This window comes from Rattus rattus, chromosome 2 (assembly GCF_011064425.1).
Source record: "Rattus rattus isolate New Zealand chromosome 2, Rrattus_CSIRO_v1, whole genome shotgun sequence".
In the NCBI taxonomy this organism is placed as follows: domain Eukaryota; kingdom Metazoa; phylum Chordata; class Mammalia; order Rodentia; family Muridae; genus Rattus; species Rattus rattus.
In genome coordinates this window covers 29,326,917-29,471,095 of record NC_046155.1, presented here as the reverse complement: position 1 = coordinate 29,471,095, position 144,179 = coordinate 29,326,917, and the positions used below count along the sequence as shown (strand labels likewise).

Below are 144,179 nucleotides of genomic sequence, written 5' to 3'. Positions count from 1 at the left end.
CTATTATTAGAATTATTTTTGAAGTCTTCAACACCTCCAGTGTCCTAGAAAGAGATAATTTTATTTGGTTTCATAGACCTTTGCATTGGTAAGTGAGTTCAAGCTTGCTAAGCCATCCGCGTTATGTTTTTGAAGTCTGGAGAGCTAATATCAAAGAAGACAGACAGAGTTCCCAGGAAGAAAGCAAGATACTAAAACGAGAGGGAAAGCCCGGTTTTAGGGGATTTCAAGACTCAACAAAGGCCCCAAATTACTGGCCCAAAAAAGTCCCACCTCTGTTACGCCAAAATTCACTTACAAGTGAATTTTTTAATGTCTGGCCGTTACGAATAGAGGTGCAATGGGTAAGCTTGTGTGTGTGACAATTTGCACAGGTGAGGGACTTCAGCAGGAGAAATGCTAGGTCACTTGTAATCTGATAGAAATTGCCAGATTATCCAGCACAGGGGCCCTGCTGCTTGATTTCCCCCTGACCATAACAAACGCTCTGGAGGAAGTCACTTTCTGTGCCATCCAGGGTTGGCGTCTTCTCCATGCTGCAGACTGCTGTCCTCTGGGAAGGACTCCTAGGGTTCACTTTCAGGTCATATTTTAGGATGGTTATTTTACAAGGAAAGGGGGTTTCTTTAGCTTGTGCTTTCGGAGGCTTCAGAGTCCACGTTGGCACTCCACAACCATGGCAACGGCCTCTGATGGGCATCAAAGCATGGTGAGCAGCCTCACGGGGAGGGAGCCCATGTGCGTGCAGAGAGCAGTGTGCAGAAGGGATCATAGAGGAAGAGGTAATGAAGGAACCTGAGATCTCATTAGAACATCCATGATATGGGTTAATCCCAGCCAAGGAGAATGAGACCAGCTTCCCACGGTAGCTCTATGACCTGATTCACTTCCCACAGAAACCCATCAACTCTTCCTCAGGGCCAGTCACCATCTGTTAAAGGTTCCATCTCACCCACACCACCACATTGGAGACTATTTGTGGGGACAAACCGTATCCAAATCAAACCTCATCTGTTCAGAATTCACCATCTTCTCAATGTCCCCAGGCATCATCCTAAACGCTCATAATCTAACACACCGATGAATGGTTTCAAATGCTTTTTTTTTTTAATGAATGCGGTTGATTTAATTAAATGAGCATTTTAAATGAATTTTTACATTGTCTCTTCGGCAAGACTGCAAGGCCTGGGGTATATCGTTGACTCCCTCGTAGTGCCCAGTAAAATGTAATGGTGAGTCGCTGAGACGTTTGTGATGGGAATGGCAGGTTAATTTCTGGAGTTAAATAGCACTTTGTATTTCTCAGCTTGGGTGGGGGCCAGGAGAGGAAGGCTAAGACTCCAAAGGCAAAAAATGGAGGGAGGAGCCCTTCAGAGAAAATACATTAACAATAATTAAGTTGGCACGTGACACATCCTACCAGGAAGCCTCTCGGCTGCTAAACTCCTCTACTGTCCAGGGGCTCAGGTTCCAGGGGGCTGACTTCCTGTGCCATTATTGCTACAAAGATGCAGATCTTCCCCTAAGAACATCCAGATTCTGTCCTAGGCTATTAGAAACGCCCACCATGCATTGAGAGTATCTGGTTTTAAGAAATTATCCAAAGATTGCAAGCTCCTTTAAGTTCAAGAAGAAGTGGTCAAGAGAGACAACACACTCAACAACACACACTTTGTTTAATGGTTGCTATGGTGACGTTTGTTTGAAAACTAAATTTCCTTATAGTTCCAGGGAAGTCTTGGTCTGAGCCCTGAACTTAGTTCCCGGTTTCTCATCTTCTCCTCAGAGCCTGAAGACTGAAGAACACACAGCTTCATGCTAGTGCAGCTCCGTGTTCACTGATCTGAGCTCTCAGAGCAAAGCCCTTCAGCTCCTCCACTCTGTGGGGCCCACTCTTTTCCTCCCACCCACCCACCCCAGGTCTCCATTTTTGGATGGAAGACTTTTGACAGTTTTCTTCATATTTTATTAAATCTTTAAAACAGAAGAGACTGAAACGTCTTAATATATTTTTAAGATTTATTTCTACTTTATGGGCCTGCATGTTTCGCCTGCAGGTCTGTATAGACACCATGTGCATGCAGTACCCACAGAGGCCAGAAGGCGGCACCGGATTGGTGTGATTGCCTGGAAGGTGGTTGTGAGTAACCATTTGATTTCTGTGAACGGAACCTGCGTCCTCTGCAAGAGCAGCAAGTGCTCTTAACCTCTGAGCTCTCTCTAGTTCCTAATAAATTCTTTAAATAAGTTATCTTGATAATATTCACCATTCAGGATTCAATAGCATGCTATAGAAACATAAAAGCTGTGTGGGAAAAAGAAATAAAGACGGGAATGCAGATAGTCTATGGGACTTTTCTTTCACTGTAGGTTAAACTGGGAATGATTTGATTAAGCAAAAGAAAAATTCCCAGCTGCCCTGAGCTAGCTGTGTGCTGTGCCCAAGATCCACTGTCCATTGTGCGGCCTCCACTTTGCTGTCCCCCACCAGGCTTGTCATACAAGGAACATCCAGACAGAAGCATGGCACAGCTGTCTCCTGACAGGCTGCATCCAGTAGTGGAGAAACAGATGCAGAGACCCTCAGCCAAACAGCAGGTGGTACTCGGGGAGTCTCGGGGAAGAGTTGGGGACAGACTGAGCCAGCCAGAGCCAGCCAAAGGGGTCAAGGACACCACAAGGGGACCTACAGAGGCAACTAACCCATGGTGGCTCACAGAGACTGAACTACCAACCAAAGAGCATGCATGGGCTGGACCTGGACCCCCTACACATTCATAGAAGATGTGCAGCTTGGTCTCCTTAACAGCCTTGTATGATTCTGCTGCCTGCCACTGGATCCTCTTCTCCTAACTGGACTGCCTGGTTGGGCCTCAGTGGGAGAGGATATGCCTTGGCCTACTGTGACTGGATATCCCGGGGTCTGGTGGTACCCAAGGTGGGGGGTTCGCTTCTCTGAGGAGACAGGGAGGGGATAATAGGGAGAGTTTTAAAAAAAGAAAAAAAATCAAATGTTTTTTAATAAATAATATCTTATTAAATTAATGCAATACAATGACAATCAGACACAAAATAAAATTTCCATTTGTGGTTATACAGAACACAAAATAAAGTGCCATACCAATCCAACGCCATGAGATGGCATTAAGATTTTGAATAAAATGAATAAATACAATGTGTTGCCCAACCAGATCTTTTCTTGAACGTCATACAAACAAGACATTAACATGAGAATCATCAACAAACATGTGTGAACAAGTAACAGAAGGGGTTTCACTGGGGGTTCTGATAGGTCAGTCTTTCCTTTGAGACGGGATCTCACTATGTAACCGAGCCCTGGCTGGCTTAAAATTCACTATGGAGACCAGGCTGGCCTCAAACTCACAGAGATCCACCTGCCTCTGCCTGCAACTGGAGACATGCGCCAACATACCCAGGCTCTTTCTTCAGCCTTGACATGTGACAAAACAAAGAAAATAGTAACAAAGTTCTGGGCTCCTCCTCCCCTTCTGGCCCAAGTGAACACCTCTTGGAAACAGTATCTCAAACCCTCCAGGAAACAGTGTCTATGAGGTAAGGAGAGACAGCTGCCTTAAGGGTTCACACAGAGCTAACCGGCTTTTACAGGGCACCCAGCAGTCTAGGAGCAATGCTGACATTACCAGGGAGAACCTGTAATAAGTAATTAGAGCATCTGTGTTTGAGAAAAGAAGTCAAGGAAGAAACAGAAATGGCCCCAGATCTGCTTCTGCCATGGAGATACAAGGCTCCACCTTGGTACTGGGTTGACTCAGTGACCCTGGGGACCCATGGCCTCCCTTTGAGCAGACACAAACTCGGTGAGTACACACTTTATAAATGATGTCTACAGATACAGGCAGCAGGTGTCTGGCCTAGACAGTGTGAGAGGTGCCTAGAGGGATGGGAAAGAAAACCTAGAAATGAGGCAGTTCTCTTTATGGATCTTTAGATCAGTCTGGAAGCAGCATAAGTATCAATACACTAAATAAAAAGGGCAAAGTGCATAGAAAACGTACAGTGAGCTATACCATTTAGGAAAGACAGATAGATGATAGGTATGTAGGTAGGTAGATGGATAGACAGACAGACAGATGGACGGACAGACGGACGGATGGATGGATGGGTAGATAGGTAGATAGATAGGCAGGCAGGCAGGCAGACAGACATACTTTAACAAAGATTTATATATATTAACTGTCTTTAAGAAAATATATGTGCAAAAACAATAGCAGTTGCTTCTGGGAAGGGAATAGCATGGCTAGGCTGATGGAATAGAGCTAGTTTGGTTTATTTTTTTGTTTTGTTTTGTCTTGGGGACCATTGTATGTGTGTTCATATGGAAGAGAGTCCACTTAAGTGTATGAGTACATGATCCGTGTATGTGAGAGTGTGTATGTGTGCGTGCATGCATGTGTGTGTGTGTGTGTATGTGTGTGTGTGTGGTGTGTGTGTGTGTATGTGTGTGGTGTGTGTGTGATGTGTGTGTATAGTGTGTGTGTGGTGTGTGTGTGTGTGGTGTGTGTGGTGTGTGTGTGTGTGTGGTGTGTGTGTATGGTGTGTGTGTGCATGCGTGTGTGTGTGTGTGTGTGTGTGTGTGTGTGTGTGTGTGTGTGGGTGTGGGCATGTTTCTCAGGCACTGTCAGCTCTTGTAGACCTGGAGCTGGCTGGTCGGTGAGAGCTAGAGATCTGCCTGTCTCTGCCTCCCTAGTGCTTGGATCAAGCATGCACAGATATACGCAACTGTTTTTTATGTGGGTTCTGGGGATAAAACAGGGTTTCCCACTTGTAAGGAAAGAATTCTACCAACTGAGCTGTCTCCTCAGATGTCAATATCATTTAAATAGAAAAAAAAAAGAGCTACTCAACAAGACTAGACACTTCATGGAGAACATGAGATTGTTTGGCAAGGATAACAGATCAGAGGTAAATATAATGCTAGACAAAGAACTGGAGAGTGTCTTTAAAATGCGGACTCCATGTTAATGAGCATTGATTTGAGTATTGAACACACATAAGCAAATCCGACCGGCACTCTGGCTTCCTTCTCTGTCAGAGGCCAGAGCAGTGCACAAGGCACGGTGTGGTGTGCAAGTGCCTAATAAGCGGGTTTTTTTTTTTTTAATTAAATTCTTAGCTACAAATTCTATCCTGAAAGGACAGTGCCTGAAAAATCTGATAGCTGTCATTTTGTGGTCAAGTTACTCAGACACTCAGCATCTTGGCTATGAAGGGAGTTTGACAGAGGTTAGCATGAGGGTTGCCATGGTGATGAAATAAGATGTTTGAGTGTAGTACCCAACACTTGTAAAGCAGATATTTAAAGAGAACAACTACTACTGCAGAACCTTGAGGCCTGAGAATGAAGATTACTCAAGTCGGACAGCAAGAGCCTGTCAAACGAACCACGTGACCTCCGCGCTTCCTGCTTGTGCCAGTAGTTACAGAGGATGCTAAGCAGCAGTTGAGTTTGGTGACTGCATTTTAACGTCTATTACGTCACCAGTCATAACCACACGCCCACAGCAAGAACACACGGACTGGAAGTAAATAGAAGGCACTCACACTTCAACACTTGTGACTCTGCCTCTCATCCAGGCACTGGGTAGAGAGAAAGGTCACTTGTGCGAGGACCAGCTGTTAAAATGAGGAACCCTCAACTTATTGCCCGAGATGACTGATAGGTAACTTGCTTAGCAGTGTCTCTTGTAGAAATGTCTTTCGTCCCAGGCTCCTCTTCCAACACTTTCTTTGTTCTCTTCTCCTCTCCGGTTCCATTTTTGAGTCCCTGGACCCATGTCCCATGGGCCCTTTCTTTCACAGACCACAAGCTGCCAATCCCGCCTCGAGGCTCAGAGGGTTCAACACTGCTTACGTCTCCTCGAACTGTGTATCTGGAGAGTGATGATAGTATAATAATTTCACAGGGGCAGGGAGTATGTGGGGGGAAGTGTATGCTATGTAAGATAAACAAATTTGATGTTTGCTAGCGCATATATATATATATAACACACACACACACACACACACACACACACACACACACACATGTTGCAAGAAGACAGAAACAAATCCTACCTATGTCTGACTCCCCTTACACGATGAAGGATGACTAACATCCTTGCTTGTCTGGGACTGCCCTGATTTTAAAATGGAAAGTGCGCTGGGCTTAGAAATCCTCAGTCCTGAGCAAGCAGGGCTGGTTCCCCAGCATGATTCAGCAGTGCAGATGGTAATGGACATGAGGGAACCTGTTTGGGTCTGCCCAAGTCAGTGAAACCACTTTAAGCCTGGGCTTACTGCTTGGTTTCTTAACAACATTAAAATGAATTAGAACACAACATAACTTATTTAAGAAATAGTTCAGCTGGCTGGTTTGGAGTTTTCTGCTCTTATAAATATAGACATCAGTAGCAGAATCAATGGAAGCACGTAGCATAAGAATGAACGTCTGTGGTAACACTGTGTGTCCTTAAGCACCTCACGTTATCTTCTCGGCCCTGCTTTCCCTACTGTAAAATAGAGGTGACTGTCATAGTTCTCTGACTGTTGGAGGGCAGGGTGATCAAATGAAATGCCACATTGCACACATGAAACAGTTAACTGCACTGCAGAGCCATGTGCTTAACTGCCCATTCAAATATGTCGGCAGTATCCTTGATGCAGGGCTGCCACACAGACCCAGCAGCAGCAGCAAACCCACAATTTCCTCAAATGTGGCCGAGGAGCCAACAGCCCCCACAAACAGCCTCCTTTGAAAGGAGGGGAGATCAGAATAGCAGATTTCTCTTGTTGGTACAATAGCTTTTTCTTTTCTTCCTTCTGCTTTGTTTTTGTTTTTTTTTCTTTGCTGTGTGGTGCGGGCTGGTCTGCCGCTCCCTATCTTCCTGCCTCAGCCTCCAGAGTGTCTGAATTGCAGTGCAGGACCATGCTCGGTTGCTCTGTCTCTCAAGGTCTTTCGGTTTGCCCCTCCCTTCTGTTAATCACACTTACCATTTCGGTTCTTTGAATTTCTATCTTCGAAGCCACATTTTTCCACATCTAGCATTCTCACTAAATAAGAAGAAATCAATCTTAATTCCTTATAGCACGTTGCCACCACATCCCACAGGGACTCCATTTTCAATGTAAAGTTTGTAGGAGACACCAATTAACCCCTAATCACCAGACTTTTAGCCCATGAACTTCTTTATTCCAGGTTCCAAACTGCAAAGTTAATTACTCTACAATTCAGGCCACATCCTTTCATTCTCAGATGGTTTTTTAGGACTGTCTACTTTGTTTCCCACCCTCCCCTCAGAGAGGCCCACATCCAGAGCTACTGTATCACCTACTGATTCTCTGCTATTCTCATCCTAAACCAATCCTCCCAGATGGGATTTGGCAACAACTGCTTCCTTGTGCAAGTCCCAGGCTAGTCCTAATCCAGATGTGTCACTGAAACTTAATCCTCACATCCTGGCATTCCTGTTGGTTCTACTGAGGGCTGATTCTTTGGAAAGAGCTGGTTGCTACCTCCCCAGTTACAACACTTTCCCCATACGCTCTCCTTCCGCACGGGTGGTGGGGAATTCCTCTCTGACGATTGATGTTCCCTCCCATTTTCTATTTCCCTATTTGGCTTCAGGCAAATCCATACGCCGTTGGCTCACTTGGTATACATTTCAAAGTTTTAGTGAAAAGGTTTACTCTAAGTCATCCTACAATGGGAAGGCGTTATTTGAATATATTCATTTTCCTAGCTTTTAGTCATTCTTATGGGTAAGTACTGAAATAAATATATGGAAATTAATTTTTAAAACTATGTCATTTTGTCTTCAGAAATCTTACCCTCCAAAAAATTTGCTTTGTGGTAAAGATACCACAGCTCTTTTTAGTCAGAAGTGCTTTCCCACTTAGGGTGCCCAGAACCCAGCTCAACAGGATGTTGTAAGGAATACAAGACTTGAGTTCAACTGAGACCAATAGGCACCACAGTGCTCTGTCTTCAAAGTCCGTCAAAAGAAACTATGGCTTTCTTCTTCAGCCTCCGTTGTCACCCATCCCCCACCCCTGACCTCCACTTCCAGTTAGAGTGTCTTCCTTGTCTAGACTTGTGTGCTTGCAGCGCTCCCTCTAAGGCTAAGTCTTCTAGCTTCTCTTAAGCCCTGTCCAACACATACCTCTCCAAATTACGACAACACCACACTCCAAGGTAGGAGATGTTGCAGAACAACAGCATAAGCAGGACTTAAGGAAGACTCAGTACACCAGAGTCACTGCTAAAACTTACTCTGTGTAGCTGAAAGCTAGCCCAGAGAGAGGAAGGCAACACCTTTCAAGTCAGTGTTTCCTGGCTCTGCTAGCATGCAGGGTGGGCCAGCACCCTGTGATGTGGGGCCGCTCCTGTGGAGTCAGGATAGTAGTGTCCCTGGACCCTGGCACTGGCTGCTCCAGGCCATGGCGAAAGGACCCTCGTTCACATTCCCGCTGGGAGCACAGCAATGGAGAAAATACCTTGTTTTCTCAAGCAGAAGAAGACGGTGAACCCCGCGATGAGGAACAAAAGGACGGATCCCAGGAGTACCCAGTGTGTCCTGTTATGTGGGAGACGTGGTACAGGCAGTTCTGAGAAACAAGAAAGAGAGGCTGATGGATGATAAAGCTTTGCTGGGAAATAGGAGAATGATCACCCCTGAGATCTCGTTTGGCCTTAGGGTGTTCTTAATTACTTAAAGTTAATGGCCGGGTGAGGGCTGGAAGGAGAAGACAGGTCTCTTAAGGAACTGGGAGCAGCACAGAGAAGAACTCGAGGACTGTGACACACTTAGCATAGTGCCACAAAGAGTGACTGTAATGTTAAATGGTAACCTTGGTGCGGTCACTCCCTGTGCACTTTTTCATACAGACACTAACAGCGGACTTGGGGGGGAAGTGAACTCAAGAACATGGGAAAGCACTGTTAAGCAGCTTCTGTCTCCCACAACTGTGGTCAAAATCAGGGACCAGTGTGGGTTGTTTTTCTTCCCTGTTTGGGCATCCTGGTCATTGACTTCTCCCTCCTTGTTTCTCTGTCTGGGGTTTTGTGAAAGAGAGAAATGGGTCCCATGGCTCTGGGATGCTCTGGGCTTGTTAACTCTCATCTCCTGTCGTAAGTCAGCTTCTATTTGGTCCCACTATGGACCCAAGTTACAGATGAGAAGAGACACTCAGAGTGGTTAAGTTACTCCAGGATGTCCCACAAATAAATGGCCAGAAAGCAGCTTTTTGCTGTCTTATTATTATGGTGTCTGTTTGTATTTTCTTTGAGGCAGGGTCTCTTGTAGTCCGTACTGGCCTTGAGCTTGCTATGTATGTAAGGATGACCCTGAACTTCTGATCTTCCTGCTTCCACCACCCAAGTGTTTGGATTATAGGTGAGCCCTATATAACCGAGTTTATGGTGCTGGGGTGAGATCTTTGTGGATGCTAGGGTAGTATTCTCCCAATGGAACCACATCTCCAGCCACATAAAACATTTAATGGCAGGAGACCAGCAATGCAGCTTTTATGAAAAGGTCCAATTCCAGTTAGAGTGTCTTCCTTTTTTTTTTTTTTTTTTTAACTTTTTCCAAACTCGTGTGCTCCTTTTGGTTCCAAGCCCAATCTGGGCTGTATTTTTCATATTGGTTGACTTTTTAATGTAGTTTTATTTATGTTCTCTAAACTTCATAAAGCTGTCTCTAAACGTCAATGTACTGTCGACGTACACTGGAGAGGTAAATGGAGGCAGAAGCAATTCTCCTCAGAGTACCTCTGGACTTACATTCTCATAATGCTCCAGGCCTCTCGCCGGACTGTCTCCCATCCCCCCTTTTCCTGTGAGGTAATGGATTTAAAGAACAGCGGAACTCTCCAACAACTTTCATATACTCATTTTCATACAGCTCATTCTATCCCTACGATTACAAGCCAGCTAGTAGGTTGCCAATAGACATCAGCCTCGTGTTTTCTACATGAGCAGACTTCCTGGAGTTGAAATATCAGACAATGCCCTACAGCGGAACATGGGAGGAGAGGCTCCTTCCTGTATCAAGATACAAAAGAAAAACCAATGCATTTGCCTCCTCCTACAGCAGCCCTGGGGGGAAGAGCGCAGCTCTGATGTGACGAGGTTTACAATCCTGAAGCACTCACAGAGTCCTGATTTCACGTTGCTGGTGGTGGGTGGTGCCCCAGTTACAAGAGCATTTCCTACATGCAACTATCACCTGTTTCCTGGAGCACAGTGACTTATGTCCTACTCATCTACAAATACTCCATGGCTAACATACAGTTTGTCACGAGGAAACACTTAATCGATTGTAGCTGGATGTTTATCCAGCGACATTATGGCTTATACACAAGATAAAGAGGAAAAAGAACACATCTAGCAAACATAAGTGTCATTTATTCGTACCCTTCAGCCAACTGCTGCTAAATGACTAATGACAGATGGCCATGTTGCTAGGAGTCCGGGGACCGAGTTAGGCAACTCACCTGGGATGATCAGTTCAGCCGTGTGGTTCTCCCCTGAGTGTACTCTCCAGAACGTACAGTGGAAAACATCATTAGCTGTTGCGTTGACCCTCAGAACGCTGGTCACGTTGAAAAGCTTCTCCTCGGTCTGGGAAGTGGTGACAGTTGTTTCCCCACTCAGGGACTGGTGGTCACTGTTTGTCCAGATCACTTCGGCTTCTGGGTAACCCTCAGCCTGGCACATTAGTTCATGCTCAGAAGTGGCTGGATCCACGGAAATTCTTTGGTTGATTTTGCGGTATGGAGCTAGGTCAGAAGCAAAAAGAGGTCAGGGCTCCCCCATCTTAAGCAAAAACATGTGGCTTGGTGGCGTTACAAAGAGTATCAACTCGGGCTGGTTATTAGAGAAATATGCCTCCAGCCCTGCTATTTTGGCAGCAGGGAGTGGGTGTTAGTCTGCCTCGGGTTCAAATCTGGGTCACGTTTGGGCTTTAGGAACAACCGTGCTGTTGTAAAAAACCACAGCAGGGTGTTTACTGAGCACAAAGTAAATGTACTAACTAAATTAAGTAAATCGTCATCTTGAAACCGCAGGCCTTTCTACCTAAATGTAAACAAAACATATCTATTTCTTCAGCCATCATCGCTGTCCTTGTGACCTTTAGTGAGCCCTACAGAGCCCAGCGTAGAGGCTGAGATCCCTATTCTATTGCCAAAGACATAATAAGAGCTTCGTAACAGGATGGCTTCCCAGAAGCTTGACACAGAGTAGCTAAGGCAAGGCAAAACTGTAATATGTTCCGTTGCCCATGAACCAACAAAACGAGCACCAATAAAAGAGGTGTAATTACGGCAACAGCTTTGATGAGCACTGGCCCAGTGTTCTGTGTTTATCTCATTTAAGAACAATCGAGGATGAAACCACTACAGATTATTAAACAGGCACATCAGGAAATAATGTCACCACGATGGGGCCTACGCCACATGGCCCAGGACTTAATTTTTCTGGGAAATCAAAGGTTTAGATTTAAAATCACTGTCAGCGATAAAACCCACACGGAGCGAAATAACCGCTTTCTATTCTCATTGGTGAAAGGATGAAAAGCTGTGCTTCCTCTAGCAGGCCACGGTGAGCAGCTGATGTGGATTCATCCACAGCTGGCTAAGCCTCCACGGCACCCGTCTCTAAGGAGAGCATGAGGACGCAGGCGGGAAATGGAGGGAAATAGCAGAATTTCCACTAGCACGCTTGCTCTAGGATCTGTTAAATCATTGACACCCCGTAGACGTTGATGGCTGTCCCTGGGTCTGAATGTCTGCCATGGGAAGAGGGGAGGGTGTTGATTTATATGTAGGTTACTACAGATTTTTGTCAACTCTCCTGTCTATTTTTGCTTTGCTCTGCTTTCGGGGAGGAGTTTCGTGTAGACCAGGCTAGGCTTGCATTTGCTGTGTAGGCAAAGGTAACCTGCCTCTAGCTCCTGGGTGCTGGGGACACAGGCAGCTGAGTGTCATTGCTTGTGGTTTTATGTGTTACTGGGGACAGAACTTCATGAATGGAAGGCGAGCGCTCTACCAACTGAACTACAGATCTGTCCCTCTCGTCTACTCGTAACTGAAGTCGCCATCTTTAAAAATAAGCACATTTCAAAGTCTCCTTAAAGAAACTGAGGATTGAAGATAAAGCTAACAATTCACCACAAGGCAAAACAAGACGCCAGAGTGACTTTCGGACATTAAAAACAAATATTGAGTTGGATGTGATTAAAGCATTGGCTAAAATAAGCTCCAATCTGATCGGGACCATCTCCATTTGTTAACGATGAACTCATCATAGCATACACTGACCCTGAGTTCTCAGAACTGGCAAGGCCTTATAAATACTTCTTTTGTTCCATTTGTTTCTTTTTTTTCTTTTTTCTTTTTTTCGGAGCTGGGGACTGAACCCAGGGCCTTGCACTTGCTAGGCAAGCGCTCTACCACTGAGCTAAATCCCCAAACCCCCATTTGTTTCTTCTTTTGGGTATCTTTTCTTTTTTCTTTTTTTGTACGTTTTCAGAAAGTATCATGTGTTAGATTGTATCAACCACATGGAATCAGTGAGTTATCTCCTTCTGATCTTCACAATGACCATTTCTTATAATATAAGCTATATATGTATACATTGGTACCAAATATATCTTTTATAATCACATATACGTTTCATAACACCTCAAAGACCGAGTAGACAAATTTTGTTTTCAAACCTCTGGTTTAACTCTAGAACACTCTGCTACTGCTGGGATCATACTAACCAGGAGACGTTCAAGTCACTTTTAAAGCCATTCTCTACCTTGCTACACAGTCCCAAGGTAAAGAGATAGGTAACAAGACATGGTTAGGAAGGGCATAGATTTTACAGATGGGCTAGTTAGGTTTAGAACCTGGTTTTATAATCTTACTGGGTTAGAATTTAGGCAAATTACATTATTTCTTTGGCCCTCAAATTTTTAATGCCTGAAGATGGGAACAAGGCTACATGTCACTGAATCTAAGATGCCACCTATGGACAGACACATTCAGATTTGAAAGACAGCAAATAGAAAAAAGAAGAAAAAAAGTCAACCATGGTCATGAGCAAGTGCCTTCCCCAAAGAGTCATGTTAAAGGTTAAATTAATTCATAACAGCAAGAAGCCCAGGGCGCGACCTCACACATAGTAGGTGTTCTGTGAGTGTTGATTATAACAGCTACCCCTGCTGTTACTCGTCAGATTAGGAGCATGGTGAGCACAGCTGTGGGGAACTGTGAGCACGGCTGTGGAGGACCATGAGCACGGCTGTGGGGGACCATGAACACAGCTCTGGAGGACTGTGAGCACAGCTGGGGAGGACTGTGAGCACAGCTGTGGGGGACTGTGAGCACAGCTGTGGGGGACCATGAGCACGGCTGTGGGGGACCATGAACACAGCTCTGGAGGACCGTGAGCACAGCTGTGGGGGACCATGAGCACGGCTGTGGGGGACCATGAACACAGCTCTGGAGGACTGTGAGCACAGCTGGGAAGGACTGTGAGCACAGCTGTGGAGGACTGTGAGCACAGCTGGGGAGGACTGTGAGCACAGCTGTGGGGGACTGTGAGCACAGCTGTGGGGGACCATGAGCACGGCTGTGGGGTTCATGAACACAGCTCTGGAGGACCGTGAGCACAGCTGGGGAGGACTGTGAGCACGGCTGTGGAGGACTGTGAGCACAGCTGGGGGGGACCATGAGCACGGCTGTGGGGGACCGTGAGCACAGCTGGGGAGGACCGTGAGCACAGCTGTGGGGGACCGTGAGCACGGCTGTGGAGGACCATGAGCACAGCTGGGAAGGACTGTGAGCACAGCTGTGGGGGACCATGAACACAGCTCTGGAGGACTGTGAGCACAGCTGGGGAGGACTGTGAGCACAGCTGTGGGGGACCATGAGCACAGCTCTGGAGGACCGTGAGCACAGCTGTGGGGGACCATCTGGAGGACTGTGAGCACAGCTGGGAAGGACTGTGAGCACAGCTGTGGGGGACCATGAACACAGCTCTGGAGGACTGTGAGCACAGCTGGGGAGGACTGTGAGCACAGCTGTGGGGGACCATGAGCACAGCTCTGGAGGACCGTGAGCACAGCTGTGGGGGACCATGAACACAGCTCTGGAGGACTGTGAGCACAGCTGGGAAGGACTGTGAGCACAGCTGTGGGGGACCATGAACACAGCTCTGGAGGACTGTGAGCACAGCTGGGGAGGACTGTGAGCACAGCTGTGGGGGACCATGAGCACAGCTCTGGAGGACCGTGAGCCTAGCTGGGGAGGACTGTGAGCACAGCTGTGGGGGACCATGAACACAGCTCTGGAGGACTGTGAGCACAGCCATTTCTTCCCACTTCTCATCACTACTTCAGTGGGTCTTAAGAAAGTTTCCACAGCTCATGAAGAACTGTCCAAAATTTCCCATATGCAAGCCTGTTTGTATAGCAAACATTTTAAGCTAATCGGTTTTTTAAATCATTCCTTCAACAAATACCATTTCTTTTCTTACTACACTGGAACTTCATCATAAGCCAAGGCCAAGGGGTACAACAATAAAACCGAGAAAACCCCTACCCCTAGAGCTTGTGTTCAAGAGAAGGAAAAGAGACATTAAACATGAGACACCTTAGATAGGGATAGATGGTATAGGAAAGATTTAAACCGGGCTGGGGGGTCTGGTGACCATGGCAATCCTTAATTGTTGAGCCCCATGATTAAAGTGTTTCCTGCAGCTGCTTAACACCATGTACAGTCCAAGAACCATTAAGAACATTTCATTTCCTCCTGATATTAAAGCTGAATATTTTCAATTAAAAGCCAGATGCCTGAGAGTCCTCTGTAAACCTCTGAAGGTATGACAGGATCCAAAGAGATAATAAAAACTGAGTTAATCCAAAAGTACACTCTTTCAGATTTCAGTTTTGAAATGCTTCACCTTTAAAACCCCATGGTGAGTGAACTCCCTGTAGGGAACCTTGGCTACCACACACTTGCAGTGATGGGAAGAAAATCTGGGCAGCCTTGCTGTGAAATCATTTGCATAGGGCATCATTCAGGAGTTCTACTTCCTCTGGCATGCCAGCCACCGCGGTGCTAGAAGCTGAAACCAGGGTCCTATACCTTCTGGGCAAGTGTTCTACCACTGGGCATGTCCTCAGTCCTATTCCTATTAAATGTATGTAAGTGGGTGTGCATGTATGTATGTATGTGTGTGTATGTGTGTGTATGTATGTATGTGTAGTATGTGTGTATGTATGTGTGTATGTATGTATGTGTGTATGTATGTATGTGTATGTATGTGTATGTATGTGTATGTATGTGTGTATATGTGTGTATATGTCTGTATGTATGTGTATGTATGTATGTATTCTTTTATTCTTTTTTTTATTTGTTTGAGAAAGGATCTTGCTAAGTTACCCAGGCTGCTCTTGAACCTGCTGTATGTCTGTAGGGCAGACAAGTCCTAATTGTGTGATTCTCCTGCCTCAGCCTCCCATATAGCTGGGATGACAGATTTGAGCCACAATGCCCACCAAAGCCAAGGTTCAGACTCTTGGTGAAGACCAGCTAAACCCCCAAAGCTGTAAGCAAATGGCAAGACAGACTGGGGGTAAAATGCCAACCTAGTGGTTTCTAAAGGAAACCGAAATAGTCAAACAGGCCTTCAAGTCCGCTTGGTTCTCAGTTTTGCCCCATCAAAAGTCCTTCCACAGAGAAGCCATCAGCTCCAGAAGGCTGCTTTGGTATCAAAGATATTGTTGAGCAGATAATCTGGAGTAAATTCTTCCTCACCACAAAGTCACCTACTCCTCACAAGCCATGAGAGAACTCTTGTCTCTGTTTCCTTTTTCCTCGCTGCCAGCATGTGCTCCTTCCCATTCCCCAGGTTCAGCAACCTGGACTGCCCATGCCTTCCGACTTCATAATTTCTTTAAATGTCTTAGAACAAAACAGAAGCCTCATATTTGCTCATGTACTAACACGTGCTCAAGATATTAATGACCATGTCCCGAGTCTCCTCTCACATAAGCAAAAGGTAATGAAGATAAAGCCAAGCAACAAAATAAGACAAGTGACATTTTCATAACCACAGGAGCTCTAACCGATCTAGCAACAGAGACCCATTAATACACCGTCGAATGGACACATTTTTCCTAATCTCTACATAATTCTGGGTTAATAACTGTGATCTCTTATGAGACCATGGAGGGACCTGACCCCAGGACACCACTATGGGAGGTATATGAAGAAGAGAGCCTAGGGGGTTTCTGGTCCTGGTGGGCATGTGGACTGGCTGTGTGCACGCCTGGGATGGGTGAAGCTCTCAGGTCTGTGTAAGCCAACAGTGAAAGCAGGGGTGGTTATTAAGGTGTTTTCCTTCCCTTAGCTAGCCCCAACCCCAAACCCTGAACTCAAGTGACCTGATGGCATTTCTGTGGCTCGTTATCCAGGAACTCACACTCACAGTTCCTCCTCAGTACTCCCGGAGACACAGGCCCTGACAATGAATGTATGCTGGCCGAGTGTAGCCTGTACCATCCCTGAGAAGAATGGCTTCTTCTACACCTAAGGTCTTCTTTCTCACCCTTTACAGATTAACCTTAAGTTTTCTGACTGCAACCCTTACAGTAGAAGAAATAGATAGATGTAGAGGTATATATGCATATATATATATACACACATTATATATTGTATGTATACATATATTATATATGTGTATGTATATTAAATTTTGTATGATATGTATATATGTGTACATATATTGGATTTTGTATGAAGATATTCAAAGGAAGGTAAATATGCTAAGTTATGGAGGGATGTACAAATAGTAGTTACTGTGTATGTATATGTCATGGAAGGTGGTGCTAAGGAAGGAAGGACATTTTTATGATTCTATTTCTTTCTATGATATCCAAATTACTTGTATATATCTATATATGTGTGTGTGTGTGTATGTATACATATTTACAAGTAATTCATAAAGCTTGCAAAGATGAAACACCAGGTGTTTGCTTCTTATCATAAATGCAATATATATAACTATATATGTAAATAAATATATATTATAGTATAGTATTATACATTATATAGATTATATATTATACATTATATTAGATACTTATATATGCATCATATATTGCATAGTTATATATTCACATATATAATATATTATATATATTGCATTTACGATAAGAAGAAGCAAACACCTGGCATTTCACTTTTGCAAGCTACAGTACTGCAGGGCACGGCTGTGTATCATCTGGTACTGAATCTCAGGTCACTGTCAAACACACAAGTGCTAGATGTTTTCACGGCTGGAGTGTATGAACGAAAGAACGAACGAGTGGGGACAGGCTGCTGCTGTGCTGTGAGAAGTGGGTGTGAACTTCCAAGAACGAATGTCTCCCAACCTTAGGGAGATGCTTTAAATAAAGATGAAGGCTTCCTCATCCAGGGTAATTCTTACCGTTGACTTTCAACGTGATTCGCTTGTAGTCCGCTCCACCATAGCTGATCATGCAGCAGTAGACACCTGCGTCCTGCAGCTTGACATCTGTGATCTGAAGCACCGCGTTCCCCTTCAAAAGCTGGTCCTTTGGCAAGGAGACTCTCCCCCTGAAGCTGCTGTGTTGAGGCTTCAGGTCCTCCTCTCCCTTCACAAACTGAATAACTTCCTTGTCTTCCTTTTCCCAGTACACCACTAAGGCAAGCAGGTCCAGTTTCTGTTCTACTGGGAATCTGCATTCCATCGTGACATTGCTGCCATACTCCACCACGTACAGGTCCTTTGGAGCTGTGATGGTAAATGCTGCAAAGGAAAGAGGAACAGCCTTCAGAGGACAGAAAACTCCTCCACACACATTTGAAAAAAAAAATGGGTAAAAGGTTACCGTCGCGTTATCAGTGAATCACATGAACACTAAACTTCTTCTTTAAAATAACTTCATCGGAGAAAACCACAAGCCATCTAGATAATATATTCCCAGTCTTGTTTAAAAGGAACCAATAAATAAGAAGATGATATTAGCGGGCCATCTCCCCAGGAATTTTCGGTGGCCACTCATAGGAAATGGATCATCTGTTGGTTCTGTATTACCTGTATTTTTATATTCATCCCCTATTGGGGGAGGGGGGCATGTTGTTCATTTGTTTCTGGTGCTGGAATTGCATCCAGAGTTGTGTGTTTACCAGCCAAGTGCTCTACTACTAAACGACACCCACAGCTCCTGTATTTTCCTTCATCCTTTACAAGTAACTTATTTATGAAGAAGGGAAACTAGAATGTGCTTTTTAGAAGCAAAGTATATGCCTTTGAATTATTTTCAGGGGTGGAGTGATCGCTCAGTAAGTAAGTGACTTGCTGTGCAACGCGTGGACCCGAGTTCAAATCCCCAGAGCCCAGGTGAAAGCCAGGTGCAGTAGCATGTACCTACACTGGGAGGTGGGGACAGGAGAACCCCCAGAAGGTTTTGAGCCAGGTGCCTTACAGGACTCAGCCATGAGCAACAAATAAGACTGTGTCTCAAACAAGGTAGAAGGTGAGGCTCGAGCGAGCTCTAGGTTTCCTTTGACCTCCACATGTGTACCCAGCAAATACATGTACACATATACCCCTTCTACACACACACACACACACACACACACCCCACAAATTACTTCCATTTTTTTAACTCAAGGCTAAAATATTGAAAATATCGAGCCCACTGAAAAGATCTGGTGACTTACCCGCTAGCGCGTGACTGCAGGCTGTGAGTATAAGGACAGCAAATATCCTCATGGTTTGAGACTTACCTAGTCATGGGAAACAGAGAGAGAAAGAGAGAGAGAGGGCTGTTTAACTCAATAGCTGAACAGCAAGACATAGTAGATGTGTCCTTCTAATATAGAAATAAGCCCTAAAAGCCAGTCCGGAAAGCACAGACGAGCCAGCTCAAATGAAGCGATTCTGATGGCTGGCCAATGACTGATTTGCAAGTGTGGAAACAGAGCCGCACCGTGCAAAATTCAAAGTTTCCATTCTGTAACTCAAAGCCATGGAGAACCAAGCGAAAAGAAGTCAATATGATGTGGTGAGCACCTTTAAATTGAGTTATAAGCCCCTAGAGATTGATAATGTACACTGGAAATCAGCCAAGGACTCCCCAACTCCCCCCCCCATCTGTACCATGCATGTTTGAACATTGAAACATACTTGAAAACTAAAACCTGCTTTAAACAAAGCTTCAACGCAAAGAACAACCAATTTTCACTTTCACTTTTTGACACTTCCTCCTCTCCCCCCCTTAAAATCTCATGTCTACCTCTTGCCTACTTCAAATTATAATTCTTTCCCCAGTAAACAGAGTACAGCGATGACAGGCATGAGAAGGAAGGAGAATTCTATCTGGCTGGTTTACTTTAAGGTCTGGTTGTCTCAGGACCACTCGCTGAGACGCTGAGACGTAGCTGCCTGAATTCTAGTCTACCCTCTGCTGAACGTTTTCCTGATTCGTTCGGCAAACACTGAGTATCTTTTCTGAGTCTGGCACTGTTTTGGGCACTTCTGGAGGAGCAGGCAGCAAACAGAAGCCACTCTTTCTTGAAACTGATGTCTAAAGATGGGGTCTAATAATTAACTTTTTCTCCCTCTTCTATGTAATTCACATGTTTACAACTTCCATGGGACAGTCTTCCTCTCAGGGTCTCTCTGACCTGTGTGTCCATTCACAGTCTCTCTGACAGGTGTATAAAGCCAATGCATAAGGCTTCTGGCATCCAGACTCTAAAACTCAGTGAGAAAAAAACAAATACATCGGCCAAGAGGAAAATGAACGAGAGTCTCACACAACGCTCTCTATAAGGAAGTACATGGCAGATCTGTGATAACGTTTGGATCTTCTGCTCTACCAAAATTCTAGAATCCTCGTGGGTAGTGTTAGTGAAGAGGCAGGCAGACAGGATTTCCTGACCTTTATTAGTAAGGATGTGAAATTGTATAGCTTTTTAAAAGGTCAATTTGGTAACCTGTTAAAACTTTTAACTCTGGATGTCCTACGATCTCTCTATTCCTGTCTTGGAAATTCACCCTAGAAAAAAATAAACTCATGTGTAACAGGGATGACGCAGCTAAGAATAAATCTTGAAATACCCATGTATTAGCTAATAAGACTGTATACTCAAAATACCGTGGGGGACAGATTCTAGTACACGCATAGGGAATGAGTTTGCAAAGACGTAGGAAGGAGCTTAGAGTTACTTGTGTTGTAGAACAACCCTACCCTTCTTGAAGACACTGCCGGACAGTGATTATCAACAAAGGTAACTGTGACTTTTATAGGGAGGACAGGTAAGTCTTACACACTTATACCTTGTTTTTGAAAAAAAAAAAGGATTTATTTATTTATTTGTTTGTTTACTTTATGTATGTGAGTACACTGTTGCTGTCTTCAGACACACCAGAAGTAGGGCATCAGATCTCATTACAGATGGTTGTGAGCCACCATATGGTCGATGGGTGTTGACATCAGGACCTCTGGAAGAGCGGCCAGCACTCTAAACTGCTGAGCCATCTCTCCAGCCCACATTTATACTTTTTTAAAGGGAGAAAGAAAGATAGAAAATGAATTTTTTTCATTTTATGCATATCCAATTTTCAAATGCGTGAGTAAACATTTTACTTATATCATTAGAAGAAAAGAATCATCACACCTTTCTTGTGAAGGACCCTAGAACTGGAGCTCAAACATCTTCACTAGGGCAGAATGACCGTTTCAGCTTACTTTTATGGTCTGTTGTTGTTAATTATTGCTATTGTTATAAAAAAAAAAAAAACTAATGTAAGCACAGTACACACATTCTCCTTTAGGGAGCATTTGGTAATATTGGCTAACATATTTATTTGATTAACAAAGCTTGCTTGGGGAGGAAGAAGGCTACTACTGGTGTACTGAAACAGAGGCCTGAGAGCTGCCAAGACCCCGCCCCCGCCCAGGGCAACAGAGACTGAGGTGGCCTCCAGCACCACTCTCCACGCAGCCTGTCAACAGTTTCCCTTCAGCCTTTTTCCTCTACACTTTTAAAGACTGACTTATTTTATGGGTAAGAGTGTTTTGTCTGATACTCCACACATCACTGACATCATCAGAGGTTAGGAGCCCTAGCTGTTCTTCCAAAAAGTCCTGAGTTGAAGTCCTAGCAACCAGATGGTGGCTCACATCATTATAGACGGTTATCTGTAACGAGGCCTGGTGCCCTCCTCTGGCCTTCAGGCGTACATGCAAGCACAACCCTGTAAAAATAATAAAGAAATCTGCTTTTGTTCTTCAAGAATAAACTTTCTTGCCTGCTTGTATGTATACATATGCTTACCACATGTGTGCCTAGTTCCCTCAGAGGCCAAAGAGGATGTCAAATTCTCTGAGGTGGGAGTTACAGATGGCTGTAGGTCCCTGGAAGAGCAGCAAGTGCTTTAAACCTCTGAGGCCTCTCTAGCCCCAGTTGTTTTATACATTTAATAGCCACTTTTAAAATTTAAGATTATGTCATAATTTCCACAGGTGTCGTTTTTAATGGGCCCTTAATATTGAGCTCCTTTACTGTCCCATGTTGGGTCTTTTTGTCCCTTTTTTCTTTTATTATTTTTAAAGATTTATTTATTTGTTTTTATGAAGTACACTGTTCGCTGTCTTTGTCTTAAGACACACTGGGAGAGGGTGTCAGACTCCATTACAGAGGGTTGTGAGCCACCATGTGGTTGCTGGGATTTGAACTCAGGACCTCTGGAAGGGCAGTCGGCGCTCTTAACCACTGAGCCATCTCTCCAGCCCCCTGTCCCTTTTTCCCAAGGTTTGGCTTGTATGCTAGATTTCCCTAAAAAGAACTGGTGGTCTAGGGAGAAAGACTATTGACAACTGCCTGCACAGCATCTCCACACAGCACTGACATCATTCTCCACCACCCCCATTCAATTCTTGAAAAATGCAACTTGATTTGTTTAAATAAATATTTAGTTCTTTTTTTTTCTTCTTTTTTTTTTTTTCGGAGCTGGGGACCGAACCCAGAGCCTTACGTGCTTGCTAGGCAAGCGCTCTACCACTGAGCTAAATCCCCAAACCCAAATACTTAGTTCTTGATAATTATCTGATTACTTATTCCAACTGTTAAGGCCATAGGCTTCCTATTGACTATCATGAATCCTTCATGTTAGAAAAAGGCAGATGCAACCGCATCTGAGAGACTGGGGCAAGAGGATCTTGAGTTAGAGGCCAGCCTGGGCTACATAGAGAGACTTTATCTCAAACAACAAAACCAGAAAACAAAAACAAAAATAAGCCAAACCAAGGACATTTATCTTAAGAAAGCAGAGTCAAATGACTCATTATTAGGCACATATCTCTCCAGTTCCTCTGCCCAAGCAGCCGACAACATCCAGGCCTGTGAGGACACAGTGGCCGTTACCAGGAGGCTGTAGGAGAAATGGCCAAGCTGAGCGCTAGACGGTCACACCAAGGTACATGACCTCCATTGAAGGCTAAACCTCATTTTTCCCACGTTGATGGCGGACTCGGTTGGCACAGTTAGCCATTGACTGAGAGTCTGTTTTAAAAGCTTAGCCTAAAGTCTGAAAGGTGGTGAGTCGGGTCTGACAGCCACTTATCCAGCATCCTATCCTCTCCTCCCTGGCTCTCCAGGTGCAGCTGTGAGCAGTGGGAGAGAAGAAGAAGAAATTCGGGCACCATGTAAATCAGCTCCTCTTTGACCTCTAAACCTGCTCCTCTTCAATGGGGGTTAGGAGTGCAGGGTTGGTTTTCTTCCTCGGGCAAGAAACTGTAACCTTTGTCGAATTCCCAGACAAGAGCTGAGCGCCGTTCACAAAGCAACACAAAGTGAAGAAGTGATGTCTCATTCAAGATGGGGAAATAGGTTTGTCCCAGGGGAAGTCCAGATGAGGACCGTGGAGCTCACTTCTCTGTCTTCCCAGGGTGGGAGGGAAAAGACGCAAAGCTTCCTTTCTCAAAAGAGTGAACATTTACCCAATTTTCAAATTCTATCAAACGGCCCTAAACTCCGTGCTCAAATCTCTCCCTTCTCCATCCCTCCTTAGAGCAGCATGTGACCACTGACTGCCCTGTCCTTCCATCTGCGCTGCTCAGCCGGGATAGGCGAATACTTCAAAGTGTAAGGCTCTCCTTAAACACTGCTGGTCGCCGTCACCATCAGCTGCGGAACGAGAGTTTCCTCAGTTTGTTTGTTTTCCCATACAAAGGCCTTTCAGATACTCAAACATAATGAAGGACTTAGACATAGGAGAGTTTATCGAAAGGAAATACCCAGGCAGTTACTTACATTACAGATGATCAATGGATGAGGTAGTAAGGCACTATACCTAACCTATGGGAGAGTGATGCCCTTTAATTGCCCAGCACAATGGAGCATAGCAATTAAAAAAACTGGCCAAGTAGTTCACAGGAAAGCACCTGCAATAATTTATTCAGATGTTTTTTTTTTTTAAAAAAAATAAGAACACGGGTACTTTATTACCTCTGATGAGAACCCCAATCTAAACTTTAACATAGCCAAGCTCACTGTGTCTAAGAACTGTTTTGGACATTTTCTTCCAAAAGTCCTTTAGGTTCTCTGGGCAGATAGAGTAAAACTCTCAAGCTACCAGCATCGTGGACCTTGACAGAGGAAGGGACCTCAGGAGATGCTTCAAGAGGAAAGACTTACCCAGGCATTGCTAGTGAACAGTTAAAGTCGCGCTGGGACCAATTCATCATCTCTTCTCACCCAGCTACCTACCCCAAGATCCTATAGATAAACACACAAGGCTGGCATTACAGCTAACAGTGCCTAGTCACCAGACAAACTGCGGATTCTGGGGTCTTTGCCAGGAAAGGTCTTTGCCTGTCAACCCATCGTGTTTCCCTGTTGCCTTCTCCCTTCTCCATCCTCAAAAGGTCTAGTGATTCTGGCTCTCGAAAGTGCCCTGCAAGCCGACTCTGCGAGAAGATGCTCCCTACCTGTAGGCGAGGAGACTGGCATGTCGCGTAGTTGCAGCCTGGCTGGAGGCTGGGGAGGGCGATTTCCTGGTCTTATCCGTAGCAAAGAGCCCCGCCCCCTCTGCGGAAACCACGCCCTCCTACTCTGAACCCGAAGCTTCCCAGCAGCTTTGAGTGGGCGCTGATCCCAAAGGATTTCCTACAGATGACTTTAGAGTCAGTCAGCTTTGGGATAGGTATTTGCAGTTTATAGAAAAACGAAACTAGGGTCCGGTGTGGTGACGCATGCCTTAATTCCAGTACTCAGGAGACAGAGGCAGCAGGATCTCTGGTCTATAGAGCTCCAAAACAACCGGGCTACTACGGAGACCCTCAGACAAACAATTTAAAATCGAAACTAAAAGTGAAAGTGAAACTCGCATTAGGTTTCTTGTAAATCTACAATCTACAAGACCTGAGGTTCACGTAGGTTGCTTGTCATCCTCTAAAACTATCCCCTTGTTTTTTGAAAGGGGGTCTCTCTTACCTTCCGTCGAGCTCTCAGCGGGCTAGACCAGCCAGCCAGAGTGCTCCGGGGGTCCCCACCCCCGCCTCTGCTGCCAGCGCTGGGGTCTTAGCGATTTGGGCCATCTCAGATTTGGGCCATCTCTGCTTTTATTGTGGGTAATGAGGCCCCGAATTTCAAACACTCTGCTTGATCAGTGAGCGCTTTAGAAGCAAAACATCCTAAGCCATAAGATCTCCAACGTAAATTTTATCTTCAGAATCCAGACACTTTAGTAAATTACCATTCGATTTGATTCCCTTCCTCTTTCAAGCCCTTTCCGGATACTTGACAGTCTTGACAAAATTTTGCATATAGAGTTACACAATCTATAGAGTTAATAACAGACAAATGACTCGGCTTTAATTCTAGAAAGTAGGTGTGTCTGTATAATAGGAAATATATTTTTAAATCGTGGATTTGGTGACTTCCTCAAAGTTCCTCGACATAATGAAACCAGTGCTTTGCCATTCAAGAACTTCCCATCTCGAGCCGTGCCCTTTGTGAACCGTGCCCTTTGTGAGGGCTGTGGATGCTGCCGCTCTCGGGATCCAGGTGGGGGAAGTCTGTTCTAGGTGATGTTGAGAAAGCCCTTCTGCGAACTGGAAATGTGGGCTTTTTCCAAGACAAAACCATGGGAACTCCACAGAGCACTGTCATCGTTTAAACATGTCACTGTTGGACTTCAAGGGCCTTCTTCGTCCTCTGCTTTTCCCACTTAATCTCTAAAACTATTCTCCTACAGTAGTGCACTGAGTGAATATAGGGGTGTCCACTGGCTTGGTTGTGCATGAGATTTTTCCCACCATCCATCCCCATTTTTAGTTGTTTTTTTTTTTTTTTTTTTTTTTTGGGGGGATGACACTGCCGTAAGGCTCTCTAGAGAATGGGAACTGTCAACATCAATAACATTGAATAGACCAGACCCTCAGCTGAGATAGTCCCTCTTCCAAATATCTTTTGAACCCCAGTAATAGAATAAAATAATTTCCCTAACTTTAGTTGGCTGACTGAAAATAAACACTTTCTATGTGGAAATCCAGTCTAAACATATGTGTGTATATACACATGCGCAGACAAAATGTATTTCTAGTTAATAATTTAATTCTCTTAAAGGATAGCCAAGACCCAGGACGTAAGCTTTATGATATGTTAGTATGGTTGTGACTATTCAGATATTTAAAAAAAGAAAAAAAAAGTCACTTTAGAGACTCACTCCTTAGCTGAGTTCTCTTGGTTCGGTAAGGATTTGAGTGGTGAGGATTAAGGGATACCCCCTTAGCAGTCTCTACGGCTATGACGTGAATTATTTTCAAAGCTAGAAGGAGTGAGGTGTTTTAGCTTTCTTTGATTTACAACAGCATCGCTTAAAGTGTACATAAATGCTCTACAGAGAAGGCAAGTGGTGACTGGAACTGGTCTCTCTGAAGCTCTTCGTGGGAATTGGGGACCTGCTGCTTTCGCTGATTTGCATATGAGTAATCTGAAGAGTCTCCCACCACTTCTCTCCCACCTGTTTGTCCTCCTGGGACATTTATTTTCCCATGAAGTTGATCATGCCCCCTTAATGAAGTTTTGGTGTCCTCTAGAAATAGAAATAGAAAGAATATATAATCTTAAAAAGGTACACATAAGCCAAAATAGCCTAGGTAAGGAAAGGGGCATCCCTGAAAATGATCTGAGTTTTGTGATTTGGAGAAAAGGTCAGATGAGAGGAAAACAACAGTGGCTCGCCAAGGCAGAAGGGTGGAGCCCATCTCTAATGTCATCTCTAATCTCCTGTTTCCTGTTCACAGCCCACCTGGCCTATTCCTTGCGGGGAGATAAACCTCTACAGCTCACATTCTGCATAGTTGAGGATGAAGGCCAACCATTTCCAGGGTAAGGCGATACACAAAGTGATTCTGGAGATACCCAGGAACGATCTGGGGGGCACAGGGGGTGGGCACGCGGCAAAGGCTAAAGGTGAGCAAGCCCAGCAAGTTCTTCCAGAGATTATTATTGTGGAGTCTACACTGAAAGGCCGGCTCCCCTCCACGAAGGGCCCTGAGGGTTAAGGAGAAAGGTCGGTTTCTAACTGTAATGCAAAGTCATTGGATAGTTTAAGGCAGAAGAGTCGCGTCTACAGCTAGCGGAAGAACGCAGGTGGAGGAGTCCGTGTTCATAGAAACTGGGAGCTTTAAGGAGATTCTGTTACAGTTCAGTTCAATTCCAAAACTACCTATGGGGAAAGAAAGTCACATCCCAAAATGGGGTGTGTGTGTGTGTGTGTGTGTGTGTGTGTGTGTGTGTGTGTGTGTAAAATGACATACTAGTATATAAATAGTAAATCTTATTTATTTTATATGTATGAGTGTTTTGTCTGCATGTGTTTGTGCGAGAAGAAGGTGTCAGGCCTCCAGGGACTGGAGTTTCAGACAGTTGTAAGCTGTCACATGGGAGCTAGGAATCAAACCCTGGTCCTTTGAATGAGCTTTAACTGAATGAGCTTTACAGCCCTAGTTCTCAGAGTTTGGGGACTATTTTCTAAAGGAGGAGGGGAGGAGGGAGGAGGAGGAGGAGGAGGAGGAGGAGGAGGAGGAGGAGGAGGAGGAGGAGGAGGCGGAGGAGGAGGAGGAGGAGGAGATCATTCGGGGGAGGAGAACAGGCTGAGATTCACAGGTTGAGGACAGGGTCATGTGCGTTGCATGGGTTACTGAAGAAGGAAGTTAGCAGGCACTTAGTCAATACTGACATCACCACTGAAAAATACCCCAAAGAGAAGCAGCTCCAAGCTTCCTTCTCATCAGCTGTGCGACTATTTACATACAGCCGAGGGAGGCTGGAAGCCCACCCCTCATCGCCATTCCCCAGCGCTCCCTCAGTCACTCGTACTATTCTTGGGATGCTAAGCTGTAAGGAGATGCTTCGAGATGCTTCGGTTGAGCGCCATGAAGCCTCCTTGGATTCAGGTTACACTCTGAAATGTACCCACCCCTGCTCCGCACAGCTCTCCTTGGCTCCCCGCCCTCTTCCACCACAGTTATTTTCAGTTACTGGGTTTCAGTGTCAAGCCCTGACAAGCTACAGCATCATAAAAAAAAAAAAAAAAAAAAAAAAACTATCAAGGACGATAACGATTAAAAGTGTCAGTCATAGTGAAACAGGTCGCATTTTCAAACGTCAGACTCTCGTGTCCATGCATTAGATTACCTGACTTGTACGATAGTCTTATGAGTTGCAGTTCCTGACGCTGGCTCTACTTTAAGGCTGTAGAAATGGCAACATCTTACTCAAGCAACTTACATGATACAAGTAGGAATCACACCCCGAACGATGCTCCAGTGTCTGCTACACAGAGGCCACACTGGGGGACTGTGACGTGCGCATCTTTATCCACTGCCATCACAGCGTGTGCGTTTTCTGGCCCCTCAGTTAAACCTTGACTTGTGTGCCCCAGCAATGCTATGCCTACAGCCCAAGACAACTGACAGTATGCTCACAAAACTAACCGCGTTGTTCCTACTAGACTAACTAGAACATCCAAGTGTCCATCCGTCTGAACGGATACACAAAATGTCTTATATTCATACGCCGGACTACTTTCTAGTCCCAACAAGAAATGCAGCCATGAGCCATGCTGTAATGCACTCGTTTGATTTTTGTTTCTAATTTACACTTAATATTTATTGACTCTCTGCGCGTGCAAGTGCACACTTAGGGACGTCAGAGGACAGCTTGCAATAATGGGTTCTTTCCTTCCACCATGTGGATCTCAGGAACAGAACTGGGTCTCAGGGTGGCAAGCACATTTACCCACTGAGCCACCTCACCAGCCCCCATACTGTAGCAGATGAACACACACACACACTCTCTCTCTCTCTCTCTCTCTCTCTCTCTCTCTCTCTCTCTCTCACACACACACACACACACACACACACACACACACACACACACACAATGTTAAAGTAAAAGAAGCCAGTGAAAAGTCCGTTTCATTTATATGATCTATCTAGAATATGTAAGTCTTTGAAAAGGTCAAAAATAGATTAAGATGGGTTCTATAGGTTGACTGCATGTGTCATTGTCCCATAATGATAGGTTCTATTGATTGACTGAGAAAAACAGCTCATGATGAAGGAAAGATCTGCTGTGATCTTGCCCACAGAGCGCAAATGTTAACCACCGCCACTCCCAGCCTCCGGGGCAGAAAACATGTTCTAAATCTTTCTCTTTGAAGATACAACCCTGCGTGTTTAACATTCTCGTGCTTATCTGCAGGTACAAGGACTTCTGTCCTTCCTACAGTTTACAGAGCTGGGAACAGAACAGAGGCCAGTTTAGTCTGCAACCTATAGATACCACTTCCTGATCTGCTGCCCATCACTCTCCAAAAGCATTTACTCCTAGCTACATGTACCTGCTCCCATAAATGGGACTAAAGATACTGTTGCAATTCCCCCATCTAAAAGTCAGAATACGGAAGACTGAAACTAAGAGCATCTATACAAGCCTGCTAGGCTAGATGTGCCTGAAAGTTGTCTTCTCTAAGGTGTGGTGTCACCCAAGGATAAGACGGGGCCCTTCCTAAAGGCTGGGAAGCATGTACTATTTTCCCAGCCGGTTGCATAGCAAGTGCTAATGGGTCCTTGAGTGTTTCCTCAGTGAAGCTGGGAGCTGTACTCTAGACAGACAATGCTGGTAGGAGTATGTAATGTGGAAAGCACGTAAGGAAATATGGAAATTCTGGCCACTGTTTGCTTTTGTTCCCTGTTTTCTCTTTGCGATTTGATGGTGGCGTTTTTTTTTTTACAGGCTGGGGAACCCGAGGACTTGAAATGACATTTCCATGCTGCTTCCTCCACCTTCCCTCAAAATCACACACTATACTGGACCCTGCAGGTTGGAATTTGCCGCTCTTGCCCGCCCCACCCACCTCCCGTCTCCAGGCGCCTGCACCGGAAGGACACCCCAAGCCTCCTCCGGCACCGGAGCACTTAAAGGAGCCAAAGGCCACGCTGATTGGTTGAAGCTCGTGAGCCACTGTCAAAGCCAACCAATCCTGGGGCTCTGCTGAGCAAGGTACAGTCTGTGCCCTGATCGCTCCGGAGCTCTGGCTAGAGGCCTCTGCAGTGGTCACCGTCCCGCACCGCGTCGCGTGAGTGCATCGGGCAGCAGGAACCTGGGAGGGAGGGTCGGCTCGGTTGCATGGCCCCGCACAGCTGCATCTCCAGCTAAGCAGGGAAGGCCGGGGCTCTGGGTTCTGCCGATGTCCCCAAGGCTGACAGGTATTGCCAACCCGATACTGTGAGTGTGACCTCTCCATACCATTGTCGCCAAGTTGGGACAAGTCTGCTGAGTGCAATGGACAGGGAAATGGAGTACCTTTAGGGAAATACCTAAATGACGATAAACTGGCTCAACAGAGCGAGAGTGGAAACAAAACAAAACAAAAAACACCCCCAGAGGCTATGTGCTTCCTTCTAGGGAACATGCTTTGGAAGACTTATTGAGAATGGTTGTGACGATATGACCAGCCAAAAATTCTGGTACTAAATAAGGGAAGAAATTCTTTTCCTTCTAAATTGAATCCTGGTTCCTAGGATGACCAGAGAAAGTCTGTCTGAGATTTGCACAATCAACATACCCTCCCCAACACACCTTTCCAAGGTAATTTGAATCATGGGCGCTTGGAACTGGAGCATTAACACCACTGCTTCCCCACCCCCAACCCAAAACAAACAAATGAACAAACAAACGAACAAATAAAAACAAAACAGGAGCAGCCTGGACTTACGTCAGTATCCTCCATACTCCAGGACACTGTGGTTTTCTGTGTCGCCTGTAATAAAATCAGTTTGGGGCCACTCTTACTTATTGCTGATAGCGTTTTGTCTCTGGGAGTGAGAAATTTGAAGGTATTTGGGACGTCCTAAGGAAAGAGTGCAAAATGGCTTTGTCAGGTATGGGCAGAAGAGGTTGGAAACACTGTTCAAGGGTGAAGTTACAAGGTGTGGCATACTCATTTGCAGGTGATCTCCAGAGGGACACTCCTACCTTCCTTCTACCTTTAACTGTGAACCTGAGATTTCCCCGACACATCCAAAGTCCAAGTCCAAGAGTGCAAGGCCCAGAAAGAGGTAAGCTTAAATCCCAACTTTCCAAAGTGTTTCTCTGCTCTCCTCGAGATGACTGATGGGAAGATATTCCTACTACTTCAAGGGAGGGAGAGCTCACCCCCTTAGAAATAGAAACAGGCCAAGGGACGGAGGGAACCGTGCGTGTGTGCGTGTGTTTGTGTGTGTGTGTGTGTGCGTGCATGCATGCGTGCGTGCGTGTGCGCGTGTGGGGGCACTCGCAGACTAGAGAACAGGTTTCTTTTAAGATGTTTGAAGATTCTTGCAACAGGTGAAAAATTCAACCAAAGTTTGCCTTCTGCTGGACCATTCCTATTTTGCACAAGTGTTTGTGTATAGTAGAAGCCACAGAGACTATCAAGATGGATGATAATGTTTCTCAGCTGGAAATGACTCATGTGAGCTGCCAATGCTTAGATAACAGAGTAGACAGCTAGATCCCCCTCCCTGATGAGCACCCTCTGCCCCTGCTCATAGGGTGCTGAGTGGGACAGTGACAGACAGGAGGAATCCTCATAACGTCCCAGGCCTGCTTAGGGCTCTCTCTCTTTCTTCCTAGGAAGTAGTTCAGCCTCTGTCAGCCTTACAGCCGAATGGCTCAAGGGCCACTTATTTCCAGGATATGTTTTCTTTGTCTTTGTCTGAATACAGGGAAGTCATTGAAACTTGGCTGTCCGCTCACACTCACCTGGAGCCCGACTAACAGGGTGACCATCCTAGTTGAGGTGAAATGCCCCTGTTCTCCATGCTCATTTCCAGGGTCACTCTAAAGCCAGGGATTTCCTTGTGAGGAAAGCTGTGGAAATAACTGTTGTCTGGGATTCCCTCAGAATACAGATAAATCCTGGCTGTGAAGCATTAGACTGACTGCTGTGGTGTGCAGGCATTCGACAGCCTAAGACAACATTGAAGAAAGCAGAGTCATTGTGGCATTCCCCTGGACCTTATAGTCTACTGAAAGGTCCATAAGGAAAATGTTTTCTGAACAAACTCGGCTGTATTTAGAACAAAGTTAGGAGTTCTGACCCACCTACAGTTTATAGCCCTCTCGGGTAGCTGTTAGGTAAGATCATATGATAAGATAAAAAAATTAAAAATAAACCAAGGTGGTGCCGGATGAGGAGGATGGCTCAAGTCACAGTTTTTAAGGAAATGATGGTCAAAAATGACAATATGGATCATAAGGAAAAAACTTGAAAATTTGAATTCATTTCCCAGACTAGTAAAACAGAACAGCCAATCTATTTTTAACTATTCAATAATAATAATGTTAAATAAATTGAATGTTATAGTAATGTTCAATAAATTGAATATATTGTTATAAAAAGATGTCTGTACTTCTTTAGGCTAACATAGCATTTCCGAGAACATTAAAGCAGGCTAAGTGTTCCATATATTCAGTGTAGTAAATGCATTTTTTTCCTCAATGGTATTTCCAACTTCCAATGAGTTTATTGTGCTGTAACTTCCACTGGAAATAATAGAGAAACTCTACAATGTGGCCATTTTAAAAATCCATTTCTGGGCTGAGGAGATGGCTTGGTGGTAAAACACTTGCCACACTATCATGAAGACCTGTGTTGAAAGCTTGCAAATCAATGAAGAGCTGGGTGTGGTAGCACACATCTGTAATTCCAGCGGTGAGATGAGAGGCAGAGACAGGAGGATCCCTGAAGCTCCCAGTCAGCTAGCCTGGGCTACACAGCTGAGAGCAACATTCGGGACAGACTGTCTCAAACAAGGTGGAAAGGGCAGAACAATACCCGGGGTTACCCTCTGACCTGGACAAATGTGCTGTGGCACACACCCTCCTGCACTCACACATGAGTGAATACATACACTCACACACATACTTCCATACATGGAGATCCATTTGCAAAGCCATGCGAGCATCCTCATCCTGCCCTTGTGAGCGCCTTCTAACTTGGATGAGAATGAAGCTGGGGCTGGAGGAAAATAGGGGCTATCAGCTGCAAGAGGATGAGACCTGTGTCAAAGGACAGGAGCATGAGAGTCCGGGAGGAATACTGACATACTGACCCTAAGACACCTACGTCTTAAGATGCAAGGTCAAGAGGGACACCCAAAAGGTCTGAACACACATCCTCAGATGCAAGGTCTTCCTGTCTTCCAGAACAGCCAGTAAGAAGGTGACTCGTATTAGGTTCATAGAGGGGGAAATGAGGAAACATGGCACTGTGTGTTCACAGAGCAGGGAGAGATGGGAAATCATTTCAGTCAGCTGTTCTTGGCTAAGTGAATGGTGTTCAAACTGGGTAAGTAAGTATGCCAGAGGTTAGACCACTACATAGAGTTTACACTATTCCCTAAGTCAAGTTTTTTTTCTCCCTTTTTACATTGTCACAGTTGATAGGAGCCCAGAGCCTGTATAAGGATATACAGAGTCTGTTATCTAAATATGTCTGCATTTTACACTTTAGGTCAAGATGGGGTTTATATTCTCGAAATCTATGAATGAAAACATGAAAAATCAACAGGAGTTCATGGTTATGCACGCTCGACTTCAGGTATGTGTTAGTTAACATGCTATGCTCCTAATCATGTTAAGTTTCTAGAATGGTGTTCTTGAGGCATGTTCTCTTTGACCCCCTTTCACCCCTAATTAAGACGCTCTTGGGCTCCACCCTCAAAGACAAGGTGAAGTGGATGACCAAGTAACTGGTGAACGGCCTACGTCTCCAATACAGATACTTGAGCCAAAATTCCTACACGACTAGGTAACTGCTTAGAATATATTAGGAACAGAATGTGCCTCTTCACCCAAGGTATTCTGGGTTCCTAGAACCTGTGAATATATTAGGAATATGATACATTGCATGGAAAGGGATGTTACAATTTGTTCATCTAAAGAAGTGGTGTCCTGGATTATCCATGCAGATCCATTGTCATTTCCAGAACCTTTATAAGAGTCTCTCTCTGTCTCTGTCTCTCTCTGTCTCTCTCTCTCTCTCTGTCTCTGTCTCTGTCTCTCTGTCTCTGTCTCTCTCTCTCTTTCTCTCTCTCTCTCTCTGTGTGTATGAGAGAGAGAGACAGAGACAGAGAGAGACAGAGAGACAGAGAAAGAGAATTAGAAGATGTTATACTGTTGCACCTAAGAGTCTTAAACACAATCACATCCGAGCAGCACTTTGAAAATGGAAAAAATCCAGGCCGTGGGCCAAAAAGTGCAGGCAGCCTTAATAAGTCAGAAAAGCCACAGCCCTTTAACCTTAGATGGTAACTTGTTAAAGAGGCATTAGGAAACTGGTATCCACTGTGGCACCTGACTTCAGATTGTACAGCAGATGTTTAGAAAAAAAAAACTCAAAGAGAGTGCTTAACTGTCTAATGTAAGCTGTTGAAGTATTTTAAAATATTGCAAGACACAGCTGAATGTTAAAAAGTTCGACTGTGCTAAGGTTGTAGACGGTGATGGTGAGGCCCCTGTGATCTGTTATGGCTTTAAGAGTAGAAAGTCCTACTCTCCGGCAGTACAAGTGAGAGATAACCTAGACGGCCTGGGTGAATCCTTAGCATCCTGACTGTGTGCATGACCTGCCCTCAGTCTCCTGGTCTGTACCCTGGGGACAACACACTTTTCAGAGACGCTCCAAGAAGTAAAACTTATGCACATTATATAGAATGAATGTTATACAGAATGTATAATATAATGCCTCTTACTTATAGTAGGTGTTGCTGTCATTGCTATTAAAAATCTTTTTTTTAAACGTTAGGGTTTCATCTAGCTCAGTCCAAATTGATTATGTAGTCTAAGATGGCCTCGAGCTTCTAATCCTCGTACGTCTTCAGTGATGGGATTATTGGTATGAAACACACAAAAGTTTCGGTGCGGGATAATGATTCCTTTGGGGAAAATTGAAAGAACGGGCAAGTTACTCTCTGTAACCGAGCAGAGACCAGAGAAGACTTACAGACTAGGAATCAGCCCAGGATCTCAGAAACAAGAGTAGCGTGTGGGTGGAAACTACGAGAGTTTCATTCTTATATTAGACTACATGACCTCAGGATCTGTGAAGATCTGGGGACTTTATTCCTCTTGGAAGTTACAGAAAACCAGAGACTCCCACACCGGAGGAGTTCATGGAAGCAGTGCGGGCATGGCGCTGACGTCACTTCCTCCTGCTACTCAAAGCTCCTGAGCTCTGTGGATTGGGTCAGGTATGGGGAAGACTGAGTGTCGGGAATCCACTGCTTTTTTAGGGAAGCACGAACAAGAAGAAAGTGGAGGCTTTTGCTTTGTTTCACTCCTCAAGGTTTTCACTGACACGCAAGCAAGAGATGGCTCCGGCAGCTAGGGCCCTGGTTTTTGGTTTTGTTTTGTTTGTTTTTTTGTTTTTGTTTTTGTTTGTTTTTTTTTAACCTATCCATCAAGAATGTGTAGGATGTCCGTGGTCCTTGCTAATCAGCTGACTGACCAGAGGCAGGAGAACAGCTTTAAGTCCTTCCTCATCGATATCCCAAAGAGCAGGTTTTCCATGTGTGGCGTTGAGGTTGTATCAGCCATCACTCACAGCTTAGCTAAACCAGAGGCGAACCCAGCCTGGGAACCCAGCCCTTTTTGAGCCAGCAGCTTTGTCTCAGCTGGAAGAAGACCGGTTGAAATCCTCCCGAGGACTGTGACTACCGCTCCTGCGTGCAACCAAGAAGAGACTAAGGTGTGGTCTGACCGATTGCACCTTCAAGCACACTACTTTGATTTTCCGGCAGTCGGACTCCTACCTTCTACCTGTCCTGTCTTGGATCCCTGACTCCACAATGGACTTGTCACACCTGAGGATCACGCGGCTTCCACAGAGCAAAGGTTATTTTAAACAAAACAGAACCGCGATGGCGTTGCCTTTCTGATCCTTCAATTATTCGCTGAAGTGAATCCCTTCACAATTTGTATGCTGGAAATCCAGCCCCAATATGACTTCATTTGCAGATAGGGTCTTCACAGAGGTAATCGAGTTAGAATAAATCCACAGGGTGGACCTTAATCTGATATGTTGGTGACTTTTAAGAGGAAATTTAATCATGCACCCCAGACATTTCATTTACAAGCCAGAGATAGAGGTCTCCTCACTGCTTGTCCAGGAATCGGCCACATTGATTTTTGGATTTCTAGATTCCAGAACTAAGACACATATATATTCTATTGCTTAAATTAACCAGTTTTTGGCCTCTTTGGGGGTGGGGGGCAGGGATTTAGGGAGTATGCATCTTTAGCAAACTAAAGCAGGGAGTACTGGAGCCTGTGTCCAGAAGGGGGCGCTGGTGCGTTGGGCTAGAGGCTCCATGCAGCTTTCCTCCCTATTTCTGTAAGCCGTCCCAGGAGGAGCAGCAGAGAGGTCACGAATGGGAGGGATTTGGTCACCCTGAGGTTTTTGTACAAAATGCCACATCAATTTCACTGTACACTTACATGTGTGCACGACAGAATCTTGAATTGCATCAAGCTCCCTTCCTCACTGCAAACTTTGTTCAGACTACCTCCGTTGAACTCGGCCCATCTTCCAGGCACAGAATCTAGCCTAAGTGTTGTAAGATCCCTACACAGTTTCGGGAGTTTATACACTTTGGCAGATGCTCAGTGATTATTGTGACAAGGCTTTCTGTTTCCCCCTCAGGGACCACAAAAAACAAAAATAAAAACAAAACCAAAAACAACAAAAAAAACCTTTTTGATTTTGTTTTCCTTTTTTAAAAATTTAGTTTTTGAGAATTTCATACGAGGTACTAGGGCTGGGGGCTGTGGCCCAGAGGTAGACTATCTGCCAAGCACGCACATGCGCACATGGTCCTAAATTCAGCTCCTAGTACTGGAGAGAGAGAGAGAGAGAGAGAGAGAGAGAGAGAGAGAGAGAGAGAGAGAGAGAGAGAGAGAGAGAGAGAGAGAGAGAGAGAGAGAGAGAATATGATGGAAGGGACCCACATTAGTAATTACAATGATTATCAAGTCTTTAGTAGAAACTGCTTCTTCTGCTACTGAGAATAGTTAAAATGAGCATTTCTTCACAATGCCACTAGATGGCACACATAAACAACTTTATAACACCAGAAAGTCTGGAAAGAATCCCGATGCTATGATGTAGGACTGTAGGCCGAGCAGTAGGGTCATGCAAAGATTAGTGGGCAGCAAAAGTTTGTTGTTTGCTGTGTTCAGGGAACAACGTGAGAGAAAAACAAAAGCCAACCAAACATGAGAGCCAGACTGTCTGTGTGCTGAGAACGTAAGGTACTGACTGTGTAGAGTCCCTTAATTTTTAGTGAGATTAGATCTTGCACATGGTTCAATTTTATTGTCAATGAGGGAATAAACATGAGAGCTTTTCTCTCTGTCTGTTCTGACATGGTTCAAATATTTTATGTAGGACTTTTCTTAGAAGAAAAAGTAATTGGATTATGTTTAATAAATTTATTTCTGTTTTAAATCTATTAGGAAAACAGATGTTAGTTTCAGGTTCATTGTTAGACTTTGTTTAGAATGTTTGATGAATTATAGCTGTTGGCTTAGGAGGTTACTGATTATAATAATTATGCCATTGGAGACATGAATTTATTATATATGGGTATATTTTAGTTTTTCAATCATTACACATTGTTTAGGTGCCAAATACTATTCAGACAAAAATTTCAGTTATATTTTCCCAAAAGAAAAACCTTAACTTCAAGTTTCATATGTTTCAACATTTTTTAACATGAAGACCTCAAAGGTTTTAAAACTACAGTAGAATGAGATTATGTTTTTGGCTCCCTCCCTCCCATGTGATCCATGCTGACGCCTCTCAGATGCCTCCTTACTAAGACACCCACTGCCCTGTGTCTCCTGTCTTGCAAAATGCCATTAATCCCAGACTTTCAACCCTAGTTGTATCTTTGTTGTTGTTGTTGTTGTTGTTGCTGCTGCTGCTGCTGCTGCTGCTGTTGTCCCTTGAGAAAGGGTGGCAATGTATCCCCACTTGGCCTCAAATTTATGATTCTTCTTTCTATGGCCCCTCCTGAGTTCTAGAATAATGGGCATACCCTACCCAGCCTGGTGCAGAACTCTTAGCCTGAATCCTGTGAGAGAGAGAGCTTTACAACTAGAGCCCAGTGTTTGAGCCCAGTCCTTTTTACCCTTGACAACTACTTCTACATTGTTAGATGGCTCCTTTCCCCTTCCACGCAAGTGTTTGTCTTACAGTCCCAGGATCTCGTCAGAGTCTCGTCTCATTTGGGGCATCCGCTGAGTTCTTGGCTGACTTATACATTTTGGTACATCGAGTTCACTCTTTACCATAAACTTTATTCTTGTGACAAGGACAGCATGTTCTGTGTTCACCACAACACCTTACTGTTCAGTCTCACGATTTTTATGAAACTTTCTGCTGCTCCCTTTGATAGTTCCCAGCCGTCAGTTTTAGACTGGTACCTACTTGATGTTTACTGGGGGTAAAAAAAAAAAATCTATCCTGCGATAGCTCGTAATCCTGGCTTAATCCTGGCTGCATACTAGGACTACCTAGATGCCCTGCAAAAAACTAAACTAAAGTAATGCTGACCTAACCTCCAATTAACATGTGGAATAACTTTTGGTCGGCGAGGATGCATTTTGCACACTCAATACTCACATATACAAAATCATGTTATGTATCTTTAACAGAACTCAAAATGAACCTCAGCTTCTACTGATAAAGGCAAATTTGGCCAAGACAAGGTGGCTTGATTGCTTCTTACCCTCTCTCCTTCTCTGTTCCTTTTGCCTTGGAACAATCTTGGTATGGCCTAGGTGACCACAGGTGGCACGGGCATTAGAGGAGGCATCTCTGATTGAGGGGAGCTTCTCCCCTGCTGTTGACAGCCACCTAGGAAAACATGTGACAAACAAGGATCTCCATTGACATCCCTCCATCACTGTGTGAAGACCTGGTATTTCAAGTTGTAGTTGGGTGTGTTTGGCAACATGAGCAGAAGGCAAAATGATTCCCATGCAAGTATTAACAACAAAGGCCAGCAAGGTGTGTGTTTAGTGACCCATAAATTTCTTCATGTGAAACAGAAAAGCCTAGATATATAGTCATGGCTCAGATCCACAAAAAAAAATCAAGACCTCAGGGAGCAGGGCACTGTGCTGCATTCATTCGAAGGAATTGTCATTGCCAAAGGGACAGTTGCACAGAGCTGTTCAGAGCAACTTGGTCAAAGTCTATTGTGATTTTTTTTATTAACTTGAGTATTTCTTATATACATTTCGAGTGTTATTCCCTTTCCCGGTTTCGGGCAAACATCCCCTCCCCTCCCTTCCTTATGGGTGTTCCCTCCCAACCCCTCCCCCATTGCCGCCCCCCCCACAGTCTAGTTCACTGGGGGTTCAGTCTTAGCAGGATCCAGGGCTTCCCCTTCCACTGGTGCTCTTACTAGGATATTCATTGCTACCTATGAGGTCTGAGTCCAGGGTCAGTCCATGTATAGTCTTTAGGTAGTGGCTTAGTCCCTGGGAGCTCTGGTTGCTTGGCATTGTTGTACATATGGGGTCTCGAGCCCCTTCAAGCTTTCCAGTTCTTTCTCTGATTCCTTCAACAGGGGTCCTGTTCTCAGTTCAGTGGTTTGCTGCTGGCATTCCCATCTGTATTTGCTGTATTCTGGCTGTGTCTCTCAGGATCGATCTACATCCGGCTCCTGTCGGTCTGCACTTCTTTGCTTCATCCATCTTGTCTAATTGGGTGGCTGTATATGTATGGGCCACATGTGGGGCAGGCTCTGAATGGGTGTTCCTTCAGTCTCTGTTTTAATCTTTGCCTCTCTCTTCCCTGCCAAGGGTATTCTTTTTCCTCATTTAAAGAAGGAGTGAAGCATTCACATTTTGATCATCCGTCTTGAGTTTCGTTTGTTCTAGGGATCTAGGGTAATTCAAGCATTTGGGCTAATAGCCACTTATCAATGAGTGCATACCATGTAGTCTATTGCGATTTAAACAAAAATAAGACCGCCTGAGAACCAAGGAAGGAGGAAGAGCAGATCGTCCAAAATGGAAGGTGAGTAACTGCTCTTTTGTCTTTGTGCTTAGCTGGAAAGACAGCTGACCATGCAGAATGAGATGAGAGAACGGCAAATGGCTATGCAGATCGCCTGGTCTCGGGAATTCCTCAAATATTTCGGAACGTTTTTTGGCATCGCAACGATCTCTTTAACAACTGGGTATGTTTACAATTTACTTGAAGTTTCTGAAATAACAAAGTCTTTGCCATGGTCATAGGTCATAGCACCGTTAAGGTGGCTGGAGTAGGCCTGTGAGTTTTGAATCTTGAGTATTTATGCAACAAAGAAAGTTCCCTTAGCTTACTGGTCTGTAGAACGAGAGTGGTAACAGTTCGTCCTGCCTTTAGTTCCTCATGTGCCTTTTGACTATTTCTCTAGTCCATATGTTAAAGAGGGCTCACTTGACGCCAAGATGGATGACCTCTGTGCTTATCCCAGAGGTCCTGAATGGTAGCTCTCAGTCCTTGTCTGCTTTAAAAGGAGGAATCTAAGACCTGAAGTCAAAGGAAGGTCAGCAAGTCATAGACCCTCCTCTTGAAAACCAAAGGATCTGGCAAGGTGTGATGGACAAAGAAATTCAATTACTCAATCCCTATGGAAGACTCAGATGAATTAAATAGCTTACAAGATAGAATACATCCTCCCAAAGGTGGTTGTTTTTTTTTTTTAATTACAAGGATAAGATATGTATTTGCTGGTTATATTTGACACTCATCATTCTATTTCTGAAACAGAGCAATAAAGCGAAAGAAGCCAGCTCTTCTTATTCCTATAGTTCCCCTAAGTTTCATCTTCACCTACCAGTATGACCTGGGCTACGGAACTCTTCTACAAAGAATGAAAAGTAAGTCTTCCTAAGCAAGAATCTCTGTGTCAGAGTTAATCTGCGGTTCGGGATTGGGACTGAGCGGTGGCTCAGCTGGTAACGAGCTCACTCTGCAAGCGGGAAGGCCTGGAGTTCAATTCCTAGTGCCCCTGTGAAAGAGCCAGGTGTGGTGGTCTACGTTACAATCTCAGCACCGGGGAGGTAGAGACAGGTGTTCCCGGCGTGCCCGGCGAGCCAGACTAGCCTACCTGGCGAGCTCCAAGTTAGTCTGAGATCTTGTGTCAAGCACAAAGACAAACACAAAGATAATGACCGAGGATACTGGCAGTTAACCTCAGGCCTCCACACACAAGTGCACACAATGAATACATATATGCACATGTACACACACACACACACACACACACACACACACCCTTCCTTAGAAATCTTAGACTTATGTGGATTCTGATAGTACATTTCCCTATGATTCCGAGGGCAGGCATCTCTACTTCTAACACAATGGCATGGAGTCAGCTTTCACCAGCTCATAAGAACTGACTGCTAAATGATTAGAAGTTTTGCATGGGGGTTGGGGATTTAGCTCAGTGGTAGAGCGCTTGCCTAGCAAGTGCAAGGCCCTGGGTTCCGTCCCCAGCTCCGAGAAAAAGAAAAGAAAAAAAAAAGTTTTGCATGATGCATATGAGGCACAGTTGTTTATTAAAAATTAAATTAAAAAATTAAAAATTATAATAAATACTAAATTGCACTTAAAACAAAGATATCAGATACTCAGAACTCTTCTGTCCCTAATTATTTTTCTACTCTATATGACGTGGCTTGCTCTACCACTGAGCTAAATCCCCAACCCCCACTGTTGACATTTTTAAACCTTTGGGAAAGAATTCTAGTGATTTCTATAGGTATTCTTCATTTTGTAAGACAGCTTATTCGTTTTTAGTGTCAATTCACAGTTGTTCGTGTGTGTGTGTTGTACATTGGTCAGATCAAGGTAGTTACAGCCATCTCCTCGTGCACTTATCATTTCTTTTGTGAGTATCTCTTTTCTGAGACAGTCTCCCTGTGTGGCCTCGGCTGACCTTGAACTCATGATCCTCTTGTCTTACCTCCTGAGTGATAGAATCTAAGCACCTCTAGCTGGGTTTTCAGAATCCGTCGCGTGTTTCCCCTGAGTGGTATAGATTCCTTCTCCTGAGTCAGATGGGTGAGACGCTTAAGTGAGATTTAAGGTCATTGATCCAGTGACCCACAGTGTGCCCCTGGAACAGCAATCCGGCCGGTCCTCTTACAAAACCCTTATGGTCCCTTCATCAGCTTATCCATTTCTGCCTTTTATTCTGCATTTTAAGGTGAAGCTGAAGACATATTGGAAACAGAAAAGACAAAGTTGGAGCTGCCAAAAGGACTCATCACCTTTGAAAGCCTTGAAAAAGCCAGAAGGGAGCAGAGTAAATTCTTCTCAGACAAATGAAGTCCCACTTATCCTCGAAGCACATACTGCGTCTCAAAAGCACAAAATCGTTGGCTTGAATCATGGTGTTTACAGTTTTTTTAAATGATCAAGATTTTGATACAATGCATTTTTATTTTAGAATATTAAAATCTGAAGTGAGTTTGTTGAACTATTTTAAAATAAAATTTCTAACACTCAACCAAACCATGGCAGTATCCTAAGTAACATTAAGATTTCTCGTGTGTACGTGTGTTTTTTTCAAGTAGCCAAGTGCAAAATTAATAAATTATGTTGTTCTGAATTTGACACCCATGTCCTGCTGCTTCAGGTCCTGTCAGACAGAATCTTTACCCGGTCTTCATCTCTCACAGGCATTTGCTGTCGTGTCCTGTCCCACGAAAGAATAGTGACCAATGCACACAGAACTACAACGATCACTGTCTCATGGAGAGGGAGGGGAGGGGAAGGAGGTGATGAACTGAGAGATATAAATGGGGATCTGAAGGAAGTGCGAGGAGGGAAATGGGTTGATCCTATTTCAATGTATTCATACATGATAGTCTCAACCAACCAGTAAACAAACAAACAAACAAATAAATAAAAGAATTTCATCTAGTGAATCCAAGCACGATGGGATCTACCATAATAACAACTAATCAGGAAGTTGGGCGGGAGGCTTTTAAGTTTGAGACCAGGTTGAGCAGTGTAACAAGACACGCACACGCACACACAACCTTACAATTCTGGTGTGCACACAACCTCATAATTCACAATACTGGTGTGTTATCGGTGCCCAAAATAGTTCATCGAGAGTTTTAAATTCAGAACTATTCTGCTGTGTGAGCTCTGCGGACATCAGTGCTCAGCCCGTGGAGTTTGAGGCCCCCTCAGAGCCGTGCCTCAGAAGACTGGGCCTCGAGCAATCCAGCCAGGCCCTTAGCACTCTGACTTTCAGACCTTTCCTTCTGGCTCTGTGTCATGAGGTTCATCGATAACTCCCATCGAAACATCTACTCCTACAGGATTCTCCCCCACGTGCATAAAGAGACGAAAACCAAAGCCGGTCGAAGCCACTGCTTTGAAATACAGCTGTGTTAAAAGCTGATCCAACCGGCCTTAGAAGTGATTATTCAAGGCTTCCCTTCTTCCTTTCTTTTCACCATCCTTTTACTGAGTCGACAGACATTACATCTGTAACTCTTGTATTATCTTCGTCACTTACGTTAATTAGATATTTAGCACATCCTAATTACAACTTTTATTAAACTCCTAATACCGGATCAGCTATGGTCTCTTAGGTAGCTTTTTATCACATCCTTCTGTGGGGCTTCAAGAAAAATGAGGTAATAAAACGTGAGAAAACATGGTAAAGGCGAGAGGAAGCTGAAGTCGCTTTATGAACAAACCTTTAGAGATTCGTAGTAACCACACTCTGGCTTTGCCAATGGTCAGAGGCAAAGTTGGGGTGGGACATGTCCGGAGACACTCTGGCAGACAGAGCAAAGCTACCTAGGTGAGAAGTCCCCTTAAGTGGGGGAGGGCTTCAGTGAGCATTCGGTAGTCTGCTGGAGGAGAAAGCGAGTACTTTTGTAATAATTAAGACTTAGTTTATGAGATTTTAGTACTTAAGCCTTATCAAGATTTATTTGTATTTTATGTGAATGGTGTTTTGCCTGCACATGTGTACAGCAGAGGCCAGAGGAGGGGGTCAGATCCCCTGGAGGAGGAGTTACAGAGGGTGATGAGCTGCCATGTGAAAACAGAGAATTAACCCCAGGCCTCTGAAAGAGCAGACAGTGCTCTTAACCACTGAGCCATCTCTCCATGCCCGTTCTAAGCATTCAGAATGTTTTAAATTTACACTTAGGGGAAAGCATCGTGCCTCTCCAAAACTTTTATGAAGTTTTACATCTAAAATGAGTAGTATCCACTGGACGCTGGTGTCCGGAATCTGTGGCAGGATTCTTTCCAATACAGTGTGATGGCTGTGTCTGAGTGGCACCTAAATCAAGTTTTAAAACCAGTGAGCTACTGAGTTTGTAGCTAAAAAAGAATAGTTCTTATCCAGTGTGTATGAGCTGTAGGCTCTATCCTTGGACTCACAAATGAAACATCAAAAAGTCACCAATAATATGCTTTTTTTAAAAGTCACTTTTGTCATGTCTTAGGGCCATATAAAGTGTATGGAAATGGATCAAAAGTGCATGGGTTAGCCCATGACCTTTGGCTATGTAGTGAGTTCAAGACCAGCCTGGACTAAATGAGACTCTCTCAAAAAACAAACAAACAAACAACAACAACAAAAACCCCAAAACCAAAAAGTACATGGGTCAAAAGAGAATAGACAAGGGGCAGACTCTGATTGTCAAAATTGGGCTGGGCATACAGTTTGGTGGTAGAGTGCTTGCCTAGCATGTATGAGGTCCACGGTTCAATTCCTAGCACTGGAAAGATACACACAGACACACAGACACACAGACACACAGACACACACATTCAGAGAGAGTGGGAGAGAGAGAGAGGAGAGAGAAACAGAGACAGACAGATATAGAGACGGACTTCATATGATATTGTATATAACATATATAATGTGTATGCACTCACAGATGTCAAATTTCAAAATCTCCACAACTGATATGATTCAAATATAAGTCATCTAATTGGTGTGTTATATAGATGTCAACAATTCCAACATATGAATGTCCAAATGTGAATGGACAGCCTAGAGACTCTCACCAGAACATTTTTTTTTCTGTTCTGCCATTCTGAGAAAGGAACAGGCTCTTGCTAAGAAATCATTGTTAAATACAGCCAGTTTCTCAAACATTGTGGTGCTTCCTGCCCTTGGGGGTGTGTCTATTCTGCAAGAGAACTGGAAATGTTCCCTGGGCTTCAGCCTTGTGGGTACCCACAGAAGAAGACAGGAAGACACAGTGCACGCTACCAATGTGCAGAAAGCAGTTTCTGGTGCTTTCAGGATCCCCACTGATTTTTAAATACCTACACTGGTCAGTCTCATGATTGATAAAGCCTAGAGCAGTTCCTGAGTTATATACAGGGGGACCACAAGGCCCAGAAAGGGGTGTACATGCCCAATCTGAGAGGCCCAAAAGTCAAGGACCGGGCTGAGCCGGCGCAGTCTTTGTGAGGGGAGGGGCTCACTTGACAGTCCATGCATGACTGCCAGTGGCCATAGTGGGATCTTCTCACAAGCCAGTCCGTGTTTTAAACAGCTAATGAAGAGTGTGATTTCTTCTGACACAAACACACACACATTCCCACCGCTGTGCCTTTGTTGTTCTAAGCACAGACATCTCCTAAATAGCAGAGCTGTATGTACTTCCGAGTATCTGGATGTTTCAATAAACATCAGCGAGAGATAACATCTTAACCAGCAGTTCTCAACCTTCCTAATGCTGCAACCCTTTAATACATTTTCTCATGTCATGGTGACCCCCCCCCAGCCATATGGTTATTTTGTTGCTATTTCATAACTGCAATTTTGCTACTGTTATGAATCATGAGGTGAGTACTTGACATGCAGGATATCTGATACGTAGCCCCGATGAAAGGGTCATTTGACCCCTCCAAAGGGTCGAGACCCACAGGTTGAGAACCACAGATCTAAGGTCAGAGAAGACCATCGAAGGTTTTTTGTTGGATTCTGCTGCTGTAATTAAACATCAAATGCTGCCAGGAGCCTTAGCTGCCGACTCAGCGCTGTCTGCCACATTTCACTCCTTTTCTGTTTAGACACGTAAGGCAGAGATGCTTCAGTTAGACCAGCTTTCTCTGAGCACATTTGGTACCCATTACTGGAATTGCTTCAATTACTGTTCACTGCATAGCTTCCATGCTTCTGGGCCATGCCTTTTGTTATTGTTTTTAATGAGAGACCCATTCTGGCCAAGTCTTCCTTAAATTAAAAAGCTCATGCATTGTGATTCCACGTAGGAAATCTTGGGCAACACTAACCTCAGTTGCCCATAACAGCGTTTTCCTGGAAAGCCGAGCAGTGACTAGAAAGGATTGTGAGGGGAATAGAACTGTCTGTGTCAGGACAAAGATACAGCATACTCCGGTGTCCTCTTTTGTCAAAACTGTGTCCTTAATATTTGTGCATTTCAAGGTATATTAGTTAAAATAATATCTATCTAAAATAATAACTATCACCATAATTTTCATTGTCATAATTGGATGAGTAGAAGACTATAGTGTGTGTGTGTGTGTGTGTGTGTGTGTGTGTGTGTGTGGTATGTGTATATAGTGTGGTGTGTTTGTGTGTGTGTGTTGTGTGTGTGTGTTTGTGTGTATGCGGGTGGTGTGTGTGTTTGTGTGTGGGGGTGGTGGGGAGTGGTGTGTGTTTGTGTGTGGGGGGTGTGAGGTATGGTTTTGGTGTGTGTGTGTGTGGGTGGGGTATGTGTTTGTGTGTGGTATGTGTGTGGTGTGTGGTATGTGTGTGTGGATATGTGTGGTATGTATGTGGTGTGTGTGTGTGTGTGTGTGTGTGTGTGTGTGTGTGGTATGTGTATATGTGTGTATATATATGTATGTAGAAAGAGAGACACTTGTAGGTACAGGTGAAATAAGAATGGTAGAACAATAGTTATAAAAACCGGTAAGTGGGTGTCCTTTATGTGAAACATACCTCATATGACACATAATTTCATAATAAATAATCTTTAAAATCTAAGGAATTTTCTAAATCTGCCTGATCAGCAAACTTGATTTTTCTAGACCTTTGAAACCACATGCATTAGAAAATATAAATAACAAAAGTATAATGCTGAGTGAAAAAAAAACCTAATTCATTCAACCCAGTAAAAAGATTCCCGAAACGCAATCCACGCCAAAGAGGTGACATTACCAAGATGATGGAGTAGGAGTTGGAAACCCACATCCACCCACAAAAGAAACAAACAAACAAAAACAAAAAACAAGTTATAAACAAAATACCCTTGAGAAGGCCCATTAAAATTCTTCAGTACAGTGGGGCGGAGGAAAATGGAGCATCTGTATCGATAGGTGGCTGGTGCTTGTCTGAGACACCTGGATTGTTAGAACGGCTAAAGGTTCTGTAGTAGCCTCCGTATGCCGTACACTGGAGCCACTGTGTTCCCAAGAAGCTTGCTCCTCAAAGGACGCCAGTATCTTTTGCCACAGAGTACTCAACAGCCGTTCCCTCCTGGAAACCACAGAGAGAGACCTGGGTGTATGTTCCCCACCTCTCCCAGCCTTTTGTGTCCTGACCCCACCCATGCTCCAGAAATGCCCACGTTCTAGGTCTATGCTCTTTGACTATACTGCCTTGCTCACACCTCAGACAGCAGACTCATTCGTCGCTAACTTGTACTTGAACCCTCCCCCGTGTTTCTCTGGACATGCCCACGCTCTTGGCACCAATATTTCTACACTGACCCTGGAGCCCCCAACTTGGTGTCCAGCTATGTTTTCACACCAGTACCCATATCGTACACCATTACTGACGTGGGAAGTTTGGTGGGGACCAGTGCTATCACTGACCCAGACCCAGAGCAGCAGTCGTCACGAGTGCTTGAGGACTAAGCTCTATGGACTGTCCAGTCCATGATGCCATCACCACTAGCAAATGGTCTGCAAGCCGGACACCGCCAAGAGGGATGTCTTCAGCCGTAACGTCCTCAGTAAATCAACTGGGAGGATGTTAGGGGCATTGCCAATGGAGGCTCTAACGACCCCTACCATGACTGTGGTCACTCTCGGCCTAAGATGTTGAGGAAATCTGTGGTGGCCAGCACTGAACTCATCACTGTCAAATGACACCAGGACTAAATAAGAAACAAGGACGTTCAATTACATTTCAGAGCACACGGACCTAACATTCCTTTGTCAGCTGCCAAACACACGCTCCTAACAACTGCTCACGGGATGTTCTGCATGACGGAACATGTGTTAAGTCTCAGAACACGGCTTATGTTTTTCACAAGATTAAAGTCGTATCAAATATCCTTTCTGACCACAATGGTTTGAAACTAGAAAATGAGAAGATAAATCGTGGAGAATTAACAAACTTGTAGAAATTAAACAATATGTCCCTGACTGACAATTAGATCTGAAAAGAAAATTTAAAAAAATTTTAAAGATTTAAATAGAAATACAATGTTCCAAAACTTATAGGTGGTTGCGAAAGTATTTATAAGAGAGAAGTTTCTCGTAAGAGGTGTCTTGCAAAGGGGCACGGTTCAGTTTCCATTACCCATGTTAAGAGACTCACAGTGCCTAATCTAGGTGATCCGATGCCTTCTCCTAGCTTGGACGCCTGAACTCAGGTGCACCCCTCCCCTCACGCACGTATACACATAATTCAATGTGAACACAGTGAATAACTAAACCCAACAAACTGGACAACCTGGAAGGACAGATAGATTCCTAAGTACCTACAACCAGTAAGTAATCACGAACACACAGAAAAACAGCAGCCCAACAATGAGGGGCTGGGGGGACTGAATTATCACACCACATTAATAGTATAAAAGACAAAACACACAATCATTTCAACTGGTAAGGAAAGGCACTCGATGAAATTCAATGCCCCTGGTGCTAATTCTCTACAAGTTAAGCATTCAAGTCCACATACAACAAGCCCGTAGCAAACACAGGCATGACAGCTCCTTAGAACTGTGACCAGATAACGGACAAGAAGCAGCTTACGGGAGGAAGGATATTTTGGCTCACGGTCTGATAAAGTACAGTCCATCATGGCAGGAAAGGCACAGCAGCTATGACAGTGGTGGGGTCAGGTGGCTGGGACGCATTGATCTTGGTATCTCAGTTGAAATCTCAGTCTGGAAGAAGAGCTGGCCTATAAGTCTTATTTTTCTTTTTTGTTTTTTAAGATTAAAAAAAAGATTTATTTATTTATCATTATATAGGAGTATACTGTTGCTGTCTTCATACACACCAGAAGAGGGCATCAGATTCCACTACAGATGGTTGTGAGGCACCATATGGTTGCCAGGATTTGAACTCAGGACCTCTGGAAGAGCAGTCAGTGCTCTTAACCACTGAGCCATCTCTCCAGCCCTGGCCTGTAATTCTAAAGGTCTGCTTCTCTGACCCTACATCTGCCAGCACAGCTCCATGCTCAAAGGCCCTACAACGGAGAGAGTGGGAAGGTTGCTTGAAATGGAGCTTGCAGCCTGTTGCAGGGCTCTCAGGGGTTGGGGGGTGGGGGTGGAAAACTCAAACCCCAGCCACCAAAAGCAGTCTGCAGTGCAACCCCAACAGCAACACAATCTCCAGATTCGGACGGCCGGATCCCTGAGTGCAAACAATGTGGATACAGCCGTCGGAAGCCTTAGATATCACCCTTAGAACCAGAAGTACTGGTTACAAATCAAACACATGGTACAATAATTCGGTTAGGAAGGATCTAAAAGAAAGAAGAAAAGAGGAGAGAGAGAGAGAGAGAGAGAGAGAGAGAGAGAGAGAGAGAGAGAGGAGAGGATAGGCAGATTATAGAGGTTGTCAGTTAAAAACTTCTTCTAATCAAGTCACTTTACCGGAGAGGGAGGGGTCCCCCATTTGAGTTATGGAGGTGACTAAACAGCCACCCCACTGGTGTTGAGCACATAAGAAAGACAGCAGCTATCAATCATGTAGTTCAAGGATTGGGACATGGGTCTTGCATGCTGTACAGGGGCACACGGGAGTGGCAGGTGGGCAAAGACTGAATAGGCAAAAACCTGTGAGAGACAAGCATTTGTAGTACTGAGAGGGTGGCGTGATTCCTGGTTGCCACCAGGAGAGTAGTGACTGGCTGATTTGAATACTCCAGCTAGGTGGCAGAGAATTGAAACTCACTCCTTTGGGACAAGGGAGTTCTCTTCACAAGGAAGGCTGTTTCGCTGGGAGACGTCATCTGCAGTAACAGTGAGGGAGAGTGGCCATCAGAGGCCCTTCCAGCATCAGCTGGTATCGGGGCAGCACATGAGACTCCTGGCCATTCGTTTGAGGCCTCAGACCCAAGTTGATCCCATTTCTTTACCAGGAATGGAAACGGGTGTTTGATACATGGAAGGACAGGACCACATTGTTAGGGTGACTTTCTGGGGTTTACAAACCTGTGGAGAACTGTTGGCTCCATTTGCTCTGATACAGCCAAGAGGAAACATCTGTGGTTTTCAGGATTCTTAGTATAAAGTATGTTTTTATTTAACTGAAATGCTGCCGTCCTTGCCCAAGACTCTCAACCAAAAAGCACAATAAGTAGTTCTTTGACAATGAAACACTTCCACTTCAGTGGCTGATCAATGCAGACAAAGACTGGGTGGCTTGTCCCTTGTCATCCACCTTCGAGCATCGAGGCTAATATTCATGAGGGTTTGGGTTGGCAGGTTTTATGTGTGTGACTGGCTATCAGGCAGTGGTGCTTGGTACGACATCGTGGTTCTCAACACGGCCCCTGAGCACTTTATTTGTGAGGTCTGAGAGCGGTGTGTGGGAATAATGTCATCAGAAGTGTGGTATCTTGTCTGGGGTCCCTTGCCATCTTTCAGCAGGCCTACTTCGTTACGAGCAATAGAACTTCCCGAAACTAAGCGTGAGTCCCAGGTCTTGACAGGGCAGGGAGCAGGTTGTGGTTGTGATGTTCCAAGAATGTTTGTGGTAACGGCTGAGTGATGTAGCCAGAAAACAAATTATGACACAGCATCAGTGCCTGGTGTGATGTGAAAGCCACAGACCACAGTAAAGGCACACTTCAGTGGCCAACTGGTTAAAAAAGAGAGAGAGAGAGCTAGGGAGATGACTCAGCAGATAAGAATACTTGTTCTTTCTGAGGGCCCACGTTCCATTCTCAGCACCCGGATGCCAGCTCATGATCACCCTTAACTCCAAGTCTACGGGTATTCAAACCCTCTTCTCATCGGCTTGGGCATCAGGCACGCACAGATACTCATACACATAAAATAAAATAAGTAAATCTAAAAACCACACCCAAACCAAAAACCTCTTTGGAGTCTGCGGAGTGAGTCCTGGAGCCATAGACAAGGCTGGGGCACTGCAGAGCTTCCCTGGGCACCTGTGCTACTATTTGAGCTGAGCAATCAGTGATCAGAAAAGCTTCTCTCTCTTGATCTCTTAGATGAGAAATTTCCAATAATTTCCCAGCAAGAAGCCCTTGGAGATCCATTTCCCACTGTTACTTTCCATTGTCAACAAGGCAGCAGGTAGGGAACACTGGATGAATGACTGCAGGGACTTCTGGGACTGCAGAGTTACCGCCATGTTTTACCCAGAATGCTTGGAAATGCACGCCTTCACCCCGTTCCTCAAACCAATGAAATGGTAGAATAAAAGGCAACAAACAGAGGTGCCGTGAGGCATAGATCATCACCGGGCCCAGGAGCAGACTGATGGATCATCACCGGGCGGGCCCAGGAGCAGACTGTCTGCAGTTGGCAGACTGGAGAAAACAGTAAGAACTGATCAGAAAACACAAAGCACCAGGAAGTTATTGATGGTCAGCTTTGGAAGAGTGGGTAGCCCATGTTTTAAAAACTGAGTTTCCCTTTTCTCTTTGAGCCACTGGCTAGGCCTGACTGGATGTCATGGTGGGCAGGAGTTAGCACTGGGAGAAGGCCGTGAGCAGAGGAATTCAACAATGGGCTGTGGGAACTCAGAGGTGCTTGATCACCTGATATAGGCAGGACCTGCGCTCTTCAAAATCTGTGTCGTGATGTCAACACAGAAGATCCTGGACAATAGGACAGAAATGACATTTGGATGCAGAAGGAGCCCCGCAGACCCAGCCCCACCTGTATCCACCTTTTCTTTTCAAACAAAGAACTTCAGACAGAGGTCACAACATCAAAATATATACTCAATTACTCAAAGACTGGGTTTTACATGCTGTCAAGAAAACCCATGGTAAACCATTTATTATAAAGAGCCAAACAATTGCTTCAATCTTCGGAGTACTGTCATGGCTAATGCATGCCCTGTCGAAGTGTTCCTAAGATGTTTGTGAGAAGCAGATGACCCTGTGCTCAATTTAATGCTTTTACTTTTAAAACTGTGTTTGGAGCAGGAGCAGGATGGTTGCTGGCTGTCCACTGCTTGGCTCTTGCTCCAATAGGAGGAACCAGAACAAGAAACACATAGCTGTGTTTTGAAGTGGACGGTCGGTGCTAGACATAGGAAAGAAGAAGCTGGAACTCTGAAAGACAAAGGTTAGAGACTGGAACAGAGCGTGAGAAACCGTGATCTCCGTTTCCCTGGTGAGGTAGGGAGTACCACGCTATGGGAGAAAGGGTGAGTGGGGAAGTCCAGCCTGCACTGGCGCTGAGGCTGACAGCATATAATTTGCTGATGGTAACACCATAACTGGTTCATGTTACACAATTAGCTTGAGTTACCTCTAAGCCCAGATACAAATTCTATGCTTCCCACCCCAAAACCTGCTGCCATGCATAGCCAAGCTGTTTCTGGGGAGCCAGGGCAGCTGCGCCCCACACTTTCAGTGCCACCGTTCCCACTGTCAGAGTAGCCACGCCCAAACGCTACACCCCCACAGCTGTAGACCCCTCACCCACTGGGCCACTGGAGTATCTGTTAACCCATTGGAGACAGACAGGCTCCTCAACCCTTCTAACCACACTCATCAGACCCAAAGCTGTCAATCACAGCTGAAGCTGTAGAGTGCAAGTGCCACAGGACCCAGCTGGAACAAATGGCCACGTGACTTCGCAAACTGACACCCCCGAAAAAGGTGCTACAAAAGCCACAATGGGCGTCATCAATGTGTAAATATCAGCTCAGGGTCACAAGAAGCAAGAAAGCCATGGCACCTCTGTAGAAACACACAAACAACAGAGCTTAATAACACAGATGCTACAAGGCACAGGACAAGGGCGTGACTCCAGAGAAAGAGCACAGGGAAACTGAACGGTGTCAGGGACCACGCAGGGAGACAGGAGGGCAAAGCTAGCAAACCAGCCGTGGATTGCTGGAGACATTTGAAAAGAATCAAACAGAAATCTTACACAGAAGGGGCACACCTGGAAAACGGAGGCTGGACATTTAAACTACAGACTTGCTCAATCAGAAGGATGGATGAGGGCTGGAGAGATGGCTCAGGGGTTAAGAGCACTGACTGCTCTTCCAGAGGTCCTGAGTTCAAATCCCAGCAACCACATGGTGGCTCACAACCATCTGTAAAGAGATCTGATGCCCTCTCCTGGTGTGTCTGAAGACAGTGACAGTGTACTTATATATAATAAATGAATAAATCTTAAAAAAAAAAAAGGGGTGGATGACCAAAATGTCTCAGACAGAAAATAAAAAGGGAAAGAGAAAAAAATAGGGCCTCTGAGACGATTGAAACACGATTCAGGAATAAGGACACACCTTTTGGGCACCAGAAGCCAAAGAAGTAGAGAAAAGTATTACAAACAAACAAACAAACAAACAAAAATCTATTAAATGAACTAACAGTTGGAAAACCCCACAGTCTCAGAGGTAGACATGTAGATATATTGAGGGTACATAGAATCCCAAATAGAACTGTCAGAATTGACCCTCCTGTGGCATACATAGTGTACTGTGAAAAATACAAGAGAACCCCAGGTCCAGGGAACCTGACACATTCTGGCTGCCACAGGCATCTATGTCCATACACACATGCCCCGCCCCCCACATACATGTAATTAAAAAAAAACCTTAAAATCTTTTTAAAAGAAAGAACTTTAAAGCCTGCAAGAGGAAAGTAAGAAGTCACATCGTGGCCTCCAGCAGTTTAACTGCTTACAGGAAATCTTCAGACCAGGAGGGAAGGGAAGGGTTGAGTCCTATGTTCTGAAAAAACACACTTGACAACCAAGAAAGTTGTTCACGTCAAAGCTGCCATTCAGAAATGCAGCAGAAAAGAAACGAAGACCCCAGAGGAGCAAAATCAGGAATTTGTCACTAGAGCAACTTCCATCAGATGCTTAGTCCCGCCCTAAACCAGAAACAAATGAAGCCACCACCAGAACACTAAAAGGATAAAACCCACTTGAAACGCAACAGCAGGGTAAAGTCCACTCTAGCAACGCATTAACCAAGGCAGCAGAGGAAAATAGGAGACGCAAACAAAACGTGAAGCAAAATAACAGGAGTAAGTCTTTAAGTCGATTTAAATGTAAACAGGCTAGGTCCCCCAGGGACAAAATACTGACATCTGTATAGAAAAACGAAAAGATGGCCGTTCTTTTCCTGTACCTATTTCATTTAATATAATTCCTTTCAGTTCTATCCGCTATGCTATGAAATGATGGTATTTTATTTTCTCCACTGCGTCTCTATGCAGAGTCTATCGATTCTGCATCTCGACTATTGGGAACTGTGCACACTGGGTGTACAGCATCTCTTTGGTATGGTAATTCTATTGCCCTGGGCTATACATCCAGAAGTGAGTTAGTGTCGTCCTTCCTCCCCAAATCTCGATGTAATAAGACTTAGAGATTAGGAATAGTTTTATATCCCATCATATTTTTAGCTGTTTCGGTTACTTCTATACTATTTCTCAGCAAGTGCCGTGTAAAGCTATAAAAGACAAAACAACTCCCAAACTCAAAACTAGATGTGTATGTAGAAACCTAGAGAGTGGGGAGGACGGAAAAGGAAGGCTGGGTCTGCCTGGTGCAGGCTGTACACATGAACCGAAGTGTCACACTGAGTCACAAGAATACATAAAATTAATATGTTGCCAAAATAAATAGAAAAATATTTATTCCCAAAATAATAAGATACAGGCTAAATGGACTAAAAAAATATGAAGGTCCAGTGACCTTAGAAATGAATAACTCAGTAAATTACCCATAGCAAGAGTATGCTGCCCACAGGAAATTACCCTCACCAGCATGCACACGCCGAGTTGAGAGAAAAACGGCATTCCACACTAATGAAGTCCAGTGGCAGACAGGAACACCTATACTTACACAGGATAATGTTTACTTTGAGATAAACTGTAAAAGGAGACAAAGAAAGAGACCAATTCAGCAAGAAGACATAACAATTACCGATGTACAGTGGCCCATGATACACCATGCAACTTATAAAAGTGTAAAATATTTGCTACAAAACGGGGAGATAACCTCCAGTACAGTAAGAGTGCGGGACTCCACCAACCTTTCAACACTGGACAGACAGGTAGACACAGAGACACCAGAATTAACCCACACTGCCGATACTATTGGAACCTTCAACCCAACGGCCGTCAAATACACACTCCTTTCATCAGCATGCCCCAGGTTCTCTACAATACACTATAGCAGAGCAAAACAGCAAAATTTAAAAGGTTATATGGAATAAAACTAGAAATTGAGAATAAAAGAAACTTCAGAAATTATATTAACCTGCACAGACTGAACACCTGATAGGTGTAAATACTAAGTAATACTAAATACTTAGAGTAAATACTAAGTCACTGAAGAAATAACGAAGGGAATTAAAATTGTTTTCAATCATGTTGATAGACTCCTACTGCAATAAATAACTTAAAAATCATACCATGTTATATTGGTCTGATGATTGGTCTAAAAGCCGTAACATATCTCTCTTTTCCTGTACCTCTTTAAACACTGTAATGTGAAAGAATAACTTTGAGCCTAAAAGAAGAAAATTCTTATAAACTTATGGAGTTTGAAGACAACATAACAGAGGTTAGAGAGTTTTTATAAAGTCAACAGCAAAGGGAAATTTATAACAATAAGAAAAATGATGAAAATTCAAGTAACAGCCAAATTGTGTATTTCAAAGATCAAAAGGCAAGGACAAGAGGTCAAATCCAAAATAACAAATATCAAAAAGCAAATGGAGACTAAATTATAGTTGAAAAGAAGGGGGAAACGCAGGGCTGGTTTCGAAGGGGATGGACAAAGTCGAGAAACTTTTGGAATAACTGAGGCAAAATAAAAGAGAAGATGCAACTGACTAAAATGACGGAGGCAAAACAACACGAGGCAATTACTTGTTGTATTTTAGGGGTTTTAACTAAGACACCCTACAGTTAGAGTCAAGAATGCTCGCTTAATTTCCAGGCTTGGTTGTTTTTTTTTGTTTTTTTTTTTGTTTTTTTTTTTTTATGTGTTGTAGGATTTGGGGTCTTCGGTCTGGCTGGAACTCAAGGCTGAGATGCCACAGCTGAGGAGACTTTGTTTGGTTTTGGTTTTTAAATTATGTTTGCCGCAAGGCCCTGGGTTCGGTCCCCAGCTCCGAAAAAAAAAAGAACCAAAAAAAAAAAATTATGTTTGCTCTAAAATACTAGAGTTGCTTCACTGAGGACAGTGTTTAAAAGGCATTACATGCTATGCGCAATCTAATAAATCATTTTTTTAAAATTGCAAAGGAAAAATGGATAAATGTCTGGATATAGATAACTTACCAAGATTGAACTGTGAGGACACAGAAAACCGGAAGAGACGAACTCAAGTAATGAGACTGTGTAAACATGGAGTCTCCCATCCAAAAACAGTCCGGCCCCAGATGGCCCTGTGGCTGAATCTTACCAGATTCTCAAAGTATTCTAAAGAATCAACATTTGTTCTAACAGTTCAGCACCACCCAATACCAAAAGGAGACAAAGACACAGCAAACAGAACTATGGACTGGCGTCATGGATAAACATAGACACAAAAACACTCAACAACAACAACAACAACAACAACAACAACAACAAAAAAGATCAAAAAATCATTCGTGGTCATCACAGTGGATGCATCTGAGAGATGCAAGGATAGTTTACCATATGCAAATCAATAAATGTAATATATCATCAGATTGCATTGCAAAAGTCATGAAAGGTATCTCCATATAAGTAGGAAAAGCCTTGGCTATAATTCAACATTGCATCATGATTTAAAACAAGTTGTAGAAAGTAGTCGCCCAACATAATCAAAAGTATACGACAAGCCACAGCCTACATCGTGTCGGATGCGGAGAATCTTAAAGCATCCCCTCTGGTACTCAGAACAAGACAAAGACATTGGCTCTTACTGCTCTTGGTCAATATAGTCCTAAAGACTTTCAGATGAACGCTAAGGCATCGAAGTGCACGGAGAACAAACAGCTGGAAAGGAAGTCAAAAACCCCACACTCCATTAAGACCAACGGAATAGCCACTATAGGATCTAAAAACCAACCTGCAAAACTCAACAGCAGTTTCAAACAACCATACTGAATTTGCTGAAAAGAAATCACAAAAGCAACCAGGTTCACATCAGCAAAAACAAAAACAAAACAAAACAAAACAAAAATACATTCCGGGTGAAAAATCGGTTTTCCTCTCAACAGTTTACCCTGATTCTGTTACATCCTCCATAGCCTGACCTTCCAGCAACGGCAACTATAACCTAACTGGGGTTAGAGGGTAGCATGACAGATGTTCACGCTGCCAAGCCTTTGCTTGTAAGAAGAGAGGTGGTCTCGACTTTTCTGCTGATGTGACTTAGTGCAGTGGCCATGCCTTATTCTGTAATTAAGAAAAACTTCAAATCCGGAGTAATTTTAGCATACAAGGTGGTTTGAGGGCAAGAATAGAGAGGACAGAAGAGTGTCGAGAAGAACGAAAGGTGGGTAAGCAGAACAAGACCCAAGCAGACAATACCATGCACGCGTGGGTGGGAAGTGGGTGGAGCTGGAACCATCAACACCGGTGCTGAGAGCTCCCGAGGGATATAAAAGCCGGATTGAGCTCTAGGAAAGCAGCAGGAGCCCAGTCCCGCCAAGGCTGAACCGCCCAGGAGCAGCCCAGACCGGAATGTCCAGCAGACTCTTGCTCCAGCTCCTGGGGTTCTGGCTGTTGCTGGGCCAGCCTTGCAGGGCGCGAGTCTCGGAGGAGTGGATGGACCAAGTCATTCAGGTGTGCGGCCGTGGATATGCCCGCGCATGGATCGAAGTCTGCGGAGCCTCCGTGGGAAGACTGGCTTTGAGCCAGGAGGAGCCAGCTCCGCTAGCCAGGCAAGCCACTGGTGAGCGCCCTCTGATCTCACCCCAGCCTTCCCATGCTTCCCATTGGCTGATTATCGGAAAGCGCCCCCTCAACCCGGTGTGTGTGTGTGTGTGTGTGTGTGTGTGTGTGTGTGTGTGTGTGTGTGTGTGTGTGTGTGTGTGTGTGTGTGTGTGATTTCCAACCTCAGGTTTAACCTTAGTATCGTGCTTGGGTTAAAGAGTTTCAGAGAGAACTCATCAGAAGGAGGTGGGTGTGCTGATGCCAAGGACTTCATTCGCACTAGGGGAGGCGCTGGGTCTTTCCCAGAGCCAAAATCTGGGCTTGGAGCGCGCCTACCTGGGTGAACTACTGCTTCTTGTTTTTAAAACACATCACTCAGGGGGTTGGGGATTTAGCTCAGTGGTAGAGCCCTTGCCTAGGAAGCTCAAGGCCCTGGGTTCGGTCCCCAGCTCCGAAAAAAAGAACCAAAAAAAAAAAAAAAAAACACACATCACTCAGAAAGCCTTGCTACGTGCTATCGTGGCCGAAAACTCATTAGTGCATAGAGCACAAATAATATTTGAATCCAAAACCCAGTAATTAAAAAGTGCATACTTGTATAAGTTCAGTTAGATTAAATTGTAATATTTGCATGTATTGTCTACAAACCAAAAAATACGGGTTTCAAAATAAGTTAAAAAATAGTTTTAAGTAAAGAATTTCAAGGCACATAAGCTTGTAAGGTTAACTCTAACCTCAACTACAGCTGGTCATTGCTTACTGGTTTTAAATACATAAAAGGGGATCATCAGCTTTGCTTGACAGCCAATAAAACTCTGCCGGGACAAAATTTTAGAGCAAGGGGGGCGGGGATTGATAAGGTGATTTAAAGTTAGAATGTTTTAGTGAAGAAAAAAGCCAAAACTAATATACACGGGGACAGACTTGGAATGAGCAAGGGACTCTCCTTGGCATTGGTTTTCTCTAGGGAGTAAGCCTCTGAGGCAAGCCAGTCATCTCCCTTCCACACTTAGGCAGTGCCTTTTGGATTCCTTGGTTTTATTATTTCCAGAGGAAGACTTATTGATGAGCCCACACACTGTTCTGCTGCACAAGAACAGCGGCAAGAACTGAGCCGTCCCGCTATAATTTAAACTTAATCGGTGTTGCCACTCTCTTGGTCTGGCAACACTCTCAGTTTGTGCATTTGGAATAGGTAAGGGCGGGGGGAGGTTTGAGTTACTATAAAGCGGTTTGTAGACAGAAAAAAATGTTTCCCTCTTAATCTCCTAACTGACATCGCTGGTGGAAACAGTCTGTGAATGTTGAACTGTATACGTACAAAGAAGTGAGGGGTCAGGCGGTTCTAGAGGTTTTCCCACAACACCGGAGCAAACTGCACACTCAGCACATTGGTCCAGGCACCGAGGGGAAGCACACGGTTTGGGAAGCATTTTTTTAGGCTGTTCCTTTCTTGAGTATACAATACCATTAACTTGGAGCAAACACTCTGGAGAAGATTTCTCCGTAAGTGTTGAGAGACATCCATCTTCCTCTAGTCAGAGCTGAACTGTTGGAAATTCTGTCTTTTAAACTTTATCCTAAAGCAGTAACTTGACACTCCGGGCCTCCTAAATCATGAAAATATTTTTCAAGGATAACTTTTTCATGGCTCAAGGGCAATGAAGAAAATTACTCAGGTTAGAAAACATGCAAATGAGTGGTTTTTGTTGTATTTTGGTTTTTTGAGACAGGGTCTTTCTATCATAGTCCTGGCTAATCTGGAACTCACGCTGTACACCTGCTGGTTTTGAACTCATGGAGGTCCACTTGCCTCTGCTCTCCAAATGCTAGGATTCACAGGCTAGACAACGTGCGAAATAATGTTTTCAATGACCAGAGTGATTTCAGAAAAGTAAGAGTTCAATGTCAAAGGGTGAAAATTACTGTGATAAAAGCAAGAAGAGCATAGTAAACAAAGAAGCCGTATGGAGTAGACTGAACCTTGGTAAGATTATAGCACTCTGAACTGCCGAGCCAGGAAAACCATTGAGCTATTCAATGCTCACTGACCCTATTTCCCTGTTTAATTACATTCAGGCAAAATGCTTTTTTCTATACAGATGTCTGTAGTTTCCCGAATGCTCCTTGATATAAATAGTGCTACCCCCACTCACTTTTCTTTTTTTAAACTTAGCAGAAGTTGTGCCATCCTTCATCAACAAAGACGCGGAGCCTTTCGATATGACGTTGAAATGCCTTCCAAATTTGTCTGAGGAGCGGAAGGCAGCACTGTCTGAGGGGCGAGCACCGTTCCCAGAGCTACAACAACACGCACCCGCGTTGAGCGATTCCGTTGTTAGCTTGGAAGGATTTAAGAAAACTTTGCACAATCAGCTGGGTGAAGCAGAAGATGGCGGTCCTCCAGAGCTCAAATACTTACGCTCAGACGCTCAGTCACGGAAAAAGAGGCAGTCTGGCGCACTGCTCAGTGAGCAGTGTTGCCACATCGGCTGTACCAGAAGATCCATTGCTAAACTCTGCTGATACGGAGCTAATGGTGCGCAACCCGGGCAGCATCCGTGTGCGTTCTTGCTACCTGGCTGATGCCTCTTTCTGTCCCCCTTTCTTATTTATTAGGATCTGAGAAACCATAATTCACACTTGGATTTGTCCTTTGATAGGAGAGAAATGTTCTCTGCATTGTTGTAGTTCTGTTAATAATATTTTTATGCAAAACTTATTTTTTTGCCTTTTTGTTTTTCTCCATCTTTATTAACTTGGGTATTTCTTATTTACATTTCGAATGTTTTTCCCTTTCCCGGTTTCCGGGCCAACATTCCTCTAATCCCTCCCCCTCCCCTTCTATATGGGTGTTCCCCTCCCCATCCCCCCCCCATTACCCCCCCCCCCCCCTGAAATCCCGTTCACTGGGGGTTCAGTCTTGGCAGGACCAAGAGCTTCCCCTTCCACTGGTGCTCTTACTGGGCCATTCATTGCTACCTATGAGGTTGGAGCCCCGGGTCAGTCCATGTATAGTCTTTGGGTAGTGCTTAGTCCCTGGAAGCTCTGGTTGGTTGGCATTGTTGTTCATATGGGGTCTCGAGCCCCTTCAAGCTCTTTCAGTCCTTTTTCTGATTCCTTCAACGGGGGTCCCATTCTCAGTACAGTGGTTTGCTGCTGGCATTAACTTAAAACGATTGTAAATTCTTACCACTTTATCATACCCAATAGCTCACCCTAATACAATGCCCTCTTAAGAAATCCTATGGGCTCTTCTGGCCTCTGCAGTCACCACACATGCAAGTGTCACAGGACATGCATGCAGGCAGAACAGCCATACGCATAAAGTTAAAAAGTAATAATTAAATAAGATACATTTAAATGACAATTTAATAAATCCATGAAACTGTGCTAATAATAAATACTACCTAAATGTTTTTCTTCACATGACAGATACTCATTAAGACTCAATTTAGGAGATGCTAGGTTATAAATATGAACAAAAAAATGCCTCATTTCCTAATGAGCTTTTTAAAAAGGATTTTAAACATTAAACAGGTAGGGAAACAGTATGAAGAACTCGTAAATTCTCACTTATTAATTTACCAAATATTATCTACTTACTGGCACTTAACTTATTATTTGTTGATAGCATTATTAATTATATCTATTAGCCTAAGTTATTAAGAACCTACTGTATTCTTGACTCTTTTTAAAGCAAGGAAGATAACACAGTAAATAAGTCAGATGAAGATTCTTACCTCCATGGCAAACACATTCTGATAGGAAGAGAGAACACAGATAAAGATGTGAAATCTATGCCCTGTCAGTTTGTGATGGGTGGCATGGGAAAATGGAAAGCGGGACAATGGCCCAGTCTTAATCAAGGTTAGTATTGTTATGACGAAACACCATGACCAAAGCAACTTGGGGAGGAAAGGATTACTTTGGCTTACACTTCCCCATCACTCTTCAAAGGAGGTCAAGACAGGAACTCAAACAAGGAACCTGGAGGCAGGAGCTGAGGCAGAAGTCATGGAAGGTTGCTGCTTCCTGGCTTGCTCAGCCTGCTTTCTTAGAACCCATGACCACCAACTCAGGGATGGCACCTCTCAGGGTGGGCTGGGTCCTCCCTCATCACCAATTAAGAAAACGCTCCACAGGCTTGCCCCAGCCCAATCTCAGTTGACGATCCCTCCTCTCCAATGACTCTAGCTTGTGTCATGTTGACATAAAACTAGCCAACACAGGCATCGAAAGCACAGAGTACCCTGTAAATCACAGTGTTTGGCACACAGAGCTTGAGCATTTAAATCTCCATGAAGGAAAGTGATGAGATTGTTCTTATCTGTATTCTATGATCTTTTAAAATGACTGGTAGTTGATTTAACAGTACCACTATGAGTACTGGACAAAGCTAGGGGAACAGAAAATAGAATCAGAAGACAGAAAAGAGAAAGAAATAAATTATAAGTGAAACTACTGGGCTGGGAATATTAACAGAGTAAATCCACGCTCCCCTCTGGCTAGCATTCTGAAGTTGATGAAATTACTTCCGGATAATAAAATTTCATTGGAAATTATAAAGGGGGCAGTTATTAATTCAGAGACTCATAATGGGTCAAAGTACTGAGAACAAGTGGCTATCAGTGCTTAGCCTTAAACAGGACACTGATATCACCCCCATCAGGGCCCATGGAGTGTCTGTCATGCAAGAAGGCAGTGGGGGGTTGGGGATTTGGCTCAGTGGTAGAGCGCTTGCCTGGGAAGCCGCAAGGCCCTGGTTTGGTTCCCAGCTCGAAAAAAAGAAAAAGAAAAGAAAAAAAAAAAAAGAAGGCAGTGGGGGACTAGAAATGGAAGAGTGCTCTGTGCTGTCTTCTGGACATGGACCTGCACAAACTTGGACCCTTCAGCGTTCCGTCATGGACCGTAGGAACTGATGAATATTTTCAGCAGTGGGGCAGAACGTAAAACCAACATAGAAAACGGTAACCTGAGTATAGATCCATAATGAACTCACTGGGGAAAAAGCAGGGGGGATTCCCATTCCCAGTAACTTCCCAAAACTAGAGGTGAAAAACTTCTACGGTGAAAACTTTAAAACATAGCAGAATAAACTGGAACCATAATAGAAAACAGAATGGCTTCCCATGCTCATGAACAGAGAGAGTTAATATGGCAAAACTGGCTGCTATCAGCACAATACTCATCAGAATCCCAGTGCCACTCTTGACAGCACTAGAAAAGATAACCCTAAAGTTCTCTTGGAAGCACAAAAGACCCTGAACAGCTAAAGAAATGCTCATCAGAAAGAGCAATGCTGGGAGTATTACAGTAGCCAAGAGCGAATCACATCAGAGTCCGAGAAGCAAAAGCACCAGGTACTGGCGTGAAGACAGATACATGGACCAATGGAATAGTTTAGCAGACCCCAAATAAAGCTGCACATTCACAGCCACCAGGGTTTTAACAAAGGTAGGAGAAAAGATAGCCTCTTTACAACAGTGCTGAGAAAACTGGGTTTTCACATAGAGTGAAGTTAGATTCTTATTTTCCATATATATTTTTTTTAATTCAAAATGACTCAAAAACTTGAAAGTGTAAAACTTCAAGAGGATAATACAGGGCAAACACTTCAAGATTCAACATAGCCAGAGGCTTTCTGAAAAGAACTCCAATAGCACAGGAAATGATCCCAATAATTAGAAAGATCATATGATATTAAAAAGGCTCTGTATAGCAAAACAAAGAAACAAAGAAACAAAAAACCCAGCCTTCACTGTAAAGATGTAGCCTATAGAATGAGGGAAACGATTTACTAATTACCATTAGAAAGGGCAATAATACCCCCCTATATGAAGAACTGCAATTTTTAAATACCAGGAAAGGTACTCATCAGATCCATAAATGAACTAGAGAACTGAACTCTCAAAAGCAGAAATGCAAATGGCTAAAAACTATTTGAACATTCTTACCCATCAGAGAAATTCAATTTATAAATGACTGGAGAGTCCATATCCCTCTATCCGGAATAGCTATTATCAGTCAATAAAGCAGGTGACTGCAGATGCTGGCAGATGTGGGGAAGTGGGAACGTTTACTCGCTGCTGGTGAGAATACAAATACATACCGCCAGTGGCAGTTCCTGAAGAAACTAAACAGAACGACCAGGTCACAGTTCAGTAGTGCTTGGGAATGTATCACAGGGCTCTGAGTCAACCCGTATCCCAGCACCCATGGCAGGAAGCTTATAACCACTCTTGCACACACATACACACACACACACACTCACACACCACCACCACCATCACCAGGTGATCCGACACCTTCTTATGACCTCAGTGGGGACCCACACTTGAGTGCACATACCCATATATATATTTAAATATAAAAACAAAAACATTTTTAAAAATGTGGTACATATGCACAATAAAATTTGAATACATTCATGAAGAAAAAAGGAAATTATGACCTTCGTAGGAAAATAGATACAAGTGTAAGTTGTGTTAAATAAAGTACGTTTGATTAAAATATTTTATGACAATGTTCTGGAGTAAAGTTAATAGTATGGGATACTAGTAAATATATCTGAAATTGACTATAACATTAGAACTTATTCACTGAAAATTAGTCTTTTAAATAATAAATTTTCAGTTAAATAAATCCATTTAGTCACTATACTGCTAATGATAACGTGTAGCAGTTAAGAATGCATCCCTGAGCAGTGAGATGCTCTAGTAGGTTAAGGCACTTGCTGCCAAGCCTGACAATGTGACAACGATCCCTGAGACCCACATCATGCATGGAAAGAACTGGCTCCAACACACACACACACACACACACACACACACACACACACACACACACACACACCACATACCACACACACCACCACCACCACCACCACCACCGCCACTAGTAAATAAACGTAACAAAATAATATTTTAAAAGATTTATTGTGAAAAAAATGTGTTCCCACAAATAAACTAAGGCAAAGTTTACGGGGGACAGAATATTAAGTGATGTTTTTACTTATGCATAGAATCTAGTCTTAAAACTATGTATTTGTGTGTTTATGTATGTGTTTGCTTACAGGCGCCTGTTTGTAGGTCATGAAACTGCCAAAGGGCTCTCGAGAGGGGTGAGTGCTTAAAGAAGATAGGAGGAAATCAAGCAGTAGAGCGCATGTAATAAAAAGGCAGGAAGGGGAATTAGTGAAGGCAGAAACTGTGGGAGAGGGCAGGTAAGGGGGGCGAGCAAGCAAGACTGACTGACGTATAATGGTATAGATGGGAGAAGATGCCGCTACGAAGCCCGTTACTTTGCCTGCTAACCTAAAAAATGAATGTTTAAAAGGTTTACTTATTTGATTTGATATCTGTGAGTGTTTGCTTGTATGCCTGTATATGCACCACGAGTATGGCTGGTACTGAACTGGAGTTACGGCTATTGTGTGTGTGCTGCTTTGTTGGTACAGGGTAGCGACCCCAGATCCTCTGTAAGTGCAGCAAGCTCTCCTAACTGCCAGGACATCACTCTCGCTGCATTACCATTTTCTTTAGAGCTCTGAAGTGATTTTACCTTTATTTCCTTCACATCAAGCCAATCATTAAAATTCAGTGATTTCTGGGGTGGGGCAGAAGGAAGGCGTCATTCAGAGTGATGGAGGCCGTGACCTAGTTGGCCTCACTGGGGGAGCTGGAGGAGCACGGACTGCCCTGCTGGCAAGTAGGTGATGTTCAGAGCGAGCGGGAGAGCTGGTAAGCAATGTCCTCAGCAGCTTCCAGCTTTCACAGCTTGATCAGGCCATCACCTGCTGTGGCCAGCGAGCTGGCGATCAGCTCAGCTGCCTTGGAGTCCCCCTCAGCAGAGATGATGGCGGCCTTCTTCTGATGCTCAGCCTTTTCCATTACAAATCTGGCTCTCTCTGCTTCCTGCTGAGCCACCTGTTTGGCTTCCACCGCCTCTGTGAACTCCTTCCCGAAGGTCGGATGTGTCAGGGACACGTCATCCAGGATGAGCCCAAATGTTGCTGCTCGCTCTGTGAGGTCATCACTCACCTGCCTGGAGACCAGCTCTCGCTGCGTAATCAATTTGAGGATCTCTGTGGTGATAGATGGCAGCACTCGCTCATCATGGTCCTCGCCAACGCTGGTGTAGATATGAGGAAGCTGGCTGGCCACCGGCCGGAAGAGGATGCGTAGTGTGATGTTGACATTCTGCAAGTCTTTGCTACCAGTGATGACCGGTACATTCCGTGGTCGAGAGCGTCAGTCAAAGATAATTGGCTTCTGTACCCAAGGGATGAGAAAGTGAGTCCGTTCCCCTACCACAATGTCCTGAATGCCACGGTAAAGCAGAGTTCACCACGCCTCCTGCAACTGCTAACGCCAGGCCAAAGTTTCCAATGGACTCAAACACTTTGGCAGCCATGAGTCCTTCTGCTGCTTCCACTCACACCTGTTTCCACTCTCCATTACCAATTTTTTAAAGTTAAAAAACATAATCCATGAAGGAGATGAGAAGTTTCTCCGAAGGGAAGAGATGGCTCGCGTAAACACTAGGTAAAAAGGAGATCAGATTCCGGGTGGTGGATGCTGCATCTCAGAGTCCTATGTTCTTATATTTCACGAGGCACTTTCTTGGAGAGGACACAAGAAAAATGAATGAATAAACGTGAGGGAAAGAAGACATTTTTAAAACTCATTTCTGAGCAGAAAAGAGCCTGTTAATTTCAACTTTCTGCAAGCCGGAAGTCCAAGTAAGCCTGGAACACCCCACCCCTAACCTAAGTGTTCTGGAGAAGATTGCCCCGAGGGAGAGCAACCCGAGAGCCGAGCGGAGAGGGGCGTGGTTGGGGGCGTGGTGCGTGTAGAAGGCGGGGCGGGGCGGGGGCGGGGCGACGGCCGTTGCAGCGCGCCGGGCCCCATAGTGGAGCCCAGGGATGAAGCAGCTGTGCTGTTCTTGTCTTTTGTGGCTTGGACTCCTACTGGCTCCTTTCTCCCAGGAACAAGAAGAGGTCACCAGCCCCACGAAGTTGTGCGGCAGGGACCTGTTGGTAGAAGTTATAAAACTCTGTGGCCAAAATGACTGGAGCCGGTTCTCGATGGAAGAGCAAAAAAGTCCTATGACAGAGTTGGTTCCCCAATACACACGGAAAGTCAAAACCTTCAACCCTCACCGGTCCTCCTCCTCCTGGGGAAGATTGACACACCCAGGTAAAACTCTGAAGGGAAGGCATGTTAGCTTATCAGTGTGCAAACTCCTCTTTTTTTATCCTCGACTCTGCTCCGCCAGTGAATTTCTGTAGGAAATAGAATTTGTGCCTAGTGTACGTGTAAATACAATTTTTAAAACCATACGAACTAATTAGACTTAGAAGAAATAATTTGGTCAGAGTGGGCCTTATTAAAAAGATGACCTTTTCATGTGTCCCCAACATTCCACGTGTTATTAAGCTTAATCTCCAAGGCAGTGTTAGGAGGCAAAGTGAGGGAATTAAGGCCATTATCACAGAAATGGCTTGTCCTGAGTGAATCTGTTGTGAAATCAACTTCATGCTTCTCTTCCTGCACCTCTGCTATGGGATGATGCTACAGGAAAAGTCCTTGGACCCTGTAGCATCTCTAGATCAGGAATCAAATAAATTCTTGTTCATTTGAAATTAACCACTGTCAGGCATTCTCAGAAAACGGATCTAGGTGGTAAGGGACTAGCCACAGAGATAGGTGGCTGTGGTGCGGGAGTTTTTTAGAGGAAACTGAAGGGGGAAAGACACTGCTATCTGAATTATATGGGGAAGAGTGGGGAGGTCAGGATGGCTGGAACAGGAAGCAAAAGCAGCAGCAGCGTGGGGCAGTAAGGTTCCTCCAGAAGGGTTGATCGAGGTAAGACAGCAAAAATCAACAGAACAATTCATGTGAACTGAAAACTTCGTAAAGGTCACAGGGAAGGACAAGGGGCTGTGAAATGAGTCTTGGCATGGATAGTTCATCTATGCAAATGGGTAGAAAGGGAGACTGTATATATGGGGACAATGAAATTTCTCTGTCGATTGCAGCGATGCTGAAGGTGAATTAGCACGATGAATTGCATAGACAGATTTCGTGATCTTGACCTACCCTTACCTTTCTGGTATAAGCTTTTCTCCTATGTTGTAAAATGTTTGTAGGTTCACTTAACTAATTTCATAGGTTTTTTTTTTTTCCAAGCCAGTGTTTGCATGTGAAACGACTTACAAGAACTTAAAAAAAAAAAAAATCCGTGTTCTTACTTGATTTGGAAATAGGAAGTTAAAGTCATAAAGTGAAAGGGAGCTACTTGTAAACTACTTTCCTTTAAAAATAGGTGGGATTCACCTCTAAAACCATCTAGTCTTGCTTTTGATTTGTCATCCATGTGCTTAAGTTTCGTATGTCTGTGTCTGTTGAGGTTTTCATTTAGATTTTATTTCAAATGTTAAAAAATTAATAATAATTTATTTTAAAATGGCTATATCTATACTAGTTCCTCTTTTCTTACTGTATTTTGTTTCCTTTAACCTTTGTTTTCTTGTTTAGTTACAAGTCTGTCTTACTAGTCAGAAAAGCAGGAAAGGGCAGTACACTGCATCCTCTCGCTTCAGGGACAGAGCGGCCCTGGCAAAACCTCACAATGAAAGACCAGGTGGGAAGAAAGACCCAGTAAAGGATTCAGAAAGGCCAAGAATCCACACAGACTCTACACTCCTCTATCTCCTTTCTTCCTCCTCGTCCCTCTCTTTCTCCTTTTGCCCATCTGTATTTGTGTTCCTTTCTTCTACAGCAAGCCTCATGGAATCTTTTCAGTCTCAAAACTTGCTAATTCCTCCTCCTCCTTCTCCTCTTCCTCCTCCACCTTGTTTCTCATCATCATCATCCTTTTCTTCCTCTTCTTCCACTGCCTTCTCTTTTAATTTCAAATAGAAATATGACTGAACTGATTAGTTTCCCCACATGCCATCCATCCCCACCCCCATAATAGACTTCTTTCCTTGAGTGTCAATAGGGGTTATAGGATGTGGAGTGCAGCTCACAGAGCTGAATCTGTGGTTAAGGCCACCAAGTCATCCATAAGCCCATACATGGATGAGTGAAATGCACTGTGGGAAAGCCACACCCTGGGAAGTTATTTAGCCATGAAAGGGATAAAGGAGGGACGTAGATGACTCCCTGGTTAATCATGGAAACTACTATGCTAATTGAAAGGCAGACAAAATTGACCACATACCAAAAGCAACCCCGTTTGTGACACACAGAACAGACAAATCCATGGGGAAGCATAGATGACGGGTTGCCTAGTGCTAGAGGGAGAGATGGTGGGTTCGGGCTTTCTGTTGGTTTATTTGTTCTGCTTGTTATTGTTTTGAGAGGTGAGAGAAGCATTCTGGAATTAGAAAGGGGTACTGGCCCCACCACCTTGACAACCTTGAAGATCCAGTGGGAGCCATTGATTTTCAGTGTGTTGTAAAATGCTGAATTTGACAGCACGAGAGCAGTATCACAATAAAAAAAACCGCTATTACCAAATGTTTGAAGCTTGCTAACTAAGTCTTCTCGTAGGGGAACGCTGCAACTATTTCGCTGAAAAGCACACTGCCTCTCAACTTCTATTTGAAATGATTTTAAGTAGTTATCTGATTTTAGTATTGCAATACTAAATTTGTATCTAACAGAGGATCTGGATAAAGAGGACTTCCCCCCCTCCCCATTGTCTCCCGACAGGCGTCTCCCAGAAGAAAGCAACACACACTTGGGAATCTCAGTCACTGCCCAACTATCAGCTTAAAAAGGAGGAGCTGCTTCCGAAGACAGGAGTGCATTCATACCACGGCGGCAAGCCCTATGTGAAGAGTGTAAAATTTCAGAAGAAAAACACTGACAAAATGAGTACCTTCAGCGGCTTATTTTGGGGGAACCATCCCCAGAGGAAGCGCAGAGGTTTCGCAGATAAATGCTGTTCTATAGGGTGCTCCAAAGAGGAGCTGGCCGTCGCATGCCTTCCGTTTGTTGATTTTTAAACCTTAACGATTAAACAAACATCACTGGTGACAGAGATGTACAAACTGCCGTAGAAACCATGCTCACTTAATAAAAGCTTACAAAATCCAACTTGCTACTTGTTTGCTCTTGGAGGTCTGCTTGTAGGTGCAGGACTGAACCACGCTAGAGAATGTCTGCGTGTAGTTTGCAGTGTTTTACGGTAGTAAAGAAAATCTTAGTATCTACTGACTCCGGTTTTGTTGTATATTTTGAAAGAAGGTATAAGTGTCAAGACCCATGTAGGTATTTGAAAATTGCCTATTCAGGTTTTGTCCTGGTTGAAAGCTCTTAAGCTGGGTTTAAATGGAATATGGAGTGTTATACATTCTGACTAGATGATAAAAAAAGGACTCATGCCTGTAACTACTGGGCTCATCCCAGTCATAGTCATCCAACTAATTCATCTCAGCAACTTAAAGCAGCTAGCTATGCCCCTCGCACAAGCTGTTGTACTGTGATAGTAGACACATTGTTTTAGGGCCTTGAGTTTTCTCCTTGTACCATTTCCCTGCTGAGCCATCTCACCAGCCCTGTGTGAAGTTTTTTAATGCTATAAAATTGAGCAAAACTTGAAGTTTCCAAAGTAGAATTCTCACCCACTAAATGAAGGGTAAGCATCGTTCGAAAGCTCCCTGTGACGTCCTTCCCAGGTGTGCCCTGTAATAACCTGCTCGGTGTGACTCCTGCTTGGTGTGACTCCTGCTCAGTGTGACTTCCGCTCAGTGTGACTTCTGCTCAGTGCGACTTCTGCTCAGCGTGACATACTTCTGCTCCTCTTCAGCCACATTATGTCTCAGGACGAGACTTCTTTTCCACACACACCTATATTTCTGGTGCATTTGTAAAAAAAAAATATATATATTTTGTTTTTCAAAACTGCTTTCAAAATATACCCTGCACATTTACCTTTGTAATTTGAAAAAAGAACCGTTTTTGAAACAAATTTGTTATGCCATGGTCGAATGGGTCCACAAGGCTTTGGATGAAAATGTACCTTTAAAACGGACAAAACTTTAGATATGTTAAAGAAATGCAACTTTAACATCAGATCTAGGCGTTACAGTAAGGAGGGACAAAGAACGGTCCCCAACTCCAGCAGAGCTCTAAGCAAAAAAGTAAAGAAAGGCTCACCAAATTGCAGAAGGACAGAGTCTGGCACTAGCGAAAAGTTAAAGAAGGAGGGTCTTTGGTCCACACAGCAAGCAGATACTGGAGAAGGGCCCTGCTCTTCTAAGTCTATTGAGCGGAGCTAAGTGAAGAATCATTCTTTATATATTGTTTTCTTTTTTTAATTTTTTAAATTTTTTATTTTTAAATGTATTTTTATTGGATACTTTATTCACATTTCAAATGTTATCCCCTTTCCCATTTTCCCCTCCACAAGCCCCCTATCCCATTCCCCCTCCCCCTGCTTCTATGAGGGTGCTCCCCCACCCACCCACACACTCCCACCCCACTGCCCTAGCATTCCCCTACACTGAGGTATTGAGCTTTCCCAGGACCAAGGGCCTCCCCTCCCATTGATGCCCTACAAGGCCGCCATCTGCTACATATGCAGCTGGAGCCATGGGTCCTCCATGTGTACTCTTGGATGGTTGGTGGTTTAGTCCTTGGGAGCTCTGGGCGGTCTGGTTGATTGATATTGGGGTTGCAAACCCCTTCAGCTCCTTCAGTCCTTCTCCTAACTCCTCCATTAGGGTCCCTGTGCTAAGTCAGATGGTTGGCTGTAAGCATCTGCCTCTGTATTTGTCAGGCTCTGGCAGAGCCTCCCAGGAGACATCCATGTCAGGCTCCTGTCAGCAAGCACTTCTTGGCATCAGCAATTGTGTCTGGGTTTGGTGGCTGCATATGGGATGGATCCCCAGGTGGGGCAGTCTCTGGATGGCCTTTCCTTCAGTCTTTGTCCCTGCATTTCCATTAGACAGGAGCAATTCTGGGTTAAAATTTTGGAGATGGGTGGGAGACTCCATCCCTCAATCGGGCGCCATGCCTAACCTCAGGATACGGTCTCTACAGGTTCTTTTTCCCCTTTGTTGGGTGTTTCAGCTAATGTCATTTTAGCGGCTGCTGCTGGGAGGTCCTGGGAGCTTCTTATTTTCCTGGCTTCTGGAATCTTCTGGTGGCTACCCCCAGTTCACCATCCCCCATTGCTTACACACCTCAGTTCAAATTCCTGAGCCTCTGTACTTCTCAGTCTCCTCCCACACCTGATCCCACCCCATTTTCCCTTCCCTCTCCTCTCCTCTCCCAACTTTCTCTCTCCCTCTACCTCTATGGTGATAATTTTGTTCCCCCTTCTAAGTAGGACTGAAGCATCCACACTTTGGTCTTCCTTCTTCTTGGGCTTCATAAGGTCTGTGAATTGAATCATGGGTACTCCTAGCTTTTAGCCTAGTATCTACTTATCAGTGAACACATACCATTTGTTTTGTGACTGGGCTACCTTACTCAGGATGCATTTTTAAACAGATCTTTTAGTAAAGCCTTTAGCTGGAGGAAGCAGAAGTCCCTGTAGCGATAAAAAAAAAAGTAATTTTTTATTTTTAAAATTAACATTCAAAGTCTATGGTCATGGTTCTATAGAGGAACAGAGCCAATAGAATGGATATATTTTAATGGGGGTCTTATTAGATTTGCTTACAGGGTTCGGTCAGGGTAGTCCAGCCATGGCTGTCTTTACCTTGGAGCTCTGAGACCACAAAGTTGGAAGCCTCAGCAGCCATGATCTGGTACTGAAGGCTTAGAGGACTCCTAGAGAGGTCTTTATTCCTAGCCAGTCTACACTGAGAGCTTGAAGAAGTGGGGTTCTGACATCAGGAAAGGAATGTAGCAGCAGCAGCAGCAGCAGCAGCAGCAGCAGCGTAGATGAACGCACAAACAAGGTAGAAGAACTGGACAGACAGAAGGCAAAGGGACAAAACCCAAAGGCTTTTCCCTTAGATTTCTTTCTATCTGTATCTGGGTTGCCACCAGAAGGTGTGACACACATCTAGGGTGGATCCTCCCACTTAATTTAGGAGAATCCCTCACCACTGTGTCCATATGTTTTTCGATAGTTGAATCCAAATCAGTTAAATTGACAAGACAAAGCTTCAAAAAAAAAAAAAAAAAAAGTCCCTTTCATTATAGCACCTTCATGCACATTTTGTCTTCTGGTTCCTCCTCCCGCTCTCTACTGGAGCACCCCATTTGATTCCCATGCCACATACATTCCACCATTCCATTACTCTCTCCCTTCCTTAAGCCTCTCTCCCCGACTCTTGGCCCCTGCCCCAGTTATACCCACATATATGTATCTGTTAAAATCTAGGATCATGAAAGGAAACATAGTGTCTTAGGGTTTTACTGCTGTGAAGAGACACCATGACCAAGGCCACCCTTACAATGACAACATTTAATCGGGGCTGACTTACAGGTTCAGAGGTTCAGTCCATGATCATCGAGGCAGGAGCATGACAGCACCCAGGCAGGCATGGTGCAGGAGGAGCTGAGAGTTCTACGTCTTCATCTGAAGGATGGAGAAGACTGGCTCCCGAGTGGTAAGGAGGAGGGTCCTATTGTCCACCCGGACAGTGACACACCCACTCCAATAAGGCCACATCTCCTAATAGTGCCACCCCCTGGGCCAAGCACATTTAAACCATCACATTCCACTTACTTCCTGGTCCCCACTTGTTCAAACACACGAGTCTATGGGAGCCATACCTAAGCATAGCATAATGCTAAATACATTTAGTCCAACTTCCAGAGTCTTTATTCTATAGCAGGCGCAACTATGTTAAAAGTTCAAAGTTCTCTTCTCAGATTCATCCAATCACTTAACTGTAATCCCCAAAGCAAGATAGGAAACCAGCTGGACAAACTCCAAACTCTACATCTCCATGTCTGATGACAAAGTCTTCAGATCTCCAACTCCTTTTTCATCTTCGTTGACTGCAACAAACTTCTTTCTCCTGGGCTGGTTCCACTTCCTGTTAGCAGCTTTCCTCAGCAAATAGCCCACAGCTCTGGCATCTTTAATATCTTGGGGTCTCCAAGTCAACTTCAACTTCAACTTCCTAGCTTCTTGTTGAAACATGTTAGGGATCCACACATGATCTTCTTGTAGGGGAGGTGCTGATGCTAAGGTCTGGTTCCCTTATTGGTTTTTCATTTGGTCAATAAAGGAGTCCGGGAGCCAATTGCTGGGCAGAAGGAACAGGTGGGACTTCCAGGTCCCAGGAGGAAAAGGGGATACAGGGAAAGAGAAGGGTTTTTTTTTTTGTTGTTTGTTTGTTTGTTTTGTTTTTTGTTTTTTTTTTTTCTGCCAGGCATTAGAACGAGTATAAAGCAGCAGTCATGGAAGGCCTGGGGCAGCTAGGGTCTGTTGCCTCTGCTGCAGGCAGGGACCTGGGGAGCTTGGCTGGGGGAGTGGGGATGGGGGGTGTTTAGCTGATTCAGGTTAGCTGAAAGGTTTAGGGCAGGAGACTTTGTGCTCAGCAATTGTGCTAGCTGGTAAATTCTAAGGTTATAAAGCTGAGTGTGTGCATGTGGTGTGTGTGCGCGCGCGCGCGCGCGCGCGCGTGTGTGTGTGTGTGTGTGTGTGTGTGTGTGTGTGTGTGTGTGTGTGTTATCCTCGGATTCAAAGGTCTCGGGTGGGAGTGGTAACGCAAGCCCTCCAGGAGCAAAGGTGGATGGGAAAAAGAAGCCGTGTCAATGATGGTGGCTTGGCGAAGGATACCAAGATGGGCCAGAGCACGAGCGGCAGCTCCGAGGCAACCTGGGTCAGTGCTCGCGGCAGCGGATCGGGAGCTAAACCGGGAGCCTGATCGCAAAGCCCGGGCAAAGGCTGTAGCATGTGTTTTTAAAATTACTTGCAACATATTCTGGGCTCCTCCAAATGGCTTGGGTCCTATCTCTAGCTCCCTCTGTAGCCCTCTAAGCTCTGGTTGACTCCACTCCACTGTTGCTGCTATTCTTGGTGGTCATCCCATACTACGGGCATCTCCATTATTCTGGACTCTTCTGCTACAACTAGGTTTTAACAGAAGCCTCTCATAGGCTCTCTTCATGGTGCCAAACCTCAAGTTCCTTGCACAGCCTCTTCAGTTCTGGGCTGTCAACTGCCGCTGAGGCTACACCATGACCAATGGCCTTCCTGGCCTCTCACAGTTCTTCATGACCCCTTCATGCCTTCAAAAGCAGTGCCAGCTGGGTGACTCTTACACATTACCAAGTCCAGCTGCAGCACGAGGTACAACCTTGGCTATCTCTGGAGCATGGCTTCTTTGTGCTCTCAGAAAACATTCCAGAAGATTTTACCTCAGTGATGCTGGTCTCTTTTTTAATCACCACTAATTTCTTAGCTCCAGCTAACCAGCATCAATTGTCCCAGTAGTCTTTTCTATTTTGGACTCTAAAGTCAGAACCACGTGGCCAAGGCTGTCAAGTTCTGCTGCTTTTGGAGCTGGACCGCGTGGCCCCCTTGTTCTATTATAGCTTTCTGTTTTCCAACGCCTTCACTGCCTAAGCTTGGCTGTTCTGGAATTTTCTCTGTAGATTGATCTGCATTGCTATGTCTCTTGAATGCTGGGATTAAAGAGGTATTCCACCACGCCTGGACTTCATCTATTCTTCATCTAGAACTTGTTCTATCCCAGGCTGGCCTTGAACTCAGAGATCTGCTTTGTCTCCTGGAATTAAAGGTCTGTACTACCTTGCCTGGGCCAAAACCTTTCAAGGACACTGTTCCTCAAGAACAAAAGCCTATGTTTTCCAGCCTGAAGATCTGGATCACAAGTGTGCCCTTCCTTTCTGGATTGTAGTTCATTCCAGATTAAAAGTCCAAATGAAAACAATACCTAGGTCAGAACAATGCTTATATATGACTATTCCTTCTTCAACTGCAAGAGCAAAGCTTATCTGGGTAGGATCTTGACCCAAAGCCACCACTCCCTTAATTCCATTTCATATCCTCAAACAAAGGACTCAGCTTCATTCCACTGCCTGGTGCCCCTTTACTCTTTCTTTGAACCATATAGTTTTGTGTTTTTTTCTTTCTATGCTTTCTACTTCTCACTAAAATTCTCTTAGTAACCACACAACAGATTTATACCAGGCTGTTTTTAGACTTCCTTTGTCAAAGCAATTCCTCTAAATCCCTTCACCTTAGCCTCAAGCAGACTCTTCTGACAATGGCAAAAAGCAGCCACATTCTTTACCAAAATATCACAAAAACAGTCTCTAGTCCACATACTAAAAGTCTATTCCTCTGAAACCTCTTGAGCTAGGTCCCCACCTTTCAAAACACCCAGGAACACCCATGCTTCTAGTAGAATGTCCATTAAGTCACACTTACAGCATTCCATTGCTTTACAAATCCAAATTTCTCGAACAAAAGCATGGTCAGGTCTATCACAGCAATACTTCAGTCCCTGGTACCAACTTCTGTCTTAGTTAAGGTTCTACTACTGTGAGAGACATAGTGACCATAGCAACTCGTATAAGGATGACACTTAATTGGGGCTGGCTTACAGGTTCAGAGGTTCAGTCCATTATCGTCAAGGCAGGAGCATGGCAATGTCCAGGTGGGCATGGTGCAGGAGCTGAGAGTTCTACATCTTCATCTGAAGGCCACTAGGAAACTGACTGTTGGATAGCCAGTGAGAATGGCTAAGATCAAAAACTCAGATGACAGCAAATGCTGGCGAGGATATGGAGAAAGAGGAACACTCCTCCATTGTTGGTGGGATTGCAGACTGGTAAAACCATTCTGGAAATCAGTCTGGAGGTTCCTCAGAAAATTGGACATTGAACTACCTGAGTACCCAGCTATTCCTCTTTTGGATAGTATTGGTATGTGGTCTTCTATGAAGTTCTGGTAGAACTCTGCCCTGAACCCATCTGGACCTGGGCTCTTTTTGGTTGGGAGACCTTTAATGACTGCTTCTATTTCTTTAGGGGTTATGGGGTTGTTTAAATGGTTTATCTGTTCCTGATTTAACTTCGGTATCTGTCTAGGAAATTGTCCATTTCCTCCTGATTTTCCAGTTTTGTTGAATATAGGCTTTTGTAGTAGGATCTGATGAGTTTTTTGAATTTCCTCTGATTCTGTAGTTATGTCTCCCTTTTCATTTCTGATTTTGTTAATTTGGACACACTCTCTGTGTCCTCTTGTTAGTCTGGCTAAGGGTTTATCTATCTTGTTGATTTTCTCAAAGAACCAACTTTTGGTTCTGTTGATTCTTTCTATGGTCCTTTTTGTTTCTACTTGGTTGATTTCATCTCTGAGTTTGATTATTTCCTGGCTTCTACTCCTCCTGGGTGTATTTGCTTCTTTTTGTTCTAGAGATTTTAGGTGTGCTGTCAAGCTGCTGATATATGCTCTCTCCTGTTTCTTTCTGCAGGCACTCAGAGCTATGAGTTTTCCTCTTAGCACAGCTTTCATTGTGTCCCATAAGTTTGGGTATGTTGTACCTTCATTTTCATTAAATTCTAAAAAGTCTTTAATTTCTTTATTTCTTCCTTGACCAGGTTATTATTGAGTAGAGCATTGTTCAACTTCCATGTATATGTGAGCGTTCTTCCCTTATTGTTATTGAAGACCAGCTTTAGCCCGTGGTGATCTGATAGGACGCATGGGATTATTTCTATCTTTCTGTATCTGTTGAGGCCTGTTTTATGACCGATTATATGGTCAATTTTGGAGAAAGTACCATGAGGTGGTGAAAAGAAGGTATATCCTTTTGTTTTAGGATAGAATGTTCTATAAATATCTGTGAAGTCCATTTGGTTCATGACTTCTCTTTGTCTGTCTCTGTTTAATTTCTGTTTCCATGATCTGTCCATTGATAAGAGTGGGGTGTTGAAATCTCCTACTATTATCGTGTGAGGTGCAATGTATGCTTTGAGCTTTAGTAAGCTTTCTTTTATGTATGTAGGTACCCTTGTATTTGGAGCATAGATATTTAGGATTGAGAGTTCATCTTGGTGGATTTTTCCTTTGATGAATATAAAGTGTCCTTCCTTATCTTTTTTGATGACTTTTGGTTAAAAATCTATTTTATTTGATATTAGAATGGCTACTCCAGCTTGCTTCTTCAGACCATTTGCTTGGAAAGTTGTTTTCCAGCCTTTCACTCTGAGGTAGTGTCTGTCTTTGTCTCTGAGGTGTGTTTCTTGTAGGCAGCAGAATGCAGGGTCCTCATTGTGTATCCAGTTTGTTAGTCTATATCTTTTTATTGGGAAGTTGAGTCCATTGATGTCGAGAGATATTAAGGAATAGTGATTGTTGCTTCCTGTTATATTCATATTTGGATGTGAGACTATGTTTGTGTGCTTTTCTTCTCTTTGTTTTGTTGCTAAGACGATTAGTTTCTTGCTTTTTCTGGGGTGTAGCTTGCCTCCTTATGTTGGGCTTTACCATTTATTATCCTTTGTAGGGCTGGATTTGTAGAAAGATATTATGTAAATTTGGTTTTGTCATGGATTATCTTGGTTTCTCCATCTATGTTAATTGAGAGCTTTGCTGGGTACAATAACCTGGGCTTGCATTTGTGTTCTCTTAGGGTCTGCGTGACATCTGTCCAGGATCTTCTGGCTTTCATAGTCTCTGCTGAGAAGTCTGGTGTAATTCTGATGGATCTGCCTTTATATGTTACTTGACATTTTTCCCTTACTGCTTTTAATATTCTCTCTTTGTTTTGTGCATTTGGTGTTTTGATTATTATGTGACGAGAGGAGTTTCTTTTCTGGTCCAATCTATTTGGAGTTCTGTAGGCTTCTTGTATGTTTATGGGCATCTCTTTCTTTAGGTTAGGTAAATTTTCTTCTATGATTTTGTCGAAGATTATTTGCTGGTCCTTTCAGCTGGGGGTCTTCACTCTCTTCTATACCTATTATCCTTAGATTTGATCTTCTCATTGAGTCCTGGATTTCCTGTATGTTTTAGACCAGTAGCTTTTTCCGTTTTACATTATCTTTGACAGTTGTGTTGATGATTTCTATGGAATCTTCTGCTCCTGAGATTCTCTCTTCTATCTCTTGTATTCTGTTGGTGATGCTTGTATCTATGGCTCCTTGTCTCTTCCTTTGGTTTTCTATATCCAGGGTTGTCTCCCTTTGTGCTTTCTTTCTTGCTTCTATTTCCATTTTTAATTCCTTATCCTGTTTGATTGTGTTTTCCTGTAATTCTTTCAGGGATTTTTGTGATTCCTCTCTATAGGCTTCTACTTGTTTATGTTTTCCTTCGTTTCTCTAAGGGAGTTCTTTATGTCTTTCTTGAAGTCCTCCATCATCATAAACAAAAGTGATTTTTAAGTAGAGTATAATGCCGTAAGCAAATAGAGACTATTCAATTTATACCTTTACTATTTGTATCCTTTATTTTCTTCTCTTTTGTTTTATTACTGCAGCTAAGACTTCAAACATTACAATGGATACGAGTGGCAAGAGGGGGGAAGAGTTTCTCATTCCAAGTTTAAGTTTCGGGATCTCAAAGATGCTGTCAATCTTCACTTTAGTACCCATCTTGCTGTAGTCTGATCTCTGTTCATACTTAATTCAGTCTCTGTGCTTTTCTCTAGCACAGACCTTCCTTCTAGCTTTTTTGGTATGTGTGAACACTCTGCTGATGACTAAAACTGATGCTGGTAAGTAAGACACATCTGGGTGCCCTCTGTAGCTCAGCTCCTTCTGTGGGTCTATAGTTCTGCCTTTGTGGGTGATATTTCTTAAGGTTCACACATACCAGTCAGTCCCTGCCTTAAGATGCAAAGGTGAACTCTGCATTTTATATATCAAGCTTACAAAGTATTCCCTTCTCAGTTTCAAAGTAGCCACCCAAGAATCGGTGTGTGCCCAGGAAGCTAGCTGTTCCCTTTTTACTTGGCATGTCCTGGAGATATAGGACTACAAGGTAGGAAATGTGAGATGAAAGCAGACGGCATTGGGAACTGTAGCCTCACACAAACCAATACCAATGCCTTCTGGGCTGTATCACAACAGAAAGGGAAGGATTGGAGGGTTGGTGAGTTGGCCCTGTGGTTAAGGGTACTTGTTATTAAGCCTGACAACCTGAGTTGGATCCCTGAAACCCATGGGGTGGAGGGAGAGAACAGGTTCTTACAACTTGTCCTCTGAACTCCATAAGCACACTATGTCATATAGGGTCCAGGTGTGGTGGCACGTGCCTTGAATCCCAGCATTGCTAGGCAAAGGCAGGCAGATCTCTGTGAATTTGAGGCCAGCTTGATCTACACAGAGAGCTCTAGGCCAGACAGGATAGACAGTAAGATTCTTACAAACCAGGAAGGGAAGAATTCCTTCCAAATGCATTCTAATAACCCACTATTACTCTAACACCAAAGTCAGATAAAACATAGACAGGCAGACTACAAGGCAGGCAGGGAAACACACACACACACACACACACACACACACACACACACACACACATATCTTAAAGGGAAAGCTGGAAGGAATATGCAGAAAAAAAACTAACACTAAAAGCCCTTTGAAAAAGCTTTATGAAAACATATTATAGAAGCATCTTAAATATATAAATAAAAAGTGTTAATGGAGTTATACTACACTAAGACACGACTCCAAACTGGACACCACATCCCAGCAAATAAAAACCCAGCGCCAGGAGTTGATTGCTATTTTTGTAAGTTACTGGCAATGGGATCCCATTTATCTGCCACCCACAGGCCAGCACTGCAGGCTGTAGACAATGCACTTGGTAACTGCCCACAGCTTGGCAGTAAGCGCCTGTGGCTGAAGACTGCATACTGAACTGTGAACCCAGAGACGTCAGCAGGAGGCATCATCCTACTAAGTTTCATGGTTCTAGAAGGTGATGTCCATGCTACCAGAAGAAAAGAAACCCATCACACTCATCCTGCTGTGACTCCTACAAACTACAAAAATAACTGTCCTGACAAGATAAACCCACTGGTGCAGTAATGGCAAAAGTGCTAGGGGAGCAACCAACCACCATCTGGGTGGATCTAAGGTCCACTCCATGAGACGGAACCCATTAGTGGTACTGTTAACGAGGCCAAGAAGACCCAGCTAGATAGGTCTTAGGCCCTGAAGGAGAAGCTACCACTGTTATCTTGCCAAATGAGCATAGTATTAAAATATCTTCTAATAACTTATTGCTATGTGCATAAATCAGTACATTGCTCAAACCTCACGAGCGGTTTCTTCTTTCTATAGATGTCAGTTAACACAGAAATCCTCAATTAGTCAATACGCACTGAATAAGAATGTTGAAGGCTCAACCCTCAATGAAATGTACAAACCATAATGCTGCTCTCAAGGCTCAGGAAGAGGGGCGTGGGAAGATTATAAGAGCCAGAGATGGCGGATGATTTAAAGCAGTGTTCTCCCAATATGACAGGGCAGTTGCACATATGAACTCACAGTGATTACCAACTCATACACAAGACTAGCACAAGCTCAAGCCAGATAAAATCCTAACATGGAGGCGGGCATGGTATTTCCACTACTAGCTGAGGAACTATTAACGCTGGACAGCTGCTGAAAGAGAAGAGCTTTCTTTAATGATGTAGCCTCGGGTAGGTTAACCACACTCCAGGGCATGCCCCACCCCACCATCCCTAGTTGGCAATACAATCTGGACTTGGGTGAAGAGGAGGAGTAAGGTGAGGGTGGTAAAGAGAGACTCAAGGGTGAATGTGATCAAAATATATTGTATACAGTTATCAAATAATTAATAAAATATTTTAAATCACAATATAGGGGCTGGAGAGATGGCTCAGTGGTTAAGACTACTTACTGCTCTTACAGAGAATCCAGGTTCAGTAACCAGTTCCCACATATTGGCATGAAATGGTCTATAACTCTAGTTCTAGAAGATATGACACCCTCTTCTAGTCCCTGGGGTCACCAGGGACATATGGTGCATGCATATATATATACACATACATACATATACATACATATGCATACACATGCCTATTTATGTATATAGGCAAATATACATATAAAAATTAAAACCTCAAAAAAAAACCCACAATAGGTGGATAAAAAGTCTGACAAAATCCATCTTTGATAAAAGCCCCCGAGAAACCTGAAACAGAGTGATCATGCCTTAATATGAAAGTCAATATACCCCTATTTATACTGAACAGGGGGAGACTGACAGCATTTCCTCCAAAATCATAAATATGACAGGGGCGTCAATTCTCACCCTTATTCAAGAGTAAATGCTTAACCAGAGCAATAAAGCAAGAGATAGAATAAAAAGAGAGCAAAAGGAATAGAAAAAAGAAAACCTGTGTACAGATTCCATGATCCGATGCTCTAAAGAGCCTAAGATTTCATCCAGAGAACCTGATTTCTAATGAACAATTCAGACCTGTGTATAGATTCCATGATCCAAGCAAATGAACCCAACAGAGTCCTCAAAACATAAAGTATAAATGGTCAAATATACACTAAAAAAGATTCAACATCTTACGTCACAAGGGTAATACATTTCAAAACTACTCCATCACTGAGATACACCACTGCCCAATAGAAAGTTAAAAAAGAAAACACCATTCACTTAAGTTTATGAAACATTTTCATCTATCTGTACAACTGTGATTGGCTGGGTGATCACCCAAAGGAAAATAATTTATAATACTATAACAGCAACCTTACAATTGTGTGGGAACATGCTCAAGGTCCAATGAGGTAGTTACTATGACAACACACAGAATATATGGCTCACCCCAGGTGGGGGGAGGGGCTCCCAAGACGTAGAAATGCATTTATTTCCTCATCTCTATTATGTAATAAATTGTTTATGTAAAACTTAAATATTTACCAGAAGTTACAACTATAAAAATTTTCACTTTAAGGAGGAAAACTAGGGCTGTAAGAAGGCACTTTGCTAGAATAAATTTTGCAGTGTTACTGGAAGTATACATAAATATCATGGAAAACATATTTTCTAAAGGAGTGGTTCTCAACCTGTGGGTCACGGCCCCTTTGGGAGAATGACCATTTCACAGGGGTCTCCTAAGACCATCAGAAAGCACGAATGTTTACACTATTATTCATAACAGTAGAAAAATCAGTTATGAAGTAGCAGTGGAAATAATTTTTTGGTTGGGGGTCACCACAGCATAAGGAACTGTATTAAAGGGTCACAGCATTAGGTAGTCTGAGAGCCACTGTTCTAAAGCCAAATACCCACAAAAGTAAGGGATTACCTAATGATTATAAATTAACACCATCAAATATTCACATAAGTATAAAATTCTGAAAAAAGCTTAATTTCTAAGAAACATTAGCTTGAAGAAACATCTGACCTTAACTGATACCTGCTTCTCATATGGTATCAAGTTCTAGCTATGGGAGTAATTTCTTTATGTGTAGTGTTCAAACCAAAATTAAAAAGATTATGAGTTCTCAATGAAATGCAAGTCTCTTCACAACTTTGAATTTTACAATAAATCTCATTTTACAATCTTAAGAGTATGTGAGATTTATTTATTTATTTATTTATTTAATTTATTTATTTTTAGTATAGAATAGTTTATTCAGGGCATGGGGAAGGGAGTTAAGAGGGTAGTAGGGCAGAGAGGAGGGGAGGGAGGGAAGGAGGGAGAGGAGGAAAGGAGAGGAGAGGAGGAGAGGAGGAGAGGAGAGGAGAGAAGGAGAGGAGAGGAGAGGAGAGGAGTAGAGGCCAGCCATGAGTACATGGAGAGAAGGTGGGGGGGATGGGGAGAGAGGGGACAAAGGGGGAAGAGGGGAAGAGCAGTAGCGTATGTGAGATTCTTAAAAGTAAAATTCAAATAATTTTAAAAGCCTAAAAATAAGTAAAATATTAGCCTTTTATGAAATGTGTTAAATTTTAGTACAAAAACCTCAGATCAACTGTATTGTATGTTACTTTTATTTGAGAAGCTATAGAATTGACATTAACTGTATCACACACACACAAACACACACACATACACACACACTTGAGAAAACCTGAGAAATTATATAATTTATGTAACCTCCATTAAAATACGTATTATATTTTTAAAAACAAAATCCACTAGTGTCACCACCCCATAGATGGCTTCTATATATGTTATCTACTAAAATTCTCAAAGAATGTGAGAAGCTGGCCCACATTTCTTCAGCACAACCAAAACTCTTAAGTCCAAGGTAAAAAACAGAACACAGCACTGAAAATAAGAGTTTTTTAAAGAAATCACCGAATTTGTATAAATAACACACAAAAATCTTGTTTTATTGTTGACATGACATTGTCTAAGACGGAGCTGCACTACGGAGGAAAACAATTACTTACACTTTGAGAATACGTGTGCTCTCTCTTCCAGAGATGGGGTCACGAGCCTCCTGGCATTCTTGAGTGGAAGGAACAGCCTGTGCTCCACAACCTCCCCCCGCCCCATCTGTCTGGGAGGCTCTGAGGAAGGGACACTCCTCTCACAGCTGTAATGGCAGCCTGGAAACCCCTCACACAGTCTCAGGCCATTTCCAACCCATTAAGCATCTTAAACAGCTTGCACACTTTACAAATTATTTATGGCTTATGCTTCAATCCAATGTACAATGACAAATCTCAGGGATTGATGTCTCATTGGCAGTTAACAGTTCAAGGGAGGGAAGTATTTCTGGCATTCTTAATCTCAAAAATATAAAAGAATAATATTCATTATAGTCATAGAAAAAGTTGGAGACAGTTCTATTTAAAAACATATTTACCATAAACACAAGGAAAACAAATAAGAAAATAGATTGTGCTGTGACTTTGTAAGACTGTCCCCTTGCAAAATTCTTTAGGGTCAGGAAGATTTTCTATACAAATAAAACTAGACTTTTGTTCCTTTTGCTTTGAAAAAATATTTACAATGACATGGAACTGTATGACAGAGCAACATAGATGAGCAAGAAAGAAAGGGCATTTAATTTTCTGAGATTTTAATGTGTATCATGTAGTTATTATAGATCAGCTATGGAAAAATTAAAAAACATTAATAAACAGCAGCCCTCATGTAAATCACACGGATGCCAAAGTATGATACACGCCACGTGGTAAAAACTGTACATGTGTGTCCTGTGCATCTCTTACACTGTAAAATTTACATTACAACTTTTTTCATTTCTCAAAGAGCTGAGTTGAAAACTGTCTACTTTCTTCTTTTGCCAGGGGAGACGCGATGACGCAGTGAGTGCCGTGCACCAGTTCACAGCATCCTGCCAGCCTTCTGCGGTGGGTTACAGATGGTACATAAAAATCCACAACGCTTCCAAAGTCTTGAGCAGACAACATCACGTTTTCTTCTGGCTAACATCATGATAAGGGCCCGTGGACACGAGTCCATGGCCATGTGGCTACAGAGCTTTGCTCTGGTTCTGGAAGTCTACTTGGTCTCTGAGTAAAGGTCACCTCTTTCATGCAGCCATACTGTCCCGGATTTGATCCACCCGAAGGGAAAGGTCCCTGAAAGAGGGACGTTGGTTGACATTGTTGTTCCAGCACTCTGTCATGATTGCATAAATCTGTAAAGTGAAAAAGTCAAACCAAAGTTAGAACGAACACAAGTATCATGTGAGTTAGAGGATGATATGAATTTGGAAATCTAAGTTTATTTGCCTGGGCCAATAATAATGCTATGGTTATGCCTTGAAATAACCATCTGTGTTTATTTTCAATAAAACAGAAAAAGAAAATGGATAATTACTGTAGATTAAAAAGGATTTGGATCAGGGAGATGGCTCAGTATAAACGGGACTAGCCTGGTATTGAGTCAGTCCCTGGGACCATGTGAGAGCCAGGTGCAAGAGCTCATCTCTAATTCCAGCACTCCTAAGACAACCAGAGGCAGAGACAAGAAAGTCACCAATGAAATCACGAGGAGCAACTAGTCTGGAGGGCTCAGTGCAGCAGCAGAAACAGAGAGACTACCTCAGCAAGGTAGAAGGCAAGAACCAACCCTGGCAGGTTTTCCTCTGATCCCAATGTGCACTGTGGTAGGTGCCTGTACTCACACCCCCCACCCCCACACCCCCACATACATACCAAGATACATTCACACATACACCCACTCCCACAACACACACATACCCACATACACATACCAAGACACACACTCACATATTCTCTCTCTCTCTCTCTCTCTCACACACACACACACACACGCACACGCACACACACACGCACACGCACACACCCACGTCACACACGCTCGAGCACATATCATGCACACACGCGAATAATGAATGAATGAATTGAAACTCGTCACCTCGTCTGGGCATCCTTCTGGTCGCGGTAATCTTCCGTTGTTCTTCAGTAGCTCTATCAAATGGAATACGATCATCTGCCCTTGTTTATCATTGCCGATCATTCGCATAAATTCCTGAAATACAAACCCATTGTAAATGACTTGCTAAATAAACATATTACACTAACAAAACCAATTCGAATTAAGATAAAATAGATGTAACAATTTTTATATTAGTTTGGTAAAAGTTCGTTAAACATACAAAGAGAATACAGCAGGTAAGTTGGCCCTCCCCTGCTGTGAGTACAGAACTGTGCAGCTCTTCTTTTGAAACAACCAACAGTGATATACTAACTCAGCCTCTCACTCACAATACACTTTTCTTCTAAGGTTATAGCCAGAAACAAGGTACACATTTATCTATAAAAATGGTAAATGATTACCCAGAAATATGCAACTTTATATCAGAATACTATTGGACAATTAAATCATACTGTAGTAAGTAACTACAAATAATTCTATTGTTATATTAAACAAAGCAATAGTTAACAGGGTAACTTCACAAGAAGATTATAAAGCTGTATAAACAACTGTATAAAACAATAGGTATTTCTTTGTAAAGTTTCACTTTTATACATAAAATAAGTCTGAAAGAAAATGTTACAATATTGAAATGGTTATTTATGAGTCATTTCATTAAAATGATTTATTTTTTCACAGAAAGAAACCTGTAAAGTTACTTCCTAAAGTGTGTCTAAGGTTGTGAATGCTTCCCAGAGTAGACGTACATACTCAGTGTAATTTCAATGCCTAAGGTGCCTGAGGCCTGGTCCCTGGCAGTGCTGGAATGATGGGCTCTTCCCAGATCAATGCCAGTCTCCCCGGGGTTCTGGTTCCTGGGAGAGCGAGCTGCTTCCCAGTCAGGAATGCTGGCCTCCTGGCTCTCAGCTCAGGCCTTGCCTTGTGATCTGTTTTTGCAGGTAGTTCCCTTTCTGCTTATCTGCCATGTTGTAATGAACCCAAAGGGTCCTTGACTTGATACTAGAGTTTCAATCTCCACAACTGGGAGTTTTCTTTGTGAATGACTCAGTAGCATGTATTTACTGAGTCACAGACAATGGACACGAGAGTGCAGTGCATTTAGTAAGTTTGTGGTTATTTTGTTGGCTATTGTTGAATACTGTCCCCAGATAAATAATAAGGGGCTCTAAAAAAAAAAAAAATGGGTTATTCATCTGTGGGTAAAACTTCTTTTGCTTTAAACAGAAGTTAAGCAATAGGAGAGGGCTCGGGGAATAAAGCAATTAAAAAGCACACTGACCACGGGTGGGCTTTTGCTCTTCTCGATATACGTGAAAAGTTCGTACAGAACCACACCAAAGCTCCACACATCTGAGGCCACAGAAAACTTGCTCTCTGTCAAGGATTCGGGAGCATACCTGCAATATTGGAAATCATTTAGACGAGTTACTTCATGTAATGATACTGAAGGAGAAAACAAACAAATGAGAAGACACCCAAGGGACAAGGAATGAAGGCGGCATCTGCTCCACCCTTTCCCCCGCTGGCTTTGCTATGCTGTTCTTTCCAGTCATGAGAGACAGCTATGCATCTGACACATGTTGAGTAGTGGGCCATCCTGACACATCAGAAACCTGGGCCTGAGACCGTCCGACACATTAAAAACCTAAGCACATTCATGTTGTGTTGGCGTGAAATGACAAGGTGTTCTAAGAACTGAAATGTGAGATATTCTTCCTTAAGTCATTCTTTTAAATAAATCCAGATTAAAAATTGGGGAAGAAATATAGCTTTTGCCAAAAACGTAACTTGGAGTCTTAAGAATCAGGAGGGAGGGGCTGAAGAGATGGCTCAGGGTTTAAGAGCACTGGCTGCTCTGCCAGAGGTCCTGAGTTCAAATCCTGACACCTACATGGTGGCTCCCAGCCATCTGTAACCCCAGTACTATGGGATCTGATGCCCTCTTCTGGTGTGTAAATATACACACAAACCCCTATGCACACAAAGTTCATGAATAAATACATCTAAAAAATCACAGGGGGTGATTATGAAAGAAAATACAGAAAATACAAAGCCACAGGAAAATGGTATCCAAGCCCTGGGGGGTGGGCAGTGGACCATGACTATTATTGTTCCTCGGTTAAGCATGTCTTCATTATAGAAATACCTTCAGAGCCTATCTGACTGCTAGACTGAAAACATGAACGAGCCTTAGAGGCAGGTCACTCTGTGAGTTCAAGACCATCCTGGTCTACAGAGCAAGTTCTAGGACAGCCAGGATTACATAGAGAAACCCTGTCTCCAAAAACCAAGTATGTGTGTGTATGTATGTTTGTATATGTGTGTGTGTGTGTGTGTATATATATATATGAGCATATATGTATGTATATATGTGTGTGACCAACATGTATTTAATCTTTAACCTTTTCTTCAAAATCCTATTCAAGCTTTACTTGCACAAGTCCTTCCATAAGTAGTCAACATCAGTAGTCGTCTGCTCAGTGCACATCTGGACTTAGCTTGCACTGTACGAACATGTAAGGGGCGCGTGATCTGTGTGCTTAGCTTTGCTTCTATCAGCAAACTGTAATCTCCATAAGACAGTGCCATTCTCCTACACGCAAAGTGCGCTTCTCCCTCCTGTGTACCTAGCTAGGCTCAAATTCACGAGCCTCAGCCTCCCGAGTACTGGGATTCCAGCCATGCTGTTCTTACAGTTTTGGTTTTTAGTTTTAGGTTTTATTGTTGCTTTTGTCTGTTTTGTTTTGTTTTTAGCAAAGCACTCTTGCCAACACCAGGTATTACTTTGACTATACAATAAATGGAATCACAACCTACCCGCCCAAGAAAGGATTCTTAGGAATTTTTTAAATAGTTTACATTTTATGTATTTATGCATACGTGTGTTTATTTGTGCATGTGTGGAGGTCAGAGACAACCCATGGGTTTATGTTTTCCCCTTCCACCATGCAGACAGACCGTGGGGAACCTGACTCAGGCCTGCTGTTGGCCCAGCAATTATTTTTAACTCTCCTGTTGCTGTGTGCAATGACCACCATTCTTTTCAGAATGTCTCCTGGCTTTCTCTTCCTCCATGATTACAGCCCTAGGCCAGAGCCTATGACTACTGCAGAGAAACCAGAGATGATGGTGAGAACAGCACCAGCCTTCCCGTAGGTTCGAATCTCTGCTTCAACAACTGTTTTCAAATACTGAAGTAGAAGTATTCTTCCTCGAGCTCTTAATACCAATCCCTAAAACATGTTGGGTCATGCCAAGAGACTAAAATAAAACAACATCTAGAGTAATTAAATTATTAAAGAGGACAAATATTTATTTTTAAATAATATCAAGCTTTTTTTTTAAGCTATGACTAACTTCTATAGATAAAAACTACATGTGATTCCTTTCATAAATAGAGTTTGTTTGCTAGGGTTTGACTGTGTTTTCTCCAAAATTCAGGTGTTAAACTTAATGGCCAATGTAGGATAAGAATGAGGGAATGAGGCCATGGGGATCCTGGCTGGAGAGTGAGAGTAAAGTACTCCAGAACAGGCTGCCTGACCCTGCCCTCCCACCTTCCTCCATGAAGAACAGTGATGATGTGCAATGACTTGGTGAACAATGTATTTACATGGAGGAGCTTATGAAGCCCGTCCCTCCATGACATTTATATTCAGTTCTTAATTCCAAATAGCTGAGGCAGATTGTTAAGTCCAAACCCTCAGCTATGCTCTTATTATCAAAGCCTAATCAAATTCCCTGGGTCATCATAGAAACAACCGACCTAGTCCAGAACAGGAGCTAGCTGGAAATGAGGGTGAGGCAAAGAGTAAACGTGACTGGATATACCCCATGAGTGTATGAAACATGCCGTGACTGCGGTTACTATGTATAATTCATGCTAATAAAATGTTTAAATAAGTAAAACAAGTTATAATGTTCCAGACAATTTTAATTAAAGATCAAAAACTACTTCTAATGCCTAAATGCCATGAATGCAGTATCTAACTAATGCCAGGTTATAACATTATCGTGGTCTGGAAAGATTGGAAGTGTAAATGCTAAGATCAGACTGAGTTTGAACCCCAATGCTGCAGCTGATTAAAAAGACACCTTGGGCAAGCTTACATTTAGCTTACATTTACAATAAGTTCCCTCCTGCTGGAATAGAGCTACAGCCTTGACAGAAATGCTTGAGATCAGAAGTCCTTCTGGTTTCAGATCTAGAACATTTTCTCACATAAATGTCTGTCAGTGCAACTTCCTTACTCCAAATCTGAGGCTCTGAAAATCACATCAGCGCCTGAGAGGTCTTATGCTTCAGTGCCTTTTGATTGTGATTTTCAGGTGAAGACTGTTGCATCTCTAATAATCCCAGGAATATACATTTTCCATGGGTTGTGATAAGGATTCCTGAGAGCCAGAGAGATGGCTTAGCAGCTGAGAACACACACTGCTCTTCCAGAGGACCCAGTTCAATTCCAAACAACCCTGCCCGGTGGCTTACAACCGCCTGTTTCTTTAAAAAGGATTGAGTTAATGAGATGCATTCTTTTAGCTCAGTGCAAAGCATATGATAAATACTGCTACTGTTTGGAAAGTGTTGAACTGAACGTTGTTACATTTTATATATTAAGTCACAGTAAAAATAAAGTTTGGAGCAAGTTCTCTAAAATTTCACTTCATTATGCTAAAAGCATGCCATACTCACCAGAATATGGGACTTTCACCTGGTTCCTTTACTTTGTAGTATTCTTTGTCCTGTGGCAAGACTTTGGTTAATCCAAAATCTCCTATTTTAACTCTGTTCTCATTTTCTACCAATATATTCCTTGTTGCCAGATCCCGGTGGATATACCTTTTTGTACCAAGATACTCCATGCCCTATGGACAAAAAACATATTTTTCTTTCAGTAGTTGTATGAATATAATTTATATGGCTGTACTCCTACAAGTTCTCATCATTATTAAGAACACGTTTGTATGACTTGAGTTAGTTCGCTATGTTTACTTCATCTACAAGAGACATCTTAGGATGCTGGGTACCTTGCATATCTGGGATGTGTACTGCAGAAGTTTTTTGTGATCTATCCGTTCTTTATGTTTTTGGAGATAGTCTCGTAAACTTCCATACGGCAAATATTCCATAATTAATCTTAGGTTGCGCCGACCTTTTAACATAAAAAAGGAACACAACGTTTTACTGTCCTGTATTTTATTGATTAAATATTAGGAAAAAACTACATGTAGTTCTTCTCTCTTCTTTTCTCTTCTCTGCTCTCTTGCCCTCTGTCCCTTCTCTCCCCATTTCCCTCCCCCTTCCCTCCCGAGCTCATGGCCGGCCTTTACTTCTCCCCTCTTCTACTCTTCTTCTCTCATTAAACCTCTCCATGTGGGAAAAAAACCTACATGTAAATGATTTAAGTATATATGAAATCTGGGTTCATGATGATAAAAGTTTATCATAAATTAAAAGTGATAAAATAGTTAAGAATATAGGTTTTTAATCCAAAAATTTTAAAGAAGCTTTATAAATATTCTTAAACCTTCTTTAATTATTTGTACAAATCAAAATAATTTGCTAATGAATTTTTCCATTATAACAAGTATCTAATACAAAAAGATTTTGATAGATTATATAAGGAAATTAATTTTGTTAAAAAAATGTTAACCCTTCTTTCCTAAGGAAGTAGTGAGAAGGAAGATTAACCAACCATTCTGATGTAGTTATAGTCCCAGATCTCCCCACACAATCTCCAAGCATCTCTCTCTGGATGCTCTGACAAATCTAAACCTGGATGAGAAAGGCGTGCTGTGGAGCTCAGGCAGGTCTGAATGGCACATACCAGCACTGTAGCACACTCCCTTGTACTTCACGATGTTGTCATGCTGCAAGGATTTCAGGATTTCAATTTCCCTTTCAAAGTCTCTGAGATGCTCTTCCGTGCTGTGCTGGAGCTTCTTAACAGCTACCACCTCTCCAGTGTTGTCCTGCAGCGGGTCATAGCGGCACATCTCCACACTCCCAAAGTTACCCTAAACACCAGGTGACATTAGGATGGAAACCGAATGTTTCCAAGACAACTTAACATTAATTCCTAAATATGCAGAAAACGCTGGCAGCTAGAATCAGTAGAAAGAATTCTCAGCTTACATTAGGCAACCTTTGGAGCAAGAAATGGAAGTATTATTTTAAAAACCTGGGTAGTATGCTTATAAACAACTTCCTTGAGATGAATACCACACATTGGAAAGATAGTTAAACAAGTGGTGAGCACTGGTTATTAAAGACAAATCAAGGTTCCCTGGAGCTATGGTAAGTTTCAATAACTGACTTCAGTAACGTTTTTCTATCTCACTGCACCTTGACGTTGCTGTCAGTGAATGAGGGCGGCAATGGCCTGAGTATGTGTGACCCACAGATTTACACAATGGAGGCCTAATCACTAATGTCTTATTCAGTGTCTTATACAGAGTGATAAAGGTTAAATGGTCACAAAGATGGCACCATTATAACAAGAATGACTCCAGAACTTTCCCTCTCTGAATGGCTATATCCTCCAAATAGTCTCCTTTTATAGAAAAAGGAACAACAGTCAATTATTAACATAGTTTGGCTAACTTTAATATAACCTCAGGAAAGCTCAATTGAAACTTCTAATTTAGGTAAAGGTCTCAGTGAGGTGCCAACATCCAATTCATGCTGAGATATGGTATAGACCCCTGTAAACCAACAAGGACGAGAGCTTGTCACTGCCACTGGGCCTGCCAAGCCCGCGGCTTTCCTCATCTTGTCACACAGTATGGACTGTATAATACAGGCTACGTATGAGCGTGCAGCCTTTCATGGAGCCTCTGCTGATGACCATGGTAACTCAAGGTCCTACGCTGTAAGCAGTGACATAGTCTCTCCCAAGATGAAGCGGGAAAGCAAACAGAACACCATTTGCTCCCTTGTCTCTCACAGTAATTTACGCTGATCTACTAACTTCTTCCAAGTGAGAGACGCAGAAGCCCTCAGTTTGGGAAGTGCTCCTTAGTCTCCACCCTCTTAAAGACGTGGAGCGTGTGCTGCACTCAAGAGCCTGAGGCGTCCCTCAGTAAAGTGTTAGTTAACACAGTTTCTCTAATAGTCAGCAATTAAACTTTTTTTCTCTACAAATACCCCTTAAATTTTTTGTGAAAAGTATATTTATTAGTAACTCTAGTCCAAAGCCTTTTTGTTTCCAAAAACAGGAAGTCTGGTTATATTCTATTTGAAAACTTATGACAGTCTACCTTGCCAAGTTGCTGTAGAAATTTCAAGTGTCTCTCTTCAAACTGTGTAGGGTCCCTGTCTTCAAAAGCACCAGAAAATCCTAGGGCACCTATTCTCATGTTGGGTAGCATGTCATTTTCTGTCAGCAGCTCATAATCTGTAGAAATAAAGAATGACACTATATTAAATTGGCAAATACATTCTCTGGGTAAAACTGATATCCAAGCTAAGAAGCAGAATGAGTTTAGAATACTAACTAACACAGGGAGACACAAAATCACTTAGATTACACTATAGGGGGCTTTACCCAGACTTTCAAGATATATTTTTTTAAAGGTAAAATACTATTTTCCAAAACAGGCAGTTTCAGTCTTCACAAAGTAAGGTTCTACTCAACTCATGCAGTGAGAGAGGGAAGTCCTGCTGGCTGTGGGGCAGGCATGCATCTACCTCAGCACTCCAGAGGTAGGACAGACAAAAATAAACCTATCTCGTGTTCACACGAATAAGTCAATTACAAAATAGATGGGAACTAGAAAACCCAAAGGGGGCCTTGTTAAAAACTCCACGCAGCTGAGTAACGAATGTGATCAGATAAACATGCTTCTCATTAACTGAACATGCAACGAATTCCAAAACTCCTGTTTTAGACATAGATAATAAATTTGGTGGTTAAGTTTTCTTGTTCATAAAATAAACAAGCTAATAAAGTTAGGTTATAAATGGAGAAAAGATCTTTTTAAAAAATAAAAATTGCCCAGTCAAGTAGGACATATATGCAGCAAGACATCAAAGACCGCCTCAGATGGAACTACAAAAGTAGAAGCTTCCAATGGAAGCCACTGAGGACGAAAGTCAGTGAGCAGGGACCGCCCTCAGTCCTCACCTGGAGTAAACAGGCTGTTCAGATCACGGATGACAGCTCTGAAGGCAGGCCTGAAGTCTGGCTCATAATCCATGCAAGTATTTATAAGGTTTGCCAACTCTGTCCACTTGGGTGCCGGGAGCTGGTGCTTATCTTCATAGAACTGCAGCTTCTACAATTAAGGGCCAAGCGGTAAGACAAATCCCACACTGCTGTCACCCGCTTTCTTCTCACAATTAGGAGGGCTAGGGAATGTCACACCCTGTGGAGGGAGGAGTCTCCCCTCAGCCATATGACTTACTCTTTGAGAGTCCAGAGCACTCAGAGGCTTGTCTCCTCCACTGCAGATCTCCCACAGAGTGGTGCCAAAGCTCCACTTGTCTGTTGCCAAAGTTAGATTTTTAGGGTTTTCAATGCACTCAGGTGGTACCCATGGTATTCTTTCCTGAAGAACTTTTAAACAACAGGACAGACTATTGTTAAATAAGCTCCACAAACCATTGTTTTATATGTGAAGGGTTTCAGACTTATTTGAATAACCAAGTCTTTCGTGGTTATACAGGATCGGCTCACGTTTTCAAGCCTAAGAGCTGGCCGAACCTTTAATTCTACTTCAGTGTCTCAGCTTTAACAATTCAGATCCACAAAGACTGAGGACGTTTCCCACAGGGACATATTTTTAACAGTGTTCTTAGAATTAGTATCATGTGTAATAATTTTAGATCAACTAAACTTCTTTCCATTAAACCAAAGTATCTCACCGGGCACACCGTTCCCACCACCTTCCCATTAGCCATCTCTCTACCACTGAAGGAAACATACAAAATCTGTCTTAAGATTACTCTCAACGTTCATTATATACCTATAGAGAACATATATATATATATATATATATACACACACACACATATGTATGTGTATGTATGTATGTATGTGTGTGTGTGTATATATATGTATGTATGTATATGATGAGCATCTATCATACAATGTCATGTCATCGATGGGTTTTAACAACTCAGCAGCAGAGGTCAGTACACAAGGCCCAACAGCATTACAGCAGACAAATCAGTAAATTATACAAACAGTCTCCGTACGGAATTGGCAGACTGGGTAATGTTCAAATCATGGAATTTCCCAAATAAAGTTTCAGCAGTCCTTAACTGCAAAGAAAGTACCTAAGGAAGGAAGAAGCAGTATAAACCTCCCTGCTGGGACTCTGATAAAGAGAAAGAGATAAGAAAATGAGGATAATGTTCTACCTCTCGGTAAAGCACTATGGATATTTTTCTACACACCAAGGAGGTTAAAAAGTTCATTAGTTGGGTTGGGGATTTAGCTCAGTGGTAGAGCGCTTGCCTAGCAAGCGCAAGGCCCTGGGTTCGGTCCCCAGCTCCGAAAAAAAAAGAAAAAAAAAAAGTTCATTAGTTCCTGTCTTCTTTACCATGTAATTGTTTTCTATATAACTTCTCATTCCAAAAGGTAAATTTCCTCAAATGTAGATCTAAAATCCCTGTAAGGTTTTCCTTTCTACACTACTGTCCTGTTATTGGTATCCTTACCTTGGAGTCAGCTATCAAAGTTAAGTATCATTGGTGAAACCAGAATATTGTATACCAATGCACAAATTTTGATTAATATGGATTCTTAATTTAGAAGATTCAGGTAGAAAATTAGTCAAAATACAGCCAGCACTGTGGCTTACGTGGATAAAGGTGCTTGCAGCTAAGCTCAGGAACTGAAGTTCAACCCTGAGGCCGCATGGTAGAAAAGAGGACCAGCTCCCAGTGTTAGCTTCTGACTTCACACCTGTGCTGGGCCTCAGCACGCCTCCTCCCGTACACGCATGTACACAAAAGAATAACCTCACTGTATGGTAGCATGCATTTACCGAAGGAGAAATGAACAGTCACAGTTTAATCGTAACAGTCTAAATTACTAAAAGTAGAGGCCTAATGCCATTAGTAAGCAAGAACAGTAAACTAGAATTAGAGGGAAATTAACATGACGTTCACGGTAGCACCCAAACAACATTTAAGAATGGGAATGCAGTCGATCAGAACTTACTGTCCTTTGGTAGAACTGTGATGCTAATCCCAGGATCACTAAGTTTGATGAAAGGTGGATTCCCTGTTTTCCTGTCTTCTTCTCTGATAAGCAGGATATTTTTGGCACACACATTCCCATGAATAAGGGATTTTTCTTCCTATTTAAGTTAAATACACATGTATTAAATACTAATATGCAAATATGTGTGCACATAATATGCCTAAAGCCACAATGCAGATGTAAAGAGGAAAGAATAGCATGGAAATAGTAACGTGGAGCACGCTTGGGACAGTCAGAAGGAAGTCTGTGGTTTCCTTAGCTGGTGCATAGTCTATGCCCACGATGAAGGGAGCGTACTTTTCAGAGGAGACTCCACATGATAAGCACTTCTAGGTGAGAGCTGACATCAGGAGAGTTTCCACTTCAATAAACGTGCACCTACAACTGCAGGCACTCTGGCCTTCTGTGCTGGTCTATACCACTTCCTCACTGCACGCTGTTCAGTGCCTGCAAACACCGCGGCCTACTGTCTGCTATTCCAGCAGCACAGTACGTGTCTATAAATCTGTGGTTAAGTTTTCTAATCTGTGGTTTAGGTGATATAAACTATGGATGTCTAAGGTAGTTGCAGGAGGCTGTTGGGGCAGCACTGCCTTTAAAGCTGATCCCTCCATGTGCATAGCCACACCTTTCAGCCCTAACTGAAAGACTCCACAGCCATTCCCAGACCTTCTCCTCGTGGCCAGCTTAAAATAACTATGGTACTTCCACAGAACAAAACAGGGAGTGTTAGTTTGTTAGAAAGAATACAGAAATCACTTACTAGGAAATGCATGGCCCATGCCAACTGTTTGGCCACTCCAAGTTTCCATAGTATATTTATAGAATTTTTGTTTTTTTTCAGGTATGTATCCAGGGATCCAAATTTTACAAACTCTTGAACCAAAATGTCTGCATTAAAATATAAATAATGTTAAAGCTCAAGTATACATCCAATTAAAGATGTGATTCGAAATTTCAAAGTGCTTAGGTTATTTGTGGATACAATAGGTAAATAAATTAAATTAAGCAAACTGTGCTAACTTAAAACAATGCATACCTGACATACTTTTATATATAACACCGTGTTTATTACAGAGTGCAAACATGCCTACTGCAGCATAACTGGGGACCCGCCTAGCGCCAATGCTCAGTCACTCCACTGAGCTTCCTTAATAATTCAGCCTATCATTCATACGCTGTTTTCCTAACTCCCAGTAAGTTTGTCCTGAAGGACCAGTTGCTCAGTGTTAGAGTCACCCATCACCTGAACTGTTATGTGCACACGAAAGCTTGCATTGGTTTACTCTAATCCTTATCCGTCACTTGGCCATTATAAGACATGCTAATTCTACTCTACATTTTAGCTTTAAATACCACTTTGCTTTTTTACAAGATCTAACTGAACAGTCCCATAATGCTTTCCGGTTCAACAACATCTGTAATTCCGTGGTTTTACTGATACCTATTGTAGTCCTAAAAATAAGGATTCTGAGACAGGTATGACATTAACAACAGCAACAACAACAACAACAAAAAGCGGGTGGTTTTACTTACTCTCCTCTCCACAGACACATACTCCATAATTCAAAACCAAATGCTTGTGAGAAAGCTGACTCATCATGCTTGCTGCTTCAAAGAAAGACTAAAGGGGGAAAGGGGAAAACAAGAAATGTGAAGGGATTTCTGTTCATGACGTCTGTAAGGGTGTAAAATTCAGAAAGATGCCCTCTGACCTAAGAGAAGTAGCGTCTGTGCTACCCTCGGTTGGACAACAGGATGCTTTTAGTGCGGTGCCTTTCAAGCTTACTGTTATGTAGGTAAAACTGTGGAGGACTCTCCAATGAACTTGAAGGCTCCAGGCACAGAGAGTAGCCTCAGTATATGTAGAGATTTAATAGTACCTATAACCCAACGCTGAAAGCAGTTAGTGTATTAATGTTAGTTTTAAGATCCTATCAGTGTTAGGCCAGGAGGATGGCTCAGTGGTTAAGAACACTGCTTGCTCTTCCAGAGGACCTGGGTTTGGCTCCTGGCACCCAGTGGGTCATTAACCACTGCTTGTAATCCAAGCTCCTATACCCTCTTCTGACTTCTACAGACATGCATACATGCAAAACAACCATGCACACAGAAGTAAAAATGATTAAAAAGAAATAACTAAACAGACCCCGAGGATAAATTTTACAGAAAAAATAAAATTCAAATATTCTGTAGTCTCCTCATCATGCAGTCATAGATGCTCCTTTTTAACAAAAATGACAATTTTGAAGAACTCTAGGAGCTGATGAAGGAGCTCTGGCATCCAGAAGGAAGCAACACGGGGCCAGTCAGTTTCTACTCTGTGTATTCCCGTCCGGCTCTTTCTTCCGCAACCATTTTTGTTTAATACACAATGTCATAGGCAGGCCAGCTTATCCCTGCTCTGCACACAATATTTTTCCTCATTCTTTTTTTTTTTTTTTTTTTTTAACTTTTTTTCTCTTAAAGAGCCCGGTCTGCTTTGCTCTGTAGGTGTGTCCCTCAGCCTCCTGGGACACAGACCTTTTCTTTATCATTTTATCATTCTTTCAGTCTGCTCTTTGCCTAGCATGCTCTCCCCTCCTTTGCTATTTCTCATCCCACTCCCAAACTCCTCCTGTCCCACTCGTTTTAAGGTGGCTTTTTTTCATGTTCTTCCCAACTGTGCTCATAATAACTAACTGTCTCTTTCCTTTACTTCTTAAGGCTAGTGCTTTCGGGAGATGGCTTTACAGACTAACGCCCTGTACTCACTGTGGGTCCATTTCTGCACAGTGACTGGGGCTGAGGTTAATACTCTACATACAGAAGACACTGAGAACAGAGTCAGTGGGATGGAGGAATAAAGACACGCAGTGCTGATCTCCAGCACACACGCACGTAAGCCCCACACAAAGTAGAGGTTCCACGTGACCCAGCTACACTGCAGCTAAGCACAAACTTTACCAAAGGACCGTGTATCCCATTACAGAGACACCTACACACCCATGCACATTGCTGCTATATCCATTACAGCAAGGAAATGGAACCGGCCTCAAGGCCCGCCAACTGATGAACGGATAATGAAAATACATATGCACAATGACATATCATTTAGTCATAAAGAAAAGAAACAATTATCAAGTTTGAAAGAAAATAGGTGGAACTGGAAAAACAGTATTAAGGGAGGTAACTCAGTTTGGCTCAAAAGATAAATTTTACATGATCTTTTTCATATGAATCCTACCTTCTAATTTTTACGCATGTGAATGTACATACATGAATAGAATCCAATACAAGCAAAGAGCTTGAGAGGGAAGAGGGGGTAACAGAATGTGTAGATATAAAAGTAGAAGGGAAAGCTAGAGATAAAAAAAAAATTGAAGGATGGAGGAGGGGAGAGACAGAAGGGAGGGGAGAGATTTTCATGTGTGAAAATCTCTAAGTAAATCAAATATCTATAAACTAACAAAAAATAAAATATAAACCACAGGAGTTTGAACAGAGGGATCTTGATGTATAGATAAAGCTGTTTCCAGAAGCCACAGGATGCTAAGTGGTAATCCTAGCTCCAGAGGTGGGCTACCTCCCTACTAAGGCTGGGCAATGAGGCCTCAGGCCCTCAGGACAATACACACAATTCCCACGGCTACTGGTTGGGCACCAGGCTATGCCCTAATCGCCTAGTGCTGAAGATGCCACACATCTGAGTCTTAGGACAGAAATAAATCACGCCAGATTTGGGCTGGAAGCTTCCTCCCTGCTGGCCAGCCCTCACAGTGTAGCTGCTAGGCCAAAACTATCACAAACAGCCTTCTTACTCAACTATGGCTCCTGTATGCAAAAACACCAATCAGTCAGACAAGATGCCCCTAGCTCGTCAAAGTGCTGAGAATACGTGACTCACATTCTCAGCCATGAAGAACATCTCTGCCACCCACTCTGATCGTCTGACTAAGGAATGCCCCCACATGGTTACGTGTCTAACGGCTTCTAGTTGATGGAGCTGAGGGGAGGACTGTGGGAGCTCTGGGAGATAGAGCCTTGCTAGAGGAAGTAGTTCACTGAGGAAAGTCTTTGATGGCTACCATCGCTTCACACTTCAGTTCTCATTGTTCCTCCTCCTGTCACCAGGTCAGGCCTGCTCTGCTGTGGTGGACTCTTACCCTTTGGAACTGCAGGTGAAGATACTTTGCTTCTGGTCGCAGTGTCCATCATCACAGCAGTGGGAAAGTAAATACCATGTCTATAAGGACCCAGCGGGGGAAACTGTGTGCTACAGGGGAAGGGCGGTGTGCAGCGCTCACTGCTGGCCTCACGTGGGCGTCTCACTCTGAACACAAAGGAGTTGTGCTTACCTGGCCAGGTGTACACAAGATGAGGCCTCTCAATACTCTCTCAGGGAGGGAGGAGGAGCTCATGGGACCTACACTGCCTAAGGACTTACTGCTTGATAGGGGATGGAGACATATTTCGTTAGTGGTAAGGTGAGTACATTCGTGTAAATAAACCTTCATCCACACTCATGTAAGCAACCCTAATAACGCACATTAGGCCAAAGACGAAACAGTCGACCAGAGGTCAGCAGAAATAGGACCACTGGGAGGGGCACATGAGAAAGTAATAGACTAAATGCCTGAAATAGATCCTGTGTGTTTAAGTATTTCATAGTGAAACCTATCTCATTCACAATTAATATATATAAGAGCATACGATTTTATAATCTTGAAGTCACACATATAGTATAAAAAGATATGTGAGGAACCCAGCAGACATACACACCTCTGAATAGTTTCTATGTGCTTTATCTAGGACTTTCAAAAGAACTTCGGTTTCGTGCAGCTGACCATAATCTCCAACTTCTCTTCTTACACCTTTAAATATTTTTGTAAAAGTGCCTTGGCCAAGGCTTTCATTCTTTAAAAGAAAAAAGGTGAGTGAGAGGTGAATAAAGGCAGATGAAGTAAAGAAACTAGAAAATGAAAATACATTCTGTTAAAATGGTAAACATTTGTTATGCACTGAACCTAAACTTGAGGTTTGAGATTAATTCTCTGCCCTTCTTCCTTTAATAATATTTAAAAACAAAAACAAGGAACAATGAAGGAAGCATATTTCACTCGTGCTTTCATATCTCCTGCAATGGCTACAATTACTGCGCTCCGTAAGGAGTCGGCGTTTGCCTGAGCGTGTTTACAAATGATCCCTCTTAGGCTTTCCTCCGAGCACAACACAAAGGCAGAACAGTGGGGTGCGTGGGGCAGGAAACCTGCCGGCTTTCCACTCACCAGCTGCCCTTCTGGAGGCTGCTGAGTCCCTCTGTGCTGCTGTTACCTGGGTGTTCTCACCCCGCCCTCCCTCTCCCACTTCTCTTTCTTTTCCCTATGGGCCCAGGCTGACCTTGAACTCAGTTTGCCTTGGACTCTTCATATAATGAGCAATAATACATTTTCCTACAGAATTGCTTTGACTAATAAGTAAATAAATACACAAAAGTACCGAAGCCTGAAATAACGAGATGAACATCTCCCCCCACTACTGAGTACTACCATTCATCACGGATCTGCCCAGAGTAACTGCTGAAAGCCTAGGGCCTGAAGCTGCCATGTTTAAATGCAAGCTCCACCACATAGTACTTCCAATAGTCAAGTTCCCCAGCTGTTCTCTGCTTCCATCATACCTGAAAAATAATCCCTTCACATTCTGCAGTTCCCTCTCTCTATGTCCCTCTTCGCTGCCCTTAGCCATCTCAGCTGTGTGGTCACTGCTTCTCAGGCTGAATTCAGGCTGGGGATTGTACCCCAAGCCAGCCTCAAGCTTACTCTCTTCCTAGCCCAGTCTCCTGAGCATGCAGGTGGCAGGCATAAGCCAGTATATTTCATTTAAAAATCCTGGAGCACGTTGTGAAATCTGAGGTGCTGTGATTAAAGTCAGGACTTTGTACACACTAGACAAACACGCTTGAGCTAATCAGGTCTGCTTTCCAGTTCCCTCGCTCTCACGTCAGTGTTGGGAGAGGAGCCTGCTTCTAGACTGTCTGTCAACTAAGTGGCAAGGACAACAGTAGATTTTACACAACTATTCCTTCTTTGCTGGAATTCTGTCTTTAAGTAATACATCTTACATGTTTGCTCTTTGAAGGTACCTACATTTTATGGCCTATTCTTGAAAACTATACAAAACTATTACAAGCTTAAGTTTAATGTTGGCTTGGTTTGATGACCTATACTTAATCTTAGGTAGTTTCCCTGCATGTTTTAATTTTTGAATTGAAAGCCTATTCTCGGGGTGGTTTATCTATGGGAACCCTTGGAGCCTGAGTTAAGAGAACATCTCTTTCCCTTCAGGTCGTTTGCTTTGTTTTTAAGGCAGGGTATCACACAGTCCAGAATCGCTTTCAACTCCATGTGTAGCTGAGGATGTCCTAAAGCTCTTCATTCCTGCCTCTCTCCCCCATTGCCTGACCTATACTCATGGCTCAGAGGGTGTTTTTCCAAAACTGTGCATGTGTTTCTCCCAAGCACCTGTGGTATGGTCTTTAACTTCCTGGCTTGGTATTTCTCAGATCGTGTAAGTAATATAACAAAGCCTAAACTCAAAAGCTTATAAACTCCTCTTTTTTCTCACTAAATCAATTAAAACAGACATTATTCGTTTTCTTCTCCTCTTGCTAGTAGGCAAGCATTTCACACTCGATTCACTGGATGCATCCTCTTGCAGGTTCCAGCTGTATCCTAAGTCTCACTTTGACTCAAGCCCAGGATTAGTCCTTTCTTTGCATTCTAACCTGATACAAAGACCAGCTCTCACCTTCTCACACAACACACTAGTCAAGCTGTCACGTCCCAGGACTATTCTGCCTTCCGTTCCTTACAGATAATCTACTGAATTACCTTTACTTGCTTCCACACATGGGAACTAAAACAGGTGTCTTTAACTTTTAAATTTCCCAAAGGAATATTTTTAAACTTCTGAGAAGAGACTATATCTCCATTATTAATTAATTCTAATTTATGTTGTAAGACTGCATATTTTCTAAGATTATAAATTTTATAAATGATGAATCTTGAAATTCAAGTACAATTTAATAAGTTATAATAAAATATGACAAATATAACGTGAATGTACTTTTCAGCTAAGAAACTTAAAAAGACATTGCTTTAAAGGGACAAAAAAACCACCCAATTATCAAGATGAACTTACAAATATCAAATCTTCATTCCTGATTTTGTGAAACACCATTTGATTCACATTATTATGCCTCTGTAATGTTGGTGAGAGCTGAACATCAGAAACACCATTTGTTCTGAAGACGAGAAGGTTTGATTTATCTGGAAAAAAAAATAACCCACAATGTAACTGTTTCATATGTGGTTAGGTCTGTAAATAATCAAAGCACAGCAAAACTATGACCTGCTCCAGATAAATGACACGAGTGTGCTGTGTTATTTTAGGAATTTTATTATTCAACTCTGACTGAAATACTCTTACTAGCTAACAAGCACACTCAAACATACAGTCACTTCTTAACAGAATTTATTTTCTAGGAATTTTAAAGAAATTATTTTAAGAGATTTACAATCGCTATTTCATTTTAAAAACAAGAAACTAAAATCCTAAAGGCACATGAAAGAACCAGCCACAGGAATTATTAGTGGAAGCTGGAGTTCGCGCTCATGTGGCACTGCCTTTTGCCTACTTCTGAAATCTCCCCCCCACCCTGTGCAGAGCATGACAGCGCCTCTAGACTAACGGGGGAGTTATGTTACCTTTCGGCTTTGGGGGACAGCATTTGGTGAACTGGAAAATGATACTGTCTGAGCGCACAGTTTCCATCTGGTAGCAATTCAAAAGGTCCTTAAGATTACTGAAGTTCCTCTTAGTCCCACTGAGGTTGTACTCTCCATTCTCATTCTTTGTAATCAAACAGTGTTTATATTCAATAACATTTTCTCGCTGTGTAAGTTTAGTTATAAAAAGGAGAAAAATCACAATGGTAATTATGCAGATTATTCAGTCAAAAGGGCTATCAAAACCCAACCAACGAATATCACGATGGTTAAGCTCTAAGTCCTGAGGCAGTGCCTCAGGAGGGCTTTAATCGTGTGCCACACCCTCCAGGAGAGCTCAGGAACTGATTTCATGAAGAATTAACGCCTAGCACCCCACCCCCATCTGTAACAGGTTCCCTCCCTGTCTAACACTGGCACAGCACACCGACCTTCATAAGCTCTGCTTCCCCACCCCTGTTCTGCCCATCAACACACCGACGTGATTGTATCCATCCCTACTCACTAAGGTGACACAATCCTTCATGGCGAGGTCCTCCCTAACAGGACGAACTCCTCTAATTATCTCTAACATGACATTTCTAGTTCTATCTTACAAACGTGTGTCGTATGTAATAAACTGACTACTGCACTCGTCTTAGTAAGCTGACCTGCTTACTTACCTGACCTATTACTGTACTCATCCGACCTGGAGCCTTTATAAAGTACCTGCTAGTCCCTCCAGGAGATCCCTCATATGTTCTCTAATCTCTTATCACACCTATTAGGTACAATGATAGACATAAAAACTTGGGCTGTTGAGTAAATAACTTAACAGTTTATGTAATGGTGACGTGATGAGATAAATACACCTACATTTAGACAATTCCTTTCCTGCACATGCTGAGTACAAGACAGGTGCTTTTATGAAAATATTGAGTAGCATTCTATATTTTTATAAAATAAATCTAGATTTGCTACAAATCCTCTCAAGATTTAGAGCACGTAGTTGCCTCATATATATTTTAAAGATAACTATGGGTAAAAACAGTCTTAGACGAGATCCAAACCACACGCGCTTACAGTGAAGGTCCAGTGCACTCTTACATACATTGTATATGTAAATATTTTCATTTTTTGTGAGCAGACTTGAGTATACTTAATGAAATACCACTTGACATATTGCTAATACTCAAACATCAAAAAATAAAATATCAGAAACAAAGGCATTATATATTTATATACTTATATATTTAATATTAACCTTATGCATCATTTATTTTATAATATATTAAGATATGTCAAGCATTATTATGCCAATTACCATCTCAAGAACTATAATTCTGAGTATTAAAAATGAAATACTTCTTGATGGAGAAATACAAGTTACACAACATGTTGCTATTAATAACTGTGACACACTAACCTCAACGGCAAAGGTCAGGAAGTATTTGTTGAAGTCCTTAGGGCTACATCGAAGTACATACAGTCCAGTCTGGTTTCCTGCCTTCTTTAGTTTGCTGATGGCAAAATCCATTCTGCAAGGTAAGGAGAGATAACATGAATGGCAGCACATGTGACCATGACAAAGGCCACAACAACCAAGTAAAAATCAGTTCTCAGAACACTCCCTACTTTAGATTTTTAAAATCTGTTTTCAAGAGAAATAAGTATATCAAGTTATTTTGTGGTGAGTTCAAACCAACTCAAGGAATAATTATATTATTTTAAGATACTATGAAACAATACAACCACAGGAAAATTCATTCATTTTAATGTTCTGCTTTCTTTTTACAAATTGAATAATTTAAAAGATATACTCCCATAGAATTTCTCATGTCTCTTCTATCACAGAAGTACTAATACAAAATTACCTTTCTATATTTATGACAGTATCAAATCTAACAGAAGATCTGCCGTGACTAGAAAATACTAGCCAAAAGTTTGCTATGTACAAAGTGAATTAGTATGTGCATAAAATTCAAAGATGCAGCCCTTGAAAGCACGATGTAATTTACATGACAATAGGAGTGATGCCTACAGAGGTGGTAGTCACATGGTCGCTGTCCAGGAGAGATGTTTTATCAGGCTGAACAACCAAGAGCCACCCGGACACGGGAGTGCCAGCTGAAAGACTGCTCAGGCTGGACTGTCCTGTGGCCATTTCTGGGGATTTATCTGACTGTCCTGTGATGTGGGAGGGTGCAGCCTACTCTGTGTGGTGCTTTCCTTAGGCAGGTGGACCTGGAGAGCAGGAGGCTGGTAAACAAGGATAGTTAAAAAGGAAGCAGGGGTTTTTCATGCTTCAGTTCTTGTGTGAGCTCTTGCTGATTTCCCTCCACGATGGACTGTGACCTGGGATTAGTCCTCATGCTAACCTACTAGCCAGCCCCTAGAACTGCACTCTGAAATTCAGCATTACTCACGAAATTGGGCCGTGACAGTTGCTGTGTATGTTTTCAAGCACGGCTGGAGGAGCCACCTCTTTACAGAGGTAATGGTGTGCATCCGCAGTTAGTCTGTAATACCCGTCAATTAACGACACAAATGACAAGGCTTCTTTTAATGAACTAAGTTCTATTTCCTAATCAGAAAAGAGAAGGAAAACCGTGGAATTAAAATCAATGAAGTTCTAATGTTGGAAATTCTCTATAATCTGGTTGATTTCCTCTAAATTGTTCAAATATTTTTTATAACTTCCAATTACCCAGCATCATCTAACAGATCCTTCTACCTGACATGCAAGACCCTCCCAAACACAGCCTTGGCCCACCCTCCAAGTGAGCCACTCAACATCATAATTTAACTGTAAATTTCAATGACCCTGCTGGACTCAACTAGAAATCTAATCTATATAAAGATTGAGATTAATTATAAATATGAACATTTATTTTTATATACTGCTCAGGCTAAAATACATGTACTAGAAACTAAAGTGTTAGGATATGAAAGTATGCTGTGATTTTTTTATTAAAATACATATATATGAACATATAATCAATCAAAAATGTGGCACCTTATCTAATAGAAAAGTACATACACATATTTAAAAGTACTTATGTTCCATTTATCAAAATATTCAAAGTAATAATTTTTAAAAGCCTATATTGAATTAAACTTAAACAAAAAAATTGAAAATGATCATTAGAAATTTTAAAATATTTTTGTACAATGCAACATATTAATATCTCTTAAACTGGACACAATGGCACATGCCGTTACTCCCAGCCCTTGGGAGGCAGAACTGTGAATTCAAGGCCAGCCTAGTTTACAGAATGTGGTCCAGGACAACCAAAGATACATAGTGAGACCCTGTCTCATAAAAAACAAAAACAAAACAACAAGAACAAAACTCCAAATTAATTTCTAAGTTGACACAATCTCCAGGAGAATGGCAACAGGTAGTCCAGTTGATATACATGGAAAAACTAGACAAATGTGGGATTCTGAACACCAGTGGATTCGATGTAAGAGAAATGATGATTCAGGCAAAACAGAAGGATGTCTCCTCCTGCCTGCCCACCTTCTCATCAAGTCCCAAATGTGCAGACAATGACAGGTTCGCTGGGCTGGCACTTTTTAGAGCATACTTACACCTCTAGTCGAACTAGCTAAGTAACTTTGGAACTGAGACTATTACACGGCTAGTGTGTGCGCCGACAGACTTACCAAGACCTTCCCGTCCTGCTTGTGGACGGTCACAACTCTACTTTCAGTTGAGCATTCCTGATTTGCTTGCTTAATACTGACATCAATAATATCAGGAAAATCACAATACAACTGTAAATCCTGCAACCAAGAGCATTTAGGAAGTTATAGGGACATTTCAAAGCTTGAGAGGGTGATGACAGTCACTTAAAATTCTTTAAAAGGCATTGATAGCAATGTACAGGCTTTAGTGGGATCACTTCTCCTAATATTGACTACGTTCATGTATCTTGTATTGACTTAAAAATGAGAGCATTAAAGTATGACAGTGTGATATAGAACTTAACCCAATTAATATTAAAAAGAACGATTGTCAGAAAAATGGGGAATTATCAACTATTATAAAAATAATACTAAATCACTGAAATCATACGAATGATACATGTGAACAAGTTTAAGAGCTGCAATGCAAATACAATAAAACTTATTATTGAAATCAGTTAAACTTTTTCATTTAATTAGCTTTATGATTATATTTAAATTTCAATAAGTTAAAGAATAAAGGAAACAATGTTGACTTTAATTTATAGTCATTACTAATTATTTTGCCACAAAAATTAACAAAACATTTAAAAACACTGTGATACAAGCTATAGTTACAGCTTTTTTACACAAATACCATTTCTATCAGCAGAGAACATCAAGAATTTACTCAAACAACCACATTTACTTTGCTTTTACGGACAATCTACATAAATAAGAAAAGCAAGAATGTATCATTAGGATTACCTGTTCTGTCAGTGTCTCACTTTCCTTATGTTTCCCTCTTGACCACTGAATTCCACCGTTTCCAGTTATTATAATGGTTGCAAAAATCTCCTCACCTGAAGGACCTCTTGCAGATTCTTTTACTTCAAACTGTTCTGTGTAGAAGGCAGACTGCAGGGTCTCCAGGTTTATGAGATACTTAAGTTTTAGGTTCCTGGCAGTGGCTTTGCACTGACTGAACTGCTGAATGAACCTGCGGAATCTGTACCTTATCCGCTTCCGCGTTAAAATGTGATAGTCCTGGATCTTCGCTCGCACGCACTTCGGTAAGAACGTCTTGTAGCTAGAAAGAACAAGTACATGGAAAACAAAACAGAACAAAAGAGATTCAGATTGGTTCCTACCTTCTCCCACAGTAAGCAGGTTCAGCATAGCTACCATTTAATACATATGCTAGAAGCCTTAAATTTCTTTCCGTTTGATGTGCATTTTCTGAGTGACAGCACAGCTTATAATGTGACAAATTAATGTTCTTCCTTAAGCAAATGAGTGCTCAGTCTAGATAATAATAAAGTCTCTAAAAGTTTGTTTTCTCTAATTACCTTATATGCCTGAAATGATTTGTAAGTTTGAGCATTTATTTCTCTGTGCTACAAATATCTCCTATAATGCTATACTTCAAATTTTATCTGAATTCTGGATGGTTGGACACTGTTGTGTGCCATATAAACACTATATTGTCTGTATTATTTTGTGAGCTTAGCGTCAGTAAGTCTTAACAATTTCATTCTAATCAAGTCAATTCCTTTTGGAAATGTTGTAATTCTTCTGTATTTTCATTTCTATGTACAATAGCCTTGAGAAGATAGCCGTGTTTCTGACGTACATCTGCACCGAATCTCCATGCACATCTTTACTCCAAGCATCCACCTCTTAACTGGCTCGTTCTTACGAGGAAAGCTGTCTAGTATCTGCTCTAGAGGTGAGTTAGGGGTTCCAGCCTGTGTTCTCTGAATATTGTGCGCGTCACTTCATAAGATCATCTATACCATCCTGGGCCTATTCAAATGCTAGACCTTAGACTGAGTACTCATTATTTAAAGGATTTTTTAACTGACAGCTACAAAGTCATTAAAATTCCAGCTATGTAATTTTATAATTAAATGTCATTTAATTAGTCTATGCCTTCGAGGATGCTTACACCCTTCCAATGTGAGTGGTGAGGCATGGCCAGAGCTCCTCAAGCTGCATTCAGTGATATCAGGATGCTATCTTGAAATTGATCATGATAATATTATAGATATACAAAATCAACAAATATTTTAAAAATCAGAATTTTGTTTTATTTTTTGGAACTGACTGGTATTACCAGAGTGCCATAGCTTATACCTTTTCCCAGTTTGCACAAGGCTCTCAAAGCTGTGAGGTCCAGTAGCCACAATTGCTAGAGAAAGCTACTATACAGGGCACCCGGCTTATGTTCTAGGCTGATAATTACCACTTTCCCACAGCTCCATCAAGCACACTCTTCTACAGCACTTCTCCGTTCTGTTAATTTACCCAAGTTCCGCAGCTATTTTAAACCAAACGGTTTTCTGTTTCAAACCTCAGTAACACTCTTCCTCACGTTCTTTTTCAACAAATGCCTTTATCTCTTCGCGCAGACTGTGTGTGCCTGCTGGGGTGAGAGGTCTAACTGGGAATTCTGTGAGATTTCTGCTAACAAATCTATACACATTCACACTCATTTTCTCCTTCCCACCAATGTAATAAATTAGGTATAAACCTGCAAGATAAAAGCTATTTATTTAACATGTATCATCCATTCATACTTCTCCTTCCTATAAAACACACACACTGAGAGAGAGAGAGAGAGAGAGAGAGAGAGAGAGAGAGACTGAGAGACAGAGAGACAGAGACAGAGAGACAGAGAAAGACAGAAAGACAGACAGAGACAGAGAGCTCTCAACCATACTGTGTATTATTTCTCTTCTACCCACATGTTTATGTCTTCCCATATTAAATTTCAGTTTGTCTTGATTCCCGTCCCTTGCAGCTACAGAGTCCGCAGTGCTCGGTGAAAGAGTTTAGGGAGTCATTCCCATGCTCTTGCTCAGCTCATGCCAGCACAGCTCCGGGGCACCACCCAAGGAGGGGAGGGCAGGGAAGGGGAGGGGAGGGAAGGGCAGGGGAGGGCAGGGAAGGGAGGGGCAGGGCAGGGAGGGAAGGGGAGGGAGGGAAGGGAGGGAGGGCAGGGAAGGGGAGGGAAGGGCAGGGGAGGGGAGGGCAGGGAAGGGGAGGGGAGGGCAGGGAAGGAAGGGGAGGGCAGGGAAGGGATGGGAAGGGGAGGAAAGGGCAGGGGAGGGCAAGGAAGGGCAGGGCAGGGCAGGGCAGGGCAGGGCAGGGCAGGGCAGGGCTCTTGCTACAGTCAGGAAAGCCTCCCTCATTTACTAAACACACCCTGTGTTCCTACTTGCCTCTCTCAGCAGCATTCATGCCACTATCTTTCTCTCCTTGCAAGTGTCTTCCCTTCACTTCCTTGATTTTACTGCATCTCCTTGTCCATCCCTTGTCCATCTCCATTTTGGATTAATGGTAGTTATGCTTTGTGAGTAAATACTATGTAATTCCTCAAGACTCCGTGTGGACCCTCTTCTCATCTACTGTCTTTTTCTCCAGACTGTCTCTCTCACTGCCTTGCTTTTCTCTATCCCTGATCATTGTGCTCTAAACCCATACACCTCAGAGGCAGGTCAGTTTGCCCATGCAATGTATATGCCTCAAAAGTTCCTCAAGGAAGGTGTCTAAACAAAGGTATGAGTCCCCCCTAGACTTCTTCCCAAGTATCCTCTTAGCAGTCTCTAAGTAGGAATAAATGGGGCATACCATAATTCACCCATTTCCGCAAGCCCTGGAAACCTGGGTTACCTTCTGTTTCACTTTTCCTTACAGCCCTTGACTTTCTCTTCTATATCAATCTATCACTTTCTCTTTCTCTCTCATTCATTTTTCTCATAGTAACCCAACCTATCACATGTCCTGGAGGAAACACTAAAATGGCCTAGTTTCTGATCAGCTCTCATTTCATTCATTTGACCTCTAACTTTATATCTAGTCACTTTAGTTCTACAAATAATTCGATCAAGAAATTAATAATAAAATAATAATTCACAAAGTATAAAAAAGCATTTATAAGTTTTTAATGTGATAACTTGTATCTGGAGTCTTATCTTGCATCCAGAATATAAAAGGAATTTTTACATGCAATGATAAAATATAACTACATTGATTTATTTAAATACATTTAAAGTGAATATAAATGACTCACTTTTAAAATTACCAAGAATTTAAATGAACATTCTTCAGATAAGATATGCATTTGGTCAGTAAGCTTTTCAAAGGCTACTAATCATCAGTAGTCACAGGGAAATAAAACCAAAACCACCATCAGACACCACTAACCCCTACCCGGGTGGGAAAAGATGAGTAATATGCAGGGCATAGCGGCCCATGCCTTTAATCCCACCTCATGAGTGGCAGCGGCAGGCTTACTCAGTGCACTCTAGACCACCTGGTGTACACTTCACTGAGTTCCATGTGCACTCTAGACCACCCGGTGTACACACTGAGTTCCATGTTAGTCACAGCTATGTACAAAAACCTTGCCTCAAAAAATGTAACAAACAAATAAAAAGACAAACACTAACAAGTGTTGGAAACATTAGGAAATTCTTGTATCACCCATGGGAATATAAAATGATATAGTTGCTTTGGAAGGTTTTCTCAAGAAGGTAAATTTGAATTATCATATAAGTAGAAATTCTACTTAGAAATATTTAAATAAAAATCTATATCCTCAAAGCATCACAGAAGCATTATCACACACACACACACACACACACACACACACACACACACACACGTATATTTTTTAAAGTAGACATTTTACAGCCATTAGGGCTAGTCTGTAGAACCCATTATGAGTCTTCCAGTTTGCAGAAAGTTAAGTCCAAATTACTTGTATAAACGTCATTGTTGTATGTGTCCCCTCACACTCAGAATACAAGTCTTCCAGGTTATATTCCACACAGAAATCTAACACACATAAATTATGAACCATGATTTGAAAAATATTGCTCCAGATCATGTGCACGATATAAGAACTAGGCATGAGGGGTTGGGGATTTAGCTCAGTGGTAGAGCGCTTGCCTAGCAAGCGCAAGGCCCTGGGTTCGGTCCCCAGCTCGAAAAAAAAAAAAAAAAAAAAAAGAAAGAAAGAAAAAAAGAACTAGGCATGAAATATTAAGCCTTCAAGTATTTCTTCCGTTATTCTGAACTTACCTAGTCTTTTCAGAACAAGTAAACCAAATAATGAACAACTGTAATATTATATACCCCCAAAATGCAATTCTTCTACAGAGTGACGCTATAGTAAGAAAGTTTGCCGCCATAATTTTTATCTAACTTCTGAGTGTGTGGAGTATATGTGAGGGAGTGTGTATGTGCTGGTTATTTGCTATGCAACCTCAAGGAGGTTAGACGTCAAGATGGGGGTCTTTATCACTTCCCACCTAATATTTTTTAATTAAAGTATTATTCTATGTTTTGCTTGCATGTATGTCCATGCATCAAATGCATGCAGATGCCAGCAAAGGCCAGAGCAGGGAATCAGATGCCCTTGGACTGGAGTTACAATTGACTGTGAAACTACTATGTGGGTACTGAGAATCATCAGACCTGGGTGCTCTTAGAAAGCGGCCAGCACTCGCGACCGCCGCCTCATCTCTCCAGACCCTATTTAAAGTTTATTTAATATTACTGTGGGTGTGTCCATATTTGGGGGCCCACTGCCATGGCACTTGCTTGGAGGTCAGAGATAATTCTGTCAGGTCAGTGGTCTCCTTCCAGCTTTCTGTGGGCTTCGGGGACCAAGCTCAGGTCATTGGGTTGGTGCAGCAAGCACAAGCCCCTGTACCCAAGAAGCCATCTCTCCAGCCCCTCTACCTTGTTTGACAGAGGTTCTTTCTGAGCCTGGACCTGTTTCACTGTGCTGACTGAAATGGTGGTCAGCAACATCCTGAGGTCTGTCTGCCCTTAGCTGCCCAGCTCCAGCTCCAGGTGCACACTGTCACCCCAGCCTGTCCGTGGGCTCAGAGACATGAACTCAGACCTTCTATCTGTGCCGTAAGTGCTTCGCTCACTGGGCCATCGCCATAACTTCTCCATTTCATTATAAAAATCAAAACGTGTGAGCAAACACAGGAAATACCAGTAAGGTATATAAACTACCCAACGCTTTACAAGAGGACATTACCTGATGGAGTTATAGACGGCCAGGGGAGTCTGGTCCTTCTCCTTAGCTATTCTCATCATGTCTAACACTGCCATGCCAAGACATTCTTCCTGAGTTTCGTGAGTCACAGGTACTTTTATCCACCCATGAACAAAATCATGCCGCCACTGAAAAGCACAAATGACGAGGAAATGGCTCAGATTTTACTGCTGCACTTAATTATGTTGTATGCTATAACTTCTAAAATATGCATTTAAAGGTATTAAATCAATTTCTGCTTTTATTTTTAAATTATTTTACCACAAAATATTAACCAAGGTTCATGTACAAATAGAAACTGATTTAAATTGGGTTCACAGCCTATCTTACTTTCTCTTTTCTTTCTTTTTGTCTTTGTTTTGTTTGTTTGTTTTTAGAGACAGGGTTTCTCTGTGTATCCCTGGCTGTCCTGGAACTCATAGAGATCCATCTGCCTCTGTCTCCCAATGGCACGATTAAAGGCATGTGCCACCATTGCCTGGTCTTAAAGCTTTATCTTAAAAACATAAAGAAAGCCTAAACTAAAATAAATATTAATTAACCAAGTGTACACTGATTTCAGCTCACATGGAAGGCACCGTGCTAGACTTTGAGTGGAATATAAAGAAACATAGAAGGTGGTCTTAACCTACCAAAAGGACCAGATTTTTTTTCTTGGAAGCTAAAACACAAAAGCAGATGATTACAACGTCAGGTAATATAATGCAGAGTACCACACAGCAGATACTTTAGGAACCGAGAGACAGTTAAAAGTGTATACAACTGGCATAATTAAAAGGTTTCATGGGAGGTTTGAAGCCTGATGTGATTTTTATGATTCAAAGCAGAGCAAAGACATGGAATACAACAAGAAGAGAGCACAGGGCGCCCCAGAGAGACTGGGATGGGCAGCTCGCCTGGGACCAGGCTGAAAGTGCTTGAGTGACTAGACACTCACAATGATGCAGTAGAAGTTTATGTTTTCATTTTGTTTCATTTTTGTTTGTTTTGTTTCATTTTCTTGAATTTGTCTTATCATGTTTCTTTCCCTGATAACATAGTTAAAAGGAGCAGCCCATGAAAATAAAGTAATTTAAAAAATTTCACTTACTGTTTAATTCAAGATAATAAATAATTTCATACTGCAGTATGAAATGTTCAAATAACACTACAGAAGTGTATCACCATGAATAGCGGAACACAGCTCCCACCCTAAGGATCAGATCACTTGAGGAGACTAACAACTATCACAGCTCACTTCTTGTGTTGTAGAGGAATCTTGTTACATTTTTACCGCCTACCATCTAAACATGAAAGTATCCAAAGTTTATTTATTAAAAACTCTATAAATTTTACCATCCAACAGCCACATGAATTGTATGTTAAATTTATTCTACCTTTTTTAAAAAAATCCTTAAAATGATTTAGATCCTAAAAGAAAAAAAAAGTGATTTTGGAAGGGTCAATACAAGCAATCATTATAAAATACATCTGTAAATCATGAGATTGAAAATTGTTATCAAATGGACTATGCCTTTATCTCTTTATACCTGGTGCCTAAGTTAGAACTGCAATCTTCCCACATGAAGCTTACTTACCCTACTTAAGATATATACTATCTAGGAAGAAAGTTCTGGTTTAATACACATACAAAAAATTAATATAATTATATTATACCTGAGCAAAAAGGTAAGACATGACAAAGTCGTCAAGGAGAGGAGCTTCAGCCCCACGAGATACTCCGTATCTATAGGTTCTGTTGCTGCCACTGCAGTACCAATGAGGAAAGTAAAACCTGCAAGACAATTGGAGCATTCCATCAGCCCCCAGCGTTCAAGCATAAACACAGTCAGTCCAGGCACCCTCAACACACTAAGTTATTAATTAATGCTGTGCTATAAAACACAAACAGCAGTGTTGAATACAGGCTGTGAAACAAAAGGCTTTCTGTGTAATAACATGACGATGATGTCAGCAGAAAACACAAGGAACAGAGTAAAGCACACTGGAGCACATCTGTAATCCTAACTCCAAGGAGCTGAGGCTGGAGAAGCATGAGTTTGAGACGATCCTGGGCTACCTGAATAACACTGTCTCCATAAACAAACAAGCAAACACAGCACCAAGCAAGAGCAGCAGCAAAGGAACGTAAGTAACTGAAGCCAAAGCCCACCGCCCACCTCGGTGTAATATACAACAGGACGTAAGAGAAGCAGTCAGAGGGAGCTGGGGAAATGCAGGTGTAAAAGAGCAGAAGTCTTAGGTCCAGTAACACTGAAAGGCATCAAAAGATAGCAGTCGACTCTGCACACAGGTAATTTCTCCTTCTTTAGGAAAATGAACATTAAAATGTATCTTTGAAAGAAAAATGAAGTACATTCACTTTTGAAGCTAAAAGCCCTGAGATGTAATTCATCTACATACGGCTTGCACATTACAGTGTTGAGTGATTTGTAGTATTCAATGTGGTACAGTATCACCCAGTTTAATTTTACATGTTTATTCTTTCTCCATGACTGTTAGCGATCACACCCAAGTGAGTCACACTGTCACCCCTCAGCTAGAACTACCACCCTTACAAATCCTATTCTACTCACTTTATATTCGAAGTAATGGCTTTGCTATGTTGTCTTTTTATGTGACTCCATTTACTCAGCATAACGTTTTTAACTTTCATCAACACTGTAGCATGCACTTTTTCCTTACTCCTAATGAATACTAGATTTATGAGTGCCTTATCTTACTCATTCGTTCATCACTTTAAAAGCATTTGAATTGTTTCTGTTTCTATGTTAATGTAGGTAAGAGTGAAGAGTGTTTTTGTGGATGCATGTTAGCAACACCGTATTCATCTTTGGGAGAAATGGCCAATCTTTTCCCAGCGTGGCGGTACCATTTCCTTCTCACTGGCAGAGTGTGAGCATTCTAAGTGGCACAGATAATCTTCAGCTTTGTTACTGTTTGGTTATTGTCCGCCTGTCTGCTTTTGCTATCTTAGAGGATGGGTTGTTACCCAACAGCACATTTGATTGACATTTCTCACAGGACTAACGGTGCTGAGCTTCTTTTCAGATGCCTACTAGCTATTAGCATGCCAAACATTTCTTTGGAGAAATATTTACTCAAGTTCTTTGCCTTGAACATACATGAAATGTGATCTCCAAAGAGGCTTAGTGCACCATGGGTACTTGGAATAGTTATTACATTCTCATTTCTCAACCAAGTTTCTAATTTATTCATTGTGCTGGTTAGAATTTTTGTCAACTTATACAAGCTACAGTCATATGGGAAAGGAAACGTCAATTAAAGATTGCCTCCATAACACTGGTCGGTAGTCCAACAATTCCTGATTAGTGATCAATGTGAAGGGCCTAGCCCCCTGTGGATGGTTCCACTTTTGGGTAGGTGAGTCAAGGTTGTATTAAAAAGATATCTGAGCAGGTCAGGGGTGGTAAGCTGGTTTCTCCTTGGTCTCTACATCAGTTCTTGACTCTAGGAGTTCCTCCTTTGAGTTTCTGCCCCCTCTTCCCTTCAAGATGGCTGTAGGAAGAAATAAACCCTTTCCTCCCTCAGGTTGCTTTTGGTCAGAGGAAGTCTGGGATACACGAGTTCCTGTCTCAACAAATAAAAATAAATAAATAAAACCATCCAATAATGAACAATAAATACTACACATATTATCTCCTTAATGAGGTACATGCAAGCTGGTTAGAAGGCAGTTTATGAAGAGAGCTAGGTCTGAGTTTGAACTCGGATGCTCTTTCCAAGCCATAAGAGCATGAATAACTATGAGTAATGTGTCACAGCATCAGACTCTTAATATTTCATTAAGTCATAAGCAAACTAAGTAACACGTAAGTGCCTAGAGAATTACAGCTGTTTGTAAGACCAAAATTATTTCTTTGCTATCCTTTTATAGAAAAAATAATCTGGATTTTTTTCTGAATATTAATATTTTTCATATTGCCATATATTGCTAAATGAATTAACAGACACAAAAACTTTCAACTTTACAAACTTATTTGTAAAAAAGAATGCTGACTGCTTCTTACTGCACACACACCACAAGCTATTTTCATCTGGTTTTCTTAATTCTTAATTATAATCAAAAGTCATAAGGTGGAATCCCAACAGAACAAAACATCATAATTATCACCGTATAGAGCCGACACTCTCTCACTTTGTTTTTTACTAATAGGCAAATCACTTAATGTCAGAAAGTACCTTATTCTGTAGAGTATATTATGCCTGGTTGACTCATCTATGTGGAAGACATGATTGGGTGGATACCAGATCCTTTCTGTTTCACTCATTAAAGCAAACATATTATGATACACAGGCGTAATACCTAGAAATGAAGCATAAAAGGGACTGATTATAGATAGCAAGCAGAGCATTTACATAACATGCATAATCTGCCATAACGTGGCAGGACCTAGAGGTGAATCATAAGAGACTGATTGCAGATGCAAATGCAAGGACATTTACATAACACAATCTGCCAGAAACCTTGGTGACAGCTCTAAGAGTCAGTAGAAACTCCAGTCTCAGCTGAAATACTGTGGGGAAACACTCCTTAAAACCAAGTATTAATCAAATACCCCTCTCTATATTTTAAAAATAAGACTACTGGTATTCTTACATGAAGATAAAAATACAATTTATCCAGCTTTTAACTGTCTTCTAAAGAAAGTTTCCAAGTAACTCTTAACCCCTAGGGAAAAAATACATTGTCTGAGTATGCACAAGTACACATGTGTATATTTTAACTGATACTATCAAATCACTGAGATAATAACAAGCCACTGAATTGTTTCAAAAGAATGAAACATTTTCATATTAAAATGAGAAGTTTTACACACTTGTTAATATTGTATCTTATATGCTGTTTAAAAAAATTGTAGGGCTGGAGAGATGGTTCAGTGGTTAAGAGACTGAAGGTCCTGAGTTCAAATCCCAGCAACCACACAGTGGCTCACAACCATCTGTAATGAGATCTGATGCCCTCTTCTGGTGTGTCTGAAGACAGCTACAGTGTACTTATATATAATAAATAAATAAATCTTTAAAAAAATGTAAAAGCCAACTAAGCCATCTCACTGGCCCCTTATAGGCTGAATGACAACCCAGCTATCTCTTTGGCCCCAAATACTTTTCTGTCCTTTTCCCTTTTTGCAATAGGGTCTTATGTAGTCCAAGCTGACCTCAAACACTTCATGCAGATGAAGCTGACCTTAAGCTCTGATAGGACAGCCTCCATGTACCAAGTGCTGGGATTACAAGCGTGTAGCACCACATAAGCATCTCTTTCCCAGATACTTCACAAAAGTAAGGCTAGAGCTCAGTGGGGAGCATATCTGGTATATGTGAGGTGTTAGGTTCAATTTCAAGTACCAGAAAAAGACAAGACAGTAGGGGGTAGATATGTTAAGAGGCACATAAAAAGTTAAAGGAGGGCTACAGACCTAGCTCATCAGTTAGGAGTACATACTGTGCTTGTAAAGGACCTAAGACAGCTGCCAGCATCCATGTCGTGCAGCTCACGACCACCTGTAACTCTAGCTCCAGCAGGAACTGATAACTCTGGCCTCCTCAGGCATTCGCATGTATGCACACATGTACGCCTACACACACACACACACACACACACACACACACACACACACACAGAGTTGAAAACAATAACACCCACGCAGCAGCTTACAACTCTGTAACTCTAGTTCCAAGGGATCCAATGCCCTCTTCTGATCTCCTTGAGCACCAGGCATGCATGTGATACACATACATACATACAGGCACACACATAAAATAAATATAAAAATATTTGTAAAGGTTGAAGGGCACTGGTCTAAAAAGTACATTGGGGTTGGGGATTTAGCTCAGTGGTAGAGCGCTTGCCTAGCAAGCGCAAGGCTCTGGGTTCAGTCCCCAGCTCCAAAAAAAGAAAATAAAAGTACATTGAACATAGCAATATATATCTTTCAAGCATATATTAAACCATCCACACACATGCATATATGTACATAAATGCATCAAATAATCACCTGGAATTTAAAACAAGTCTTCACAGATGTGAAAAAGTAAACACACACACCTTTTCTGGCCTTTAAATCAGAATTGAGTACATAACAATAAATCCCATACTGAAACCTACGTTTCACAAGAGTGTTTTTATTATAGCAATATTTTCATTTCTTTCTACTTTATACATAAATGGTATAAACTGATAAGATTTAAATTATAATTTGAAACTCAACTCAGCTATCTGTAGGTGTGTAATAATTTCCACAAGTTATAAATGTTATTTAGTAGCAGTTTTTAAAGGTACCCTTTATTCATTCCTTCATTTACAAATACTTCAATATACCTCAGAGGTCAAAGAAAAAAATATTCATGTCAACGAAATTTAAATGTACTCATAAAAATTAATTATCAGATATTACTCCTTATATTAAAAAATATACAATGGATGTGATTCTCAAGAGAAAAAAATGACATGTAGTAACCTGTTTACATTAGACAAGAACAGAATCTCCTGGGTGTCATAGATGGGTATCAGGACATCAGAAAACACAAGAACAATGGCAGAAAGCTCAAAGAAGAAAATGGAAGTTAAGGGTCAAGTCTGCAGAGACATCTCAGCAGTTAGAGCACTTGTTGCTCTGTCAGAGGACCAGAGTCCAGTTCTTAGTATCTGACAGGTTGTCCACAACAGCATGTAACTCCAGCGCTAAGAGAATGTGCACACATATTCATGTGCTTGTGTACACACACACACACACACACACACACACACACACACACACACAGCTTCAAGATTTTTTTTTATTATTGTATGTATGAGTACACTGTAGCTCTCTTCAGACACACCAGGAGAAGGCATCAGATCCCATTACAGATGGTTGTGAGCCACCATGTGGTTGCTGGGAATTGAACTCAGGACCTCTGAAGAACAGTCAATGCCCTTAACAACTGAGCCATCTCTCCAGCCCATACAAAGAGTTTTAAAAGTGAAAGTTAATAGTGCAGATTAAACAAAAATAATCAATGATGTTGATTTTCTTTTATAATCAACAAAATTAACAGCCCCTGTCATACCTGACAAGGAATAAAAATAGGCACAAGCAATTTATAAAAAGCTTAATTAAAAGCAAATTGAAAGACAAAGTGCTAGAACATTACACCAATATATTTGAAAAGCTGGACAATCCAGAAAAAAATGATAACTTTTAAAAATATTTAGAGATTAAAAAACTAAATAAAACTATATTAAAGACATAGAATCTACCTACATTTTTTAAGGGGAAATAAAGGTGAAAGAGACTAAAAGGGAAGTCTGGAACGAAGGCAAACAACCACGTTCAGAAGTGACATGAGAGCACAACTGAAGCACAAAAGGCATTTCATTTAACACAAACACTTTAACACAAACTTATACTTATCAAATAAATATAAGAGATTTAAACTAAGTGCTAACGAACTGAATCGATAAGTGTTTAAAAAAAAAAAAAGCACAACATAGTTCGTTGTTCATCTTATCACAGGATTGCAGAGAAAGCCAAATTAGAAAATTCTATCAATGTAGTATATCAAAATAACACTATAGAAATCAAGATGGCAAAATGATAAGATTTAAATCCTAAGAACACTGGTTTGTACTTTATACTTATATAAAATATTAACTGAAGTATTTTATAATTAAAAATCAAGATTAAAAATGAATAATGGTACAGAGAGAAAATATTATTTCTAGTAAAACAAATCCACATGACGGGCATGCAACACTGCGAGTTGAAGGAAATGCAAACGAGCCGTACATGACAGCACGTTACACCATTCATCTCAGCAAAATCAACAAGACTCCTACCAGTGCCGGACTACAGCTACTACGACTGTCAGAAATACACACGGGGGTAGCAAAGCAGTATCTAATTTGAGGACCTTGTGTCTATAAAATGTTTAAACACTTCCACCTAGCACTTCCTCCTATGTCCCTGTACTCCTGAAGGAGCTGTGACACAGTAACAACGCAGTACATAAATTTCAGGAAGAAGAAAACCTGTGAGAGTGAGAGCCAGGCTTTGGATTGTTACCAAGTTCAACAAAACAACTGGCATAAAAGTCACTGGCTTAAGTAGATTTCTATCAATACTTTTTAAGAAAAGCAAGATGCACATTAGAATATCAATTTCATAAAATTACCTCAAAATCCTAAACCTGTGGGAGAGGTGTGCAGGACATGTGAGTAGCCCATAATCACAGACCAAAGTGAAAATTCCCAGGAGACCACTGCCCTACTTATCAGGATGGGACTGAGTGAGAAGTAGGAAAAGAAACTGCCATCACAGAGGATTCCTAAGCCTGGGACGAGGGTGCATGCACGCCTCTCAATCCTAGCACTACTAGAGGCAGGCAGAGCTCTTCGAGCAAGGTCAGTTCAGTCTACTTGCCAAGTTCCAGGACAACCAGGGCTACATGTTAGGATCCTGTCCCTAAAAAACAACAGGACATCCTATGGGAAAGTGGAAAAAGAGCTGGGGTGAGTGGATTAGAAAACACTCAATGCCAAGCTGAAGGGAATGGTTCACTCTATAAATGAAATCCCAAGCTACAGTAAATAGTGAATTATGGAAACCAAAACAACCACAAAGGCATAGGGAGCAGGGAAGGACGCCACTCACAGACACTATTTTGACTGTTGATTTTAGATTGAGAAAATGCTTTAAAGTTGGAAATTCAAGTATCATCCTCCAAAGCTGTGGTTCTCAACCACCTCCGTAGTGCTGGGATCCTTAACAGTTCCTCATGTTGCAGTCACACACACACCCCCACAGAGTTATTTTGTTCATAGCTGTATATAACTTCATAACTGCAATTCTGCTACTGTTATGAATTGTAATATAAATATCCGATATGCAACTCCCAAAAGGGGCTATGACCTACAGGTTGAGAACCACTGCTCTGTGGCAGGCTGATAACATCATAACGCACATCTTTAATTCATATCCTTCATTATAAAAATTATATGATTCCTTCACCCACTAACTACGCTTTGTAAACGTAATGCTTTAGGTATGTAAGGGCTGATGGGAGATGAAACTGTCCAAGAAGAGGCCATAAAACACCTTCCTGCCTAGGAAGCGCAAGGCCCTGGGTTCGGTCCCCAGCTCCGAAAAAAAAAAACCAAAAAAAAAAAAAAAAAAAAAAACCTTCCATTTTATACAGAAAAACACTGAAAACATAATCTTAACTACCATTTGTTTTAATGTAAATATACATAATTTTAATCGCTATTCTTAACTTATGAGTTTTTGAAGAATAAAACAATACCATGATTTTTCCAACAGAGAACCTACACAAAATTAAAAAAGCTAGTTCATATTCACTAATCATTAAAAGAAGTGTATAGTATGTTCCTGAGTGCTTGTGGTGGGGTGGGTGTTTTACATGTATGTTTGTGTGTGTGGGTGTGCTTGCCTGTGCATGGACATGTGTAGAGGCCAGAGGTGACCTCAGTTCTACACAACTGAACTGGGATCCTCATGCTTTCACAGTGAGCACTTTATCCACTGAACCATCTCCCTAGTGCCAAGATTTTTTTCCTTTTTTTGCAGACAGGGTCTTGTCATGCAGCCCAGGCTGGAGAGAAGAAATATAATGTAGACCCTCTTACTTCAGTTTCTAGGGTGCTAACAGGCATGTCCACTATACTCAACTTGAGGCTAAATGATGAACGCTAGTTTTATACATTAAAGTATTAACATATGAAAATATATATTGGTAGAAATTAATCTGAAATAGGAGTACACACACAAACAAAATAATAAAATGTGGTATTTGTAAATCATGTTTATTCACTGATTTCTCTATTCTAAAATTAAAATTAAATTTTGTATTTATTTCATTTTTATTAAAAGTTTGCCAACAGAGTTGTCCTAAAAGGGAAAAATAAGTAATGAGAACTGCACTTCATATATTTTTGGTAAGAAGAATATAAAGAAACTTTACAGTCACTGACTCTCTTTTGCTTTCTCATATGCCAAATCCAAATTCTTTTACTTCTAATAAAAATCACTTCAGTGTGTTTCTCTCCCACACCATTACTCGCCAAAACTATGATTCCATTCCCTGTTCCCGAGAAAGGCTAATCATCACTCCATAAACATTAGCAGCTCCTTGGAACAGATGAAAGCAGGGATTGAACATTCAAAGCTGAACTGTGTGTGATGCTGCATTCCTACAGTCGCGACTACTCCGGAGCCCACGGCGGGAAGCCTGCAGGCCTGCCTTGGCTACACAGCACTGCCAAGGTTATTCTGAGCAATTTAATGACACTGTCTCAAAAAAAAAAAAGGGACATGGAAATTTGTAATCCAACAAGCATGATTAGAATAAAGAACACATAGAGCAAAGCACAGGAGAGAGATTAGAAATGATCAAGGAGCAGTTTGAGAAAAGCCTTCAAGACAGCCTTAGAAGAGCGCAGCTTACGTGAAGGCAGCCCTGGCAGAAGACAGCGTGAGCAGAGGCACAAAGAGCAATAAAACAGGGGAATTCTTGGTCAAACAGAAAGGAAGGAAACAAGTAAAACAGATGAAACAAATAACAAGATAATGATTATATCAGCCACTATATTAAATGTAAACAACAGAACTAAAACTATAATAGTCTCACTCTGGATTTTAAGATTTTGTGTTACTTATAAAGATAAACTTTAAGCATAAAGTTTGGAACTTTTTTTTTTCTTTTTTTTTTTCAGAGCTGGGGACCGAACCCAGGGCCTTGTGCTTGGTAGGCAAGCGCTCTACCACTGAGCTAAATCCCCAACCCAAAGTTTGGAACTTAAAAAGAAGGAAATACTATATACTATGCAAACTAAACTGAAAAGAAACCTGGTTCAACAACATCAGGGAAACTAAACTTCAAGAAAAATATTCACTGAAAAATGGGAGTTTCCAATCAACGTGAAAACTGAAGAATGATAAATAAAATTTATCTGCAACTAATAAGATTGATTCGGATTACATGAAGCAAAATTTGTTTGAATGAAAAGCAGCAGCACATTTCAAAATCTCTCAGAAGCTGGCCAAAATAGACATATAAATTCTAACCCAAGGATCAATTTAGTTCATATTTGAGAATAATATGCCTGCTAAGCTCAGAACATACAATTTTCAAATGCATGTGGAACGTTTTTACAACATAGTTGATCACCTGGGGCTGGATAAGGGATCAGCATTTACTCCAGGACCCAGCTCCCACATGGAGACTCAGGCCAACCTTAAGTGCAGTTCCAGGAGATCTGGCATCCTCTTCTGGCTTCTGAGTACGGTATGCATAAACATATATAAGCTAACTATTCATACACATAAAATAAAAACATAGTTGATCACCTAAGACATTACATGTCAGTGAATTTCCAGAGAATACACACTGGTACAGAAAAGAACTAAAATCATGAATACAAGAAGAATCAAGCTCTGCCCTACGAAAAACATCCAGGTTTTCTGTCTCAGTTGATGTAGCCAACCAGCTTGACCTGGGACCCTGTGTTCCCTGTTCCGCTTTTTGCAGGAGTGCTGGCTGCTGGGTGCAAACACTGGGCCTCACACTTCTGCAGCTACTGTGTCACACACAGAGCAATCCCCCCAGACCTCTGCATTCCTGCTTGTTTTCACTGTAACTTCTTTTTTGCCCTGACTTTAGAAGAAAAATCAAAAAAACAATAATTATGTTAGTGGATATATAATGTGTAAGATATAATATCTTAGGTAAAGAACATAAAGATGAAGGGACAGTATATATAAGCATGGCTGTCATGTGTTATCAAAGCTAAGTGACATTAATTCAAATAGATTCTAATAAATGTACAAGATTAACTCTAATCTTTAGCATAACTTCTAATAAAACTAAAAATATTTCAAACATGAGACTCAAATGTGGTGGTTTGAATAGGGATGGTCCCTGTATACTCCTATGTGTGAATGCTTGGTCCACAGGGAGCTGCACTATTAGGAGGTTGGCCTTGTTGGAAGACCTGTGTCATGTGGGGGTGGGCTCTGAGGTCGCACACATGCTCAGGACACACCCAGGGATACTGTGGAACTCTTGGCCTTTCCAGCATGGCTGCCTGCACACTGCCACACTTCCCGCCATGATGACAATGGACTAGACCTCTGAAACTGTGAGCCAGCCCAGTTGAATGGCTTCCTTTTAGAGTTGCCTAGGTCACAGCAATGAACCCTAAGACATACACCACCAAAAAATTAAGCACAAAAAAAGCTAAAGAAATGCAGGCACAGGGGAAGGAGCAGAGACTGAGGGAACAGCCAATAACTGGCCCAACCTGAGACCCATCCCACGGACAAGCACCAGCCCACGACACGATTAATGATACTCTGTAATGCTTGTAGACGGGAGCCTAGCGTGGCTGTCCTCAGAGAGGCTCCACACAGCAGGTGATTCACACAGGTGCAGACACCCACAGCCAAACAGTAAATGGAGCTAGGAAGGACTGTAGGCCTGAAGGGTGGAGGATACTTTGGGGGTGGGGGCAGGGACGACACCCTGCTCAGAGGAGAAAGAGTGGAGGGATGGAGGAAGGACTGTGGGAAGGGTAACTGGGAGGGGAGCAGTGAATGGGATGTAAAGTGAGTAAGTAAAAATATTAATAATTTTAAAAAGAAAAATATAATATGTAGAAGAGAATGAGAATAGTAGAAATTAGTATTCATTATCACTATTTCAAATGCAAATGCATACAGCTGTTCCATTAAAAGCAGAGATTCCTCATATGGATAAAAATACATGACTTTTCTACATGATGTCCCTAAGAGACTCCATTAAAATCTAAAGATGCAAATAGGTTGTTGAGAGGAGAAAGAATGAAAAAAAAATCTACACACATAATAACAAAAAAAGGAAGCCAGTATGGTTATACTAAGAAAATAAGATTTAAAGTGAAAAATTAACAGGGTAAAATTAACAAAGTAAAAATAAACAACCAAAAGACAGAAAATTATCAACACACTATGAACCAAAAACTTAGAAGTAAAGGGAAAACTGACAACTCAACAATACTAGCTGGAGAATTCAACACCTTATTCTCAATAAAGACAAACACGTAGCACTACGAATCAACTAGCTATAACTGCGTATAAAGACAAACACGTAGCACTACGAATCAACTAGCTATAACTGCATATAAAGACCTTTGCCCCCCCAGGGCGGATCACGCTTCTTTATGTGACTGTGAAAAACGCTCCAGGTTCATACACCTCAAAACCAATGCCAACAAAAATTTAAGGTTAAAACCATCCAAAGTTACCTTCTCTGGTTACAGTATAGTAAGTAGAACATTAAAAGAAAATGTTGAAGTTCACAAACACGTTAGAATTAAACGTATCAAGAAAGATGAGGACCCCCCAACACACACACACCCCTCTGAGGTACTGAGGACATGGTGAGCAATCTTAAACTCACTCGCTCTGTCGATGTAAGGCCTGTGAGGACTTACTAGAAGCCCTCCTCCTCATGCTCACTTTCCCGTAAATGAGCAGATACTGGAGAATAGGGCAACTGGACTCCCTAACTGGCAGCCGTTCAGACTTTCTCTTCCTGCCCTGGCTGCCTTTAACCATAAAAAACCAACCAAACAGCCAGCAGGACTACCCTCAGGCCAACCCTGGCCGTTCTGAGCACTCTATGGACTGCTGAGAACTATACAGCTGCTTGGTCCAGCTCTGGAGGCAGCCTCAGCCAGCACTATTTCAAAAGTTGTACTAGACTTTACTATCACAAGCCTCGGCGAACTGGAAATGATCGTGCGAGCATTACCTCTCAGGCCAGAGCAAAACACTTCCCTTGGCAGCCAACAAAGGGCTACTGTGACTGGTGGGAAGACAAGCCTTCCTTTACGCGAGAGGGTTGCTGCGCGTGGTTCAAACACTTATCCAGCCAGCTACGAGGCATCTTCCTGCTCTGTTCCCCTGTATTTTAACATTAGGCCCAAATGCACTAGTTCTCCTCAATGGACCTTTACAGCCTACCTTATTGAATATTGCGGTTAGGTTGCTAACAGGAAAAAGCAACAGGTAAGAGAGCAGCAGCAATGGCAACAGCTTAGCAGTTGACGGGTTCAGATGTAAACATCAACACGGAAAGGACCCAAATGCTTGACAGCTGAAGAAGACCCAGAACTCTCCCATGCACAAACATGGTAAAGGAGACCAAGGTACAGAGACCAAAGAGCCTGAGGCTCAGGAACACACGAGTGCTGTAAAGGGCCAGAAAAGAGAAAGGCCCATGGGCGCCTTCCAGAGACCCGCCAGACCTTGAGGAAAGGGTCTCAGATACCCCGAGCCTCAAAGGTGTGACACTGCACTGTTAAGGGCTGAGGAATCCCAATACCTAGGCCTGCCTGGGAACTCAACTCTAGATGCTGCTAAGGGCTAAGAAATACCAGCTTCCATGAGTACCGAAGAGCACATGTGAGCTGAGAATCCCACACAGAGTCCTAGCACTACACAGGGCATAGCCTGCACTGCTCCCAATGCCTGCCACCCCGCTTGCTTCTCTTAAATGCCAAAGAACACAAAATGACTCATGACTAACACCCGAGAGACTTTGGAGCACCCACCCTAAATGGGAGGTCTCTCCCATCCCTCTTCCCAGGGTTAGGTATTTTAAAGAAGACACAGAAATACTTTAAAGCCGAATGTGGTAGGTATTTCCAAGGATAACAGTGATTTCCAGACACAACGGGGCTGATGCACATAGACGCTCCCAGAGACTATGACCACACACACACAAGACCCACACAGGCTCAAACTAGACAAAATCCCAGCCCAGAGAGAAAAATGTGAAGTTGCATGGTGAGAGGAAGATCTGGAAAGAGGTCGGGGAGGGAAAAGAATATGATTAAAATATATTGTATAAAAAATTTTTTAATTAAATTAGATAATTCGATCATTTGATTTTGTAAAATAAAATTGTAACATTAAAAAATAGCAATGTGATGCAACCACTACTGAAATCTCAGCTCTCTTTTATGTAGAATTGACAAATTAATCACAAAATTCATGGGAAAAAAAAATCAAAGGCCCTAAAACTGTCAAACAATCTTATAAAAGAACAATAAAGTTTAACAACTTCTACTTCCTGTTTACAAAACTTGCTACAGGGCTGGAGAGGCAGTTCCGCCTTAGGGACACACTGCAAATAATAAAAAGTAACTTACCAGCCGGCCACAGGGATCCAAGCACTATGGCAGTGGTGTGGACAGTGAACATTTAACTATACTGCATTTCAATAAATTAAAATAAGATTCTCTTATAGAGTTAATAAAAATATGTATATGTCTCAATAAATATATATAATACTCTATATAAACAGAAACATCTATATTGGTTTTTTCAAGACAGGGTCTAAGTATGCAGCTCTGGCTGTCCTGGCATTCACTCTGTAGACCAGACTGGGCTCAAACTCAGAGATCACCTCCCAAGTGATCAAAGGTGTGTGCCAGCACACCCAGAAAAAACATATTTTCATAGAACACTTATAAACTAAAAACATAAACATTTTAATTATTTTATTATGCAGTCTTTTATAAATAACTCTTTTTTAGATTAAAATATTGGGTGTATATGAGTGTTTTTGCCTTCATATCTGTTTATGGACCACCAAATGTGCCTGTTGCTCTGGGAGACCGGAAGGGCACTGGATCCCTGGGAACTGGAGTTAGGACTGTTGTCAATGCCAGGAACCTCGAGGCCTCTCAGGAGCAACAAGTTCTCCCGCTCTGAGCCACTGCCTCTGCGGCTCTAGCTCTCATTTTTATACATCAGCCGTATTAGCCACTTTTGGTGGATGGATGGGTAGACATGAAAAAAGGAATCAACCTATTCCCCTAAAACAAGCCATGGAAAGTACCAAACAGCCTATTAATTTACCTTTAACCTAAATAAATCAATAAAATGAGAGAAATGTATACATGGGGTTGATACAGAACTTCAGGAGTAGAAACAATGATTTGCTGCCTATAGCTGTGAACTATTAAATCAGGATTTTACCCAGGAGCTGGAGAGAGAGCTCAGCAGTGAACAGTACTGAATGCCCTTGATGAAGACCTTGGTGGCAGCTCACAGCCATCTGTAACCCACGCCTTATTCTGGCCTTCACAGACACCAGGCATACAAGTGGTGCACATACATACATGCAGGCAAAATGCACATACACACAAAATGAAGGTAAATAAATAGGAATTTTACCCAAATACACATTCCTTCCGCACTGTGCTACGGATGTAGTTCCAAGATCTACTTATGATGCTGAAGGTGACAGCTCATGTCTGTAATCTCAGAAACTGAGTCTGAGACAACGGGACAGGTAACAGCAAGCTCAAGGCCAACCTGGGCTACACAGTCAGCTCCAGACCAGCTTGGGCTACATAACAAACCATGTTTCACCTGAAAAAGAGTCCGACTTATGAGATATCCTATGACAAGAGTCTTTCTTCACCTACTGTGGTCTCAGCAAATGTTTATAGGCTTCACTCTGTTTTGACATCTACTCTGTGTCAATCACTTCAATGTTGTTGTCACTTGGTATACATGTAAAACATGGCAAAGAGCCATAATAAACTAACATGTACACTGTATTAGAGTAGCATAATAACCCACAAATAGTAAACTATAAAAGAACTGGTGATTCTTAATACCTACCACAGGCTTTAGAAGCAGCCACACAAATTTCTTCGGCAACATACTCTCCATTTGGAAACTTCAGATAGTCTCCTTCAGCTTGCCCAAGAGAATGGTACAGGTACACTTGAAGGACTGGCTCTGTCTGCTTCACAGAGTTAGCATTTCCAGGAATATCACCATTTTGATGTGCAAGAGATGTGGAAGTTCCCTCCATTTCTGTCATTGTAAGGCAAGCCATTCCCATCCACAGCCTTTTTCAGAACATCGGCCTATTGGAGAAATCGAAGTGACGTTAGGAAAGCTAACCCTCAGATACAAAGGAGTCTTCCCGACAGCCATGGCTCTGTCCAAGTGACTGGCTAACTAAATGCTCACACACCACACAGAAGTTTATCACGAGGTGCCACACTGTGGACTTCACGTGGACAATCACAGAATCCCAGCTATAACCTAACAGGGGAATATAAACATGTAGGAGCGACTAAACAAATAGGAGCTAGAGATGGCTCAGCCGTGGGAGGATTTAGTGCTCTCCAGAGAACCCAGTTAGAGTCCCAGAACTCACATCACAGGTGGCTCGCAATCCTAACTCTAGTTCCATGGGCGCCAACACTTCCTTCTGCCCTCTACAGACAGGATCTTGGTTTTGTTATTTCTATGGCCAATCTCTGGCCCCTATTTTGTAAATATTCATCTTTCCTCACAAGCCTAGAGGCAGCGGGTGGAGGGCAGAACTTCCCTGGATGCTGGGAGAAGACTGGCCAGCAAACGCGGAGGCGAATGAAGATGGACCCGCGCAGAGAGGACGAGCTACCCGTGTGGCAGGATGTCGGCCAGGATTGGTCAGTTCAGCTAGATACCTGGCTGGGAGGCTGCCCCAGCTAAAGGGTCTAAGCTTTAAAACATTAAAAGCCTCTGTGTCATCATTTATATTGCTGTCGGGTCCTAGTAATTCCCATTATAAATAAAAAATTAAAACAAACCAAAAAACAGCACAAATATGTTAACTCACATGAGTTACAGACACCTGAGGATTTCACACACGGGAACACTGCCCACCGCATGGACTACCCTGACGACTGCTTTCGTGAAGGAAGGAGTATTACCTTCAAACTGGAATAGTCTGATGAGCTTTATTTTTAAAAGTCAGATTTAAAACTGATTTTAAAAAAGACACTGCATTTAGATGTAGTCCAGGGGAGCTTTCTGTACTGGAAAGTGCCCAGCACACTGTGAGCTCAACAATTCACTGTGCTGAGTTAAAACAGCAAGAATTTTACACTCTCACGGGAGGAGTAAAAACACGGATATTTGTGGCAAGATTACGAGCATTTCCTCCCTCAAGAAGGAAGCTCGGTTTTGTTGGGTGCCCAACAAAACACATCTTCCCTACTAAGGGATAGCTATGTGAACCAGTTTCAGCAAGTAAGATTCACGAAGTTACTGGGGGGCTTTTTGAGGTGCATCATTAAGAGGAGCTGATCTGTCAGCATGCTCTTTATGGTTTTTCCTCTTACCGTCTCTCTCCCTGAATCTGCACTTGAAGTTAGGGCAGAGTACTCACCTCAAAACCATGAGGCAATCACGAAAGGCAGGCCAAGAGATAACATGCTTGGGCAAGATTAACCTAGAGGCTGAGGCAGGAAACATCTACCTCCCTCCACACATCTGGGTACTTATGACAAATACAATCTTGGTGGACAGTACAACATTAAAGAAAGACGTAAATGACCAAAGAATTTAAACTTCACAGCACAGACAACGATTTAGGACAGAAAGTGATGAAGCTAGAAGGCTGCTGATATGGTCTGGGCATCAGGAGATCGTGAACTCAAACAGCATGGTAGATAATGAGAGGGCATAGAAACACAGACTTAATGCTACCTGGTGACAGTAATGGACTGTGGAGGAAACAGGGAACCAAAAGACAAGTGCACAGAGCTCAAGTGTAGATCTGTAAAACCATGAACATGAATGAGGATGCTACCCAAGAACTGCTTTACACATTTTCATTTACGTCGTTCTTAGACAGTTCTACCAGAATCTAGCTGGTAGCTAAAATATGAGCTTGCTTATTTGGAATATTTCATGACTGGAGTTAAAAACTTGATAGCCTCCCAATATATGTAATTATGGACATGAGAAAAATACTGGTAATAACAACAACTGATAACATAGGTGTGTACAGACAGAGGCAGGGGGAAGGTCACACAGTGAGTCCATTACAGGAAACAAATTAACTAAATCAGTAAAAATAACATCAAACAAAACCTTAAAGCATTTGCTACTGACAAAGCACTGCTCTAAGTAACATATACATATCTATGTAAAATACTAAGGGAATTACAAGCCTGGTTTATATAGAGAATTCCAGGTCAAGAACTGGAGAGAGAGACAGAGACAGAGACAGACAAACAGGCTGGCCAGAGAGAGATTGGGGGGGGGAGAATGAATGAATGAGGCAAGCAAACCTCTGCAAACTCAAGGCCAGCCTGCTCTATGTAACAAGTTCCAGTACAGCCGGAGCGGCACAGTGCGTGTCTGTCTCAAAGAAAATAAAGAGACATAATTACAACTTGAAACATATTTCTATATATGTAACTATAAGGACTTAATTACTAAAGAAATATTAGAAGTACTCTTTAGTTGTAAAAACATATACCTCGTGAAAATGTCGGTGTATAAAATAATAAAAAACAAAAATGCCCAACTGGCAATTGTTGGAACAGATACAAAGTTACAAGTTTTCTAAAGACTACCTGCAAGTAAATTTATAAACTTTAAGGAATTTTGACTTGTTCAAACGTATATGATTTTAAAATATTTTTATAATTTGTTATATAGTCTTTATTAGTTATGCAAGTCAATCAAAGGCAGAGAAAGCAAGGGCAGTTTATAACAGTAAGTGCTTACATAAAGATAAAAAGGAAAATCTCTAACACTATACCTCAGGATAAAAAAAAAAAAAAAAAACTGAAGCTCAAAGTTAGAAGGAAGGAAGGAAATAATTAAGAAAAGACAAAGATCAATGAAACAAGATTTAGAAACAATGGAAACTGTAACAAAGCTGAGCTTGTTTTTAAATAGGTCGATTGAAGTATATTGCTAGCATTAAAGAGTAGTTTTGATAAGCATATTTGTGTTGACATTGAGATGCAAAGACTCCCTTCTAGACTCATTGGTTCCTGCTAAAACACATCTTTTAGTAGTCTCCAGGGGTGCTCACTTTTAAAATAAACACTGCCAGAGGATGTCCTCAAATGAAGACTGGACACTCCCTTTCTCAGAAGTGGCGAGGTAGAAGAGACAGATATGTCCCCTACTTGCATAGAAGATTTCTCTTCTGACCTCCTAAGAAGGCAGACGGGAGAAAAGGCAACGCTCAGTCCTCCATAGCAAAGTCTTTGGCCTTTTCCTCATGGTCCCCCACTTTGTAGCACAGAAGTACGCACAGACGCCAGGGGTTGTCCCGGGAGGGCAGCGGTAATCTCTCCAGAAATGTCTGAATCTTGTTCTACTGGCACTGGCTCATTCAGGTAGAGGAACGCCTGCTTCCAGTGCGTGGCCGGGTGGAAAGGGGATACAGTGTGCTTATTAATGGGCTTTTAAACCTGGAAAGCATATAGTGTGGAACTCTTGTATTAATGTTTCTTTTGTTTAACTGCGGGGGTGGTGGTAGTAAATGTGAGATTATAATTGGTCCACATGCTAATTTGACACCCCATCTCTTATCAATATGAAACTAGGAGAAAGGCAAAATGCTTTGATTACATTTCAGAAACTTGCAATATGATTTTTAGAGCTGTATTTTTTTCAGACTGAATTCTCTCAATTTAATGGTGCCTGTAGGATATGGTACCTGTGCTTCCTTACATTCTAAATAAAATTCGTCCTGTTAGTCAGGAAGTGGAGCATAGGAGAAATACTTTAAATAACCCCATTCTCTTTATTCTTAATTTACGGCATGCTAAATTTGATGAACACTTACCTTAGTAAAATGGCTTAATTTTACAGTCTGTCTAGGCAATTCTAAAAGTGACAGGAGAAAAAAATCTGAAAGTGAAATAGTATGGGGTCTAAATATTTTTATTTTTAAAGACTGAGCAAGAAAATCTAAGATTTATAATATTTTTGTGACTCTTTTAAGCAGTGTGGTAAGGAAGATTGCTTAAATCTAGCGCATGGGTGACCCCTTTACCTCTGTGCTTGCTTTATTTAAGCACAGGTATAATTCTGTATGAAAAGAACATGAGTGCCTTACGTACATCTAGTAAAATTCCTGTCTTCAGCTCTTTTTAGTTCAGCCAAATTTGAACACTGTGAATTTGAGGAAATCACTTTTAATGAAGTGTGAGTCAGATTGTCGGACTTACTTCACTGACGGAGCTTGTCTCCTTGCTGTGGCAAATAAAATGGCATTCTCGCTTTTTTATAGTTGATGTCTTTAGTCTTTGTGTCCCCTCTGTGAGTTTATGATAATGCTGTTGTTACCTTTCTAGTGGTCTCAGTTCCTTAGTGTTACAGTTCCTGCAGAACACAGCTTGAGGACAGCTCAAATTATGATTAACAGGGTTTTGAATTCTAGCTCTTTAAGACTTAACGGGTGTGAAAAACTGCTGTTATTAAGTACCCTTGAATTTCATTTTTCATAACCCTGGTTCTGTTTTGGCTTTCTAAAAATATTCATTGTATATTAAATTGCTAAAGTATCAAACTTAAAAATAAAAAAAGTAGTTTCCAGGGGATCTTTTCCAATGGCTTTGAAAAGCACTTCCCACACTCTCAAAATTCTATCTACAGGTCCTTTTCTCCAACACATTAAAATGACTGCACTGCTTTGCTGGTGAGCCGAGGCAATGAGAGAGTCGCTGTCATCCACGGTGTCGTCTTTTTCCATCTAGCAATGTAAGACTTCTGTGGTCTGTTTAATGCAGCAAAGTTTGACTATATCTCTACTTCCTACTCTAGGCAAATCTAAGGAACCAGGCATTTGAAAGACAGAATTTTGTCATTCCCTCCAAGTTCTACTAACAGAGTCTGTTAACTACAGAGCCTCTCAAGCTTACTTCCACATCTCTCAGCTGCTCTTGCTTACGATGACAACTTAGGACGACGGTTAGCACAGCAGGGCCATGACAGTGAGGGGATAGGAAAGGCCACAGGGATGTTAGCAATACTCTGCACGATGACAGGAGTGACTAACCCGGGGGCGTTTGTTTCTGAGCATCGTGAGGCTCTACACTCAGTGCTCTGATGCACTTCCACTAAAAGTTCATTTTCAAACCTCGCAAAGAAAGGCAGGCGCAGTGTCTCGTGCTTGCGATCTTAACCCTTAAGAGGCTGAGGCAGAAAGATCCCCATGAATCTGAGGTCAGCTTAGGTGACCTGTTGAATTTGGGTCAACTGGGGCTACAAAGGAAGATATAATCTTTAAAAAAAAAAATTAACCTAAAATGAAATGAATTGTTTTAAATTTTAAGATGGCTATCATTTTGAAATGTGGTTTGTAGGCACATTTCACTATTTTCTACTTCACGCCAATCCTTCACACCCCAAACCCCCAAGGCATACACACGCCACACACATACACACCCCTTGCCTTCACTTTTCCCTAACAATAGTAAGACAACCTAGTCTACCTGGCTAGCTATATACAGAACTAGTTCTGACAATACCAAGTCAGAACAAAAGAGAAGATTTTTAGCTTCATCTTACGATTTGAAAACCTATACCATGTCTTCTTCCTAAGCCTGTAACTTACCCAATGCTATAGCATCAGGTAGCATCGGGCACTTAGATCAATGGTTCCCAACCTTCCCAATGCTGCCTCCCTTTAATGCAGTTCCTCAGGCTGTGATGACCCCCAACCATACAGTTATTTTTGTTGCTACTTCAAAATGACTTATAAATCATAATGTAAATACCTGTGCTTTCTGATGATCTTAGGTGACCCCTGTGAAAGGGCTGTTCGCCCCTCAAAGGGGTCATGACCTACAGGTTGAGAACTGCTGACTTAAGAGGGAAGAAACAGCAGTAAATTAACTCTAGTCCATAAGGTCAAAGTTCCTAGTCTCTATACAAGGAACCCAGCAAGGCACCCTCACTACTTGTATTTGTAATCTAAAGATACTTTCAGCTTGGCTCACTCTTTCTTTCTTCTTCTTTTTCTCCCCCCCCCGCCCTGTTTTCAATCCTGAGGATTAAACACAGAGCCTCACACATGCTAGGCAAGGGCTCTACTACTCAATTTTATATTCCCAACCCTTTTTGAAATACTTTAAAATTCTGAGTCAGGATCTCCTAAGTTAGCCAGACTAGCCTTGAAGATGTTTAGTAGTCCAAATGGGACTTTATTAGCTTCTCCAGTAGCTAATAGCGCAAGCTTATACTGCCAGGACTGGCAATCAGACCTATTTTCATCCGTGTTTTACATGTGTTTATATTTACTTTTTGTATCCAATTATGAATTTATAATTTTAAAAAGGTGTTACACAGAACATACATAGAACATACATTATACAAGAACATATAATGCAGAACTCCACAAGCACTCAGGAAATGTTTGCTTCATTAAAATGAATTTGGCCTTTTAGAAAATGTACTTTTTTTTTTTTACAAAAGAATTAAAAACCTAAGTAATTCAAATTGGCCTTTTTCTGTGACTGGCGCGCACACACACACACACACACACACACACACACTCTCTCTCTCTCTCTCTCTCTCTCTATGATGATTACACCGCAGGTGGTATCACAGTATTGATCTCTGCTCTGTTAGTTTTATCTGCTAGTGCCTTTACAGCATCTGCATGCATGTCGATGCCACGTCAAAAAATCTCAGCACCGTTCTGTTATGCCCTTCCTAAAAGGTTCTGAGGATCCCGTGCATGAGCTGAGACTACAACCATGAAGAGAGGTTCTTTTCCTAGTCACACACCCTACAGAGACTCACACTCACACAAACACTACCACGCACTGCACCCCCACTTCCAAAGACACAGCTAAGCAAACGAGCCTCCAGACAACCAAATCATGAAGAAAATGAGAAAATACTCTGGCTGTTCACACTGTAGAAAGTGAGTTCCTTGGCTGTATGTTAATTTAAGATAAATATTAAAAATAGAACAGTAAGTTGTAGAAAACTGTAAGCTTTAAGGTAACCATTTTAAATAGGTTGAGTAAAACTGATTAGTTCATTAAGGCATATGTATTAAGCCAAAAAAAATATGTATTCAACTCAAAATACACTAATGGGAGAAGGTATCTGAAGATACTGAGAAATCTCTAGTTCTTGAAATGGAGGTAGTAGTTTCAAGTGCTTAATTCTGAACTTGCCTCTGTGTTAGTCGTCTATATTTGTAGGATTCCCCCCACACACACATAAAGTGAAACTCACAGTGCAGTCACGGCCGGGCCCACGCTCTTCCACGTCACCCAGACCCTCTCGAAATCACCATCTCCACAAAGTTCTCAGGCTCGCTCTCTCCACCTGTCCCTGCCCCACCCAGGAGCCACCAGTTCTGACCTCTCAAAGGTTAGGCCACATGTGGGCTTTCTGGTTTCTTTCGTCACAAGACTGAAAGTCTCCTGCAGGTGAGAAGCATGATGTCTCACTGATTATGACACCTGACACCGAAATGATGTCAAGTAAGTGAAGATTAAAAAGTTACTATAATAATTTTTAATTATGTATATACATACATACATACATGGAAAAACTTCAAATACAGTCATTTGAGAATCTAATATTATCTGAATCTATTCCTACACTTTAGAATTCTAAAACAGTTGCCTTTTCAAACAAATGACCATGAGAAAATATCATAATAGATAAAACCACTAACCTAAGGAGTGCCATGAAACCTAAAAGTCACCTCCAACCCATCCTCACTGCAAACCGATTATGTCTGATGAGGGAATTTTACTACCGTCGTTTCTGTTTTAGTAAATAGTAAATGTGCCTCTTGATTCCTAAAGCCTGTACCTTTCACTCAGTTACTGTATACTCTAATCCTAAACTTCTCACTTAGAGCTGAAAGACGACCAGGGAAGAATGACCATGATTATTAAAACAGAGAAAGCTTTTAGACAGCTCATGTGCAAGTAAAGCATGGACTAGACCTTTACAAAAAAAAAAAAAAAAAAAAAGAATTTGAGGAGACATGGCTCAGGAGTTCAAGGGCTTCCTACGCTTCCAGATTTCACCTCCCTGTCTGGTGCCTCATGACTGCCTGTGAGCTTCAAGGGATCCAATGCCCCCTTGTGGCCTTCCCAGGCACCCATATTCTTTAAAACACACACACACACACACACACACACACACACACACACACACACACACACACACACACACACACACACACACACACCTTTCTGTCTGTCTGTCTGTAAAGAATGGGGGGGGTGAGAATTTAGACACCAAACAGCAGAGCATTATGTGCAGGGACAGAGGTATGAAAAACAGGGAATGTGTGTCCTGGAACATACAGTTCCCAAAATAGAAAATTAAAAGCTTGTAAATGGTCAGATTATGGTTCCCATGTCTCCAGTTAGCTAGAACGAGGCCACCTGAAAACACTGTAGTAGAGATATAAAAAGCACTTCGTGTTTCTACACTGACTTGGCAATGTGTGTGTGTTGCAATCAGGAACACATGCTGCTTCTAATCCGACGAGCCCTCTTCTGCTTCACAAACAAAATAACACATACACAAAAACACCACTTCAAATTGTAAAGCATTAAATGTGTGGCTTGCTCAAGAAAATAAATTTTAAGAAAGAACCTTTTAAAAGACAAATGTGGCTCTTTCAATAAGGCTTGCTCTAAACAAATGAAGAGTACATCAGTAACTCACTGAGACCGTGGAATTATGTAATAACGTACACTGGGAATGTTCATGTTGTAGTTTATGTGCCAGATTCAGCCAGTTGGCTGTTTCTGTAAATAAACCTTGGTTGAGTCGAAGCGCGCCATTTATTTATGTACTGCCTATGACTACTTCTGCACTACAAAGGTACCACTGTAGACTAGCAGAAGAGACAATCTTGCCAGTGCAGTTTAAAAACTATGCTCTTCAACAGAAAAAAAACTCTGCCAGCCAGTTTAAACCAGTGGTTTTCACAGTGTGGTGGTCCCTGGAAGACATTAGAGAAATGCGGACACACAGGTTCACTCCAGGCTGAAGCACACACTCTGGAGACAGAATCCAACAATACAGATTTCGGTAATCCGGTATGTAACTCTAAGAACCACTGGATGACGGGACAGCTCTACAGTAGCTGGAAAGGGGGAAGACCCCACCAAAGTCCTTGGGGAAATCAAATAAAGGCCTAATGAAGCCTCCGACAACTGTCAGAAAGGACTTAACCCAGAGTGAGGAAAAAGGCTCTTGAACACTAGGAAAGGAGACAGACTCTGAAGTATTTGAAGTAATACTGGCAAGTCTCCCCTACGGCGACACGGGAAGTACAAACAGGGCAATTCAGCGCACACACTGAAGCCATGTGTTGTCTAGGGGCCTTTACAACTGAGATAAACTATTCCTGCTCTAGGAAATTGTGGGGAAATGTAGAGGGCTCAAAACTGTCTCTGTAGCCAGCAGAGTATTATTAAAATAAGAAAGGCCTGGTTGCCATGGCAGCAGGGAAGCAGGAGAGAAGTTGGCATCTCAGTGTCTCCTGCCTTCCACTTAGAGCGAGACTCCTGCAACACACAGCCCAGTAACAAAAGCATTGACACAAAGCTGGTCAGGGACGGTCGAGATCCAAATTCCAGCAACAGTATAAAATAACAGTGTCCATCTGGGACAAAAAGGTTATTAAAGACATACTGGTAAGAGAACCAGGCAGAAAAAAATTAAAACTATAAACTGACTAGAGCAGCTGATACACAAGAGGAAGAATTACACTGTGAATGAACCTAGCAGACATCATACAGGCATTATGAGAAGAACCTAGCAGACACCATAACAGACATTATTAGAAGCACTACATTAAGCCATTATGAGCTGGTCCTGGCTTTCAATTGAAACATTTTTTTACCAGAAAAGCCAACTACAATCAAATGAAGATGTTCCCAAACTGTCTTCATTTGAGGAATCCTGAAAGTCAGCAATTTCTTTATTAGGGTCAAACACCTTAGCATTAACGCTCTTAGAGTCTAATGTTGCCTGGGTACTGCCACACTAATTGTCAGACTAAATAGCTACTTTTCACACAGTAAACCCTGAAAATACAGCTTTACAAAGGCACGCCACTGTAGGAACGGGCAGAACTTCCTACCCCTGAAACTCCCTCAAGTAAGTGGTGAACGCCCGAGTTCTTTGGTGCTCTAGCACCTGACAGAGTTTGGGAAACTGAGAACTAAGAGAGGGAGCCTAAAAAAGGAAAAACAGCGTAATGGAGGGGCAAAGGACAAGTCTGTGCACAGTTAACCACAAGAGGGCAGCACCATGGGGCTCAGGAGTCAAACCCTTCCCATACAAAGGCTGTAAATACATTGGCATGCAGTTTCTCCATTCTCTGTGGAAGAAGAACCAGGACTGACCACCTATGTACCGCCCAGCTAGAAACCTCCTTTGCCTGACCAGCTACGAGAAGCTAAGACTTCCAAAAGCGGCCGAACCATTCACTACTCTGCACTCATCCCACCAAGGCTCACACAGTGCTCTAAGAAAATAAATTGTAAGTAATACAGCCATGAAACGGAAAGAACACCACTATCCTAACCTAGGTCTACACACTCAGATCTAACTCCAAAGTCAATGGTCTTTTCCTATTTTGCCAGAAAAGGAGTCCATCTTTCAAGAATAACCTATCTGGTTATTAGCAGAGAATAAACATGTTTGCTTTTCTCATTCAAGACACCTTCAAATTACAAAAGAAAAGACACAAAAAGAAATGAAGCCGGATGGGTGGTGGTGAAGGCTTTTAATCCCAGCATTTGGAAGGCAGAGGCAGGAGATTCTCTGAGTTGGAGGCTAGCCTGGTCTACAGAGCAAGTTCCACGATCCTCCACAAAGGCAAAACCAACCCTGAGTGCTTATGTAGCCTACACGTTCTGCAGCTTCCCGTCCAGGTAAAGGTTATCGCCTGTAGACTACTGAGTACTATTAGAAGTCCTGGACACATCCAGTCTGCAGATGCACCACACTCAAGCGAACTCACATACAACCAAAGGATCTTAAAACCTGGAATAGTAAACAGGTAGAGGACATAGAGAAAGAGGACCAAAAATTGATGATTCATTTTCAAATCCGCTGGGAATTATATCAGAATATTTGCAGTAAGCCAACAATTCACTCATACAAACCTATTATGAAACCAAAAGCAACCTCCGACTCTCTTATTCCCACTTCTGTTTCCCTTCTTCACATTTCTCCTCCTCTCTGTGACAACACTCAGTGGCTCCTGCCCTTTCATTCCCCTGACAGACTAGTAACCACCGGAAAGCAAACCACGTACATTCAACCGACAAGGCAGGTGAATACAGGAAGCATTCAATGTGGCAGCAGAAACCCAACAAAAACAACCCGTATTTCTAATTACTTGAAAATTAAGACGCGGGCTACCTAAAGAGAAAGGGGAGAAAGGGACGACTTCTTTTTTTCCTCTCTGCAAGACCACACTGTAAAGCCAACAAAGACTGCTTCTTAAAGGATCCAAGAGACACAATAAATACCACCCAATTATTCTCCCACAGCAACAGGAAAAGTTCAACACTGCCATTTTCGCAGTAAGCAACAATTAGCCCTGCCGTTCTACACAAGCATCCAGCCTCCCTAGCAGGCACTGGCTCGCACATCTCAGACGCCCTTGTCTTTAACTGCAGCACCCAGGCAGCCCCGAGATCTAACACCCACCTTCCCGGGAGGGGAAAGAAGGGCCTCTTCTTCTGTGGAGGAAAAACAGTTCACATCTTGTTCCCGTCGCCTGCTTCAGGAACCTAAAAACAGAAGCAGCAGTCACTACCTCAGAAACCCAGGGCAAATAGATGCTCTTTTTCCCCCCTGCGCTGTTTAGACGTCTAGAAAAATTTACAGAAGAATAAGAAAGAGGGTGGGTCGGGTTCTAAGGCACACCGGGATGCGTGCATTTATCAACAGCCAGCCACTCCTTCCTAGGCTGTCGGAAACCCGCAGGTTTTCTAGCTTTGAAGTTCCCTGCCAGCAGAGGGGGGCTAAGCGGCGAGCAGGAGGCGGGACCGCAGGGAGAACCGCTGCCCCCCACCCCCATCCAGCAGCAAGGGACTGCACCCACCGGGGACACGGGTCGGGCCACACAGGAGCGCCCGGAGGCGCGCAGGATCCGCTCCTCCGCGACGTGTCGGGCGGGCCGAGGTCTAGGGAGCCCCCGGGCCGGGCGTAGGGTCGAGCGGCCGCCAGGCTGGGCCCTAGGGGGCCCTCCCGCGCGGGCTTGGCCCGCACTCACATCCCGCAGCGGCGGACCCGGCAGCCGCCTGCAGCCCTCGCCCGGACGGGCGCCTCCGACCCCGGGCCGCGGCCGAGGTGCCGACGCCGCGCGAGCTCGCCCAGAGCCGGGGCCCGCCCAGCCTGTCAGCTCGGCGGGAGGCCGGCGGTAGCCGCTGCTGCCCCCTTTCTGCTCTGCCTCAGCTTCCTGCAGCCCACGCCACGCCCACCGCGCGCCGAGGCCGGTCCCCGCCCTCCAGGGGCCGCACGCCGCCTCGGCTCGGCCCGCGACTCCCGCTCAGTCGCCCCTGCGCGGCGGGCTCTGTCGCGGCGCAGCCTCAGGCCAAGAGCCGAGGAGCCGGGCGTAGGCAAGCCAGCGGAGGTGGGGGCGGAGGCGGAGGCGGAGGCGGAGGCCGGCACGCCCCACTGCGCCTGCGCCGCCCGCGGGGCTGGGCCCAGGCTGGGGAGGCGGTCGCCGGCTCCGGGGAAGCGGAGGCGCGCGTGGAGATTCCCGGGGCAGCCCCCGGGCGAGAGCGCGCGAGGAGGAGGAGCGGGGCGGGTGCGGTTGGCGCAGTCTCTGGGCGTGCTTGCGGCCTCCGCTCGCCGAGGAGCCGGCTGGGAATGAGTCAGCCCGGCCGGGAAGGCCCCGGTGCGTCCGAGCTGATAGGATAGGCAGCCGCTGCCTCCGCGGAGACTTTCCCCTTCCTGCTTTCGCTTCCACATGTGGCTCCCTGCCCTAAGCGCTCAGGCCAGGGGACGTGGCACCGTGGACCCGGCACTGAGACCCAAATCTTCTGTTAGCCACCACTTCTGCAAAGGGGCGGGTTGGAAGAAGAAACGACACGCAGGGTCCCAAAGAGCCACGTTCATTCATTGAAGAACAGAGTCTCCCAAAGATAGGAGATGAAGACAACCTCCATTCTATATACTCTATTCTCATAGAAACCACAAAGTACGCTTTAAATCTGCACTGTGCTGTGTGTGTGCTTGCCAGTAACATGCACACACACACACACACACACACACACACACACACACACACACACACACACACACGGATCTGAGTGGAGATGTGATTTTGGGATGACCAGAAAAGAACCCCTAGAGTGACATTTGA

The 144,179-nt window shown here is 42.6% G+C and overlaps 5 protein-coding genes and 1 pseudogene across 6 annotated transcripts; 3 read left to right on the top strand and 3 right to left on the bottom strand.

The window, feature by feature from the left end:
- Positions 1-4,626: 4,626 nt before the first annotated feature.
- On the bottom strand, positions 4,627-18,910 carry Cd274 (CD274 molecule). The gene is made up of 6 exons (XM_032895466.1): positions 18,832-18,910; positions 17,507-17,848; positions 10,516-10,800; positions 8,515-8,625; positions 7,012-7,071; positions 4,627-5,912 (listed from the first exon to the last, which is right to left on the bottom strand). Exons 2-6 carry the CDS (start codon positions 17,787-17,789, stop codon positions 5,890-5,892), a joined length of 762 nt encoding a protein of 253 aa, XP_032751357.1. The 5' UTR covers positions 17,790-17,848; positions 18,832-18,910; the 3' UTR covers positions 4,627-5,889.
- A 10,692-nt stretch (positions 18,911-29,602) lies between these two features.
- On the top strand, positions 29,603-42,287 carry Plgrkt (plasminogen receptor with a C-terminal lysine). The gene is made up of 6 exons (XM_032891778.1): positions 29,603-29,701; positions 30,576-30,683; positions 33,122-33,208; positions 39,730-39,860; positions 40,436-40,545; positions 41,877-42,287. The coding sequence occupies exons 3-6, from the start codon at positions 33,128-33,130 to the stop codon at positions 41,996-41,998; spliced, it is 444 nt and encodes a 147-aa protein (XP_032747669.1). The 5' UTR covers positions 29,603-29,701; positions 30,576-30,683; positions 33,122-33,127; the 3' UTR covers positions 41,999-42,287.
- Positions 42,288-57,725: 15,438 nt separating this feature from the next.
- LOC116893762 (prorelaxin 1) lies at positions 57,726-60,672 on the top strand. 2 transcript variants are annotated; one of them, XM_032895464.1, is made up of 2 exons: positions 57,726-57,969; positions 60,127-60,672. In XM_032895464.1, the coding sequence occupies exons 1-2, from the start codon at positions 57,759-57,761 to the stop codon at positions 60,474-60,476; spliced, it is 561 nt and encodes a 186-aa protein (XP_032751355.1). In that variant the 5' UTR covers positions 57,726-57,758; the 3' UTR covers positions 60,477-60,672. The 2 variants fall into 2 exon arrangements, with proteins under 2 accessions (XP_032751355.1, XP_032751356.1); XM_032895465.1 differs by having other exon boundaries at positions 57,755-57,969; positions 60,130-60,672.
- Positions 60,673-64,871: 4,199 nt separating this feature from the next.
- LOC116893761 lies at positions 64,872-66,730 on the bottom strand (annotated as a pseudogene).
- A 60-nt stretch (positions 66,731-66,790) lies between these two features.
- On the top strand, positions 66,791-70,059 carry Insl6 (insulin like 6). The gene is made up of 2 exons (XM_032895463.1): positions 66,791-67,150; positions 69,674-70,059. Exons 1-2 carry the CDS (start codon positions 66,877-66,879, stop codon positions 69,967-69,969), a joined length of 570 nt encoding a protein of 189 aa, XP_032751354.1. The 5' UTR covers positions 66,791-66,876; the 3' UTR covers positions 69,970-70,059.
- A 13,805-nt stretch (positions 70,060-83,864) lies between these two features.
- On the bottom strand, positions 83,865-143,379 carry Jak2 (Janus kinase 2). Its single transcript, XM_032891777.1, has 25 exons — positions 142,914-143,379; positions 142,517-142,599; positions 130,676-130,926; positions 118,179-118,302; positions 115,632-115,749; positions 113,958-114,103; positions 108,665-108,986; positions 107,897-108,016; positions 106,654-106,811; positions 105,654-105,765; positions 104,228-104,414; positions 103,662-103,789; positions 101,241-101,375; positions 98,016-98,103; positions 97,243-97,370; positions 96,438-96,576; positions 94,675-94,826; positions 94,395-94,545; positions 93,529-93,665; positions 92,097-92,286; positions 91,297-91,421; positions 90,962-91,134; positions 87,548-87,665; positions 86,248-86,361; positions 83,865-85,504 (listed from the first exon to the last, which is right to left on the bottom strand). The coding sequence occupies exons 3-25, from the start codon at positions 130,899-130,901 to the stop codon at positions 85,397-85,399; spliced, it is 3,399 nt and encodes a 1,132-aa protein (XP_032747668.1). The 5' UTR covers positions 130,902-130,926; positions 142,517-142,599; positions 142,914-143,379; the 3' UTR covers positions 83,865-85,396.
- Positions 143,380-144,179: the final 800 nt, after the last annotated feature.

What these genes read in the sequence shown, in the direction of transcription:
- Jak2 (XM_032891777.1), bottom strand. Translation starts at nt 130,901, where the DNA reads ATGGGAATGGCTTGCCTTACAATGACAGAAATGGAGGGAACTTCCACA. An exon ending in CTGTCCCCCAAAGCCGAAAG is followed by an intron (nt 103,790 to 104,227) that starts GTAACATAACTC and finishes TTTTTTTTCCAG; the next exon opens with ATAAATCAAACCTTCTCGTC. An exon ending in CACATAGAAACTATTCAGAG is followed by an intron (nt 98,104 to 101,240) that starts GTGTGTATGTCT and finishes TTCCCCCTTTAG; the next exon opens with TCTTTCTTTGAAGCAGCAAG.
- Plgrkt (XM_032891778.1), top strand. Translation starts at nt 33,128, where the DNA reads ATGGGGTTTATATTCTCGAAATCTATGAATGAAAACATGAAAAATCAA. An exon ending in ACGATCTCTTTAACAACTGG is followed by an intron (nt 39,861 to 40,435) that starts GTATGTTTACAA and finishes TTTCTGAAACAG; the next exon opens with AGCAATAAAGCGAAAGAAGC. An exon ending in TCTTCTACAAAGAATGAAAA is followed by an intron (nt 40,546 to 41,876) that starts GTAAGTCTTCCT and finishes CTGCATTTTAAG; the next exon opens with GTGAAGCTGAAGACATATTG.
- LOC116893762 (XM_032895464.1), top strand. Translation starts at nt 57,759, where the DNA reads ATGTCCAGCAGACTCTTGCTCCAGCTCCTGGGGTTCTGGCTGTTGCTG. An exon ending in GCTAGCCAGGCAAGCCACTG is followed by an intron (nt 57,970 to 60,126) that starts GTGAGCGCCCTC and finishes TTTTAAACTTAG; the next exon opens with CAGAAGTTGTGCCATCCTTC.
- Insl6 (XM_032895463.1), top strand. Translation starts at nt 66,877, where the DNA reads ATGAAGCAGCTGTGCTGTTCTTGTCTTTTGTGGCTTGGACTCCTACTG. An exon ending in GGGAAGATTGACACACCCAG is followed by an intron (nt 67,151 to 69,673) that starts GTAAAACTCTGA and finishes GTCTCCCGACAG; the next exon opens with GCGTCTCCCAGAAGAAAGCA.
- Cd274 (XM_032895466.1), bottom strand. Translation starts at nt 17,789, where the DNA reads ATGGAATGCAGATTCCCAGTAGAACAGAAACTGGACCTGCTTGCCTTA. An exon ending in AATCACGTTGAAAGTCAACG is followed by an intron (nt 10,801 to 17,506) that starts GTAAGAATTACC and finishes CTTCTGACCTAG; the next exon opens with CTCCATACCGCAAAATCAAC. An exon ending in AAATTCAAAGAACCGAAATG is followed by an intron (nt 5,913 to 7,011) that starts GTAAGTGTGATT and finishes ATCACTCTCCAG; the next exon opens with ATACACAGTTCGAGGAGACG.